The sequence below is a fragment of the Vipera berus genome (assembly GCF_964194415.1).
Source record: "Vipera berus genome assembly, chromosome: 1".
Classification (NCBI taxonomy): Eukaryota; Metazoa; Chordata; class Lepidosauria; order Squamata; family Viperidae; genus Vipera; species Vipera berus.
In genome coordinates, this window is record NC_138202.1 from 229,536,231 (window position 1) to 229,659,471 (window position 123,241).

At 39.9% G+C, this 123,241-nt stretch overlaps 1 protein-coding gene across 1 annotated transcript; it reads right to left on the bottom strand.

The window, feature by feature from the left end:
- Positions 1-26,240: 26,240 nt before the first annotated feature.
- HMGCLL1 (3-hydroxy-3-methylglutaryl-CoA lyase like 1) lies at positions 26,241-81,930 on the bottom strand (the record flags this gene model as incomplete). The annotated part of the gene is made up of 9 exons (XM_081326247.1): positions 26,241-26,342; positions 31,226-31,351; positions 45,506-45,694; positions 47,613-47,676; positions 56,262-56,410; positions 57,617-57,712; positions 63,382-63,489; positions 65,506-65,583; positions 81,814-81,930. 9 exons carry the CDS (start codon positions 81,928-81,930, stop codon positions 26,241-26,243), a joined length of 1,029 nt encoding a protein of 342 aa, XP_081182373.1.
- Between the last annotated feature and the right edge of the window lie 41,311 nt (positions 81,931-123,241).

Consider the following 123,241-nt stretch of genomic DNA (forward strand, 5'->3'; position numbering starts at 1 on the left):
AGGAGACTTCAGAGAGGACTAAGAGGCAACGGGTACTTTGCTTTGCTCAGTCTACTTGGAACCTCCTCAGCCATGAACTCCATTCTGCTCGTCACTGGTAAGTTTGCTCTAGTTCAACAGGAGTCTCTCTCTCTCTCTCCCTCTCTCTCCCTCTCTCAACATTCATATCTATCTATCTTTATTATCTTTATCTATCTTATCTATCTTTATTAACATTATTATTATTATTATTATTATTATTATTATTATTATTATTATTATTATTATTATTATTATTATTATTATCTATCATCTATCTCGTCTAGATATCATCTATCTCACCTATTTATCCATCTCTATCTATCTATAATTGGGGTGACTCCCAATTATATTTGCTAAGATTGCAGCCTTGCTTGCCCACTAAAGGAGTAAAAAAAAAAAAGAGTTGCCTTGTGACAAGATGGGTAGCAAACAAATTTAACAAATAAAAACATAACAAATAAATAAAATATTTGGCAGCATCAAAGTGTGTGCCCAACATGCGTCTCTTATCACTTTACCATTTGCATTGAAAATAATAAAGGGTGATCTATCTATTAGGTCTAAGATCATTTCTTTTCGGTCTCTTTCTCTCCTTCTTCCCCATCCCATTTTAAGATGATTTTTTTAAAAAATGGCCTTCATTAGTTTTAAAAAGAGACAGTTTGGTCTAGTGGTTAAGGCACCAGCCTTAGGTATGAAAGTCAGCTGGGTGAGCATGGGCCAGTGACTCTCCCTCAGCTCTGGGAAGCAGGCAAGGACAAACCTGCCAAGAAAACTGCAGCAACTTGGAGACACCCAAAATAACTTTTTAAAGGCTAATGTATAAGATTTTGTGACCCTTAGAACAGGATTTAAAATATAAATATACAAATTATTCTATTGGTTTTCTCCCCCCCCCCCGCTGGCCTCAATTACACTTCTCATATAATTGCAATTATTTCCTGTCTACCTGTAGTTTTCATTTATGATCTGTGGAAGAAAATCAATAATTGGCTCAAGCCTTACTCACACAAACAAACTAACAAGGAGCACTTCACCTAAGGTTCTAGAATTTACCATATTCAGGCTTACTATGTTTTTTTTTTTTTTGGAGAAAAACCCATGAGTTACATACATTTCAAGGGGGACATGGAAGTACAGTCAAGATGAGAAAGAAAAGCTATGTGCAAAGATCGGTTTTTGCATTTGTTTTACTTCCTCCCCCTGTTCTTTTAGGAACCTTTTCATTGGCTAGATTCAGATCCCCAGATTTTTGTCTCCAGTTAATATCATCTGCACGGAGGTGAAAAGCAGCAGAGAGCTCCTGAGGGAAATTCAACGAAGAAAGGGCTCCACAGTCATAGTCAACATATAGTGTTGTGTTCTAATTGCTATTCAAACCAGCACACCCATTTCATCTGGAAGCCATACAATGCACAGGCCAACAAAAATGTCAGAGTAAATGTGTTCTGTCTGCATGAGTAGCTTCCTTATGCCCAGAGCTACAGGTGTTGTGCAAAGTCTGGCTAATCCTTTAAATGCTTTCTGGCTCTACACACTTCCCGAGTCATTTGTGCTTCTTGGAACAGCTTTCATCTATCCCTGGTAAGGTTAGAAACAAGTGGTTGATGAACAAATGCTAACCTCACACTTCCATACCATCTCCAGAGTAGTGTTTGCTTGGTTGTGATATTTTCCTTTTGGAAGATTTCTTTTTGCTAGAGATGTCATCTGTATTTGGTCAATATATTTCATTGAGTGTGCTGACCTACTCAAATCTATAAATATCCAACAGGCATGGAAATGGAAGCCTCGTTTAAACAAATAGTTGTTGTTTGCTGAGTAAAAAGCCTAAGAGCATGTAAGGCCACAAGAAGAATGATTGCTACTATTAGTAACATTTCTTTTTGGCCAGGCATGAAAAAAGGAAGGAAGAACAGTGAATTTAGGCATACAGAACACATTAATATAAGACTTGAAAAGATATTTTGTGTCTTAGCTTCCTTCCCACTCTTGGTCAGCCACAGTTTTAAAACAGCATTTTAAAATAAATCCTGAAAAACCATTTAAGCCATGTCATTCAGTTCTCTGTAACCTGCTGGTGAATTTTACCAATCCCTGATTTTAAAAAAGTAAAAATAAAACAGTTTCCCCAACCAGTTGTCTCCCAGATGTCTTGGACTTTCATTCTAACAATACAATCACTCATGGTAAGATGGTAGGCAAACACATTTAATAAATAAATAAATACTGGACAGTATGACAATGCCCAGGGACTGGTACCTAATTAGAAGAGGCTAATACAATATCATATCCCAATTTTATTATGCATTTTGGGAAGCCCTTCAAACAACTGTATGCTTAAAAAAACATACCAAATAAATATTATCTAAATCTATTCAGATTAGACAAATTGGATATATCAGTGTTACCATATAATTTTGTTCTATAAGTTGGACCAAGATTCAGTTAGAAAAATCACATTTGTCACACCAGCAACAGTAGGAAATGTCAATATATAACCCATGTAGGCAATTCAGCAGTCCAAGGATGAACCTCTAGAAGGAGCTCGCTGATTTTCGCATTTCCTGCTACTGTATTTCTAACCCTGACCCCAGACCTAATGGGACAGGGAGTTTCCTAATGCAGATAGTTCACTGCTGCAGCTGCAACTTCATCAAAGGTAGATGATGGTCCTTGCTTAATGATTTGCAAATGAGCATCTGCGTTGATACTTGAGAATCTCTTTGAAAATGGGATTTTCTTCAGATCAGATATGCACAGTAAAAAGGTAAAGGTTCCCCCGCACATGCGTGCTAGTCGTTTCCATCTCTAGGGGCCGGTGTTCATCTCCGTTTCAAAGCCAAAGAGCCAGCACTTGTCCGAGGACGTCTCCGTGGTCATGTGGCCGGCATGACTAGACGCCAAAGGCGCACGGAACGCTGTCACCTTCCCACCGTAGTGGTCCCTATTTTTCTACTTGCATTTTTACGTGCTTTCGAACTGCTAGGTTGGCAGAAGCTGGGATGAGTAACAGGTGCTCACTCTGTTACGCGGCACTCAGGATTCGACCCACCAAACTGCCGACCTTCTGATCGACAAGCTCAGCATCGTCCTAGGAAAACTTCCCATAATTGTTTTTTCCCCCATAATTGCTTTTTTATTTGGATTCCCATAAGTTTAATGCATCTTCGATAATAATCCATCAGGACAGCATCAACCTGGGAAAGTCCTGATAACTGTGCCAGAAACCAAGCACAACAGACATTAAACAGACAAAAGCAGGATGGAAAACAAGTTGCTAAATGTGGAAGTGAGTTTGGTATCTCTAAGACGATAATGAATATTTAGTCTCCAATCCATGGGGATAGTTGGATTAGAGAAGTTAGATGAGACACAGATAGAGATAGACAGAAAGAGAGAAAGAGAGACAGACAGACAGACAGATAGAAAGAAAGACAGGAGAGAGGGATACTTTGTTCTCCCTTTCATCTATTTCATCCTGCGCATATCAATTTTACTACAGTTCCTCCTATTCCCAGTCAACATGTCACGGTTTCTTTTTTTTTATTGAAAAGTTTTACAATTTTTAAATACAATGAACTCCCTCCTCCCCCTCCCTTCTCCCCAACCCTCCCCTCCCCTCCCCTCTCCCCGACTTCCCAGAGCTGAATACAGGGTATAATAATACAAACATAAACTAAAATATGCTAACAAAAATAAAACATTAAGTTCTATCGGACTTTAACTCTCCATAGTCATAATATTAATAAAGTAAAAAATAACTAATCATACATCATAAAAATCCACTACTTATTCAAATGCTAAATGAAACTTTTTAGTCCCATATTTATTCTGAATATATTCAATCCATCTTCTCCATTCCACAATATATCTCTGTTGCGATTGATCTTTCAAATATGCCGAAATCTTTGCCATTTCCGCCAAGTTGGAAACTTTCAAAGTCCACTCTTCTATAGTCGGCAATTCCTCCTTCTTCCAGTATTGCGCAACTAAAAGTCTTGCCGCCGTAATTAGATGCAACATCAGTGTCTATACCAGTAGTATCTGTAATAACACCCAATAAAAACAATTGCGGAGAAAACTTTATCCTTTTCTTAAATATCTTTTGCATATTCCACCAAATTTTAATCCAAAAGGCTTTAACCTTTTTACAAGTCCACCATATATGAAAACATGTCACAGTTTCTGTTAGGGATGGTGAGAATTATAAACTATTTATTCCTTTGGGGAAGAGACTGGGCCCAAGTGGTCAGCGGACCCCCATATCGTGTCTCTGTTTTATATTGCTAACAATTATATCAAGAGCCTCTGATATCTTTTAATTTGGTATTGTCTTGAGCCTTTTACAAGTTTTTTTTTATTCATATGTTTTGTAAGTCACCCAGATTTATCTAGGGAAGATAAGTGGCCATGTATATTGTGTTGATAAATAAATGAATACATCAGAATAAATAGCTAACATACCGAATAAGTGCAAATGAATCGCACTTTAATAAAAAATTGATATTGCCTGATCTGCAGGGCTGGTTCTGTATTCCCTGAATGCATCAACCTACCAGGCACAGACCTCAACATGTCAACAATTGAAAGAGAGATGTGTAGCTGCAGGAAATAGATGTGAAAGTGTCTGGAATTTACTCGAGGAAGTTTGTTACATTTCAGGTAACTTGTATAAAGCCCAGTGTTGCAGAAAGAGAGTTTCGTACCACTTCTGTAAATATTTATAAGTACATTAACTTTCCATTGGATTTTTTTTTCATTTCTTTTCCCATTTCCCCACAATGTTGGGCTATAAATACCGCATCACATATCCTCATATTCCATCATCACATCAAAATTCTTGCATACACATTCAAATTGTCGGGTTCTTGATGAACTGAGCTTAATCTGATAACACCAAGAAGAAAATCAAGCTCAGAGACATTAAGAAGCCTCCCAAATTCAACTCTGGATACATTCTCCACCCCTGCATACACGTTTGACTGCTGGGTTGTTTATTTTCTTATAAGGTTGTTTAGAGTCATAGCCTCAGCATTGTAAGCCACCCAGAGTCACTCTGGATAGTGAGATGGGCAGCATGTAAATTTATTTAGTAAAAAAATATGTTTGCATGTATGTATGCGTATAGATTTATGATTGTAAGCTGCCCAGAGTTGCTCTGTAGTAAGATGGGTGGTCAATAAATTAATTAATTAACTAACTAACTAACTAACTAAGTGTGTGTGTGTGTGTGACTTAGGAAAGTAGGGAATTAGTCACAGTGCCCATTTTAGAGTAAGTTCCATTTCTAAATGGCAATAGCATTGACTATACAGAAAAAGGAACTACCGGTAATAAACAAATTGCTCTTAACAAATCCCAGGTGAAAAAAAAATCATGTAGATCAAATTATAACTGATAGTATCCCAGGCATAGTGTGTGTGTGTGTGTGTGTGTATGTATGTGTGTATGTATGTATGTATGTGTATATATATATATACACATACATACATACATACACACATACACACACACACACACACACACACACACACACACACACACACACATATATATATATATACACATACATACATACATACACACATACACACACACACACACACACACACACACACATATATATATATATATATATATACATATATATATATATATATATATATATATATATATATATATATATATATATATATATATATATATATATATATATATATATATATATATGTCTTAAGTGTTTTTTTGAACACCCTGTGTCAACCCAAATATGGGTCTTTTTTCTTCTTTTAGCTATATCAGTCTCCCTTAGTATCTTTTGTATTGCCAATACTCTCGCTATTATGGACAAGATTATATCTATGGTATTTTAGCTGAGCAGCTGAATCAATTTTATGACCAAGCCTCATGATACCTGTAAAAGAAAGGTACACCATTTAACACAACTCCTAACCAGCTGAAGAGTAGATTGGAGACGTGTTGTTTTGCTAATTAAATGTTGAACACCATCCAATCTGCCTCTGAACTGTGACCTCTTTGTCTCTGAGCAATTGAGAAATGTTGCACAACGTTAAAAATACCCCCCTATTGGCTGGATGACTTTTACAGACTTTTGCTCTGATTAATAAAACTTGATAAACTGTGGTAGGTAATTGTTTACATCTTTGGGGGGCCAGTTCATGTCACGAGAAGATTTTTAATGGCAGGGCACACCCCCACGCCTTTAATCTTCATCCAAAATTTTAAATAGTAAAAGAATCTTGAAAATTGTAGAAGTAAAATGTTGAGTCTTGATCATGTCACAGGTTCATCTTAGAAAAATGAAGTGATTATGTCACTGTTGATTTTTCATAAGAAAATATTAATGGTATTGTGTTTTGGAAATCTAGGCAACAGCTGTGCAATAAAAGATTCAACCAACTGTAATAAAATAATTCAGTTTTTAGTTGACCAGTTCCCAGAATTTAAAGACGACATCTGCATAAAAGATAACTGCAGCATCAGGATATTGTTGGGGGAAAAATATTCCAGTGATAAAGGTAACTGTTGGCTTTTTGTTATCAGATAAAATAATAGCATTGTATAATCGCTTTGTGCTAAGGAAAAAAAACATTTCTCACTTTAAGAAGCTCCCCAATTCAAGCAATCATATGATAGTATCAACCAATGTCTAGTTAGAAATCCCATGGTTCTTATAAGCAGGTGTACTGGATTTCGGATTCAAAAAATATGGTCACATTCATCATTCATAACAAATGAATATTTTGAACGAAGTCATTTCTAAGTTAGAACAGTACCCATGCCAGACTCATGTTCTAACTTCTGCAGTCGCAATCACAAACCATCCCAAAGAGTAGCCCATTAATTGCAGCAATAGCTTCTAAATCAGGCATTTTTATACAGGATACATAGAGCAAGAGAGTGAGAAAACGTTTGAATCTCTAGAAATTGTTCCACAGAAGTGAAGAAGAAACGTTGGAGAGAGGCAATTATACAGACCGAGTTATAATTAAACAGCGATCTGAAAAAGAAAAACAGCCACTTGGACACCAATTTAGTGGAAGAAAATCCATAGAAAGAATTTTTCATATTTTCATCTCTTTTAATGCTATTATGACAATAAACAAGCCTTTCAGTGTGTGTGTGAGTCCCTTGTGAGGAATAAAGGACAGGTAACAGACAGCTGCTGTGTGGATGAAAAACTGTCGCCTAGGAGTTGTGCCTTCTCTGTCCTGGTGCCCATTCTCTAGAACAGCATTACCCTGTAAAGATTGCAAGGAAGATTATAAAACAATAAGATTTATGATCTTCTTTATAGTCTTTCCTTTCCTTTATTTTTCCATTTTATTTCTTGCTTATTCACCATTGTTCCTTAGTTTATTTTTTGAGTATCTCTATTGGTTTGATCTTGTTAAAAATTTCTTCAATAACTATTATATTTAAAAAGAGAGAGAAAGAGATAGAGCAGTGCCTTCTCCTGAGATTCGAATGGCCCCCCTCTCCTGTTAGCCTTTTAGAAAGCCTTAAAAACTGGCCATTCCCCTAGGCACTGAATGATTGGATGACCCTGTTTAGGAAATGGTTTTAGGATGGGGATAGTCTGGCATTTGGCCTTGATCAGGTTAATGTAACTACTGTCCTTCTCTTCTTTATTTTGTTTCCTCTTTGAATCCTATGTTAACTGGCCAGACTCCCACTTTGCAAGTGGAATAATCATACAAACTGCAAAACAAACACGCAGACAACTTTTGGCTCCAGAGTACCACCACAGTGAAAGTCCTATTTCTGCAGTCTCCTGAATCCTTATCTAGCTTCCTGTTACTAAATCTGGCAGCACCGCATTGTACCATTGTCTTCGTTTTTGAGCAGGAAACATTCCAAATGGTGGCACAGGGCACCCTCACGTGTCTTCCTAGGTCTGGAGGGAATATTTAAAAGTCTTCTGGCCCAGCCTACATACGTGACACGCTCTCACCTTCCTTCCATCATTCTGCCACCTGCTGTAATCTCCTGTCACCCAAACAAATTCAACCCCCATTATTAAAAGATTGCCTCCTCCTGTCTCAAGGTAATTCATTTTTTTAAAATTCCCATTTATATCCCACCCTTCTCCGAAGACTCAGGGCGGCTTACAATCTAAGAAGCACAAATCAATGTGCTTAGCAATAGCCTTCATTCTATGTATATGCCTGCTTATTAGGGCTTTCGCCCCCCCCCCCAGCGGCATTATTACAAAGTCAGCTTATTGCTCCCAACAATCTGGGTCCTCATTTTACCTACCTCAGAAGGATGGAAGGCTGAGTCAACCTTGAGCCTGGTGGGACTCGAACCTGCACTAATTGCAGGCAGCTGGTGTTACTTAAGGAGGCATTAGCCCACTGCGCCACCAAGGAACATTCACTAAGGAAACCTCCTCCTTCTCCCTCAGCTGTCCCTGATGCAGTATCCCAGGAGGTGCTCTGTCAGTGTGCTGACATCCTGCTTTGCCCCATTGATACGCAGATGCCAAAACCACCATGCACCCCAAGCGGGGAGGGAGCTAGTAAAGCGGGTAGGGGGGACAAGAAACAGGAAGACAAGAAACTGGAACCACTTTAAGTGCCTGCCAAGGTCACAACCAAGGAAATGGAGTGCAGACCATCACCGAGCCTGCCAAAACCTCCGTACTGTTACCAAAACAATTTGTTTGAATCTAACTAGACATCTGGGAGATAACTGGGAAGGGAAGACCAGAGAAAGGGGAAAGTAACTAGGCAGCTTTTGTGCTTCAAACCTCAGATCTGTTTTTTTTTCTAACCTGTAATCACTTGGCTTTAGTAAAGTTATTCCTTTCACTACAAGTGCAGTTGAAGGCTCTTTCTTTCTAAACCACCCAGTTGGGACAGGTCCGGCATCAGGTCCAATCATCCCTGATGATCAGGGACAATTTTTTTTTTGTAGGCACAGGTATCAAAAAAAAAATAACCAACTGAGATACACTCATCCTGAGGTCCCAAGAGCCTCGTGTGGCCATGACAATTCTTGGATGGAACTGACTCCAGAGACTTTCAAACATGTTGCTAGATGGTAGAGCTGGACTTTCTTCATAAATGATTCCAAAGAATGGCTTGGTGCTCAGAGCACATCACTTCTCTGCCATTCATTAAAGGATACATTTTATTATTATTATTATTATTATTATTATTATTATTATTATTATTATTATTATTATTATTATTATTATTATTATTATTATTAGTCAGTGTGTGCATGAAAATAATATCACTGCTTTAAGGAGTATAGACATTAAAGTGAAGCTATCTGGAGGACAAGAGTGTTAATTGTTGCATGAAAGATGAGTAATCATGAGTATAAAATGTATTGAGATTTAATTAAATGAAAATGAAAAGAACTCTATCTCTTTACAGGGAACATAGAGTCTTATTCCAGCACAGATATTCAATTCAGACCTCTGGATCAGATAAAACCTCCAGGGATGGTCCACTCAGGCCAGCTTGGAAATGACTGCTCGGTTACCAAGGTCCTCTGTCGAAGAGACCACACCTGTTTGACACAATACAAGACATTCCAGAGAGTGTGCAGAGCAGAGGTAGCAAAATGCAGCCTAGAAATGGTGGTAGAGCAATGCTTTGCTGCATGGAAGTTGCTCAAGAAAACAGTGATGGGCAACTGCACATGTCCAGAACCCGTGAATAAAAGATGCCTTAAAATATGGAAAAATATCTTTAATAACACATGTCTGCAGTCCACCCAGGAATATCAAGACTCTGCCACTGGGAAGGAAACCTATGCAGTTGAGGAAACTCAAAGCCACAATCCAGGTAAAGGCTTTACCTTTTAAATCACAGCCACTTATAATGAAGCTGCAGCCTTGAACTTTTCATTGTCTTTTCTCTACTCACTACACAATACAACTGCAGCTGCACTTGTATTAAAGTTCTCACTTTCAGTTCAAACTACGTTGTGTCTGTGGAAAGTGAGAACTAAGATGCCATTTAAATGTTGTTAAATGTCCAGCATTCCTCAAGAAAACTCTCTGCAATATAGGCTATTGTATTAAAACTATTTATTTTATTTATTTTATTTTATTTTAATTCCATTTACCGTATATACTTGAGTATAAGCCGAATTTTTCAGCCCACTTTTTGGGCTGAAAAATCCACTTCGGCTTATACTCCAGTGAACAAAAAAAAAAAAGAACTTCCACCCCCCAGTTTGGAGAGCTGCTGCTTTCATCAAACATGGACGAAGGCAGCAGCTCTCCAAACGGGCTGCGGCGGTTTGGAGAGCTGCGCGCGCAGCTCCGCCGCCACCTCTGCAAGCCTCCGCTGAGAGAATGGGGCGGTGGAAGCTTGCCACCCATTTTCTCGGCGAAGACTTCTTTCGGGGGATGCAGCCTCTGTCACCCCCTTCTCTCAGCTGGGCAGCTGAGAGAAGGGGGTGACAGAGGCTGCATCCCCCGAAAGAAGTCTTTGTCGCTGAGAGAATAGGCGGCAAGCTTCCCCACCCCATACTTCGCAGAGCGCTCCAACGCCTTGTTCTCTCGTCTCAGCGGAGACTTGTTTCGGGGGATCCAGCCTCTGTCACCCCCTTCTCTCAGCTGGGCAGCTGAGAGAAGGGGGCGACAGAGGCTGGATCCCCCGAAACAAGTCTTCGTCGCTGAGAGAATGGGCGGCAAGCTTCCCCGCCCCATACTTCGCGGAGCGCTCCAACGCCTTGTTCTCTCGTCTCAGCGGAGACTTGTTTTGGGGGATCCAGCCTCTGTCACCCCCTTCTCTCAGCTGGGCAGCTGAGAGAAGGGGGCAACCGAGGCTCGATCCCCCGAAAGAAGTCTTCGTCACTGAGAGAATGGGCGGCAAGCTTCCCCGCCCCATACTTCGTGGAGCGCTCCAACGCCTTGTTCTCTCGTCTCAGCGGAGACTTGTTTCGGGGGATCCAGCCTCTGTCACCCCCTTCTCTCAGCTGGGCAGCTGAGAGAAGGGGGCGACAGAGGCTGGATCCCCCGAAACAAGTCTTCGTCGCTGAGAGAATGGGCGGCAAGCTTCCCCGCCCCATACTTCGCGGAGCGCTCCAACGCCTTGTTCTCTCGTCTCAGCGGAGACTTGTTTCGGGGGATCCAGCCTCTGTCACCCCCTTCTCTCAGCTGGGCAGCTGAGAGAAGGGGGCGACAGAGGCTGGATCCCCCGAAAGAAGTCTTCGTCGCTGAGAGAATAGGCGGCAAGCTTCCCCGCCCCATACTTCGCGGAGCGCTCCAACGCCTTGTTCTCTCGTCTCAGCGGAGACTTGTTTCGGGGGATCCAGCCTCTGTCACCCCCTTCTCTCAGCTGGGCAGCTGAGAGAAAGGGGCAGCAGAAGCTGCATCCCCCGAAAGAAGTCTTCGCCGAGAAAATGGGCGCTGAGATTTTCTCGGCGAAGACTCACCTTCTCCCGTTCACCTTCAGCAGCTCCGCCAGGCCCGTCCAGTGCCCTGCTAGCAGAGCTTGACAAATGCAAAAGCTGCTTTGGTTAAACACTGGAAGGTTTAGTGATTAACCCACCCCACCCCACCCTGTCTTCTTGCTGTTTCTCCCCATCCTCACTCCTACCCACAGGGGCTCTCTGCCTCTTCTACTACTTCTTTTTCTTTCTTTCTTTTTTGCTGAGGTGTGCATCTCTCTCTCTCTCTCTCTCTCTCTCTCTCTCTCTCTCTGTGTGTGTGTGTGTGTGTGTGTGTGTGTGGTGTGTTATCTCGAACCAGATGGGATGGCAAAGTCAAATGCAAATGGGGATCTTGCAGATCTTGCCCTGCCTTTCCCCCCACGGTTACCTTCTGTTCTTGATGAGCTCACGAGTGCTCAAGGACAAAATAGGGCAGGGCAGAGCCGGCAGTTAAAAATAGGATGCAGATAAAAGGAAAGGTAAGGAGGGGTTCAGGTTGAGAGGAGAGGCTGCGTAGCCTTAGTGTAACTCCTGTTTGGGCTGACTGGGTTGCCTCCGATGGGCTCTGACAGTGGAACAGAATGGAATAGAAAATATGGAATGGAATGGAACAGAACGTAGAACAGAACAGAACAGAACAGAACAGAACAGAATAGAATAGAATAGAATAGAAATATAGAAAGAGAATAGAATAGAATAGAATAGAATAGAATAGAATAGAATAGAATAGAATAGAATAGAATAGAATAGAATAGAATAGAATAGAATAGAATAGAATAGAATAGAATAGAGAATGGTAATAAGAATAGAATAGAATAGAATAGAATAGAATAGAATAGAATAGAATAGAATAGAATAGAATAGAATAGAATAGAATAGAATAGAATAGAATAGAATAGAAATATAGAAAGTGAATGGAATAGAATAGAATAGAAATATAGAAAGTGAATAGAATAGAATAGAATAGAATAGAATAGAATAGAATAGAATAGAATAGAATAGAATAGAATAGAATAGAATAGAATAGAATAGAATAGAGCTGGAAGGGACCTTGGAGGTCTTCTAGTCCAGCCCCTTGCTCAAGCAGGAGGACCTATACCAGTGGTGGTGAACCTATGGCACGCCTGCCAGCGGTGGCACTCAGAGCCCTCTCTGTTGGCACGTGCGCCACCACCGCTGCCAGCAGCAGGTCCTTGTCGGTTGGTGGACTGGAAGAAAAGGGAGGGGGAAGCATTTTACATGCGTGCATGCGCGCATGGGGCCACGAGCAGGCACATGCTGCAAAGGGGGCGGGGCTAGTGCCTGCGTGATACTCACTAGCCCAGCCCCGTTCTCACGTGGTGCGGTGCCTTGTATCTGCACCCTGCGGCGCGGCGGTTGGCGTTTTTGTGCCTTGCGGTACGGTGGCCCATTTTTTGCTCCCCCTTTTTTTCGTGCCAGAGGCGGCACTCAGAGGCGCCTCCCTGTCCCCTCCCCCGAGGGCACCAGAATGCCGATGCTGCCTTGGCACTTTGTGATAAACAAGTGGGTTTTGGCTTGCGGTTTGGGCACTCGGTCTCTAAAAGTTTCGCCACCACTGACCGATACCATCTCAGACAGGTGAATGTCCAGTCTCTTCTTAAAAACCTCCAGTGATGGAGCACTCTTGATTTCTGGTGGCAAGCTGTTCCACTGGGCAGCTGAGAGAAAGGGGCGGCAGAAGCTGCATCCCCCGAAAGAAGTCTTCGCCGAGAAAATGGGCGCTGAGACGCCTCATTCTCTCGCTCAGCGGAGACTTCTTTCACGAGATCCAGCCTCTGCCGTGCTGCACCGAGAGAACAGCAAGCCGCCCCATTCTCTCGGCGGAGCACTCCACCGCCCCATTCTCTCGGCGGCTTGCCACCCCGTTCTCTCATCTCAGCAGAGACGTCTTTCGGGGGATCCAGCCTCCAGCTGCTGCATTTCCCAGCCTCGGATTATACTCGAGTCAATAACTTTTTCCAGTTTTGGGGGGTGAAATTGGGGGTCTCGGCTTATACTCGAGTCGGCTTATACTCAAGTATATACGGTAATTCTCCGAAGACTCACGGCGGCTTACAAGCTTAGCAGTAGCTTTCATTCTATGTATATGCCTGCTTATTAGTTCTTTCACAGACACCCCAGCAGCATTATTACAAAGTCAGCTTAATTGCCCCCAACAATCTGGGTCCTCATTTTACCTACCTCGGAAGGATGGAAGGCTGAGTCAACCTTGAGCCTGGTGGGATGCGAACCTGCACTAATTGCAGGCAGCTGGTGTTACTTAAGGAGGCATTAGCCCACTGCTCCACCAAGGCTCTTAATATTATTTAGGGAATACAATTGTTTTGTCGGAAGGAGTGATAAGCACTGTGATGTCACAATGCAGACTCAGCTCCTTACATATATGTGGGCATCTTCAAGATGTGTGCACAAGAGGGGTGGAGTTTATATCGGTTGTGATGCTTGCTTTGTCTTTACTCATCCTTCCCCTCAGTGGATGCCTATGTATTGTATACGATCAAAGGTAATTTAGAAGTGAAGCATCTTCATGGAAAAAATCTAGATATTAGAATAGAAGGGGTTAGACAAAGATCTATTGGAAAGGGTTTCTAAAAACTTGGGTCCAATGCTGAAAAGGCTGCTTGCATAATCAATGCATTTTATTAGTGTAAAGGAGGAGTCAAGAAAAGAATTGTTTCAATATGTTTCATTAGCTTTATTTGGCTGAACTTATGTTACAGATAGTTCTCGACTTATGACCATTCATTTAGGGACCGTTCAAAGTTACGATGCTGCAGAAAAAAGTTCAGTCCACACACTTATGACCAATTCTGCACTTGTGATAGCGTAGCACCCCCATGGTCACGCGATCACAATTTGGGGAATTCATTTAATGACCCTAGTGGTTCAATTAATGATCGTTGTAAAAAAGCTCATAAATTTGGGCACAACTCAACTTACAATCTCCTCAAGATAGAAATTCTGGTTTTAATTCTAAGTCATAAGTCAAGCCAAGCTCCCCTGCCATCCACTTCACCTCACTTTGGAACCTGCATCATGAAATCCATTAATTTTGAACAGATCTATCTCTTTTCTTGCAGATCACATGAAAGCAAAATCACAGTGGAAGTTATCAGCACTTTCAAACTATGGTAAAAATCAATACCACTATCTCATCTGCGATCCACATAGGTTGAATTGGCCTTTGCACATCACAGTGCTAGGAAAATACATGCATCAGTTCTCATTCTCGTTCAGACAGTTAATATTTGTGTGTGCTAATGTAGCCAGAGGCTAAACGCATCACATCAGACTTTCCCCCATAGGTCTCTTCCTTGACATTGATAAGTCCTCCTTGCATTATCTCACCAGATGACAGACAGAGAAATGGGATTTCTCAGTTGTAATGCCCTATTTAACTCTACAGAAAGACTAACTTACTGTATCATATCACTGACCATGATCACACTGATGGCTAACAACAGACAGCTGTAAGAAGAAGCTGTGCTGAATCAAAAGCCTCTCTGCTTTGGTATTCTGCTTCTACCTGTGCAAATTGACTGCCTGTGGAAAGATCTCAAGCAGTCGTACAAATGCAATATCCACACCATGTTGCTCCCAGCACTAATAGACCCCATGTATTTAGGGCAGGGGTCTCCAAACTTGGTAACTATAAGACTTGTGGAATTCAACTCACAGAATTCCCCAGCCAGCATTGAGTTGAAGTCCACAAATCTTAAAGTTGCCAAGTTTGGAGACCCCCAATTTAGGGCATGGCTGGTCAAAATGGCTTTGGGAGATGGGGGAAAAAGAATCCCAAGAGAGTCTTTAGTTGCCTATCACTGACATGAGCACCTCAAGAGACAGTTGAGGATTATAAGACCCACCCAAGGGCTTGCTAGATCATTCTTGACAGGCAGATCTTGTAATTTTATTTTGCTTTGCTCTTTCCTTAGAGTACAAACAGCCACTAACCTGCTTCCAAGCAAACATGGAATGTGTGAATGATGAAGTCTGCAACAAGCAGTTGTCTTTATATCTCCAAGTGTGCCAAATAAATGGGAGCTCCTGTGATATAAATCGATGCCGGGCAGCCCTACATGCCTTCTATACCAATATGCCTTTTCAGGTGGCTCAGATGCTGACCTTTTGTGACTGTATGCAATCAGACGACAACTGCCACCAAGCCAGACGATTCCTTCATGGCCATCCGTGTGCCGTCAGAATGGTCCCAACACCTAGCTGTGCTCATGTAATGCAATTGTGTCGAGAAAGCAAGATTTGCTGGTATGTAGTTTTGCTTGCGGGCAGAAGTGTGCTTAATGTGAAAGTACATAAATGGATTAATTCTATCTATTTAGCTGGCAGTGCCTAATGGTTCCTAAGCTTTCGAAAACAAAAGTATTCCATGCTACAGAATAAGCTAAGGCTAACGTTATTATTTCCATGTGATTTAAGTCTTCCTTTTAATCTTCTGTAATTTATGAGCTTTGGCAGGACATATTAGATAGGCAAATTTTAATTGTTCATCACTATGAATCATATACATATAGTCTTAAGTGGTGGCCCAGGATACCTTTTCTCCATCCTATGCATTCTTTTAATAAGAAATGTTGCTTCTCCCCCCCAACCCCCAAATATTCTTCCAGGCCATTTACAGCAAGTACTCCTCAATTTTACAGCCATTTTTTTTAGCGACTGTTCAAAGTTACAATGGCAATAATAAAATTAATTTACAACCAGTTCTCCCACAACTCTTGCAGCATCCCCACAGTTATATGATCAACTTTGGGGTGGGGGAGGGGCTCGGCAATTGGTAGGTACTTACGATAGTTGCAGCATCTTATAGTGACATGATTGCTGTTTCCAGCCAGCTTTCAATGACCAAAGCCAATTGGGGAAGCCACACGAACCACTCCACAATTGCATTGATTTGCTTTAAAAAATCATAGCAACAAGGTCATAAAATCAGGTGGAACTCACTTAACAGCCATCTTGCTTAGCAACCGAAATTCTGGACCCAGTTGTGACTGTAAATTGGGGACTACAGTAATCCTTTCCAGCCCATATTCAGCACATTGATAACCCATTGCTTGGAATAAGAGATCTCCAATCAATTTGTGAATTGTAAGTAAAACGCAGCGTTTTGAATATGTCCTCCTTCATATTCCTCATTGTAGTTCTCACAGGAGATTCCCGATCTGCTTTCCTACCATCCTCTCTCCTTTGTCCCATGCTTGAGTGTTGGATATCACAATCAAAAGGAACCATGGGGTGCTATTGATCTCTACAATTTATGTTCCCCTTACTCTGCCTTATGTTTCCAAAGGAGCAGATATGAGGCATTTACCTCAAAGTGTTTAAAGCACATCAGCCAAGCCTGCCTTGAAGAAAACTCCTGCCTCAAGACTTGGAACTCCATTGACCCAATTTGTTCAGAGAGCGTCGACTGCAGAGCTGCTTATGTGGACTTGTGGGGATCTGTCCTTCGAGTCAAGTGTACCTGTGAGGCCGCATCACAAGCTGAACAGTCGGTATGCCAGTGGTTCCATCGCATACTCCATGGCAAGATTTGCTTACGTAAGTCAATCTGGTCAAGCCTGGACATTGTCTCCTTTAAGGTCAGATGATAGCATCATCTGCTTCAGATATCAAGCTGGGCCAGGCCAGGTTAGACCGTGGGTGGGAGATTCCTAAAAAAAAATTAGCAAGCTGTTTGTTACACCAGGAAGTGGGAAACATTTCCCAAAGAAAGCAACAGAAAATTACTTCTCTACTATTGCTCAGTACATTGAGCAATGTAGCTGCTCGTGAAGTCACCAGAGCTGAACTAAAACTGCAAGCAATTCTTTTGCTTTTAACTCGGTCCAGTCAATCAACAACTTCCTGGGAGGGTCTTCCTTATAAGGGGATATTAGATGGAGAAATAGAATGAATGGGCACCAAAGCGAACGTTAGTGGTCGCCTCCATTTTTGACTCTAGTCCTACTCCACGGTTGTTTACAGCGTTGAATCTCTTTCTACCTCTTTCATTTCCTTGAGACAGAATATTTAACCGAGTGGTATTTTGGGCCAAAGCATCTGTATAAACAAAGGAAACGACAGCATGTTTGGGGAGACAGAAGCAAACATAAGGTTTGCTAAATAAACAAACAAACAAACAAACAAATAAATAAATAAATAAATAAATAAATAAATAAAATACCCTCTTTTTTGTGTGTTTTGAAGAACAAGGTTGGGATGCTTGGGAGAGCGGAGGGGGAACAGGGAGACAAGAGGGAATGGAATGAAGAATCCTGGAACGGCAAAGCCACCGGCGATCAGGCTGACTGGCTGGCAGGCATCCAACAGGAAAGCCCTCCGTGAGGCCACGATAGGATGCCCTTTCTACTTGCTTTCACACCGTCTTGTTTTCATATCCTCTCCTGTGTAAAGGCCAGATATCAGGTGGAGTGGCTGACCTTTACTCATCGCAGATAGAACTCCCTGGAAAAATACTTCCTGTAACTGGAGAACAGTCTTTGTTTTACGGTGAGTTGGACTTTCAAAAAGAAAGGAAACGTCTGCTCCTAGAGGGTCACAATGCAGGCTGCCTGCAGAAGAAAGAGCACAGAGGATGATGGAGGTGGGGGACGGGGGGGGGAGAGAGGCTGCTGAAACCAGCCCTGTTCTGGTCTTGGTTTCTATCTGGAAGGAGAAGAGGGTTAAGCCACTGTTCAAGGGCATGTAAATGTTTTCCATTTAAACGGAGAGTGGGATCGGTCTCCTTATCTTTCCTTATAGATACCCTTCTCCAAATGCTGGTGGGCGGTCTGGGACTCTGAATTTGACATGTGCTGATATAGCCCCATATACAGTATTACTGTATTGGCGATGTTGTTGTGATTCTTTCATTAAATTTATATGCTGCCTGATTCCCAGCAATTCAGGGAGGATGGCAGACAGCCATAGTACTTTATAGCCTCATCCATGTGTGTGTGTGTGTGTGTGTGTGTGTGTGTGTGTGTGAGAGAGAGAGAGAGAGAGACAGACAAAGAAACAGAGACAGAGGGATAGGGAGAAACACAGCTGAAGCACCTGCTCATCTGTTTCTGAAATTTGCAAGGAAACAGTAGACAATCCTGGCTGATTCATACAATTAAATTTGTCATTTAAATATTGCTATTAGATTGGGTGCACTTTAACTTTTAAATTGTTTTCCCACTTTAATTCTAGGTGACACAGTCATTACTATTCTATTCGTCTCTTGCATCATTCTTATCCTGGGAACAATCCTTTTGGCTTTGTTAAAGACCAGGTAATTTCTGCAAAAGGCAGTCTCCGTGTATTGCGTTCTCCAGGTTAGGGAAGAGACTCAGCTGCTCGTTTCCCTCAACATACATTCCTGATCTCTAGTCATTTTTACCTGTTACTTCCCAGAAGAGGTGGTGACATCTTGATGGGAGCCAGTGAAAGAAGCAGAAAACTACTTGAGGCAAGCGTATGGAAAGTTAAATAAACAACATAAAACAACCGGTGTTCCATACATGGCATTCACAGGTCTATTTCTAGCCTGCCTAACTTGGTTATTTTAAATTTAATTTTAATTGTTCAATGAATAGCAAAGTCTCTATTACCTCTTTGGATCAAATATGGGCTGCAGGCAAATTAGTGTGTGTGGGGAGGGGAGCTGCAATCCATTGCATTGTTAGGACGTATCACTGTCTGCCCCATTCAAAAGACAAAGTTGGGGTGGTAGAGAGGTTCCTGAGGTACTCCTGGTGGGTCTCTCACTGGCTCATCTTCTTCTAAATGGGCGATGGGCCTTTTCAAACACCAGCAGCCATTTTTTGAAAGAAGTCACAACATGGTCTCCAAAATGCCTCCATCGGCCCTGGCTTACCATAGAGGAGGCAATCTGTTGCTCCTTAAATAATTTGGACTACAGATCCCATCAGCCCAAGCTAACATTGGCAATAAGCATGGAATATGGGTATTCTGCAGGGCATCCAGCAGCAATACTCACAGAATAGGGGCCAGAATGGCCTCGATACAGAACATTATCATCCTGACATATCAGATAAAATGCATTTATAGCTACTATTCATGCTAATAGACTATAAATAATGATATATAGGAACATTTACAACTCTACTTTCCCAGGAACAGAGGCACATTTAAGCTAATGTTAAGCACTGCTTAATCCTACTTATTTCAATGAAAGAAGATAGGCTTAATTCCTTTTTAAGTATCAATAAGACTTAAAAGGGCTAGATACTACCCAAAGTTTATTCAGCTATCGATTTTAGCCAAGCAGATTGACTGCTCAGGCTACCTGGTTTGTTAATGCAACACTTGCTTGTTTGTTTTCAGGGCCTGCACAGCTGCTTATCTGCCAAAGAGAGTTTCCTCCCAAGTCCATTTATCAGAGAAGCTCCCAGGCCCTTTTATCAGAAACAACTCAACAACTCGGGATCATCCGCTGGGCCAAAAATGCTCATTCTGACTGCTGTAATAAACCAACCATTTTATTGGGTGTAATCTCTTTGAGAAACAAAACGCAACAAACAAAAAAATAAACAGGGAAGGACAGAATCCATAGCCATGATCGACCACTTTGGCAAATATTGGCCAATCTATAACATATATCTGGAGTTATTTTTTTCCCATGTAGTACTTGACTGCCTAGGGTATTTGTTTTAGAATTAAGCCACAGGGACACAAAATTATACTGAGTATAGAACAGGATGTTAGCTAGAAATACATGTTCCTGAATTTTTGTTTGCTAAGACAACATGAATCTAAGAGCAGTGGTGGGCTTATAGCCAGGCAGTTTGGTGTAATGGTTTACAAAGGGCAAACCCCCTTTCCGAGACCATTGTAACTTTGAATAGTTGTGAAACAACCGGTCATAAGTCAAGGACCACCTGTAGTTATTCACTGATAAGGTCTTATAAGAAAGATGATTTATTTTATATGGATATAGTGCAAACATTACCCTGAAGAGCTTGTAAGCTAAATAACCTAGGAGCCAAACTGAAATCTGAAAAATATACCTAAAGGTGGTAAAAGTGCACATTTTCTGCTTGCACCCGACTTCATTTGATTGATTTGTAGAAATCATAGCAAAATGAGCCATTACTTTGAACCAAGATATGTAATTGATTATTCTTCCTGTTTGCTTACTTGTTTGTTTCTTATCTGCTTGCTCTTAATGTACACATAGAGTTCTATATGTCGCCTTTAGATCAATGGCAGCAAACAATTCTCAGTATGCATTTGTTCAGCTATTTTCAGCTGCTTTCACTAAAACAAATGGTCAAAACTTTATAGAAAGTTGTGTATGAAGTACTAGTACCATCAAAGGTTTGAAGGATCAGATTACTATATACAGGTAGTCCTCATGTAATGTCCACTTACTGACTCTTTGAAGTTGCAACAGTGTTGAACAAGATGTACTTACAACCCCTCATTGTTTTGGCCATAACAGCATCACCACAATCACAATTGTGATTTGTGTGCTTGGCAACCAGCTCGCAATTACAGTGACATAGCATCTGCAGTCACATAAATGCCATTTGCTACCTTCACTGTCAGTATCAGAGCCTGGGGTAAGACAAAACCTATGCAGCTCTAAAGATGGCTTTTCCCTTTAATTTTACCAGAGGTTTTCTGAATTTACAGTTTGAGACTTAGATTTGGCTCCAAATCCAAAGTGGCTCTACACAAAATCCCCCTGTGGTAGAACCTATCCTACCAGCAATGATAACCATGGAGGACCATTTCAAGGCATTGTGAACAGTCTGGTGGTTGTAGTGGTTGGTTCTTGCCAGCTGGAAGTTAATGTCTCTGTAAATGGTCCGACTAGTAAACTCAACAAAAGGAATCCTCAAGGCAATTAAGTCCCAGCAGGCACAACTTTATTGGGTACAGCATCTCAGAAATGAAGAAGCAAAACCAACTCTGAGATTTCCCATGCGAAAACTTGCTTAGTTAAACATTGGATTCCTGCTCCCCACCCACCGGGTGTTCACATTGTCCAATATTAATATTTCTTTTTGTTATGGGAACAGTTCACTTCTCCATCGAGCACCTGCGGCAGTCTCCTTGACATGGTGCAGGCTCTCATGGTCTGTGAACGGCTTCTTGGCATTCCATTCCATTCCCTCACCCCTTTTCTTTGGCAAGATGATGAAGCTAACACGCATTGTAGCAATCCAATCTCTCTTAAAACCTGTTGAATGTCTGTAAAACCTGATCATGTCAGTAACTCTGTTCAGCCAAGCTCCTCAAATGCTTAATCCAACAAAGAGGAATGGTGAGCAGCTCCTACTCACTGGTAAAGCAAGTGAAAAGCCAATCTCCATCAGTATGGAACTGATCGTAGTCAGGAGCTTGAGCACTGCATGTAATTGCTTCCATGGGCCATTCATACGTGGAAGTGAGTCGGCCTAAGCCCTTTATGGAACTTGCTCTGCAAGTGTGAACAACAGATCACCCCCAGTACAACTAGCTACATGCATGCTGACTATACAATTTGTTGTAATTTCTGAACAAGACTCATGCAGAAAACTGTCTCCCAGCATAAATAAACTCATTTTTGGTGAGTTGTTGCTCATAATAGCTGATTGGAAGTGCTGATTAACAAAAAAGTAATTAGTGGTGAATATGTTCTCTTCAGGTAGATTATTATACACCAATAATATCAACTCTGAATGGAAAGTGCAGTCAATAATTATTGATTTTTCTGCCCAGATTAGTTACTTGCAATTGATTATGTATTTTGGAGCATATCTTGTACTTTTTTCATATCTAAAGCAGAAACTATATATTGGTGAAAATAATGAGTAGAAGTACAGGAAGTCCTCGACTTATGATCATAATTGGGCCCAAAACTTATATCGCTAAGTGAAGTATTTGTTAAGTGAGTTTTGCCCCATTTTACGACCTTTCTTGCCATAGTTGTTAAGTGAATCATTGCAGATCATAGGTTAGCAACACGGCTCCTAAGTGATTCTGGCTTCCCCGTTGACTTTGCTTGTCAGAAGGTCACAAAAGGTAATCACATGACTCCAGGATACTGCAAGCTCGTGAATCAATTGCCAAATGTCAGAATTTTGTTCATGTGACCATGAGGATGCCACAAGAGTCTTAAGTGTGAAAAACTCATGTCACTTTTTAGTGGTGTTGTAACTTCAAATGGTCACTAAATGAATTGTTGTAAGTCCAAGGCTACCTGTATTTAGTGAGACGATCAAGCAATATTTACATGGTCTTTCTTTATAGCCAATAATTACATCCTCCACTGATCTTTCTTCCCAAGACCCAGTGCTCACTGGGAATTTTTCCAGGCAACTGGAAAAAGTAGGCAAACCTTTCCTCTTCTTAACAGAGCTCTGCATGAGACAGACATAACTTCCTATATGAAAAAGACAGATTCAGAAAAGCATTGAGGAAATGTTTTCTGTACAATTCATTGTTCACGACACTTTATAAAATACTGGCCCCTTTCAGGTTCACATGGACCTAAATGCTTTCTGTATCTGAACTGATGAGATTGTGGAGATACAGAAGAAGTTAAGCAGCTTTCCCTGAATAATCTATAGCAGAGAGCACCAAACCTTTTGGTTTGACAACCTGGAAAGGAAGGCAGGCACAGTTATACGCACATGCGCATGCACAAGTGGGCCATGAGCAAGTGCAATTGGGCCATGTGCGAGCACATGCACATACAGGGACACATGAGTGTGAATGCCACAAATGGGGTGGCGCTAATGCCAGTGGGATGCTTGGGGTGGGGCGGCGCTAGTGCTGGTGGATGCTCGGTGTGGTGCTAGTGCTGGAGGGACGCTCGGTGCAGCGTGGTGCTAGCACCAGTGGGACACTAGGGGCAGCACTAGTGCTTGCTGGACGCTTGGCACAAGTCAGCGCTAGCCAGTGGGATGCTCAGGGCGTCTCTAGAACCGGCGGGATGCTCAGGGCAGCACTAGTGCTGGTGGGATGCTTGGTGTGGGGCGGTGCTAGTGCCAGCAGGACACTCAGGGGGGGGCAGTGCTGACGCCAGCGGGATGCTTGAGGCAGTGCTAGTGCCAGCGGGACTCTCGGAGCTGGGCAGTGCTAGTGCCAAGGGAAGCTCACAGCAGCGCTAGCACTGAGTGTGGGGGTGAATGCATGCACACACAAGCATGCACTGGTCATCCCTTCATGTGGCCTGGTGGCCAAGACGCCACGGCCTGATAGTAGGCTGCAGCCCACAAATTGAGGATCCTTGATCTATAGTAATTAGCATGTTCAATTGCATTCATGATGCCATCACCTAAGAAAATCCAGTATAAGGAACATGATCTGAACATTTCCATTTTGGCTTTTAAGGGACATTTTCTTGATTCACCACTAGGCAAAATAGATATAATAGATATATTATATAATCATAAATCTTAAAATGGGAATTTAATTTTACAAATAGACACTACAAGGGCATTTTTTTTCTGCTGCAACAGAAGTACTTACTTGTCAGAAAAGGGGGCACAATTTATACTGTGATTTTTTTTACTTTCATTTCCAGTCCATGATTCTAATCCAAATTTGGCCAGTCACAGATGAATCTGCATGAATAGCACTACCTCTCTTTTGAATGGAGCTGTGGGAGAGAGTGATTAACACTGCCACTGTACAACCACAACCTTTCAGGAAGTTTGCACAGTAAAGCAAAATTTGCTGCCCTAAACATCCTCCCTAAAAAAAACCCCATCAACACAGCAGCAGTATTAAATATCATTTGCTCAAAATGAGAAATTAAAGTTGATTACAATGACTGTAATGTATGTCACAACTATAGGAGGGCGCCACAAATTTGCAAAATATGGCAGGCTGCCATTTCCCACAAACTCTTGGAACAAGATAAAGTCCTTCATATTCTTAACAGATGTCAGGCATAGTAAAACGTTGCAAAAATGCTACTCATAGCAAATCCAGTTTTGGCTCTCGGTTCAGAGAATAATGATTTGGGGAAAAAGAAAGAATAATCTGCAGAAATAAACTGTACAACAGGCCACACACAACGATGGACCTCATAAATTGCTGCAAATATTTATGAGACACTAAAAGCTTGATTAAGAGCTAACAATGTACTTACTGTCTTTAAAATTCTGCAGCCTATTGTATCCAAGACGGTTAAAAGTATCAGCTGTAAGTAAAGCAATTAAATCCCTTAATCCACTTTATTACCCATCAAACCAAATGCAATTTGTCCATTATTCTCTTTTTACAATCCAAGATAGGCAGCAATGTATGATTTTACATTACTTCTTCTTGCACTGCGGGTTAATCTTTATCTCAGTGGCTGTGCTTTGGTGTTTCTCAAGTCTAATTCTAATACACTTTTTTCAAAATAGGAGATGGACCGTATTGTGCCCCTTTTCATGGCATTTTAGCATAGTGAGGTTTTCTTTGAGACCAAGAGTTGCAGTTGATCACATAACAGTGGTTAAAAGAGCTTTGAACAGAGACAGATTATTTTATTGATTTTGTATTTTGCATATATTTTTCCAGAGTTTTATAAATATATCATCTAGTACATGGACAAATATTTCCAGAAGCGTACACATATACAGTACATTTTAAGCAAATATATAAAAATAAAAATGGAAGGAAATTGAATAAAGTCCCAAGGTATTTTAAAAGAATCACCATTATATTATGACCATATATTTCCTGAATTAGACAGGGATGGCTACTTCCTATCATTTCTCACTGCCACTAGCCAAGCTGCTTTGAGTCTGATCATGTTCAACACATTTGAACAGTCCCATGCTGCTTACACATAGTTTGGAGTCCAACCTGCGCATTGATTTATTATGTGCCATCAAATCAGTGGGGATTCTTAGTGATTACCTCCAACTTGGTCCTTCAGAGGTGCTTCCATCACAGGTCCATGCCTCTTGCTGCTAGTGATTCTCTTTTCTTCTCTTCCACCTTTCCTAGCATCAGAGCCTTCCCTAGAAAGCTAAGCCAAACATAACGTGTCTGAAATAGGATAATTTGAGCCTGGTCATTTATGCTTTGAATGAGAACTGGAGAGATTGATTTGTTTGATGATTCACCTCTAACATCAAAAGCATCCATACTCTTTCTATCCTGCTTCTTCAAAGTCCAACTTCCTTACAGTGTCACACGGAAAACTACTGTCTGCACACCTCTGATCTTGATAGTATAGACACATTACGGCGTATGAATATTTTCCCCCCCAAAGGCATTTATGGCTGCTCTACCAAGTGCTAGATTGTGGCATATTTCCTGATTGCTTGTTCCTTTACTATTGATGTGGAGAACTCATCGCAAGATATGCTCAGTTCAAATTCAGTAGCTCTACATTACATAACAGCATGCCTGCTCAGTTCAGTTCATCTCAAACTTATCTTTTTAATTCATGTAGCAAGCCTACTTCATTTGTGAGCAAATAAGTATGTACTTTTGTTGGTAGAGTGCCATGATAGGGAAACATATATATTCTAAGAGCATCACATCAGAAGTTGACCATGAGCTGATAAAGAGAGGCCAAGGTAAGTTGCAATAGGCACCATCCAAAGACCCCAAGGGGTGGGGGGAAATCGTTTAGCAATTCAAGTGAAGGCTTTCTACTTTGGTCTTTCAATTTATTACTGCCATTGGTCTCATATTAACCATAGTGCTACTGTTCCCTTAAGATGATTTTTTAAAAATTTTTTGCAATATGTTTGTTTTCTGCAACTATAAACAGGAAAAGCCCACTGATGGATAAATATTTAACTTTTTAAGAATGCCACCATTTCTTTTCCAGTTCAAGCATTGAAGGAAGCTCGAGCAACTTTAGAACTGGTTTTCTTGTTCAAAGCTCTGCAGATGAAGTTGCCAGCTTCCATAACTTTGTAAAGATCCACACCCTAAAATTGAGGAAGAGACAGGAGAAAGAAACCATTTAAAAATATGTTTATTCATATATAACCACTCAAGATATTCAGCCGCAGAGGAAAACAGCATGCTTTATGTTAATCGTAAATTCTTCATCAAATTCTCCATATCGTGAAAACATTATCTGAATGCTTGTCTGTCTGACCTTCTATATTTTAGTGCCTTGCAGCATTCTAATACATTACGTCCCCAATGCTTTTTAAGAACTACATCACATACCTTCAAATTATAATACTTCAGAGAATTTAATATGGGCCTGTCTCTGAAGTTGGTTCAAAACTTGCAGTTATATTGTCTGAATGGACCTGAATTATCCAAACTTCAGAGTGATAATCTTTTAAAATTATGATTAGCTTTGTGCCTTCAAGCTAGTGTTGACTCCTGAAGACTGGCCGGATTAATCCCTGCAGTTTTCTTGACAAGATTTTGGAAGTAGTTTGCTCTTGTCTTTTTCCTAGGGCTGAGAGTCACTGGTCCAAAGTTACCCAGCTGGCTTTTTGTCTCAGGTGAGACTACAGCTCCCAGACTCCCAGTTTCTAGCCTGGTGCATTGATTACTACACCAAACTGGCTCTCCAGTCTGATAACTAGGAGAAGAGAAACACAATCATATTATACATGTGCTCTGGAAACAACAGTGTTAATACTGTTTGGGCCTCAGTTTAATTAAAAAAAATTGGCTCAGACCCTTACTCATTGCATGCAACCAGAACATCTGAAGATCCTGGTGCTTGATTTGAAATGCAATAGGACCACTTGGTGGTGGCACCCTAAATGTGGCTATTGTTGTGGCCAAAACAATAACCTTGTGAGGTGGATTGGGCAGAGAGAGAGTGACTGCCCCAAAGTCATCCAGTCGACTAAGGCAGGATTCAAATTCACAGTCTCCTGGTCTCTAGCCTGGCACCTTCACCGCTAGACCAAAAGTCTAGTTTTGTCTAAAGTCATTTGGCAAAAGGCCATTTCTATTTTAGCTTGAGATGGAGGAAAGAGAAAGAATCCTGCTACAAAAGAAATGAACTTCTTAGGGAATTTAAAAGCAGCATCTTTTTACTTCAGATTCAAACTGAGATCCCTTACACACTTCTATTTGGAAGTAAATTTATTGAATATATATCTAGGCACAAAGTAAACCGGCAAGAAATCTGATGAGCAGAGACTTCTGCAAAAACAGTACTGTTTTGGGATTCTAATATTCTTTTGACTCATACATGTTACCCTTAAAAAAATGTTTCAGCACCTTAAATCCAATGTTCACTTGCCAGATGTTCACTGAGCTGACCTTTGCAAAACTAAACACAACCACGAATAGATGCTGGGTCTGAACTTTCCCAAAGTAAACTGATAATTTGATCTAATCACTGTGAACCTTGTTCTAAACGAGGAATTAACTGTGACTTCAACACTCAGCTCATCTGAAAGTTCAACGGCTTTTAAAAGAGGGAAAAGATCCATTGTGTTCTTTAGCAGCAACCCAAGAAAGAACATGTAAATGAAAATAATATAAACACTGGGCAATGTTTAATTTTAGTAAATGGTACGGTATGTGCTATCAATAAATAATTTGGTGAGAAAATAAATTCTAAAGTGTAGTATTCAGGCAATAGTAAGGATTAAAACTGTTTTAAAAAGAGTTTTATAATTGCTTGGGATGGAAAACTAGCCAGATGTACATATAAATTCACACATATATATATACCGTATATACTTGAGTATAAGCCGAATTTTTCAGCCCACTGAAAAAAGTTATTGACTCGAGTGTAAGCCGAGGCTGGAAAATGCAGCAGCTCACCTTATGGTCCTCTCCAGAGATCTTCCCTCAGCAGCGGCCGGCAAAGTAGCTCGCACGCGAAACAAGCCCGGCAGAGGAGCCGGAGCGGCGAGCAGAGGCGCCCGGCCCAGATCCTGCAAGGCCCAGCCGAGATGCGCCCCCAGCAGCGGAGCTGCTCCGGCTCCTCTGCCGGGCTTGTTTTGCATGTGAGCTACTTTGCCTGACGCTGCTGGGGTCGCGTCTCGGCCGAGGCCTTGCAGGATCCGGCCCGGGCGCCTCTGCTCGCCCTCAGCAGCACCTGGCCCGGAATCACATGCGAAACAAGCCCGGCAGAGGAGCCGGAGCGGCGAGCAAAGACGCCCGCCCGGATCCTGCAAGGCCCCGGCCGAGACGTGCCCCCAGCAACGGAGCCGCTCCGGCTCCTCTGCCGGGCTTGTTTTGCATGTGAGCTACTTTGCCTGACGCTGAGAAGACCCGCTTGGGCACTCGGGTTGGTGTCAGTCTCCGCAGGCCCTTCTCGTTTCCAGGAACGTCAAGCGCGCTTGGCTCCCCACCCCCACGGCAGGGCAGGGCAGGGCAGGGCAGAGACTTGCTCGCCCTTCTGACGGTCACTTTGCTGGGATAAAATGCCATTTCTGGCTCTGGGTGTGTAAATTGAGAGGCAATCTGGATATAAATTCTAACTAGCACCCGAAGTTGAAGTCATTAGAGATGCGTCAGGCAAAGTAGCTCACATGCAAAGAAGCCTGGCAGAGGAGCTCGCCGCTCCGGCTCCTCTGCCAAGAAGAGAGTAGAAATCCCTATTTTCGGAGCCGAGAAGAGAAGCGTGGCTACAGCAGTCGCTGAAAAATCCAGCAGCAGAGTTCCGCAGAGGAATAAAAAGCATGAAGAAAAGCAAAGGAAACGGTGAGGAGGAGGAAGAGAGACACCTTGACTTCGTGCAACTCTCTCTGGAGTAACCGTCACAGCGGCTCCATCGTGTCCCCAAGGTGCAAAGCTCCTCCTCCCCATGCCTTCCTCGGGAGCCCTCGGGGCTTTTGAGAAACTCTTTCCCGCTGCCTCGGCATCAGATTCCGCCGCCGCCACCGCCGCCTCAGCTGCGGACGGCCAAAGGCCCAGCCTAATCAGCCGCCAGTCCCCAGAGACCCGAGAGCTGGCACATACGGGTCTGCCACACGGAAAGCAGTGAACAGGGTAGTTAAATATGGCTCTTCCCTGCCGCGTTCTCAGGTTACCTTGGCGTCCCACCATCGCCACGGCGGAGAGAGAGAGAGAGAGAGAATTGCGCACGAGCGAGCCCGAGCTAGAGTTCCCCCCAAGGGGGCGGAGAAAGAAGAACTCTCGGAGCGTTTCTTTCGTAAATACGCGCGCAGGCACACACTCGCCCAGCCGCGCACTTCGCCCAGCTTCTCGCGGGGAGTTTGCAAGCCCTTCATTTCTCTTCAGGGCCGTCAGAAGGGCGAGCAAGTCTCTGCCCTGCCCTGCCCTGCCCTGCCCTGCCCTGCCGTGGGGGTGGGGAGCCAAGCGCGCTTGACGTTCCTGGAAACGAGAAGGGCCTGCGGAGACTGACACCAACCCGAGTGCCCAAGCGGGTCTTCTCAGCGTCAGGCAAAGTAGCTCACATGCAAAACAAGCCCGGCAGAGGAGCCGGAGCGGCTCCGTTGCTGGGGGCGCGCCTCGGCCGGGGCCTTGCAGGATCCGGGCGGGCGTCTTTGCTCGCCGCTCCGGCTCCTCTGCCGGGCTTGTTTCGCATGTGATTCCGGGCCAGGTGCTGCTGAGGGCGAGCAGAGGCGCCCGGGCCAGATCCTGCAAGGCCTCGGCCGAGACGCGACCCCAGCAGCGTCAGGCAAAGTAGCTCACATGCAAAACAAGCCCGGCAGAGGAGCCGGAGCAGCTCCGCTGCTGGGGGCGCGTCTCGGCCGGGCCTTGCAGGATCTGGGCCGGGCGCCTCTGCTCGCCGCTCTGGCTCCTCTGCCGGGCTTGTTTCGCATGTGATTCCGGGCCAGGTGCTGCTGAGGGCGAGCAGAGGCGCCCGGGCCGGATCCTGCAAGGCCCCGGCCGAGACGCGACCCCAGCAGCGTCAGGCAAAGTAGCTCACATGCAAAACAAGCCCGGCAGAGGAGCCGGAGTGGCTCCATTGCTGGGGGCGCGTCTCGGCCGGGGCCTTGCAGGATCCGGGCGGGCGTCTTTGCTCGCCGCTCCGGCTCCTCTGCCAGGCTTGTTTCGCGTGCGAGCTACTTTGCCGGCCGCTGCTGAGGGAAGATCTCTGGAGAGGAGCATAAGGTGAGCTGCTGTATTTTCCAGCCTCGGCTTATACTCGAGTCAATAACTTTTTCCATTTTTGGGGGGTAAAATTAGGGGTCTCGGCTTATATTCGAGTCGGCTTATACTCAAGTATATACGGTATATATAAATAAGATTAGGAGAAAAAATATGCAATTCCTTTGTAACACAAATATACCTATTCTGTGGAAAAGTCAATATCCCGTCAGATTCCTGCCCTAGAATACATTAGTGTGCACTGATTTATTCATTTATCAAATCTATAGAGGAAGTCCTTGACTTATGATTATAACTGACCATAACTGACCATACTTTCAGTTATTAAGCAAGACAGTTGTTAAGTGACCTTTGCCCCATTTCACAAGCTTTCTTGCCACAGTTATTAAGTGAATCACTGCAGATGTTAAGTTAGTAACAAGATTGTTAAGCGAATCTGGCTTCCCCATTGTCTTTGCTTGTCAGAAAGGTCATCACATGACCCCGGGTCACTGCAACAGTCAATAAATATGAGCCAGTTGTCAAATGTCTGAATTTTGATCATGTGACCAGGGCGATGCTACAACAGGTATAAGTGTGAAAAATGGTCATGTCACTTTTTTTAGTGCTGCTGTAACTTCGGTCACCAAATGTCATGTTATTAAGCCGAGGACTGCCTGTATAGCCTTTTTATACATGGTGTAAAAGAGAGTAATGCATTATATTATTTGAAATCAATAGAACAGGCATGACACATATGCTATTTCAATGACCCTCAATTCCAGCAATTACACAGAATCGAATAGATATATGGAAATTAGCTTACTGTATTGATCCCCATGCCATTAAGCATGTATATCACATCTTCTGTGGCCACATTTCCAGTGGCACCTTTCGCGTACGGGCAGCCTCCTAAGCCCGAAACAGAGGAATCCACAACATGAACTCCCATCTAGAACACAATGACAGTTAATCAAAGATATTCCATCGGAAAGCTAGTCCCCAATTCAAAATGCTCACTAGTGTACCCTGCCTACAAAAATGGTTAAGAGCACTTTCTGTAATCCACATCTGAGCATGCTTTCCTTATTGTACTAAGATGCCATTTTACTCTTATTGTACTATTGTACTTTAACCCTGACCATAGGTGGCTTATTTTAGATAAACATTCAACACAGCTGCCATGCTGTGCCCATACCTCTTTCAAAATAAAACATGCTATATCTTTACAAACTGATTCTACCAATCAGCATGGACTGATCAGATAACAGCTTGAGATCCTCTACTGCAAAACAGGAATTTAAAGTCTCACAAGAGGAAAACGTGACATTGTTCACATTTCCAAAATCTAAGGATTCATAACTATAGTCTGAATTCAAGACGCAAACAAAAGATAGGTGTTGTAGGTTTAATCTTCCATAAGAGGCATTTTTCAGGTATCTGTGAAACAGGTCACCCCCAATCAGTTGCAATCTTTGGCATGTCTCCTCTATTACAGTTAAGGGAAATTGATTTCTTGGTACACATAATGGTGAATGTATTCTTTGTGTTTAAACTGCCACACACTCCAGTTATGCCATTTATAAAATACAGTCATAGCATCTGGACAATTTTCACTGGGAACTCAATCACTATTATCAAGGAAGCTCATAAAAATTAATTTGACACAGGACTATTTACAACTAGGAACCTAAAGTACTAAAATGGATGTCTCTGAGATTACAATTAATTTCCTCATGTTCAAATATAACATAGCCAACATTTTTATGAATGCAGTTCATGTATGGATAATAATACATTATAGAACTCATTTTACACTTGTAGAGCAGTCTTACATTAATATAACTCAAGGCATACATCACACTGATGCAAAAGGCAAAATAAAAACTTTACACAAGCCCCCAAATACTGAATTATCAAAAAAAAGCCATTTGTCAGACTTATCTACAGTGAGAAGCATTTTTCTGAAGCTAAAGTGGGCATGGAAAATAGATTTAGAAGTTTATATGATGAAGCATTAAAATAATACCCCATGTTTTTTTTTAAAATGTAGGTAGATTAATATAAATTCTAATCATAAAACCAGGCAATATAATCAACAGAAGCGCATTATAAAAAGCAATAAGAAAAAATGCATAAAACTGAAAAAGCAAACAATAAAAAATTAATAGCAGCAAGAGGAAAAGTTATTAAAATGCACAAAATTAAATTACATATTATAGAACCAGTTCCACAATAAGTACCCAATTAAAAGTGACTTCAATTTGTCACTAAATAAACAGAATCCAGGTGACATTAACTGCTTCTACTTTAAAATCCATATTTCAAATGTGTTTTCCCATGAGATCTAAGGAGCTACTGTTTGAAATATATAAGTCTAAAACATCTATCATTATACTGAATAAGTTCCACTGATCTATTGACACCAAGCTAACCACAAAACCTGATTGCTGAATAATATTGTTTTGTAATACTTTCAGCTGTTTTGCATTCAATGTGTATTATCAGCTGCTAGACAAACATTGGATCCGCCGCTTCAGAAGCTTAAATTCTTTGCACATTTTATTGATCATTGTCACAGACCATTTATCATTCACCATTGATTGTCTGGGTTTTTGTCCCTTGGTGGACTGAGGTTTTTCCCTTCAATCTATTTTCTGCAGGAAGAATCAAGTATTGTCTGCTTCCGTCTCAGTTTTAGCATCATGAGGACAGAAAGCTCTGAAATGAAGCCATGTATACTAGTGCACAATTTCCATAATAAACTTTACTTATACTTTTGGACCATAAGCATCTCTTTCTTTAAATACTCTAAGAGCACTGTCTCCAAAGTTAGATTCTACTCCCGCAGGCATGCTCTGCGAAATTCACAGAGTAAATAGAAAGATGCCAACAAGGGTTAAAATAAATTACTCATTCAGTCTGGAAATACAGATAGGCAATGCTGACATTAGGCACTGCTTATCTACAGAAGTAACTAGTGTATATACTAGTGCTGCAAGCTCAGCGCACAGGAATTTGGCTGATCAAGAGCTTTAGATAAACAACTTTGAGCCCACTGGAATAAAAGCAGTAGCCAGCAGAATAAACACTCGCCTTTAATTGTTTTTATTTATAGAATGAGAAACAAATTGTGTACTTGACAGTTTTGATATAAAAAAGTTTAGTGTAAAAGATTTGACAGGATGTTAGTCAAAATGCACTGGGACAAGTCAAGCATCTCTCCTTAAAAGCACTGAAGCAGCCACATTCTCCAAAATGTTGAGTGCAACTATTTTGAAGATTTTTTTTCCCCTGTGGTCTCTAGGCATAGTCATATTTTATTTTTTTTATTTTTTTGGTATTGGTGGTGATTCCAGTGGATGGAATTTCTGTGCATACATATTAACATGTTGACAACCTGCCAGAGGACATAGTTGTGCTGATGGTTCAAGGAGCATTAAACCAACTTTGCAAAGTAACCCTACTGAATGCTTTGCCCAGAGATCATGAAGAAAAACTGGGTCTGATACAGCTTAAACCCAGACATGAAAATGTGCATAAAATTCTGAATCAGACACTACCCAAACAAATTACCTTAGGGGGCTATATTTGTATCCTCTTTGTAATTTAGTGTTAATTTCATACATGCAAGATGTACATGAAATGAGAGTATAATTACTTTTTAAAGGGAAAAGTATTCTTTTGCTAAACACTTGGTGGCACTGTTGCCTTAAGCTGGGCTTTCTTTGCTTGATAAATTCTGATAACAGGAAGATTATATTTAAGATTTTGAGTTTACTTATTTTTAAACTAAAAGTTAAGTCACAGTAAAAGGTGGTTTTTTGTTTTTTTTCAAAATTTCTAAAATATCAAATTGGAGTATATGATGTATTTTTATCTGCTCAAGCCTATTAGGGCAATGAAAGGATAATTTATTACAAACTTAATAAATGCATCTTTAAAAAATACATCATTACCGGATGGAATCTACCTTACTGATCCCATGGTGAGCACACAATTGGCAAAGCAGCTTTCTCAGGATCCTGACATGGCTTTATTAATCTTTAGCTGGATCAGGCATGCAGGTTTTAAAGGCCTAGCATTCTCCCAACCAAGAACCCAACATGGCAGCTATACTCCAGCTCATAATAGCAAGTAACTTTCTTTCCTTAAAACCACAATATGTTTTCGCCTATAAAAGTGATCATATCTGTGTTCTGAAAAAATCCTGGATAATGAATGACTAGAGCAGGGGTGTCAAACTCGCAACGTCACATGACATGTTGCAACATATCATGACTTTTCCCCCCATTGCTGGCAATGGGGTGGGCGCGGTTTCGGCATGACGCATCTGGCCCGCGGGCTGGCAGTTTGACACCCCTGCTCTAGAGGGTGGCCAAGAGCTAGAATTATTGGTATCATTGTTGCCATCTTCTGGCCCTCTTAATTTTTGCAGCCAACATATGGTATCTCTACTGCTGAAGGCCAAAAACTGTGAACTCCAAGATTACAACTTTAAGGACAGTTTTTTGCCCTTTGTTTATTAGGTTTTCTTTGAAGGTCCTGACTCACAGGCATTTGGGCAAATTGCCTTTGAAACCCACAGATTTGCAGTATGTACTGAATCAAGGCTGTCCAATCTTTGCTGACTAGGGAATTTTGGGAGTTGACATCCACAAGTCTTAAAGTTGCCAAGGTTGGCCACCCCTGTAGTAAAAGTTCTGCTGTTTCCAGGATTATTTTGTCTAATAATGAAAACTTGACTGTAGAAAAAAACATTCTGGCAAAGGCTGCTGATCACTCCATTTTGGACTATGTTTTGGATAATATAACCAAGAGTTTAGCTTCAAAATATTAAATTGGCTCATAGGTTTGATCTTTTTTTCCTGCTTTACATCGCTGCATGGAACATAAGGCTAGGTAACTTTTATCATTCCCCCCCCCCCCATGGTAATGTTCAAACTGTTATTTTGCACATTAGGTCACAACACCATTCATTCAGCAAACTGTGTAACTGATCTGCATGTACAATACGCTCTGCATACATCTGGGAGGAGACACCTGTGATTGGTTTTGCAGTTTTCTACTCATGAAAACAATTAGTTGATCTACAAAAAAACTAAGCAGGGCCAAATCTGATTGGTCTTTGGATGGTGAACTAGCAGGAAATCCCCAGACCGAAGGCAGAAAAAGAGAAGAAAAACAGGCATTGTTGTCACTTCTGAACTATTATCATGAAGCTCTACTGGAAGAAAATCTTACTTAAATCAGGCAACTCCTTTTTTCAAGCTCCCCAGCAATTAAATCAATTAAACAGTTCATCAAGCTACATATGAACCATCTAGATCTGTCTAGAACAGGGGTCAGCAACCTGAAACAGTGAAAGAGCCACTCGGAACTGGTTCCCTCACAAAAGGAAAAACTGGGAGCCGCAAAAAATGTGTGCGCATGTGTGTACATGCGCACATGCGCAGAACAGGGTTTGACTGAAGAGTGGAGCCAAGGCAACTTTTTTAGTCCCACTTTTTTTTTGGGGGGGGGACTGCACGGCAGAGGACTGGGAGCCGCAGGAGACAGCTGAGAGCCGCATGCGGCTCCGGAGCCGCAGGTTGCAGACCTGTGGTCTAGAACTACAGAAAGGCCGGATAAGTTACTATTTATATTTACAGGTAGTGCCCTTAACAGTTATTTATTTAGTGACTGTTTGAAGTTACAATAGCGCCGATTTACAACTGGTCCTTACACTTATGACCATTGCAGCATCCCCATGGTCATGTGATCAATATTCAGGCACCTGGCAACTGGCATGTATTTACGTGGTTGCAGCATCCCGGGATCACGTGATCCACTGTCTCCAGCCTTCCCAACCAGCTTCTGACAAGCAAAGTCAAGGGGGAGAAGCCAGATTTGCTTAACAACTGCACAGGTCACTTAACAAATGCAGTGATTCGTTTTAAAAAAAGTTGTGAAATCAGGCCTGACTCGCTTAATAACCGCCTCGCTTAGCAATAGAAGTTGTGACTCAACTTGTGGACATAAGTTCAGGATTATCTGTAATTGCAATGCCATGATTTGCACATCTGTCCAAAGCTAGGTCCCACGAAGTTCAGCGGGACCAGACTCAGTAAACAGATAAAAGACCTGCAGTCTCCATCACTTCATGCTGGGGAAGAAGCTCTACTGTTCTGCAAACAGTATTAACTGAGCCTTGTAAAACAGATCTGTAACGTTGTGAGGACAGAAGTGCCCCATTACTTCTGTCATTTAGCCCATCCGAAGAGTAACACAAGTGACCGGTCCTATATTTAGGATCATTTTTCTTTTTGATGCCAGCTGGACTCAGAGACCTGCTATTTATCATTATAAAAATATAAAGCCAAATGTCCCCCCCCTTTTTTTTTCTTTTTCAAGAGCGCCACAGATTAACAGGTTAGAATGTTTTCCACATGTGCGTTTTACTGTCAAGAGAATATTAAAGCCGTTTTCCAGCTTCCGTAGTTCAACCAGATGTCCACCGATCCCACGGTGAGAGCAACACTGGCAAAGGAGCCTTCTTCTGACCCCGGCATTGTTTTGATCAAGGATCACTTTAAAGGTATAAAGGACCATTTCTTGATGAGATGCGTAATGTTTTTCAGCCCTTTCCCCTGCAATTACCCCAAAGTGCTGACTTGGTTGAACTACTGATAGGCAATAGTATTTTTGAGGATGCCTCTCACACTGAGCTGTAATTGCTGTTTGTGTTGGCCCCAGAAAGGTACAAATTTTGTTTCCAGTGTACATTTCCGGACTCTGGTTTCAGTAATACCAGCATCGGATATGGTCCTGGGCACATGTTTTGTTGTATAAACGTTTGACGACCGTTTCCTTTGTCAATCTCTACCAGCTAACCTCTAATTATCAAAGACCTCAGATGGACAATTTCAAAAATATTTTCTAGGGCTCCACCAATTGCTTTCCTTTCGCTGATTTTTTCTTTTCTTTTCTTTTTTCTCAGCAAGTCAGCCTGTCAAATGCATTTAAACCAGAATTCGGTCTTTGGGTTAACTTCAAGATCATTTACGCTAGTACATAAATGAGGTGGGATGGCAGTAGGCTGCAGCGATTCCATATTCTTCTGCACTGCACTAAACCAGCCTTCCTTCACCTGACAGCTTCCAGATGTGCTGGGATTACCAGTCACAGTATGCCCAAGCCAAGATGGCTAGCAGCCATATTGCTGGGAGTTCTGGAAGGGGAAAGAGTCCCAAAACATCTGGAGAACTCTAGGTTGGGTGGGGGGGCTACACTAAATTATTGACACATGAGAGTGAGATGGGTTTTTGTTATATTCCCTCTTTTAAAATTTTCCCTTCGCTCTTGTACAATGTTTTGTAATACAGTTTACTATTATTCCATCATTACACAAATATTGTGTCAGAAACCACAAGTCAAAATGTTTTTTTCTTCAAACTCTAGCATCTGTTTTCTTGCTTTTGAATGCATTTCAAAACCCCAATTATTTCAATGGGGAACGTAAAATATACTTTTTTTTACAATTTAAAAATACAGCTAGCTCATAAAAATGTTGTTTCATATTTCCTGGGCTCCCCAAAGAATGTTTTTTAAAAGTTGGATATTTGTTTTTTGCACTGGCATGATAAGAAAATTGAGGGTTTTTAGGTTCGTACAATTTTGTTTGATCCAGCCAATACCTCCCTCTTGGTTTCAAGTCACACTTTAAATGGGAAAGAGTGTAATAGTGAAGATGTTAAAACTTATCTCTTAAAATGTGAAAATAGTTTTTCATGAAGAGAAGCGGGATATTGCTGTTTAGTATAATACCAGAGAAGCTCACACTGAAGCAACTGGATACAGTCATCTTGAATTGGATTGCAAGAAAATAACATTTATTATAGCAGCAATGGTTCAACAGAGTAAGCAAGCTACTTAAGCCCAGGGAAGATGTGAATCTCTTCCACTTGAGGTTTGTAAAGAAATGGAAAGGATGAGAAACTCAGACTTTATAACAAGTACAGAATATTGCCAAAGCTTAGACATGCAATGCACTACTGGGAGATTTCATTCATCAAGAATATAAGCCTGTTTTGGTGGCCCACCACTGAACTAAGCCTTCTCCATTCAGTTCAACCTCTTTCTTCAAGGCCATTCAAGGATTTCTTGAAGACTATTCAAGGGCTTATCTTTCCCATCCTCTCCTTCTTCTCTAATGAATAAAAACTCGTCCCCAAATACCGTTTCTGCATTATCTCCTCCTCTGCATTGTTCAGACACTGTCTATTTTCAAGGAGTGAAAGTGAGCTCTTTTCTATCTCAAGTTCCCCTGGCTGTTTTATCCTTGACGCAAACTTAATAAATGATCACCGTGTCCAGTCCTATTTATAAGTTTGTAAAAAAATGAAGTTGTTATTCATGCCTCTCAATACCTCCTCTCCTTACTACCGGTATGTGGAGGAGTAAGCTGGGCTGAGGGGGGAGTAGAATTCTCTATGGCAGTGTTTCTCAAGCTTGGGAGTTTTAAGTGTGGGCTCCAACTCCCAGAATTTGGAGCTGGGGGATTTTGGGAGTTGAAGTCTATCCTTCTTAAAACTCTGAAACTTGATAGATAGATAAACTTTATTGCCTTCTTTTTTTTTTAACTGTGGGCACAATGGCACACATTAAAAATGAAATTTGGTTGCTTGCTCTCAAAGTGTACACATACATAACACACATTTAAACATACTATATACAACATATGTATAGACCCACAGCCTTACATATAAATAACATATAAATATTAATCACTGTTGAGAAACACTGCTCTATGGGATTGGCAACTCTGCTGATCACTTACCACCAAACGGAGAGCGCTACTTGCCTTTAAGCACCTAACAAGCAGAATTTGGCACCAACTCTTCCCTTGAACTAAATTCCCTGGCTTACCCAAGGAATTTAGAGGAAAAGTAATGTACCCAACCTTATTCTTATTATGGGTGGCTAAACGCCCTGGTCAGAAGAACTTGAAAAACTTTCTTAGAATAGGAAGTAGATGGGAAGTAGATTCTGTAGCCAAGCTTGCTCTTGCACTGTTATAACTTTGGCTGATAGGGTCTAACTATGCCTTACTAAATATAATAAATAAGGAAGTCGCTTGAAAATGAAGAGAGAGAGAGAGAGAGAGAGAGAGAGAGAGAGAGAGAGAGAGAGAAATCCCCTCCCTTGCATCTGTTTCATTTAAGGATACTCATTACATTGAGCACTGATCCTTGGTCAACCCCTTGTTTTTTCTCTCATCTAGAAATGATGGAGCTTATTATCACACATATAACGTGCTTCCACCATGGAGGCATTCCATCTGTTTGAAATTGGAACATTAATAATACATTTTTCAAAGTCAGTGGGACATACTTATTAGGAAAAATGCTACAGCACCACTTCTGAACAAAGAAGCCAGATTGCAAACCACACATGCAGAGATTTAGACCCCACCCTAGGGGAGGAAGAATCTTAGAAGACGTTTTATAATTGCGTCTTAGTTTTTACAGACCATTAACTCAGTCGAAACCCACTTGGCCAATGGAGTGCTGAGAGCTACCATTGAATGTTTGTACATAAGTCCAAGTTTCTTTACTCTTTATGAAGTGCAAAATGATTTTTCAAAACCAGCCCCCCGCGACGGGAAAAATCCTTCTGCTAATGGAAAGCAGGCAATGATAGATGGATTTTGGCTGACTACAAGGAGCTGAAAAATGCAGAGTTACATATTTAATTAGAGAAGCTGAAATGGAAATGACTGCCAGTAGAAAGCAATTTACCAAAGCCCAAATGAAACTCTGAGTATATATAAAAGCTATCTAAAATGGTGAGCCCAAAGTCATCTCTAATATCTCCCTTTTTTCTTCAGTGAAGGCGTGGCTTCTGGATTTCCACCTCTAAATGGCACATAGTTCTTATACCTAGTTGACATGGCAACTCCCCTGCCTGTTTGACAGATGCTTGTTAGAAGGTTACATTCCAAAACATGAAAACAGTAGGGAAAAATTACTGAGGTTTTGAACCAGTGCCAGCTCTCTTCTTATTCTCAAACCGAGCACTTGGAATCAGGTTGTACACGCAGAATGATGCATAACTGCTGCCAAGTTTCTGCAGTTGCAAAGTATTGTGCTAAACTTAAGCTTCTTGTCAACACTTGGTTTAGCTCCCTACATCCATTCCAACCCCCCCCCCTCTTTCGAGCTCCAGATTTATTGTCAAATGCCAAGGCTCACAAAACCTACTCAGGTTGTCAGTCCAATTCACACCAAATTCATGACCCTCCAGATACTGCTCAACTACAACTCCCAGCACTTCTTACTATTGCCCATGGGTTTTGTGTTCAGCAGCATCTGAGGAATAGCGGTTGTCCATCGTTGGCTTAAGGAAGTGGCTTAAAAACAATTCAAATAAGCTAAATAAACTAATCTTTGCCCACTGATTGGTTAATCATACCATGTCAAGCTTCAGGTTGTCAATTTCTTGATGCATCATATATTTCATCCTATCACAGTGGAATTTATTCTCTCTCTCTCTCTCTCTCTCTCTCACACACACACACACACAGAGAGAGAGAGAGAGAGAGAGAGAGAGAGAGAGAGAGAGAGAGAGAGAGAGAGAGAGAGAGAGAGAGAGAGAGAAACAGGGAGAGAAAAAGAGAGGAAACATATTTATGTTTCCCTTCCCTGGAGTGCCAATGTCCCTGTAGATATTATTATTATTAATAAAAGAGAATATTTGTAGCTCAGGGTTGAAATGAGGGGTCCTTGGTGCTGAGCTTGGTTGTTTTCTTGCAGACATTTCATTACCCAAACTAGGTAACATCATCAGTGCTAACAGTGATTACATTGCCTAGTTTGAGTAATGAAATGTCCGCAAGAAAACAACCAATTTTAGAGAGCACAAAGACCCCTCATTTCAACAAACAGAGCACGAAGGACCTGTCATTATAAAGTGCCTAGTTATACAAAGAATGATGTAAGGACTTAATCAGTTGCAAAGCATTGACTTGCCATAAGAGTTCTTTATGCTCTGGCTTTCACATATCAATTAGACTAAGACTTCAGGTCACCATTCAAGTTTCACAGGTATTCCTTTTTTGTTAGGAATATCATGTGAACATAATTTTCTAGCAAAAAACAAGACAGTCCATGCAGATTGCCTCACTGAGAAAATAGAAGTCTTGTAAGAAAATGGAACAACACTGATAGTTTTATATGAGGCAGGAATTAACAGGGAAACCAGACTGTACAATCACAAGCCCCTTAAATATTTCTTACAAGACTTTTAAAGCAGGAGTATGTTCAAATTCAGGTACAGACTTCATGAATGAATGGATGAATGAATAACATCTGAACTTTTATAAGTTCCTATGCCTGAACACTGAAATCTTATGAGATATAATAATTACGAAACATTTCAACCCTTTAATCCTTTAATTGCAGAATTACAATATACCTTTTAAGGTGTTGCAACTGTTTTGGTACCTGTAAGCACTACATCACTGACCCTTGCCTGAAAATACATTCACTTATTGTTATTAGATATTTAAACCCTTTTTAAAGTGCCATGTTTTTGTTTCACATGTTCTTTTTCCCCATAGTTAATGCCATTAATGAAACATAAACTAGAATCAGTAAGAGAAGCTCACAATTTATTTCTTCTAGAGCATCGAGTTAAGAACATTAACAAGATCTTTTTCAGAGACGTTACTTTGAATGAATTCCATTTGCTGGACTCAAGAGCCCATGTGTATTTTATAAAATAAGCCCTGTTACACATACTGCTTTCGGGGGGCCCCGAAATTTTCTTTGCTTACACACACACACACACACACACACACACACACACACACGTGTGTGTGTGTGTGTGTGTGTTTTCTGAGGTTTTCGCGGGTGTTTGTATGTGGATCTTTGGTCATTCGGGTTTTTTGCCACGTAGAATTGAAGGTGTAAGAGCAACGTTTCGACGGAATCCCATCCGTCATCCTCAGAATGAAGGCTATTGCTAAGCACATTGATTTGTGCTTAGATTGTAAGCCGCCCTGAGTCTTTGGAGAAGGGCGGGATATAAATGGGATTAAAATAAAATAAAATAAATAAATATCCCTTATTAATAACGGATATCCAAAAATACCTGATCTGTATTGTTTATCCCACTATTCCTATTTTTTCTAGTTTAGTAGTGGAAAACTGGAAATCTCATCTTCAGTTTCAATGGTTTTATAAGAAACATGTTAAAGAAGCAGAATCACAGCAGATCAAAACTTCCTGGTATGATTTCCAAACAGGAAGCTCTTTTCCATTTACCATTTGCATTTCTTTCCAATATTGTACATAACATTTCTGTTCATATTACCATTAAAACTTTTAAAAAGGAAATAGACACCACTAAAAAAGGAAAGAAAAGAAACAGCTCCACAAATATTTTCCCTTCTTTTCCTGACCTTTTTCTATTACATTCCTCCCCCACCGGCCCAGCAACAAATTGTAAAATTTGGAAGTTGTATTGTTGCTTTTTGTCACTGGTCAAAGCCAAGATAGCATATCAGTTACACCCGGCATTCAGTGTCACTGGGTTGGCCTTGAAAAAGACCCTGAAGTTATGTTCCTCAGCATTCTCCTACAGCAGCCATGCATTACTTACCATCTTAAGATGTGATTTCATGTGCTTCTGATCCCACCAATGTCCTGTAGTACATTTTAATTTTTCCATACCATAATCTACTCCCATAAGAGGATCTTTCGCTCACCACTTAGCCCACAATATAGAAGGCAAGCAAGCATGGCCACTTGAAAAAGCAATCCCTTTTTGGGAGAAATCCCGTATTCAGCGGTTTAGATATTACAGAGAGAGACAGCCAAGAGTTACTGGATTTTGAAGAGCACTCATATTAAGGTCATAAATAAATGGCCAGCAATCTGTCTTTGCTTGCTTGCTAGAGCTGCTGGAAGCTGACATTCAGAAAGTTTTTCAGAGAGGCAACAAGAGGGAGACGATGAAAAAGGACTAATTTCCTTCCAAGATGCGATTGGCATGAGACACGAAGCATGTAACACCACAAATTTGCCCCTCTCCTTAATATGCTTTTTGATTAAAAATTTCAAGATAACTCCGAGATGTCTCTGCATTTTACAAAAAATACAAACAATTTGTAAAAAAAAAAGACAAACATTTTGTAAACAAAAATCTAACGTTTTAATTAACTCATCCACGTATGTGTGCCCAAGACCTAAAACAAAATTACACATACCTGGTACTTGAAAAGAGTGTCAATTCCAGAAATCAGACCCAAGAAGGTAAATGACAACTGACTATTAGAAAAGAAAATGTAATGAAAAGGCAGCTACTCTACTATGCTGTAGGGCACAACATTTATAGGGAAAAAAATAAAATGTCAACAGAAAGCTGCTCCTCAATTTGAATAGGAAACAATATCTATTTTTTATAATTAAGTTAATCAGAAATTTCATGTGTAAACTTCTGAATATCTTCCTAATTTGTTTCTTCTGATAAATTAAGCAGATACATAGTCTTCAGAGATCTGAAAGTTATTTTGAAGACAGGCAGCTGATGATGATGATGATTGATGATGGTGTTGAAGGGGCTTTAGGAAATAAAGCAAGGGAAAAGCCACCCAATCTTTTCCTGTCCTATATTTTGCTGTTGTTGTTGTTATTGTTGTTTCAAAAAAGGAAAGAAAACTGCCCTCACTGATTTTTTTAGAATAGTTTCTCAGTTCCAAACATCCAAATGTCATTTTATTGTGTCCCGTGACACTACAATTTCTGCTTATTTGTGAAAACCATGGAAGACTGCCTAATGTCCTTTATCTTATTTTTGTTCTGTTTAAACTCTTGAACTTCTGATTTATATTCATAGCACAGATACAGACACACAGACACAAAATTATACACGGGTGACAAATATCACCTTTAAGTGCTGTTTCCTTCTTGGAGATCTGGGTTCCTGTTTTATGTTGGAGATGAGCACCGGCCCCTAGAGTTGGAAACGACTAGCACGCATGTGTGGGGGAACCTTTACCTTTACTTTTTATGGATTTGGATGATGTAAACAGTATCAGCAGCCCTAGCTTCCACCACCCCTTATTTTTAACAACATTTTATTTTATTTTATTTTTATTTATCTTGCTGTCAGACTTACTTACTTCATGTTCATATTCATGAATATATGAGTATATCTGTCTGTCTGTCTGTCTGTCTATGTATCTATATATATGTATACCGGTGTGGGTATTACTACACACACACACACACACACGGACTACATATTTAAAAGTTTTAAAAAGGAGATAAAAACTAACAAAAACTAATCCAAAGGGGGGAAAAGGAAAGAGAGAGAGAGAGAGAGAGAGAGAGAGAGAGAGAGAGAGAGAGAGAAAGACAGTCGTATGGAAAGATAAAAAATAAAAAGAAACTTCCAATTTTCTCTGCAGAAAATACAAGTATGATCACAAAATTATCTTACTCTGTGATTACAAGAAAGCTCTATTTTTTTCCATTACTAATTTTTTCTAGTCATCAAAACCACAAATCAAAAGCCCATTTTCTGTTTCATGCGGAAAGTCTATAAAAGGATTCCAGCCAGCAATAAATACAGATGTTGTCTCTAATCAAAGAAGCCCATTTAGCCATCTCTGCAAGTCCCATCACCTTTACCAACCATATCTCCATTGCAGATAGTACAAAACATTTTCACTGCAGTTATCATATATAAAAACAAAGTTCCATGACTTTTTCTCAAAGACTATTTAAAATGCTTACCTCAAGTTTATTCCCTCCTGCAATAATGGGGTCTGCAGGATACCTGAATTTGTAGAGCACATAAATTCTCTCGGCTGGTAATGAAGTGTATATTCAGAAAACATATTTCTAAACTGCTATGTTGCAAGTGAAAGGCAATTAGGAGGCAAACATGATAATCTTGCCTCTTCAGCCCTCATCCCAGGCCCTTGGAATAGCATCAAATCACTCCCGGAAATGAGCAGCTCAGGACATACCTGCGTTTGTTTTTCCCTTCTTTTCTCCAACCTACATAAGCACATGAATGAATGAGGGTGGTGAAGATGAACTCAGAGGCTGGAAGTTACCTGCATAGCTGTAAGAATATTGGCTAAGGCCTGGCCGTAGGTGTCATGGCAATGCACTGCCACAGCAGACAATGGAACTTCCATCATAACAGTTTCCAGCATTCTTTTCATGCTGCCGGGGGTTCCCACTCCAATGGTATCTCCCAAAGAGACCTCATAGCATCCCATACTATATAGCCTTTTCGAGACCTGATCAGACAGAAACAGAGTTCTTTCAAATATAAGTGAGAGGTAGCGAGGGAAATATCAACCGCCTACTTTAACGTTACAAATTGACATGTGCCAAAGAAGAATTTCAGAGGTATCAGGAACCCATTCATTTTTTTTTCTCTTCATGAGGTTCATTTCTATGTTCTTTCTAAGATTTCTGGAGCATCTAAACCTGATGGCTTAGAATTTGGGGAATTTTAATCACAAGGGGGTTGGAAGGCACGGGGTCAGGAAAGCAGATCTAAGTTGCCAAATCATTCTTTGCACTTACAAATGCATGTCACCTTGTCGGCCTTTTAAATCGAGATCTGTCCAAACAATAGGACATTCTGCTAGGTTTTAGTCTGCCTAAACCAGGGGTAGGCAACCGTGGCTCTTTTATGACTCATGGACTTCAACTCCCAGAATTCCTGAGCCAGCCATGCTGGCTCAGGAATTCTGGGAGTTGAAGTCCATGAGTCATAAAAGAGCCAAGGTTGCCTACCCCTGGCCTAAACCAATTAAGACAGGGAAAAGGCCTATCTGATATTACAGTGTACTTAACAAAATGAAAGCCAAAGCAGATCCCTGTTCCATTTTCAGGTATTCCTCGAATTACCATCACCACTGAGCCTGGAATTTTGGTTGTAAGCCATTGTAGTCGTAAGTCGAGTCACCCCCAGACCAAGCTCAATTTTACAACCATTTTTATGACAGTTGTTAGGTAAATCACCAGGGCCCTTAAGCAAAATCCAAATTCAGGTTACCCAATGGACAGGTTTTGTTGGAGAGTGACCAAAAACATTGCAAAACACAATCACATGACCATGGGACACTGCAACTGGTTATAAATGAGAATCAGCTGCAGAGCCCAAACTGTGATCTCACGACCACACAAGTGGTACAACAGCTTAACTTTGAGGACAGGATTGTAGATAACTTGTATTAAGTCTATCATAACTTCAAAAAGTTGTAAGTTTTGATTTGTATTTTCAGTCTTCGTTCCGATTTTAAAAAGCGTTCAGAATTTACATCCCTTTCCTCTTTTTTGAGGGAGGGGAAATAAACTCATGTAAAAAAAATGTACAGCATGAGGGACTACTTTTCTCAGCATGAGGTTTTTGTTTGTTTGGGGTGGCAGGTCAAAGGTTGTCCTCCAAGAAACAAAATAATGATGAATCAGTGGGGGGGGGGCGCTCTGCTGTTTTACCATTCCTATTCCAGAGATCAACATACACACACACATTCTTTTTCATATGGGTGGTTCTTAGACTTAAAAAACATATTTTCATTGCTTCTGCAGTCCATCTACTCCTCAAATATAGAAGAGGCAGACTGTATAAATTCTATCAGCTTTAAGACTAAATCTTGGCTTGAGCAGAAGTGTTCATGACATGTTTAGGAAGGAGCATTTATTGCATCGAATGAAGAAAATCCCCACCATATGTTTTACTTTCTGGCTTACTAAGACACAGTGGGAGCTGATGCTTCTGTTATTATCTGAACTGACAGTTATTCTTGCTTCTGAAAATACACACACATATTTGATGGCAGGTAATAGCTATGGCTCATGCTAGTTGGATTGGAGATAGAGGCTACTTATTGTCTAATGCAGCTAATAGACAAGATGTAGTCAAATAATTATATAGCTGAAATGTAAAAATTTTTTTTCCTTCAGTGAGAAAAACTGACACCGATTTAAAGATTAGAAGCACCTCTCTTGGCAGTGTCATTTCAAAGTGCATTACATAGAAATAAATATGTCAAGCATATTCCTGTATTCACAGTTTTAATTATCGCAAGGGAATGAATCAGGCATGCAGCTATCCTTACAAATTTTGAAGAATAAGGAGTTCTAGAGGGATATTTAATACGCACATATTCTGCTTTGGTTTTAATTTAGAAGAAATAATCTTACTTCAGCAACCTTAGCTGGAGGAATATTTCCTTCATAAGGGCATCCCAGTGCACAAGACACATACCTAAACCAAGGAAAAGAGATACACTGTTGATAGGCATCCATATGGTAATTCTCACAAGCAACCATCATGTTTTAAATGTGGTATGTACAATTAGATAAAAGTGTAAGGGTGGACAAATTTAGTCTGCAAGTCACACTATAATACTGATAAAATCGAATGCAATCTATCTGCCACCTGGTCACAAGTAATATGCCATATGCCTAAATACAAACTACTGCAGAAAAATAAATCCAATGTTCTTATCACATTTATTTTTAACTAAATGCATTTATATTTACAATTTGACTTCTACTAGTTCAGGGGTGTCAAACTGCTGGCCCACGGGCCGGACGCATCACAAGAAAACCGCGCCCACCCCATTGCTGGCAATGGGGGAATAGCTCTAATATGTCATGCGACATCATGTGACGTTGCGAGTCTGACATGCCTGTACTAGTTCAAAGCAGTATATTATCTGTACTGAGATCCCAAAATAAATCTTGCAATGTTGGGAATGATTCGAGAAGTGATATGCCGATACAAGGATGTAAGGCTCATGCAGTGGACTTCAGTCAGGATATTGCCAAAGCAGCCACCCAACTCAGAATACTTACATATTATATAAATGGGAATTACATGCAGATGATGACTCCAGGCCTGCCATAATCTACCCCATCCTTAAACAGACAATAACCTATTTCATTGTTACAGAACTAAACAACTCTGAATTTATTTCGAATTCCAGAACTGCCTTTCATGCAAAAAAATGTTCCTTCTACCTTTTTCCCAGGATACTCAGAGGGAGGAGGACTAATAGAACATGGTTGATCTATCTGTAGGTTCTACGTAACCTTCTGTCCATCCTTACTATAGCAAATAAAATGTAAACTACAACCTGCTTCTAGGAGCTTACATCAGCTAACCAGCAGCTATCTTCTTTGTCTCCCTAGCCAGAGACTCACTGCATGTTTTCTTTGCTTCCAAGCCTATAGTTAGAATGTTAGAAGCCACCTCAATCTTTCCAGCTGCCATTAAAATACTACCTATGCTCATCGAAGGCATGCCTGACACCTGCCTTTCCTCCACACTTGTTGCAGCTAACACACACTGTATAATCTCCACTCTACTTGCCAGTCACATTCTTGTCTGTCAGGTAGTTTGCAGTCCCAGCCCAAATATATATAAGGTTTTGTGGGCAAATATATAGCACTCTTCTGTATTTTCAAAGACCATTTTGGATGCCTCAGTGGGAAGAGTGATAAAAAAATCCCTGCTTCTTGTCATCTAAAAAAAGAACAAAAAACCATGGATGGAATACTAGCAACTCCACCTGGAAAATCTCTGGTTGATTGAAACTGTAAGTTATTATGGACATTGGTCTTTAGAAGCAACGTTTACGAAATATACAGTAGCTGGGTAATTAACAGCTTCCAATAAATGAAAATAAATCCAAATAGAAACAGTCCTACACAGAAGTCTGGCTCTTGCATAAATACTTTTCTAGATCTTATCTTGTGGCAATGGAGGTAGCGAAGTGTGCTCACTTCGCCACCCTCATTGCATCTGCAGATAACCGCCCGGCCGCCCTGTTTAGGGTGACCCGTTCCCTTTTAAATCAGGGGACGGGAGAGGACCCCTTGCAGGGACGGGCTGAGGAGTTTAGTGAGTATCTGGTGGATAAAATCGCTCAGATTCGGGCTGGCTTGGACTCCGACTGGGCAGTATCTGACGAAGGGGAAACAATGGGTTTGGCCGATAATATTTGGGAAGTTTGATCCTGTGACTCCAGATGTAGTGGACAGGATCATGGGGAAATTAAGTGCCGCCACGTGTTTGTTAGACCCGTGTCCCTCCTGGCTGGTTTATGCGGCTTGGGAGGTTACACGAGGCTGGCTCCTGGCAGTTATCAATGCTTCCTTGAGTGAGGGGTGCTTCCCTGCCGCCTTGAAAGAGGCGGTGGTAAGGCCCCTCCTCAAGAAACCTGCCTTGGATCCAGCTATTTTAAATAACTTTCGTCCTGTCTCCAACCTTCGCTTCCTTGCGAAGGTTGTTGAGAGCGTGGTGGCACAGCAGCTCCCTTTGGTCCTGGAGGAAACTGAGTATCTGGATCCATACCAATCGGGTTTCAGGCCCGGGTACAGCACGGAGACGGCATTGGTCGCGCTGGTGGATGATCTCTGGCAGGCCCGAGACAGGGGTTATTCCTCTGTCCTGGTCCTTTTAGACCTCTCAGCGGCTTTTAATACCATCGACCATGGTATCTTACTGCGACGTCTTGAGGGGTTGGGAGTGGGAGGCACCGTTTTACGGTGGTTCTCTTCCTACCTCTCGGGCCATTCACAGATGGTGTTGGCAGGAGGGCAGAGGTCAACCCCTAGGCCCCTTAGTTGTGGGGTACCTCAGGGGTTGGTACTCTCGCCCCTTCTGTTCAACATCTATATGAAGCCGCTGGGTGAGATCATCCATGGTTTCAGGGTGAGGTATCATCAATATGCCGATGATACCCAGCTTTTTATCTCCACCCCGAACCAACCCAGCGATGCCCTCGATTTGATGTCCCGTTGCCTGGAAGCGGTACGGATTTGGATGGGGAAGAACAGGCTCCAGCTCAACCCGGCCAAGACTGAGTGGCTTTACGTACCGGCATCTCGACTTGTCCAAGAGGTTTCATCTTTGGTTATGGGAGGAGAGGTGTTACCTCCCGTTGATAGGGCACGCAATTTAGGCGTCCTCCTGGACTCATGACTCAGTTTTGAAGATCATTTTGGAGTCGTGGCCAGGGGGGCATTTGCCCAGGTTTGCCTGGTGCGCCAGTTGCGCCCCTATCTGGACCGAGATGCCCTACGTACGGTCACTCATGCACTCGTTACCTCCCGGATAGATTACTGCAATGCTTTCTACATGGGGCTGCCCTTGAAGACCACCCGGAGGCTCCAGCTGGTGCAGAATGCGGCCACGCGGGTAGTGATGGGAGCATCCCGATACTCCCATATTACACCCCTCCTGCATGAGCTGCATTGGTTACCAGTTGTCTTCCGGGTGAGATTTAAGGTGCTGGTACTTACCTTTAAAGCCCTACATGCCCTAGGCCCGGGATATTTGCAGGATCGTCTGCTGCCGGGAATGACTTCCCATCGCCCAGTGAGCTCACACAGAGAGGGCCTCCTCAGGGTGCCGTCGGCTAGACAATGTCGGCTGGCGACCCCCAGGGGGAGGGCCTTCTCTGTGAGAGCGCCAGCCCTGTGGAACCAACTCCCCCTTGAGCTCCGGATGGCCCCGGATCTCCGGTCCTTTCACCGTGACCTCAAAACTTTCCTTTTTCATCAGGCTGACCTGGACTGACGATGGGTTTTTCAAATGTTTTAATTTTTAATTGTTTAATTAATTTATTTTGGGGCTGTTTATTTAATTTCTCTTAACTTTTGTATTGTTGTTTTTATTGTTGTTAGCCGCCCTGAGTCCTTCGGGAGATAGGGTGGCATATAAGTCCCAAAAATAAATAAATAAATAAATAAATAAATAAATAAATAAATAAATAAATAAATAAATAAATAAATAAGTAAGTAAGTAAATAAGTAAATAAATAAATACTGTATGATGGTTAGAAAGCCACACACATGGCCACAGAGAGGGGGGAGGGACAGGGGAGAAGGGGGAAGGGAGGGAGGGAGATACTAGCACATCCAAATGCAGAGAGATCCCCCAGAATCTAGTCTGAGACATAGATGCTAGTGTTCCCTATTATTATATTGTATATTTGAATATAATTTACACTATTCATTGTAGAAGCTTTATTTTCACTGGAAATAAGAACAGATATGCATCCTAAAAGCAAATTCTTAACATGGCAGTTGATATTTCCTTAGTAGATATTATATTATAAAGCCACCAAATAATTTCTACCACAACACTAGGAAATAAGGGGAGGTTGTAATAATAACTTTAAAATGTCTCCTAATGTCTCCTAATGAAAGTAAAGTTTTAAAAAAGAACAGGACTTTGGATAGTTTCGTATTCCAAAATTGCTCACTGCAAAGTACTGTACTAGATGATGCAATGCCTACTGTATTTCAGGTAGCATTTTGTAATTTATTAAACAAATTTCCATAATAATAGGAGTGTTCAAACTAATAAAACTATTGCTGCCAATCCTCAATCCCATTCTCAATATTTTTAAAAAATACAAACAATAATTGTAGATCTATTTTCTGATTTCAAACTTCAACAAACATGGACAATATAATGGCCATTTATAGCAACAAATTACTTTATATGAAAATTTCTGCTGCTGGTGAACAAATACAAATAATTTTCATTTCCTTTAAGCAAATAATGACTCTTCATATTTTCATTACATTGGATGCTTTTCCTGTCATATTGAACTTTACAAATGAAGCACATTTAATTTTCCTGCATGGAAGTAAAGTTAATCACTTGTGCCATCCACAAATGGACTGCTCTTTTACTTACATTTGTGGAATCACAATTTGCTTACTTAGGATTTGCAATTTGTTTGTTTTTTTAGGTAAAAGATTGATGTTAAGAGTGAGTTCCAGATCTGTTATGAACTCCCATCTTTCTCAGAATTAAAACATGGAAAACCTCACTATGTAAAGTTCATAGTCTCTCAAAGTATTATGAGTATCTCATAAAACTAGAGCCTGGGGTCACCTACCGAACAGAAGACTGAGAGAGTTGTCCGACTCTGTTAAATTTTGCTAATTACTATTAAATAATGTAGTGTTGGCTGCTAACTTGGATATCTTAAAAGAGTGTTCAAATTAATTTATGACATATACAGTTATGAATGTTTTGTAATGGAGGTAGTTCACATCTTAAACATTTTCAGTGAAAATAACCGGAAGACTATTCTGTTCACGATCTACTTGTGGATATCCCATTGGCATCTGTTTAGCTCCCAAGGAAAAATCTTGAATAGGACCTGGGTCTGAGTGTTCAGTCAGAACTATGAGACTATTTTAATAGTCTTGTAAAGCAAGGTCCAAAGAATAAACATTGTGCTTTACAATCCTAACTCCATTTTCATCTCACCATACTTTGAGTGAGTCAGATCATACATAGAGACAGCATGATTTGCCAAGACCACCCAGTCAGTGTCTTGGCTAGCAGGCAATTAAAGTTGTCTAAATGTGACATGTTATTCACCTGCTGTACTACCCTTAGTTTAATTACAATATATTTACTTAAGCTTTTTTGTTTTCATGGATTACATTCACATTTCCTATCAGGAGAGTGTCTGTAATTATATACACTTTTACATCGGGAAGGCGCTCATATAGCTTTGAATTCTTTTAAAAGACAATAACTTTCTGTGCAGTTTCTATTATCAGATCACCAGGGAGACTTTAGTACAATTGAACATACAAAATATATTTTTAAAAATGTGATGGCTGGATTTTTAGCACATTTCCGACGCGATCTGAAGACTCACTTGTTCGAACAAGCCGGCCTGGCCTGATGGGGGATGGGTTGGGATTTTATTGTTGTTTTTAATATATCTATTTATTGTTTTAGCTTGGGCATTGTGTTTAATTCTTTTTTAACTTTTGTATCTTTGTATTTTTATATCTTTGCCCTGTTCACCGCCCTGAGTCCTTCGGAAGAAGGGCAGTGTACAAATAAAATTATTATTATTATTATTATTATTATTATTATTATTATTATTATTATTATTATTATTATTATTATTATTATTATTATTATTTATTTATTTATTTATTATTATTATTATATGTTCTAAAGCGGTAGGAAAAGTGCTGCTGGACTGAGGGCCATTAGGGATTTCTTTTATCAATAAAGGAACAGCCTCCATTTTTGTTTGACCTCAGCAGCTGGTGTCCAAATACCACTGAGGACTAGAGTTTGCTGGCACATATCGTTTCATGAAGAAAGCACTTTCCAGATTCTTTGCTTATAACAGTTGTCTACAGTCCTGACATGGTTGTTTAGAATGCCTTGTTGGAAAAATATTTGGATGACATGTTATTGAAAAAAAAGTATTATAAGATAGAAGCAGTATATTATACTATTTGGGTACAATGGTTTTTACCAAAAAGCTTACAAACACTGTGATGATTTAGGTAACTTAAACATTTAAAGATAAGGGGAAAATTGTATGTCAATATTACCAAGGTTTCTTAAATCTTAATATTAATAAACCTAAGGTTGCTTAAATTGTACACCATAGCTGAGTGTAGAATTCATGAACCTGTCTGAAAATATGTCTTCCTTTATCTCTGTAACATAAATACCTGTAAAATCCATTGACTAGGCCAGCGTCTTTGAGTATTGACATTATATTATTCAGGAATTTTATTCACTTTGTTATCCATGATAGGCAATTTGCTTTATGATACAATTCAAAATTTAATAATTAAGATAATTGCAAAAATCATGTTGCTCAGCCATGTATACTTCTAATCTGTTCTGCTGGAAGTGAAAATTGTAGTAAAGGGACAACTATATTCAAACTTTGATTAATAATTGTATGCACTGTCGCATTCTGTCGGCGATTGTGCCACAAGTCTTGAGAGGGGAGAAAATATGTTCTCTATATTTTCCTTTATGTTTATGCATAGAGGACACTTCCACCAGAAAGTCTTCAAAGCTTTCAGGTTGAGCCTTCACGAGGTAGTGGTAACTTTGCAAACCCAGATGGATTCTGGATTTTGATTCTGAACAAACTAGTTTCAGAAGGATTTGCAAAACCCCACCTTCCAAGGGCTTAGCTTCACTGTACCTTGCAGCAGGAATTCAAAGCATTAATAATTACAGGTTGTTCAGATGAACCACTTCTTTTCATTTTGAAACTTCAGCTAATTAGTTTCATACACTAGACTGGATATATAAATATGGAGAATGGATGTATGAATAATTAATAACAATATTTACCTATCTTTTTTTAAAAAAAAATAGCAAGCATATGATATTTGCCAATAAGCAGTTCAAGGCTTCCATATTTCAGCTGATAAATCTACGTGAACATATACCAACGCTGCATGACCTTGGACCAAAGCTGGTCCAGCTGTAGCAATGGAACTTAAGAAACCTGTCTAAAGCTTTCAAGGATATTTTTTTCCATTACATTTACCCACTAATTTTGATCTATTCTTGCAATATAAACTCTAATTTGTCAGGAAAAAAACAGGATATAAAGCTTGAAATTCTTAACGTGATTTCTGAAAGGTCCAAACTTGCCAGATTGCCTGAAGTTATACCAAAGTTGATGGTATCAAAAGCCATTAGGTAGCCTAGAAAAACCATCGGGTCCCTACACCACAGCTAGTTTCTATATTCCAGCTTAGGTCATCCATTAGTCTCAGGATTATATCCCAACCAAAAACCCAGGAGAAATTTAAATAGAAAAGCAGTTGCACCCAAATCCATTGGGGTCACTTTTTTTTTTGAGCCTTTACCCAAGAAAATTTGAGACTGCCTTGCAGTTACAAGGATCTTCCAGCTCAAGAGACTTTTCCAATAAGGACCTTATGACTACTAGCAGGAACATAATCCACCCTGATAAATGCATTAATCACCTCCGTAACCATGGAGTCTCTCCTATCCAAGCTAAACTAATCATTTAGTAAGGACAGGGTATTGGGCAAGACAGTGGTGGTCCTCATCACCACACACACTACATGCTAAAACTCCCTGTGAACAGGACTAGCAGTTACCAAAGTAACCTCTCTGTTCTGCTATAACATTGGAGTCCAAATCAGGACAAATTGCATCAGCTTTTTCTGCAAATAATGATTATAATTGTTCACAGCAAGTCTGTCCCTGCTGTGACGTCTAGACAGAGAAAACGCTACATAGAACAGAAATGCCCCCAAAGTGCTTTTTCCAAAAGGCAACTGGACTTTCATTGTTCTTCCTTGAAGATATTTCGCTTCTTTAGTTCTCAATGAGGCGGGCAACAACTTCAAGGAAAAACAAAGTCCAGTTGTCTTTTGGAAAAAAACACCTTTCGGACAACCACAACCTGGATGACTGAGAATCTCCTTAGAAAGAGAACAGAAATGCATTGCACTCATTGCATTCATTGTCAAGCAAAGGATTTCAAACAGGAGTTAAGCTGAACAGCACTCAATCCACCCTGAACGCTTCTCCACAGTTCACTACCAATCACCTTAATTGCTGCAAATTTAATAAAAGATTGCTGGGAAGGAAGAAACCTCTGGGGATATCCAGATCTTTGAAGGGTTCCAGAAATGGATCCTAAGAAAATGTTGGAGTTCTTCAAATACACTGAATATATTGAAAAACTGCACAAGAGAAGCTATCCAAGCTATGCATGGATATGACATGTAAACTGGGATTAACAAGGGCTTGAGTATTGCTGTAAAAGGAACTCTAGGTATTTATTCAGTCTGAAGTGAAACACAGCTTTATTGCAAAAATGGAATAACTAAGACTGCAATCTTAAAATAAGTCTTATACTGAATGTCCAACAGAATAGACTAGGATTCATTTCTGAGAAAACAACCAAAAATTGTGCTGCAAATTAGAACTCTATCTCCATTTCTTTAGTCAGTGTGAAAATATAGCAAAGAAATGATCACATTAATAAAATTAATAATTATTACCCTCGCACTGGAATGTCCATATTTCTTGCAGATTTAACTACAACCTCAAATCTGTCCAGGCTTTCTTCTATAGTACAATTGATATTTATTTTACTGAAAGTCTCGGATGCTGCACCAAACACTGACACTTCAGTTGCTCCAGCAGCTATCTACAAAAGCAAACAGAACAAGAAGAAAAAAACCACATCATTTTTCTTAAGCAAATAGGGAATATACAATTGTAGTAAATGCATTATTTTAACAGTAGTTCCTGACTACTGTAGCAAGAATAACCTAAAAGTAGTCTAGTTATAATTAATAAAATTTACATGAAGTCATTCCAAGAGCAAACTATTTCCAGTTAAGATCTAGATAGTCATTACTGCTATAAGAACTAAGATCTTCTCAATGGTGTCCAATATCAGACCCCACATACTGGAGCAAGAATTCAAGACTAAAATAGAAAAGTTGAGGCATTATGTTACGCTAGTATTACTTAATCTTTGTTCCAGTTCATTGGCTTTTATTCTGAAAGGTAAGTGGAGATACAGAGTGAACTGAAACTCATTCACAAACTTGGAAAAGACAGAGTAATGCAATTTCTGTCAATTAGGGGTATCAAAAGGGGGAGGCATCAGGGAGTTTAAGAGGTAAAATGTGAATCCTGACCAGCACCCATTAAAATCAATGACAGCAGACTGCATAATTGCTACTCTTAGGATAAGCCATAATGTAGTTTGTTTGTTTTGACTCAATAGCTTGACTGAATATATATTACAGTTTATAAACCATGCTATAGGCTGTGATAGAATTTAAAGGGGACTATACTTTATTATAATTATTTGGTCCAGTCATAGGAATATCATCCTCTTAACTGCAATTTCTTGGGATTCAATTTGGGAAAGGAGGGAACATTCCAACTGTTTTCCCAACAGCATGACAAGCACCACAAGCACCTTAACAATTGGTACATGTGCCCTCTTCATACAGCAGCGAACAGGAGATGTGGATAAGCTCCAAATTTGGCACAAGTCATGTATTTCAAGGAATCCAAATCTTGATTAATGTATTTTGGATTTAACCTCAAGAATAGAAGCATTCTGTAATTTGGTATTTCTAATTATACAATTCTTGGAATGCTTTGGAAGGATTTATTTTTTTCTAATTTGTATCAAAAAAGTGTTCTTTTTTATATTTTCCATAGCAATAAACACTCATTTATTTGTTAACAATTATCCTGATTTTATCTTGGAGCCGAAAGAAGATGACTGGCCCAAAGTCTCCCAATAAGCGTCTGTGGATAAAGGTGGATTCAAACTTGCATTTCCCCAGTCTATTTTCATTCTATGCATACATATACATTTATATATACATACAGCAGAATGGAAACCGTGAAGATTAGGAGTAAGGACTGGATAATGGACTCCAGGATATCGTTTTATTCCTTTCATTACTTCTGTGTGATCTGCCATCTTAAAAAAAATAATTTCACAATGTCATATTATAATATCTGATGCCTATCTCATGGCATTAATAAAAGAACACAAAAAATACAACCCACATACACAAACCGGATAAGCAAGATAAAACTGAGAATGTATGCCAGATAATATAGTCAGTATAACTAACATTTGTTCTCTTTCTCTCCATAGCACATGGTTGTTACATAGTACTTCATGTAGGAGTATCTCTCAGTTTTCAAGTAACTATGTTGTGGGCAGTGGTGGGATTCAGTCGGTTCGGTAGAACCGATAGCTAATTTTTTGTTGCCCAGGCCCAGAATGGACTTCCGGAAGCAGCATCCACACAGAGAACCGGTAGTTCACACATTTGAATCCGCCTACTGGTTGTGGGTAAGATATTGAATTGAGATTTGGGATGGGCAGTTTGAGTCCTTGCTCAACATGAAGCTGCTTGCTAACCCTGAACTTATTCTCAGCCCAAATAAATGACCATATTTTTGTTGTGATGGTAAAAGGAAATGAGACTATGTTTACCATCTTGAGGTTGCAGAGGAAAGGCAAGCTATTTGTGCAATCATAACAAAGCTTTAAATCCTTAATTAAATAAAGAATGTCCCTCATACCACCTAGGATAAGGCAAATCTTTAAAATGAAATATACTTTATTTAATGAAATACGAAACCAATGTGACAACATTTGTGCTTTTGACTATTGTGAGACACCTGGAAATATGGTTAAAAGGCTAAATAGAAAGTACAATTCAAGCACCATGAAACTTAATAGTTTCAAATAGATTTTATACAACAAATTTTATTCTTGGTATTTTTTTCTTGAGAGTAAAATCTTATTTTAACATTAATGTTTCTGCAATCCATGTACAAAATGCAATAGGATACTTAATCCATAAGCATTCCAGTGGCACCCGTTTATCATTCTTGGCAATTTCAATTATAGGTGTGGGATTCTGTTTTACATGGCACATTGCTACTGCAAACCCTTTACTTCTTCTGGCTGTTTTAACTAAAAAAAGTCATCGCCAAAGAAAACATTTATAAAGAAATGGTAAAAATTCCAAAATACCTTTAAGAAAGAAAAGATGGAAAAGTAACTAGCTATAATTTTATGATCTAAGAAAAGGCTGATCTAAGGGGATACTATTAAGATCATGCTTCATTGGCAAGCAATGTGGCCTCAGAATGTAAACAAATTTCATGCAAACATCAAGCTGTTATATTATACATTCAGCACTGAAATAGAAATAAAATGAGATTGTTTTCCACCCCTTGTATATGGCCAACCTAGACCAAATTTGCTACTGAGGGAGCCTCACTGGAAAAAAAAAGAAATTAAGAAAACATTTTTAAAAACTAAGGAAGTGGGGAAAAAGTCGCTTATGATTGCCTTAACTATTCCTTGAAGGAAAGTACATACTGTATCAGAATACTATATTACACCATAAAATGACAGTAAGAAAAATCCAAAATTATTTTTTTAATTGATTTTGTTAAGGCTAACACAAACAATTTATATATATATACAAACATTAATACAAACTAAGATACAGATGGAAAACCAAAAAAGAAATAAAAGAGAAAAAGTGCAAAAAGAAGAAAAAAGGTAGAAGAGAAATAGAAAATAAAGAAAAAAAGATACAAAGATACAAAGAAGTGGCTTCTGATCTTTTTCTAACAGCAGTTATAAATACAATTGTAGATTTACCTCTTTCTCCAACATTACAGCGTGAGTCTCTTCTTTTAATAATCTAGCCTATGTAATCATCAAAATCATAGAGGAAAAGTACGTTTTTTTCTGTTTTATGCAAAAGGTCCCTAAGGGGTTTCCAGTCAGCGATAAACATAGATATTGTCTTCTCTCTAATCAATCAGGTCAATTTGGCCACCTCAGCAAAATCTATCATCTTCACCAAACATTTCTCTGTTGTTCAGATATTGCCAAATCTTTCCAACTTCATATGTCCAATAAGCTTGCTGTGGTTGTCATATATAAAAACAAAACGCCATGACTTTTTTTTCCAACTGTTTATCCATCAGTCCCAAGAGGAAAAATTCTTTTTCAGTTGTATAGTAATCTTTAAAATCTTCTGAATTGGTGCATGCATTTGAACCCCAAATGTTCTAGTTTTAATGAGAGTTAATTCTCTTGAGCCTTCCTCTACTCTCTACAGAAGATTGCCAGTATGAGGTGTCATGAGTTTGCCAGAAGGACTATGCTGCAAAGTTTGTTCCCAGATATGTATAGGTATTATTAATCTTCCATAAGTACCACTTCATGCCTCTGTAAATTTGCCTTTGGAAAGTATTGTCCACATCCTCCCTTGATTGAGGAGAGCAATAGGAGGCATTAACAACAGTATTGCTTTTATTCTTAACCCACAGTCTCTCCACAGTATTGCCAAATTCATTCATTTGGATTTGTGGGCAAGGATGTTTTAATGTTTTAATCCCCAATGCACCAACTGTTCTATGTCTATTGCTTCTGCTCCTTTTGAACAAATACCGTATTTTCCGGCGTATAAGACGACTGGGCGTATAAGACGACCCCCTACATTTCCTGTTAAATTATAGGGTTTGGGCTAGACTCGCCGTATAAGACTACCCCTCTTCCAACGCACACCAAATAAAAATTAAAAAACATCAGATTTGATTTTAATATGGTAATTTTAATTCAAATGCTTATGACATGCAGGTGCTTAGTAGGAAAACTGTCACTTATAAACATAAGGCTGTTTGTCATCAAACATGTAAACATAAAACAGTGCAAGTGGATTAAACTATAATAATAACAAGAAGAAGAAGAAGAAGAAGAAGAAGAAGAAGAAGAAGAAGAAGAAGAAGAAGAAGAAGAAGAAGAAGAAGAAGAAGAAGAAGAAGAAGAAGAAGTAGTAGTTGGAGGAGACCTTGGAGGTCATCTAGTCCAACCCCCTGCTAAGGCAGGAAACCCTATACCATTTCAGACAAATGGCTGTCCAGTCTCTTCTTAAAAACTTCCAGTGTTGGAGCATTCACCACTTCTGGAGGCAGGTTGTTCCACTGGTTAATTGTTCTAACTGTCAGGAAGTTTCTCCTTAGTTCTAGGTTGCTTCTCTCCTTGATTAGTTTCCATCCATTACTTCTTGTCCTGCTTTCAGGTGCTTTGGAGAATAGCTTGACTCCCTCTTCTTTGTGGCAGCCCCTGATTCCAGCAACCATTCCCTATTTTCCTAATTCACTTTTTCACTTTTCCTAATTCACTCTAAAGCTTTCCCTGCGCAGAGCCTTAAGTAACACAAGCTGCCTGCAATTAGTGCAGGTTCGCATCCCACCAGGCTCAAGGTTGACTCAGCTTTCCATCCTTCCAAGGTAGGTAAAATGAGGACCCAGATTGTTGGGGGCAATAAGCTGACTTTGTAATAATGCTGCTTGGGGGGGGGGGTGAAAGCCCTAATAAACAGGCATATACACAGAATGAAGGCTATTGCTAAGCACATTGATTTGTGCTTTAAATTGTAAGCCACCCTGAGTCTTCGGAGAAGTGTAGGATATAAATGGGATTTTAAAAAAAAGACCAAATGGGAGATCCGCTCCAGGTTTTCCAGCCCGCCCGCCCAGTTCCTGAGTCAAATGTGTCCTTAGAGCTAAGCTGCTGCTCTGGCTGCTGCCTTCCCTACCTGCCTTTCAAGTTGGGATATACTACAGCTGCTCTTCAACTTTAGAAGGAAAGACGCCCAGACCCCAGCCTGTAAAAAATCACAGACTGCAGCTTCTTCTCCAATTGGTCCCGCTTTCCCTGCGCAGACTAAATGGGAGATCCGCTCCAGGTTTTCCAGCCAGCCCTGTCCCTAAATTTTCAGCACCCGGCGTATAAGACGACCCCTGACTTTTGAGAAGATTTTCATGGGTTAAAAAGTAGTCTTATACGCCGGAAACTACGGTAGTATCATACAATTGCTCTATTCTAGTTATAGAAATCATCCCACAAAAGTTATCCCAGTTTCCATTTTAACTATGAAATCATATTTACTTTTCTGTATGCTGGTACAAGCTCATTCTGTTCATTTCCCATGTTTGGAACATTATGATAGACAATGAAGACATAAACTTCATAATCCAAGATTCTTACTACAATAGAGGTAGTATTTTATTGCAGAAGCTGCAGGCAGGAGTGACTGATCTGCTTTGTGAATTCAGGCTATCAATAGCATTAACTTTTCATCACGCCATTCTCCCAGAGAAATTCACATTTCATTCCTGAGGCTGCTGTTTGCCTTATAAACGGGAAAATCCTATTTAAAAATTCCAAGTTTCCTGCAACAGATGTAATATCAGGGGGATGTCCCAAAGGTGCTTTTTCAAAAGGCAACCCGACTTTTTTTTCCCTTGAAGATGTTTTGTTCTTCTCCAGAAATGAAGAAGCTTCTTGGATGAAAAGTAAAATGTCTTCAAGGAAAAATGAAGTCTGGTTGCCTTTTGAAAAAGCACCTTTGGGACAACCGTGACCTGAATGACATAAAATCTCCATAGACATTTACTAGTGGGAAGTTTTTGTGGAGAAGTATATTCACTGATTTCCCACTTTTCAAAAGGCAACTGGATTTCTAATTTTTGCTTGAAGCCATTTCGGTTCTTATCCAAGCCTCTTCAGTTCTGACCTTTTGCCTATCTTTGGCAAACATCCTGGATGTCTGAGAATCTCCATAGACATCTTCCACAAACTTAAGTATTTATTCCATTTCTGAAGACCCAAGTCTGAATCCAACAAAATGCCTGCACTTATGTGTTTCTTATCAAATAGCAGCCTTGGATAAGGATAATTTTGATCAGGATGACAACATGCAAAGAAAACTCACATATACCCCTTGTTTCTCTTTAGTTACTGTCTGGAAAAAACATTAGAGACACATTTTGATTCATACTATGCTGCCCTGTTATAATGTATAATTGGCCCTAAATTAAAGAGATCCATTCCATGAAGTAATGCCTCATATTTAAGGTCAATTTATAAGATCACATGAAAATCTCCTTTAAATTAACTTCCAGCCTACAATGAGATATGCCACCTGAAAGTGTTTGAATGTCATCACACTGTGGTGGTGATGTGGATATCCTGGTCAAATTCTACTGTCCACGTGCAGTTATCCATGTGCATTTATCTTATATATGACTTCTCAACAAAAGAAGTGCAAAATATTGCAATGCATTACTGTGCATTTTTCTCTAACCTTTCAGAAGTCAACAGAAAAATAACGGCAACATGTTGGCTACAGGATTAACTCTGCATCATCTAGCGTTAAAAAAGGAAAAATCAAACGGAAATATCTTTTGCAAAGATGAATTTTTAATTCTTTTCCATTACCATATAAATCCAGAAACAATAGTAAGTCTTCATAGAAATTATGACTCCAATATAGTTTGACCTCTCTGATAAATAGATCTCCCTGGATTATGAACAAGTAATGTGCCAAAGCCATTTAGAGTTTGCCTAGGGGCAAAGAAATTGTCATCAGTAAACCAACCAATTCCAATAACTATATTAAAACAAGACAGGGCAGAAATGAGAAGCAATAGAGGAAAGCTAAATAGAGAACTAATGGCCCAGAAAAAGAGGGTGGAGAAATTTCATCATGCAAGAAACACTGGCAATGCTGAGTAATGCTCAAGACTATCAGTTCTTTTGCCTACCTGAGGTACCCATTTTGAAGAAACAAAACTTGTCACTTCTATGACAGACAAGCCAGTTTTGGAAAGTTGATCGATGAGCTCAATTTTCACATCTGTAGGAAGTATAGCCTGCAAATAAGAAGAAATATCATTTCTGTACAGCACAATGTTAAGTGTTAAGAACATCTTAGATCCAAACCCAAAACATTTATAATGTCATAAAACAAAATGTAAAAATCACCAATGATGTTTTTAGGTTATTGGGCCCAGATGCTCTTTTCTTAGTCAAAAGGAAACTAACACACATCCCCAGGAAATAAGTTCTAATATGTACTACTGTTGGCTCTTCCTCAGAGTCTGCAATATCTGTTTAATACAAGTGACACAGTCAGATGGAATAAAGACTATGGATAGCACATGTTTGGGAATACAAAACATATTTTTCTGACTATTACAGTAACTGGCATTGCCCCAACCAGTTCAAAGCAGAAAGTAAGGCTCTGTCCCCAAGAGTTTACAATTTAAAGCCTCTGAGACTAAGGGAAAGAGAGGGATGGAAATATAATACATTTATGATAGAAGAAACATGAGAAAATTATTTAGTCATAAAGTAAGACAAAAGTCAGAAAGCTGCTGTCACTATTTCCATTGTCATGGAAATAGGGACCTTACCTTCTACAAATGGATTTTTAACATCCCAACCTTTAAGTAACTTCCCTCTTCATATATATACTACTGCCTACCCATATATATACCAGGAATGTTATATGGAGTGGCTATGGAGGAAAAAGCACCACTTCCTTAATTTATACAATTTATGTAACTAATTATGGAGGAGAAAGACTGATGATAACATTATGATTTTCCAATATATGAACTGGTTTTATTTGCTTGTACTTGTGGTACAGTATCACTGGGAACTTCATGGGCACGTGTAAAATTTATTTACTTATTTGTTTATATTAGATTATCTCCCCTAATGTATTGCTTTATAAGCAAATCAAGGTAGTCTTTCCTCCTCCTATTTTCATGACAACCTCAGTCCTGTGAGGTGGCTTGGGCTGAGACAGCATGACTGGCCCAAGTCACCCAGCCAGTTTTCATGCCTAAGGCAGAACTAAAATTCACAGTCTCCTGGTTTCTAAGCTAGAACCTTAATCATTACACCGAACTGGCTCTCCAGTTACCAGACTTCCAAGATTCTTGTAACAAAACAGAAACAGTTTGCATTGCCTTCTTCTACGATGTTTTTCTGCTTCTCAGTCCACCTACAGCTCTACCATTTCCCATCCAAGTACCAACCAGGTCCAACCCTACTAAGCTTTTTGAGATCAGCTCAGGCTGACTAAGTACTTCACACACTGCCCTATGATTTTTGTCACATCAGTACCACTCAAGGCTATGCTTTTCATATTTAAATGTTGCATGAGCTTTAAGGCACATGTTTCTATGTGGCAAAATTCCAGATAATAGGTTGGGAAGTTGAAGAAGACAGGGAAAAAGATATCAAATCACATGGGAGAAGACAGTGCACAGGTCTTTCTGATTTAACGAGGAACTTTTTTTCTTACAAATTAATAATTAAATATGGAAAACCCATAGGCTGGGCACCAGCTAAGTGACAAACATGAAGCTATATGGAATGTCACCAAAGGGAAATGGCTTCCATATGGATTGAGGCTTGTAAAGACATTTTGTGAGGTTCTCGCAATTAATATAATATGCCAGAGTCCTTTTCTTAATATAAAGTTGCTATTGTATATTGTACTACTAATTGATTTCATACTGATGCTATTAAAAAACATAACCATCTCAATGAGATGAAACGCCCTCATTGCTTTTCCTTTTGCTACAGTTAGTCATATTTTGTTGATACTTTAAAGAGGAAAGATCTTGAAGACAATATTAATGTAATAGGTAGAATAATACCACAGTAAGTACTAAAAAATGCTTACACCAAAAGATTAATTAATTAATTTAATTAATCTTAAATTTTAAAACATCACAAGAGAGAGGGATAGAAATCTAAACTCTGGTGCTTTTTATAAATTGTTGTAAACTTTGAACGGCATGATCAATTATTTGGGTTTAATTAATACAATATTGTCTTCCTCAAAGGTTCATTCTCCCCATGGGTTAACATACCTTTTCATTCTGTAATCCATCTCTTGGACCAACTTCCACTATTTTAACAAACTCAGGAAATCCACTTGTAAGCAATTCCTGAAACATAACATGAAAGATTTGTTAGCCCATGAAAGATTATAGTTTGATCTACACTAAGGCTCCCTCGTTAGGGCTTTGCATACAGTTTGTTTTCTTACTATAAACAGGTTCAAGAATGTTAAAGGGGGAACAACGAAAATTATCTTAAAGAATCTTTGCAGAATGTCTTTTCATCATCATGGAAATGTTTCCTTGCAGATTAGGATCAAACAGCCAGGATTCTAAAACATGATAGTCTTTTTCAAGAAACGATGAAGCCAAACCCTGCTCTTATGAGAAAATAAGAAGAGGATCAACTTGATCACAGCCAGTTGCTCCTAACATAACTTTTACATTTTCAAAAAACTGATTTTCATCCAGTTTGGGAATAATTTATATCAGCAACTAGGAACATTTGCATAAAATCTGTATTCCAGATGCTAACCCTGTGATCAAAGGAGAGTAAAGATGAAATATGGTTATGGAAATGTAATCTTCCTTGGAAGACAATTTGGAAAGAATTTTTTTGCCATTCTTTCCTAAACAAAACTCCAACAAATTAGTTGCCAATCAAGGCATTAGATCAGATCCATGTTTTACACATCTATGTAAGTATGTGCATGTACATATATATGTGCCACAGAGATATGGTAATGACTGGTAGCACTGAACGGGATAAAGCTAGACTTTTAGAGCCAGCTTTTATATTTCTGAGTAATAGTTTTGTCATTAATTGGTATAAAAAAATCTGAGGGTGGTTTGATACACTTATATTGTTTGGCATCCGAGCAAAAATCAGCATGAAATTAATTAGTGGCTTGGCATTAAAAAAGAATCTTAATTACTGACAAAATAAATAAAAGCTCAGATGCCCCAAAGGATGCTTGCTCACCCCTTTGGTAGACATAATCTAGTTATGGCAAAGTTAAGATTTCTAATTATTCAATATATAAGTACATATAATCAAAATCTGCCGAATCACAGGACTGTTGTTTAGTCACAACTTATAGGACACAAAATCAGTAAGCTAAATACAGAGTTATTGTCTTGCTATGGTTCTATAAAGATGAACAATCAGATTGTAGGGATAGGCACAACATGAGTGTTTAGTTCAAAGTTTTCGCCTTAATATCTAAAACATTTTACAGGTAGTCCTCAGCTGGGACCAGAACTTTCATAATTAAGTGATTAAATGAATTGCATTTGATTTTACAATGTTTTTGCCATGGTCATTAAGCAAATCACTCAGTTGTTAAATAAATCTGGCTTTCTCTATTGACTTTGCTTGTCAGAATCCCACAGGAAGGTCACAAATTATTATTATTATTATTATTATTATTATTATTATTATTATTATTATTATTATTAATAATTTATTTTATTTGTATACCGCCCTTCTCCCGAAGGACTCAGGGCGGTGTACAGGACAATAAATACCAAAAATACAGAATACAAAAATTAAAAACAGATTAAACCATTGTGCCCGAATACAATAAATTACTTAAAAACAGTAATTAAAACCCCAAACCCATCAGACCAGGCCGACTTGTTCAAATAAATAAGTTTTTAGATCACGTCGGAAGGAGCGAAGGTCGGAAGCCATCCAGAGCTCAACCGGTAAACGGTTCCAAAGGTCAGGCGCACCCAGAGAACGCCCTCCCCCTGGGGGCCACCAGTCAGCATTCTCTGACCGGTGGCACCCTGAGGAGGCCCTCTCTGTGGGAGCGCACTGGGCGGAGGGAAGTTGACGCCGGCCGCAGGTGCTCCCTTAGGTACTCCGGACCCATGCCATGTAGGGCTTTATAGGTCATTACCAGCACCTTGAATCTCACCCGGAAGGCAACTGGAAGCCAATGCAGCTCACGGAGCAGAGGTGTAACATGGGAGTATCGGGAGACCCCCAACACAACTCGCGTGGCTGCATTCTGCATTTCTATACCGCCCTATTCCCGAAGGACTCAGGGTGGTTTACAGGGCAAGGTTAAAAACAGTTAAAACAGTACACAAATTAAGATAAAACCAAGATTAAAATAGGATTATGATGATCATATGAGCCCAAGATGCTGCAACTGTCATAAATACATGCTGGCTGCCAAGCAACTGAATTTTGAAGGAGGGGGGAACTAATTCATTTACCCTTCATTTCCATTAACACCATAAAAAGAAATAGAACATACACTTGCTGAGTATACAGTATAAGCCCATTTCAATGCAAAGGCAAAGCTCTCTTTTGCTACATAAAGGTAAATAGTAAAGGTTTCTCTGTCTAGTCGTGTCCGACTCTAAGCCAGCGCTGTCCAAAGACATTTCCGTGGTCATGTACCATCTCCTCCAATTTAGAAGGCCTTTATTACTATTAATGCAAGATCTCTTCGCAGAGAGTGTGTTTTTGTGGTTTTTTCAAGACCATCAGATATTTGATCTTACAAGACAAATGGCACATGAGTGGTACAATCTGAGAATGATCACAGGCTATTTGACAACACCCACCCACACCAGTGTGCTTGGGGAAGTAAACATCACTACCATATTATTGTATAGTGTTTTCCAAGTTATCTTTTGTGGAAAATCTTAATGTGCTGTTTCAATTGCCCACACATGGCTATCAGATGGCTTGGTTGATTCTCATTTCCATTTAAGTAATAATATTTCTTTTTTCTCCCATATCAGACCAAACTTCATTGTAGTAAAAATAGCTTATTTCCCTACCCCCACAACAGTTGTATAGAAAAGATAGCTAAAAACTAGAATTCAAAAGATTAAACCTTCCCACATCCTGTGATCATGAAACTGATTGGGCCTCTTGCATCTACTTTTGAATAAAGGAAAAGTAGAAGACCTGATCCTAGATGTTTAATTTAATGCAGGGGTAGGAAATTATGACAATTGTATGGCCTATAGACTTCAACTCCCAGAATTCCTGAGCCCATGTAATGTCTACATTGATGCTGTGATAAATATCGGGTAAAGATGGGCTTATGTGGATCCTTAAGAGCTCTTTATCCATTTCAGCATAATCACTAAGGTTATAATAGCAGCCATTTAAAGTAAGTTCTATAGGTTTGGTGAAAGTGTGGTAAACGGCCTTCTCAAGTGAAGTATCTTCCAAATGTGTTGAAAATTCCCAATTTATAATTAGCAAAATTCCCAGGTAACGTACAGTAAGATGCATTTTTGTTTTTTAGGTTTTTTTTATAAATATTGTATTAATTTTCTAGTTTTACAATCAAAAGCACTTAATAAACAACGTGTTGTCTGGGTCCATTAGTAATTCAGTGACATATTAACTTCTTCAATCTAGGCCCAATAGTACACCATCCAATGCTTCCTCTCTTCTTCCGGTAGTACACATTTTCCCACACTAGGCAAATAAAATTCTTATTGTTGTTAATACATATACAATTGAATATCAACATCTTTGTTACATTTTCCTAATAATATAAATAATGCTTTGTTTAAAATATCTTTTCTAACCAAAATATATCTTAATTCCATTTGCACTTAATATCCATTTGTTCAATTAATATTATTTTTCCCGCTTTTTTTAAATTTTAATTTCCCATCAGTGTTCAAAATATCTCTATCGCTTATAATTTCTCATAATAAGTTATATTTAGGTAACCAAAAGCTTTCCTTATTCAAACCCTCTTAGTATTTTCATATTTCTCTTCTCATACCAAAATATAATATTCTAGTTAAAAATCCTATCTTTCTAGTTATAATAATACTTCTATTTCTAACAATTATCTATTCTCAGCCATGTTCAAACATCTGATTAATAGTATAATATCCCATCAGATGGGTCAAAACCTCTAATTTCTTCAGTCTTACTCTAGCTTTCTTCCTTTGCCAACTAACTTTCCAAGTCAATGCATTTGAATCATCAAGTAATTCTTCCTCTATTTTTGTGTATATTGTTTGGAATAAGAAAGACAATTTGATTAAAGTATTTTTGGAAGGCCACTCAGCTCATTGGTATTCATTAAACAGCCTACCTCTTCTCCAATTTCCCACAATTCTCCTAACAGCTCTATCTTCCATTCAATCAGCTCTTCTTTCTTATCCTCAAGTGTGTTCTGAGATCTTGACAGGTAAGATATTTTTTTCCATTTCCGATATTATCGCTACATCTTCTAATTCTTCATTTGTCTGAATCTGTCTATTAGTTCTTTTCTTTAGGTCCTCCATCTTTGGATCTGCTTCCTCTGATTATCCTTCTATTTTTTGGGTTGCTAGTTCCTTTGTAGTCATTTTCTGAGTTTGTAGATTTAGATTAAAGAATTGTTCTTTTATCTCCTTTATGTTATTTTTAGTCTCATCATGAGCTAAGGCAAATGTCTCTTGTATTGATTTTAACATAGAATTTCTTTCTGAAATTCATCAACATTTTCTTGTTGGTATGTCAAGCTGGGGACTTTGGGGACAGGTGTTAGGGTTAGTTTTTTACCATTTGTAACTAAGTATGAAACATCCATTTTGTTTTTGTATGTAGTCTTCATAGTCCAATTTATTTAGGGATTTAAAAAGTTTCAGTCAATTGTCATTTGAACTCCAAATTATCCAGCCGGCCTATCAGTCTGTCCTTAAGTCTCCCCTCAGCAAATATAAGTAAAGTTCAATTTTTTCTGTCCAGAAAGAAAAGAGCAATTAAAAATTGTTAATTAATCAAAGGTTTATAATTCAAAGTATTCCATCATCTCAATCAATAATGCATGTTTCTTTTATAGAGAAATAGCTCCATGACACAGCTCTAAAAGTCAGTTAGTATTTATATTTGTAGTCCAGGCAGGCCAGTTTCAAAATAGTTTATTGTCTTGCCACACAAATAAGCAGCCCAAGAAAAAATCCCCCCTCTTTTTTTTCCCAGGTTCAGAAGTGAAAGTTTCTGAAAACAACAAGAGTCTTATATGAGTCTGGGCTTCCAGCCAAGTTCCCTTTAGGCATAATAAATGGTAGTGCTTTAGTTCTCCACTAAATGTCATTGACACCGTCTTCCAGTTTTTTTACATCCAAACTTATATTACAAGCTTTTTAAGTCTCTTTTTAAAAAAAACTCAAAAGCACCCAAATTTCAAAGTTATATATGTGTATTGATCTCAAATTAATCTTGTAATTTTCTGTTTCCCCCCCCCCAAGCAATTAATTCACTTCTTTTCCTGAGGGAATGGGGTGGAAATTCCCCTTTCCTCTCTCATCGGGGAGGATTCTTTGCTTTGGGCAGTTTTTCCCCAGGAAAGTCTTAAAGCCATAAAGAGAGGATAGGGTCTCACCCAGTTCCATCCACATTGCTCAAAAGTTGCTGGTTAATGTTTATTTTCTTCGGTTGACAGCTGCTTCTAACTGGCCACACGAATGTAGCCAGTCTTTCCCCTGCTGGTTTGGAGGGCTTCCTCGGATCAAATGGAAGGGCCACTGCCCTTCCACAATCAACGAGGGTCCCCTCCTTCTCTATTGCCTCTTTGGGGCGATTTTTTAGGGTCCCCAGTGGGGCAAAATCGAATGCGGAAGACGGAACCCCGTCTTCCTCCATCCATCACGCTGCAACATCAAAGCGTTGTTTCTCCTAGGATGCATTTTGTAAATTGTTTCATCACAATACAAAATGCAAGGGATAGTGGAATGCTTAGCAGAAGAACAGGAAATAAGAAAGGAATTCAGGAAAAGAAATCAAATTTCAGTTAACTAACATGTTATAGTTCTATTTATTGGTATATACAAACCATTTACACTAGAGTTGACAACTTTTTTCAGCAAGGGATCATGCCTGATATTTATTTATTTATTTGCCTTCAGGGGAGATATGGTAACATTACAAGATGAAGAGAAAAAAGGGAGAGGGTATTTGAGGGTGATCTGAATGTCAGAGAGGTTAACATGTGAAACTTTTTGTTACTTATCTTAGCAAATTGCCATTCCTAACAATTATGTCCCTATCAGTCAGTGGCTTTAATATAAACAGCTTAATCTGATGCTACTCCAGGGGCTTTGCAACCTCTGATTCAGACTGATTCAGACTTCCCATTTTAATTTAACCCAGCAATTTAACTTCCATGAACTGGCTACAGTAAAATTTTAAGTGGAATTTTTTTTATTATATTGATGTATACTGTAACAGGGAATGATCAACAATGACTGTCAACTGTCACAGAAAGATGATAGATCATATAAACCAAAAGATAAGCTTTAAATTGGAGTTACAGGTCAGTGAAGACTTTAGATAAGACCAGAAGTGTTCTCTAAGGGATATTTAATTAATAAAAGCTGGGTATATTTGCACAATATTAAAACAGAATAAAAAGGCACATTTTTTCAGCCAGCAGAAAGAGAGTATAGCCAATTTTGAAATTAAATGGAAAGCAAAAAGGGGTCCGATATGGCCATTTCATATGACTATTAACTTCAAAGGTCAGAAAGCAATGGAGAAATATATATTACTGTAAAAAGCACCGAGAAAAAATATGCGAGGGAGGGATATTCAAAAAAGCATTTTGCCCAAAGACTTCTCACAGTCAAAAAAGGGTCTTGTTTTCACTGTTATGTAAATAAACAAATATTAAAGGTAAAAGGTAAAGTTTCTCCCGCACATGCGTGCTAGTCGTTTCCAACTCTAGGGGCCGGTGCTCATCTGCGTTTCAAAGCCAAAGAGCCAGTGCTTGTCCGAGGACGTCTCCGTGGTCATGTGGCCGGCATGACTAGACGCCAAAGGCGCACGGAACGCTGCTACCTTCCCACTGTAGTGGTCCCTATTTTTCTACTTGCATTTTTACGTGCTTTCGAACTGCTAGGTTGGCAGAAGCTGAGGCGAGTAACAGGCGCTCACTCTGCTACGCGGCACTCGGGATTCGACCCGCCAAACTGCCAACCTTCTGATCGACAAGCTCAGCGTCCTAACCCACTGAGCCACCGCGTCCCTAAAATATTACAAAAATACAATTGATCCCCAGGGCTCTGTCCTCCAAAGGAAACTAATTTCTGCTGTACTGGTCCAGCATTTCTTAGCATTTAGCGGAAAAAATGGAGCTCCTTCTATCAAACAGGAAGGGTCAACTGGTTAAGGCACAAGATTAGAAAACAAAAGCTTTAAATTCTAGTCCTGCCTTACACACAATTTTGTTTTGATTTGGGGCCAGTCATTCTCAGCCCTAGAAAGAAGGCAAGGCCAAACCCCATTTAAAAATCTTGCCAAGGAAACGTCACGCCCTTGCCCACAGTTGTCAGGAGCCAACACTGACTTGAAACCTTTTTAAAAAAAATGCAACAGTGCCTGAAACATTAGAATAGCAGGGATTTATTTATTTCCTGTCTTTATTATTTTTACAAATCACTCGAGGCAGCGAACTCACCCACTTTCCTCCTCTTCCTTTTAAACTCTCCATCTTATTTATAGCATGCATTTATCTTAAAAAAAAATTCAAAGGAGCAAGATTTATAAAGTAAACATAAAAACATCGACAAGTCAACCCTAGTGTAAAATTTGTTCTGTGTACCCGGGTCCCCTAGAGTGAAAAACAAAGTAATGGTATTTTTTTTAAAAAAACTCGCCAAAAAAATCTTACAAAGGTTAACTGTTCCTTCAGTATATGAACATGTCTTCCTAAATTTGATTCAACAAAAATGCATTATTAAAAATAATGAAATGTTATTAAATCCGATATTAGCTCTGTGAAGTGGTAAGGACTATGGGAAAATTGTGTGGACTATCAGCAAGAAAGAGTTTACATAAAAAGCCGAAATCCTGGAGCATTTTCCATTTATCAGGTGTTGGCAAAAAAAAAAACCAAAAACAGAAAACTGAATGTAAAATCTTCTCTCTTCAAAAATGCCTCTTTCCAAACAGAAAGCACCCCTGGATTCCCATCCTCCTCAGATGTCACACAATTCAAACAAGAGAGGAAAAAAGCTTAAGATGGTTGTCTGCCAATTATGTTAATCAAAATATTTAATTTCTGCTCCTCTCCCCCAAACTTATAAAGTGATTAAAACATGGGTTTATAATAGAAAATGCTGCTAACCTTTAATCATGGAGTTACAGCCTTCTTAAATTTACATTGGCTATAAGCAAATCAGCCGCACATACAAAGAAAGAGAGAGGGGAAAAACACTGCTAATAACTTCCCCCTCTCCTGGAACTAGAATTCGGAAACATTAGCAGACATCTTAGCTTTCTCTGCGTTAAGGAAATGCCACCCTGTTTGCTGTTCAACTCATAAGCCAATGCAACAATCTACTGTAATGCTAGGAGAAAGCCAAGTATTCCTGCAGATAGCACACATCCATTGCATAAGTAACCAGAACCCCCACCTGTTTGAAGTCATATTGCATTACAGATCACAAGAGTCTCCTTTAGCTTAGTTTCATCATAATCGCATTACATAAGAGCAACAGACGTTTCCATTCCCAAGGCTAATATTGCAATTCAGCTTGGGCTTGAATCAGCCTCAGCACATGGTTATGGAAAGGCTGCATTTGTATGATTACCTCTAGAAAATATATGATTGACTGCAACATTAAGTTCATTTGCCTAAGGAGAAAAAGCCGCCCTGGATGACTCAGCCCCAAGAGGCACTTCTTTAAACACAACGCTGACCAGTAAATCGACAAATAACCCAGCACAGTGGTGTCAAATTGCCGGCCCACAGGCTGGATGCATCATGCCGAAACCGCGCCCTCCCCAGCTTCGGCAATGGGGAAAAAGTCACGATACATCACGACACATCACGTAACCTTGCGAGTTTGACATCCCTGACCCAGCAGGTGTGAATCAGCCCTTAGTAGGTTCAGCTCCACACTGAGTAAAGTGTGTACCAGTTCACAACAATAGCATTATAATGAACTACAGGGTAGGGTAGGGTAGGGTGGGTTAGGATTAGGGTTAGCATAAGATGTAGAATAGAATGTTCTTTATTGTCCAAGTATTTATTTATTTATTTCGATTTATATACCGCCTTTTTCCCGAGGGACTCAGGGCGGTTTATAGGGCAAATTAAAACAATACAATATATACACATTAAAATAAAATAAAATAAAATAGCCCCCAAATAATTAAAAATTAAAACCTTAACCCAAAAACCCTCAGTCCAGGCCGGCAAGCTCGAATAGCCAAGTTTTTAGGTCCCGGCGAAACGAGCGAAGATCGGGGGCCATCCGGAGTTCCACAGGCAGCTGATTCCAAAGGGCAGGCGTATGATTGGACACACAAGGAATAAATTAATGTTTCAACATTCTTCACAGAATGGCTTAGCAATCATGAGTGGTAGTTCAGAAACTGTCCTATTCCATGCCAAAACTCCATCTGGCTTATTTATTTGACACACTGCACTGGAGCTCTAGGGTACCAGGTAGTGCTCTCTCTTAGGCATACTTGAAGAATCATTACAGAGAGATATCCTCTTCCCTAGCTCATGTTTGGGCTTTAAAAGAAGTTTAGGCTAAATTATAAGAAATCAGATAAATAGAGAGCTTCATATTTCAAGTTCAAAGGAACTGCCGTAAATAACTGAGACTGTTTATGAAGAGACAATATTCTGCAATAAAGCAAAACAGCAAACAAAGCTGTGTAGTTAATGTCTCCTGAGCAAACATCCATATTCCCAAATTTAACCTTTTTTTGTTTTATCAACTGCTTTTTTAAAAAAGCTTTTACCTACCCCAAATGTATTACTAACCACAATGATGTCAAGGTTGGTGGTTTCCAACATAAGAGCGCCTGTTACTCGTCCCAGCTTCTGCCAACCTAGCAGTTCGAAAGCACGTAAAAATGCAAGTAGAAAAATAGGGACCACTACGGTGGGAAGGTAACAGCCTTCCATGCGCCTTTGGCGTCTAGTCATGCCGGCCACATGACCACGGAGACGTCCTCGGACAAGCGCTGGCTCTTCGGCTTTGAAACGGAGATGAGCACTGCCCCCTAGAGTTGGAAACGACTAGCATGCATGTGCGGGGGAACCTTTACCTTTACCTTTTAGATAAGGAAAATTAAATCTAATTTTATTTGAGCAAAATTTACACATACATAGCCTAAGTGGTATAACTTTGCATAAGTTAATACCAAACCTAGAATTACCAAACTAATTGCCTCAAATGCATAATAAAAATACTTTTTTTCCCTTCTCATTTTTCTTCTTTAATTTTCTACCACACTACTCAACATTTAGCCACCATTATGTGCATCTTGACTCAGAATCGTAGGTCTAATCAATGTAAACCCAAAAGTGGACCTACGTTGGCCCAAAAAACTGATTGTGACATATGAGAAGAATACTGTGACCACCAAAAAAAATTCAGTGATAAGTGAGAGCTGTATAATCTTCCTAGATATACATGTGGATAACTAAAAAAAGAGAAACAACTTATGAGAAACAATCCAACGAGAGAAGATTCAGCAGTAACATTAAACAGAAAAATAGGCAAATGTATACCCTAAAGAAATTGAGTGAATTCCATGTAAAATGAAATGGTCCAAAGTTTAAAACCTGCACCAACAGCAAATAGAGAGCCTGTGAATAAGAACATGATGGAAAATACATGACAACAAAAAAGCTCAAAAGATCTAAGACTCTTAGTAACCTAAAATTAAAACCATACTTTTCAGGAAATCTTATCCTAATGAACAGATTGCCAGAAGTAATAATGGTTTCTAAAATCCATTAGAGCAAAACACTTCCGAAATAATAGAACACTCCAAGGGATATTTACGAATCTAAATACTACTTAATTTGGAAAATTAAAATAATAAAACCTTCCAAGACTGAAACTCATCAGGAATGTGTACATAAGAGGAAGCAGATTTTCCTCTGATGTTCAGGATTTATCTCTTCTTCACCTCCTCATGTACCAGGAAAAAACTTCAAAGTCCTAAGGGTGTTTTCACACACTGTATTTTTAGGTACATTTAAAAAGTGCATGTCTAAATATTTAAGAAGTGAACATGATGGAGATGTATTTTATGTGGGGCGGATGGATCAGATAGTAAGAGTCAGAACTGGCTTCAGGCCATTGCACATTATTCATTTAGTGGCAATCTTAAATTGGTTTTTTTAAAAAAGTATACATATTCAACTCTATGCATCTATCTGTACAATCAACCTGAAAACAGCAAGGATGGGCTTTTCATTCTGAAAAGAGAAGAAAAAAATATTTCCCCATTCTAATCTACTTCTATGAGATGCATGTGGCAAGGTATAATTGTAGTTATGAACAAATGCTTTCATTTTGTTTTCCCTTTAACTGAGGTTTGAAATTAGTTCCTAGAATCTTGCTAAGTGAAGCCAGCAAACACGCAAGCATTTCTTTTCACCAAATTACCCCTATGGAAATTCATTATGGAATTTATTCATGCTATCTTTAATGCAAAAAGAAGCATATAACCAGGATGACTTGCTTAACCTTGTTCTGTTTATCGAAGTGGTCTGCCTTCAAATTTAGTATTTTAACAATGCCATTTACAGGATTCTCTATCATACTAAGTATAATTATACAGGTCTAGTTTATATGGTTAGGCTTTTTTCCATGCTATTCTTTAAACAAGTAGAAACCAGGCATGAATGTATGTAAGGGTTACCCACTGACACTTGACTTATTCCAGCTTTTTTCATGGATAAAAGAACATACATATATATACAGATACACATATATATATATACATATTGACCACAAAAAGCATTTGTCTCAGAATTCCAGCAAGCAATAAGTAATGCATTGCACTGAATGTTATATATATATATATATATATATATATATATATATATATATATATATATATATATATATATACATATATATATATATATATATATATATATATATATATATATATATATAAAATTTAATGGAATACTGAGACAAACGCTTTTCGTAGATAATGAAAGCCATGTACAGAGGTATAGTGTACTCATGCCTGTCAATGACTTGCTGAACAACCTGGATGAGATCCATTGTGCTGTAGCCATTTCTGAACCCATCCTGCCCCTTTGGCAATGCATCATTTAATGTTCTCGATATCCTTTTTGCTATTATCTTGGTGAAAACCTTGTAGCTGGCTGACAGAAGGCTTATTGAGCCATAGTTCTTTAAGTCATCTTGGGCCCCTTTCTTGTATATAAGAATCACTTCAGCATTTTTCCATGTATCAGATATTTTTTCTTCTCTAAGGCATCTTGAGTATAATTTTGCTAGTATCTTGTGTAAACTGTGACCACCATAAACTTACTACCTCCCACAGTCACTCATGCGCTCGTGACCTCCCGATTGGACTACTGCAACGCTCTCTACATGGGGCTGCCCTTGGGGACCACCCGGAGGCTTCAGTTGGTACAGAATGCAGCCGCGCAGGTTGTATTGGGGGTTTCCCAATACTCCCATGTAACACCTCTGCTCCGCGAACTGCATTGGCTTCCGGTTGCCCTCCGGGTGAGATTCAAGGTGCTGGTGATGACCTATAAAGCCCTAAATGGCTTGGGTCCAGGATATCTGAGGGAACAGCTGCTGCCGGCATCAAGCTCCCTTCGTCCAGTATGCTCCCACAGGGAGGGTCTTCTCAGGGTACCGCCAGTAAAAGATTGCCAGCGGACAATACCCAGGGGGAGGGCCTTCTCTGTGGGTGCGCCTGCCCTTTGGAATCAGCTGCCTGTAGAGCTCAGGACTGCCCCTGACCTTCGTTCATTCCGCCGGGACCTGAAGACCTGGCTCTTTGAGCTCTCTGGCCTTGTCTGAGCATATTAATTGGGATTTTAACTGTTTTTTAACTGGGGTTTATTGCAAGGTCTATATAATCTTTTTAATTGATTTTCAGTTTTGTAATTTTTGTATTGTTTTTTTAAAAAAAACTTGTGAACCGCCCTGAGTCCTACGGGAGAAAAGCAGGAGAACTATTTGGCTTAAAAGCAAACCTGTAAAAGAGCCAAGTTATGTTAAATAAATTCACTAAAGAAAAAAAATTATATCTGGTGAAGAACTAGACATAGTAGATCACTACATATACCTTGGCCAATGAATCCCAATGGAAGGTGATACAATAAAGAAAATTGAATGGCCTGTTAAATGTGGTTGGCAGGCGTTCAGCAAGCTAAGCGTAATTTTCAAGAACAACCCCCCTCTATGCCTAAAGAGAAAAGTTTTCGATCAGTGTGTGCTACCTGCTCTAACCTATGCCAGTGAAACATGGACACTAACTTCACAATCAATACAAAAGACATAAGTGGCGCAAAGAGCCATGGAAAGATACATGCTTTGTATAACAAAACAAGGCAGAAAGACCTGCACAATGGATTAGAGAACAAACAAAAATAAATGATGCCACCAAGAGAGTAGAAAAATTGAAATGGAAATGAGCTGGTCACAGAGCAAGAAGAACTGATGGCAAGAGGAGCAAGGCAGTCATAGAATGGATCCCACTTGATAAAAAGCATCTACAAAAGAGACCTAAAACAAGATGGATGAATGACATCAGCAAGTTTTGGGGCTCAATTGGCAAAAGAAAGCTCAAGACCATATTGCTTGGAAACATGCAGAAGAGGCCTTCATCCTGCAGTGGATAGACAAAGGCTAAAATGATGATGAGTCCGGATTACTTATGGGAGCACCTGCTGCTGGCGTCAACTTCCCTTCGTCCAGTGCGCTCCCACAGAGAGGGCCTCCTCAGGGTGCCGCCGGTCAGAGAATGTTGACTGGCGACCCCCAGGGGGAGGGCGTTCTCTGTGGGCGCGCCAGACCTTTGGAACCGCTTACCGGTTGAGCTCCGGATAGCTCCCGACCTTCGCTCCTTCCGCCGTGATCTAAAAACTTATTTATTTGAACAAGCTGGCCTGGTCTGATGGGTTTGGGGTTTTTAATATTGATTTTAATTAATTTTATTGTATCGGGCACAATATTTAATTTTCCTTAACTTTTATATCTTGTATTTTTAATATATTTATTGCCCTGTACACCGCCCTGAGTCCTTCGGGAGAAGGGCGGTATATAAATCAAATTAATAAATAAATAATAAATAAATGATAAACATTTTAGTCATTGAAAATAATCAGATTATTTTTTAAAAAAAACAACATTAACTTAGATTTACAGATGACAGTATGGCTTCAGCAGTTTCTATTCTGCGTATCTTCAGGATTGAGATGACACACTGCGTTAACAATATGAGCATTAAAATAATCCCTACATTAAAGAATTTAAATGAGCTTTATGAACTGGTTTCAAGCAGTAGCATCACTCTGGTATATTTGATTCCTCCAGCATAGGAGATATCAATAACTGAATTCCTAATATTAGAATATTAGAGATTATTTCTTATTTATATTTGAATACCACTGAGTTTATTTTATTTACTTCAATTTTGAGGCCACCACCTCACATTCAAGTAACATTCTATTTTACTCAGCTTCATAATGTCCAAATATTACATATCTTCATAAATCATATCTTTATTCCTGTAAAAAGTTGCTAAATGAACAGATGAGAAATGACCAGGAATGGAGTAAGACACTTGAAGTTCTTCTTTCCCTCTGGATGTAACAGCAAGAAACCACAACGATACTCAAATCAAATTCTTCTAAATGCCTGTTTCTTCTTTTTGGCCACTTGCTTCTACTGAGTCATGATAGAGATTGAGAAAAAGTACTACAAACGATTGATTAAAGAGATAGATAGGTGTTTTTGCTGGCTCATAACCTCCTGAAGGAAAATACTGTGGATAGCAGGTCCAAGTGAGGAACATGTAACACTTCAGAAGCAGATGGACTACAATTCCCAGCAACCTGCCACCATGGCCACTGGTGAAGAATGACAGTAGCTGAAGACATCTCAAAGCCTTCAGGGTCCCTGTCCCCTGCTCTAGTAGATGAGGTTTTCTGCAACACCAAGAGGAAAAAAGTGATGTTGAGTTCAGTACTTCCTACACTTCCTCTTCCTGCCCACATCTACCTCTCTGAATGCTGCAGTTCAGCTGACGGAGCAGCTGCTCCATCGGTCTGTCCACTTCCTTTTAGAAGGGATATGGAGATACTTTCTCACTGCTCCTTAGAACAACTGCTCCATTCGGGTGCCCTCTAGATCACGGGTGTCAAATTCACCACGTCACGTGACATGTCACGACGTATCGCAACTCGTTTTGCATTGCCGACAATGGGGTGGCCGCGGCTTCGGTATGATGAAACCAGCCCGCGGGCCGGCCGTTTGACACCCCTGCTCTAGATCCATGGGGATACCAGAATTCACAGCCAGCCTAGAAATAAAATAAAATCATAATAATAAAATAAATAAAATAAAATAAAATTGAATATTTTATTGGCCAAGTGTGATTAGACATACAAGGAAGTTGTCTCCAGTACGGAAGCAGCATATTTGAAAGCCAACAGAGAAAATAATTTTTATTTTTATTTTTTTTATTTTAATTCCATTTATATCCCGCCCTTCTCCGAAGACTCAGGGCGGCTTACAAGCTTAGCAGTAGCCTTCATTCTATGTATATGCCTGCTTATTAGGGCTTTCACACACACCCCCAAGCGGCATTATTACAAAGTCAGCTTATTGCCCCCAACAATCTGGGTCCTCATTTTACCTACCTCGGAAGGATGGAAGGCTGAGTCAACCTTGAGCCTGGTGGGATGCGAACCTGCACTAATTGCAGGCAGCTGGTGTTACTTAAGGAGGCATTAGCCCACTGCTCCACCAATAATAATAATAATAATAATAATAATAATAATAATAATAATAATAATAATAATAATAATAATGATGATGATGATGATGATGATGATGATGATGATGGTGGTGGTGGTGGAAATAAAGAAGATAATAAAAGGAATAAATAATAATACTGCAGCCATACTCTATGAGTTGATACACATACACATTAGACAGAACTGCAAGAATTAGGTGTTCAACAGAATGAAGGCACGAAGGAAAAAAAAGCGTCCCTAGGTCTAGCTGCAAAATAAAATAATACAATAAAATAAAAACGAATTTTAAGCACCCCAGTCCCCTGAAGAATACCAGGGCTGGCTTAGCAGAAAATAACAGAGGACTGGCAAGAGTTGACTCTGGCAGCCATGCTTTCTCCTTCTGAGGCAAGGTTGCCCAGAAAAAACCCTGGGCACCTGAAGGCCATCCCAACTTTCTCAGGGACCCTCTGTCTGCCCTCCCCTCCGTGCCTGACTGGCAGCTGGTCAGCCAGAAGCCCCGAGTGTCCTCCCACCTCCCCTGCGTGGGCTGGAGCTGTGGCCCTGAACGGCCTTCCGGACGCCACCCTGGTACCTGCCCAGGCTGTTGCAGAGCAGTCGGCTGCTGGGCGGCTTCGCCGATCCCCAGCTGCTCCTTGAGGAGGTGGGGGTAGCTGAGGCAGTGCTTCAGCGCCGGCGGGATGTTGCCCATGGCGCCCGTCTCCCCTCAAGAGGCAGCAAAACGACTCCCCACCCCCCCTCACCTCCCGACGGCAAGGTCACCGCCACCCGCGTCTTATGCGCCCAGCCATCTGCAAAGCCGCTCGCCTGGCTGAGCGCGGGCGCAGCATCCGCCTCGGCCGGCCGTGGGAATCCCGGGCGATTCTGATTGGCTGAGAGGGATGCCGGGAGTTGGCGAGGCCAGCCAGCATCCTTGGGTCGCCGGAGGAGATCAGATCAGCGCGTTGCTCTGCCGCTCCGGCGCTGAAGCCCTTTTCGGGGACGGGGGTCCCGGAGTGGTGGCCTCTTCCAGATTAGTATGTCGATCCTCTGCCCGGCTCGAAGAGCTCCTTCTGCCACAGAAAGGTGACGGTTTGAAACTGGGTTAGTCGACGGGCTCTTTGTCCAGCAGGTGGCGGTCTTCAGGCTTTGCTGTTGCGCAATTAAAAAATTATGGCAAAAGGTCCCAAAGAGGGCAGACAGATAGGAAGAATTATGGCAAAAGGTCCCAAAGAGGGCAGGCAGATAGGAAGAATTTCAAAAAGTTCATTAAGGCATAACTGTGATCAGCTGGGCATAATCGCCCACAGAGCATGGCAAGAGTTCCCATGCATCCGACTTGATGGCAAACGCTCAGAGATCCAAGACATTCCCAGGCTTTGAGGCCTTGAGATATAATAGATGTACAAAGGACCACCCTTGGAAAAAATAAAAGGTAAAGGTTCCCCCGCACATGCGTGCTAGTCGTTTCCGACTCTAGGGGCCGGTGCTCATCTCCGTTTCAAAGCCGAAGAGCCAGCGCTTGTCCGAGGACGTCTCCATGGTCATGTGGCCGGCATGACTAGACGCCAAAGGCGCACGGAACGCTGTTACCTTCCCACCGTAGTGGTCCCTATTTTTCTACTTGCATTTTTATGTGCTTTCGAACTGCTAGGTTGGCAGAAAATACAGAGCATCAAAAAGTCAAATGAAGAACCAATTTAAATAGTTGTAATATAAATACAATTACAAGCCTGTAAATGAGAGGCCCAGTCCAAATGGCACTCTTGGACGAAGCTCCTTCCCTTCATTGATTTTTTTAGGTTGGAAATTGCTAGGCCAGGTCTATGCACTACTCCTGTCCACAGTTTCAGATGTGTCGTTTCCCAGACATTTATCAATGAATTTGGGATCTTCTGTGTACAAAGGAACCAGTGGCCCTGTTCCTTGATTGAGAGGGCTGCTGAATGTGGAACGGGATGCTTGTTTATAATCATAAGATGATCAAAACTGATGGATTTTTAGTCAGTGTGTAATTAAATTATAACCAGAAAAAAAAAACAGTACATAGTTTGTTGGCATAAACTAGTGTCAAGCAATCAGAAAAGAATGAACTAAGATACTTAGATGTCAAAATTGGCAAAAAGTTAACGAGATTACCAAGCTGGGATCAAAGCTTCATCTAGTCAGTCTCAGCCAACAAAAGTGTTTTTGACAAGCATGAAGCTACAGACTACATTAGAGAAAACATTGGGTCTTACCAACAGGATAAGAGCTATCATCATCACATCAACTTTATTTGGAGAAAAAATGTAAGTAATTTATCATATGCTGTGTCTAGTTGCTCTACATTTATGGGAACTAGAAGACAGTGCTTCAGTGTATGAATCAGCAAATCATATCAGTAAATTGGTGTCTTTTGTATTGGTGACCTAGGGCTGAAGCTGCCAAATTCTGACTGCCAGAGAGACACCAGGTTTTCAAATCTGACTTTGTTTCAAAAGATCACAAGTGACCCTTCCAGATGTTAACATTAATTCTTGCACTCACTTTAAAACTTTTTAAAGCATCTACCAGATGGTTTCCTTATATTGGAAAATTGCTTTCTGCAAGACTTGTTTCCATCTGCCATAAGGACACATTAATCAAGAATCTTTATCCTTCCATTTTAGTTCTCTATCCAAAAGAAGGTTCTGTTTCCTTCCTTGTCTTTGCAGGGGATTTTGACAACTTTGGCAATTAATAAAAACTTATTCATGTGGACATCGTGGTTTTTCCTACCAAGAACATGAGAGAGATGGAATTTACTTGTACAAGTAAGCAATTTTCCATTCAACTTCTTAAAAGCCACTTCATTGCTTTATTGTTCATAAGAGGTTCATGGTATAATCTAGAAGGACTGGAGCATTTTCTGTTCAAGAGTTTACGAGAGAAGAAAATGGATCTGCGTTCCCTGACATCTCCAGATAGGACCGAGATTCTTTTATGAATCCTAAGCCAGCAATAACTAACCTAGTGGTGAATAATGTCCATCTAGGTTCCTTATACAATGTATGGAAATCTATTTAAGCAGAAGAAAAATCTGTTAGAAGATAAGAGAAACTTTTATTTCTTTCCAGTATCACTTGGTGTGGATGACATTTGGACAGAAGGAGAATTGGACCTTGGAATGGATTCTGTTTCCCACCCTTGTTGACAATAGTCCTTGCCTGGATAGGCCAGTGATCTTATCAGTGATCTTATATTTCTTTGTTTCTGAAATTCAGGGAGGATTGCTAAACTGATTAGTTGAAGTCAGTTTGCAACAAATCATCCCTAAAGCACAATATATTTTATTAAACCTAGTGAAAGAAAGAAGTCAAAGGTATCGAATCCTTGAAACACTTGTGGAGTAGTACAGATGTAGTTGCAAATTTAAAAAATACTGAATTTTATAAATGGAGTACTTTTACATAGAACTCATTATGAAATGAATACTCCATTATATTGCAGGCCAGCCATTGTCCAGGAAATGGAAACTGGGGGGCTGTTGAGACAGCATCTTCATGAGCAAATTAGTGTAACTTGTTAAAATAAGTTGTGTGGTTCATCTGAGACTTAACAGGGTGGGAGATAATTGAAAACACATTTCCTAAGGAATGATATCTGAAAACAGTGGTTCCACTTTTGAAAACAAACTGCAAATTATATTCCCATACAGTTAACAAAGCAAATAATTCCTTTGATTCCTAACACATGGAGTTATGACAAATACATAAAATATGTGTATGTGGTTTTTAAAAAGAAAATACTGTCCATATTACAGTATGTGTGTGTACTTAATTTAATTTGTTGTGCACAATGGATGTTTTACCTGAAAATGGTTAGAGGGAGGAAGGTCTGTATGATTATAGCAATGTAGGAATGAGAGACTAGCCATCTATTATATATGGATATATCCAGAGGTATATTGTATAGAATTTAAAATAAATAGAATGGCTGTGAATGTCCATAGTTAATGAAATAAACCATACACAGGCCAGCTGAGATTAGAAAGAGAATTATGCTATGGGAAATCATTTCATTTTGCCTAAAGGCAATATTGGTTGATTTGCATATGTGTATTGAAAACCACAGAGATACAGAACAAAATAAAGTTAAAATTAAAAATTAACATTTCAAGATTATTTTAAAATTTTAAAAAATAATTATCAATTCAATTCATTTTTAGAGTTCTAGTTTAAGGCCTCAAACATCTTTCTGTGTTCCATGAGACATAATGAAGGAAATTGTTTTTACTGTCAGGAGTTTAATTAGCATGTTTAGGTTTTTGGAGTTGAAGATAAACAGTTAGTTGTTTTATTTACTGACAAATAGTACATTCCTATGTATGTCAGGAGAAGGAAGTTTGAGTAAGTTCATTTAACACCAGGCAAGTGTATACAAATGATTGCAGTCTAAAACAAACACACATACTGGAGTCCTAGTAAAATTAGAAGGATTTAAATGTCAGTATATTTACACAGGATTGTACTGTAAACTCATATACCTTATTATCATCTTATTATTATACAGTTTAGGATTTGATATTATATGTCATAGCTATGCTAACTAACTTTTCCTACAGTGTTTTGTTCCATAAGCTTTAGACAGCACTTCTTCCAACAGTTTGTTAGTCAGATGAAAATACAAAAGAGATCCCTTCAAAGTGCATCCTCTAAGTTCGAAGGGGCAGTTGCAGTGCCTCACTGATCATAAGTTATACCTGCGCATGTACAGAAGCCACTTCTTTGCAGCGGACAAAGTGAAGATGGGCTCCATGTCAACACTTCATGGAGGCAGAATACAATACTTTCATGCAATACTTTGCTGCATTGAAGAACTTAACCAAGCAGATTGAACAACGAGGGGTCCTTGGTGCTCTCTGAGCATGGCTGTATTCTTACAGAACTTTCATTACTAAACTAAATAATATCATCAGGGCACATTACATAAATTGAACAACATTTGCATAGTCTTAGTGTCTTCCATTTAGCATTCTGGTTTCCATCTTTGTTTCACAAGCAAAGCTACAAATAATTCTTATTTGAACATGATCCCATTATCTACAACTTTTCCTTAAGCGTTCATTCACATCTCCTATACTATATTATCATACATAGTATTCTCATTATCTCCTTATATTGGATTCAAGCTTACTTCTTTTGAGTTCCATAGTCATACAGTTTATTCCCATGGCAGAAATAATGTGAGAAGGATTTATACGTGTTTAGTGAATATTCTGAATCATCCTCAAATTCTTGGCATAACTATATCTGACTCATGGTGAGGCATGCAAATCAATCCTTCCAACATTTGGAATTTAGTCATGGGAATGACTGGTGAGAACCTTTTCTGATTAACCTTTCCAGTGGTGGGATTCAAATATGTGAACAACCGGTTCTCTGTGTGGATACCACTTCCGGAAGTCCATTCTGGGCTTGGGCAACAAAAAATTAGCTACTGGTTCTGCCAAACTGGCTGAATCCCACCACTGAACCTATCACAAGTAACCCCCTGTGGCCACAATGTTTAGTGTCTTTGTTTAAAAATAACAGATCATTCATCCAAAATCAATCCTAAATACATGTGTATTCCTTCCTGCCTGCCTGCCTGCCTCCCTCCCTCCCTCTCTCTCTCTCTCTCTTTCTTTCTTTCTTTCTTTCTTTCTTTCTTTCTTTCTTTCTTTCTTTCTTTCTTTCTTTCTTTCTTTCTTTCTTGACAACAATTAATTAAAAACAATAACTATATAGAAACAACTATTATTAAAATATTAAAAAATCACAAAGCACAACAGAGAGTGAATGTTAGCCACACTACACGTGTGTAGTGTGCCCTTGTACACTAAATATTTTGCTAATCCTTTGGAGCAGGGATTCAGTGCCATGTACAAAAGTTATTTCAATTATGTTTAGTTGAATTTTTTTATCAACATGTAATAAATTCATAGTTAGCATTACATGTTAAGTCATAGGAAAAACTAAAAAAGGTCTCAGCTTTCACTAATATCACCTAGCGTAACCTCAGCAGGATATATTTCATGGTAAAAGTAAAGGCATTTTCCCCAGCAGATCTGCAGACTGAAATTGTTAAATTCAATTGGAAACCAAGTATGTTATTGCCTGGTATGAGAATTTAATCTGCAGGGATGGTTTTTTAAAACAACACTTGACTAATCCATCTCCTGGGAATGCAAGCCAAACTGGAGCCAAAGATTCCTGTTAGGTCCCAAAGCATTTTTCTCATGCTTCTTGCAGACATAACAGTAATCCTAAGAAAAGGGGGTGGGTGGGAATCAATGAATAACAAAGAAAAGCTTGGGAAGCAACTTGATGAACCGTTTAGTCAATTTAATAAAAAAGAAGAAGAAGAAGAAATACAGCTACAAGGAAAGAAACCACCTACTGGAAAAGAAGATACAAGGAACTTCCCTGCAGAGAAGTAAACTTTGAAAGCCCCATCCAGCAGGATCTCCCAGTGTTGAAATAACGTTGGCCCCCAGGACCGAAATCCTGCTGCTTGTGTTAAAATACCAGCGACGATACACAGATTATTTGCTATTTTACACTCATCGCTTGGGGATCATTTTTACTGAAGAAAAGAGTGATAAACCTATTATAAATGCATAATGTAAACTAAATGTATATATTTAGAATTTATTATTTATTAAATCATTTAATGTTGATTAAATGTCAACAGAGGGTTTGTTTCACCTAGAACTGCACCTTTTTCCTGGTGTCTTCCCAGCACAGTATTTAAAACTTCGACTCCTATCAAGCATATGTAGCATGGCCAATGGCAATTAATGCACTCCAAAACTCCTGAAACACACCCGATGACCTATCTCTGAACAAAGCAACAATAGCATGGAGTGGACTGTGGGGCCTACAGCAAACTAAAATATCTTGAGAATTCAAGTTCCTGAGAGCCAAAGGTACATACATGGTAACTTAGCAAGCCATAATGTTCCTAAGGAGGGAAAAGAAAGAAAGATCAATGGCTGTAATGATATCTATGCACCATGTTCTCTTCTGATTTCCATTTGGTGAGAAAGAAATAAGAAAAATATAAGAAAGGGGAAAAAAGCATTCAGCAGACTGCTCAGAGATGCATTGAAGCAACCCAGAACATTGCTAATTAAAATAACTTCTTCCCCTCTTCCATTAGTAGAAACTTCCACGAGAAAAACCATTCCTGCAAAGAAAATCACTCCAAGAAGACCTAATCCTATCCTTAACACTAACTCTAGTTTAATTTTCATCACCACTGGAATTTTCCAATGTATTTTACAAGTCTGAACGAAAAATTGTCTCCTCTGCTTTCATTAGAGAACCTCTAAGAATCTATCCCTGAGATCAGTTTTTGGCCCTGATTCTAAGGTGACCTAACATTAGCACTAACACCAGTACTCACCATAGTTTAATTTTCATTGGCAAAGTTTTTTCCCCCATGTATTTTATTTTGGTTCACAAACAAGTCCAAACAAAAAGATGTCCCTGTCATTTCCTTAGAAAATTTCCAAGAATCTAACCACGAGAAAAACCATTCCTGCAAAGAAAATCACCCCAAGAAGACCTAATCCTATCCTTAACTCTAACTCTAGTTTAATTTTCATTGGCTATGGGATTTTCCCATGTATTTTACTGGGTCCCACAAACAAAGCTGAAGGAAAGGCTGTCATCTTCTCTTTCCTTAGAGGACCTCTAAGTATTTATCCCTGGCATCAGTTGTTGGCCCTCACTCCAAAAAGACCTAACCCTAAACCTAATGCAAACCCTAATTCTAGTCAGTTTTCATTTCAATGGGATTTACCCATGTATTTTACTGTGGTCAACAAACAAGTCTGAACAAAAAACTGTCATCTTTGCTTTGGGTCCTTTTCCCCCTTCCACACTTTAAACCTGATTCTCACCACACTAGGCAAGCACCTTTATCCTCACTTATTTCTGAAGGCCTTCTTCCTTCTTTGTGCAACCACCTGGCAGCATTCTAAAAGTGGCCACCATTTTGTCCCACCCACAGAATGGCAGCTGCATTTGGGTTGCTGCTGCACGGCCCGGGGACAAGCTGCTTCATTTTGCTGCCTTAGAGAGGTCTGCATAGTGCTGCAGAAGCTTTCTACAGCATTCAGAAGCTTCTGCAGCACTATGCAGACCTCTCTAAGGCAGTAAAACAAAACAGTTCGTCTGACAACTGCCATTTTGTCCCCAAACACAAATGGATGGGACAAAATGGCAGCTGCATTTGGATCATCACCACATGGCTCAGGGACACATAGCCTGCCCTTCCTCCATCATATGAGATCAGGAGAGCTTCAAAAGGTAAGTGTGGGGCATGATGGGTATGTGGGGAGGAAGCCCAAGTGCTTCAGGGTGTCAGCAGGGTGGGATGGGGGAGAGAGGTGGGAGGGTGGTGCAGCAACCTGTGGTGGGTCATAAGGGTGAATGACTGCAGGCCCACTGCAACCATCATAACTTTGAAATGGAGTCAAATGTAGCTTTGGGAGGAGGTTAGATAAATGGCCTATCATATTCAAGGATTATCTGTACAGCACTAGTAAGGCCACCCTTGGAATACTGCATCCAGTTCTGGTCACCAAGTTACACAAAAGATGTTGAGCCTGTAGAAAGACTACAGAGAGGTCCTTGGTGCCCTCTGAGCTTGCTTTCTTGCAGAAGTTTCATTACCCAAACTAGGTAACATCATCAGATGGATGATGTTACCTAGTTTGGGTAATGAAACGTCTGCAAGAAAACAAGCATTTCATTGGGTAATGAAACGTCTACAAGAAAACAAGCAAGTTCAGAGATCATCAAGGACTCCTCATTTCAACCCTGAGCTACAACTATTCTCCTTTATTAGAGTACAGAGAAGAACAACAAAGATGATTGGGGGACTAGAAGCTAAAGCACACGATGAACAGTTGTGGGAACTAGTATGTCTAGTTTAATGAAGAGAAGAACTAGAAGTGACATGATAGTAGTCCCCCAATATTTCAGGGGCTGTTACAGGAAAGAGGGGGGCAACCTATTCTCTAAAGCACCTGAGGGAAGGACAAGAAGCAATGGATGGAAGCTCATTAAGGAGAGATCCAACCTGGAACTAAGGAGGAATTTTCTGACAATTTGAACAATTAATCAGTGGAATAGCTTGCCTCCTGGAACTGTGGGTACTCCATCACAGAGGTCTTCAAGGAAATTTTGGATATCCATTTGTCTGGGATGTAATAAGGTCTCCTGCCATAAGAGCAGGTAGACTAGAAGATCTCCAAAGTCTTTCAGCCCTATGATTCTAAGAGGTCAGTATTTCAAAATCAGCTCTACACACTGCCTTCCAAATTATGTCAAAAACCTGTCTAAAATTGAAAGAATTAAAACAGGAAGAAGAATGGAGAGAGGCCTTTCTTCTTCCTCTTGCAAGTTTTGCTGGATCAAGTTGCTATCAGAACCAAGATGAATTAGATTGAAAGGTACGCACATGTGACATTTACAATGCTGTAGGGGGGGAAATGTAGTTGGATAGGCCTAAGCTGGACTTGAGACAGTGCTCTCTGTGGAATGAATTGCCTTCAAGGTTAATGGCTATTGATAGAACAATGCTCCATGGTCCAATCGTCTTTCAAAAGGGAGGCCACCATCTCTTTTTATGGCAACCAATTCTACTGTTCAACTATATATTCTTCAAAAAAAACAAAAAACAGTTCAGGCACAGATCTCCCCAAATTAGTATTAATCAGGCCTCCAAGTCCAAACATTGTGAAGAAAGGAAGAATCTTCTCCTCATTCCAGTTCTCCATACTCTGCTTGAAAATTGTACATTTGATTGACACAGAAGTGGAAAATTATGAACTGTGGGGGATAATCATGGTATAATTGGATGAAGATAGTGGTGAGCTTTGTGCTGACTATTTCCTCTTCCTGGCTTTGTCTGCATTTTGGAGTAGGTTCAAATCAAGAGCCAATGGGCTAATTGAATAGAAAAAGTTTGTGCTGAGCAATATTGATCAACGTTACCATGTTAAGATGAATATTTGCAGGTTGAAGAAATTAACATTCCTATTCATACTGTCTATTGACAAAACATCTATGCTGTGTTGTTATAAATGTTGAGTTATGCTTAAAATGGCTTTATTTTATACCCTATTAACTGGACAGGGTATTCCAGGGACAATAGAGCATGTTGGCTAGAAGAAAACAAGGTAAAATCTTGAGATTTTTCTAAGAATGAAGCCCATCAAGTCCAACAGGATTTGCTTCAGTGTAGAATTGTAGTACTGAAATAGTTGCCAATCTGTAGCTATGGCACATCTGGAACCTGACTATTTATTATCTTGAATGGGTTAGAATCAAAGATCTGGATTAAATAAGTTGATGGAGGAGTTTGGCTTATGCCCAAGGCTAACATACCGTAATTTTCACATGGTGATGAAAGGATACATTCATGGATTGCCCCAGAAGACTGAATAAAAAGCAAAGATTACTGTGCAAGAAGTGATATTTAATGCTCTCCTTTTGAATCTAGACATGTACACTTAGAGAAAAATGCATGCAAATTATATATATAACTAACAACCATTGGTAGCCTTTCATTCGATGGTTGTGGGTTTTTTTCCCCATTTTTAAAGCTGTACCAAATGTGTTGTGCTAGATCTAATACTTGCTTATCCAATTTAAAAATCCTGCTTATCTAAATTAAATAGGGAAGGTATTAAAATTGTTCAAAAACTGTTGCTGAAAATGATTTAAAATAACATGGGAAGCTTAGTTTGTGTTAGTTTGATCGAATGATAAAAGCCTCACATTTCTATTGCTGTTCCTCATTTCCATGAATATTCACCACCTTGGGAGGACGAAGGCATTAGAAAAGCAAAACATTGCTCTCGGGACATGCCTCCCTTTTTGCACACTCCCGGATAAATTTGCAGAATCAAAAAAGAATGCCCTGTTCTCAAACTGTTAATAGACTTCTACGCTATGTAACAGTATACCTTTGAAATTGAAGGAAAATTGCAGGAGACTTGGAGGCAGGAAAACACCTCTTAGGTTGGCATCAAACTTGAAAGCCCAGCTGGTGTGTAGAATTTTTATAAGTAGGGGGGAAAAATCTCCAAATTTCCCTCAGTTCTCTCACACCTCCATTTCCTTCCTTTGAGTCTCTCTCCATTCCGGCTCTTTTTCAACCCCTTAGATGAGCAACCGGGCATATTTGCATTCCAGTTGTCCTTCCTCACCCCCAACTCCAAGCCAGCATTTCTCACTGTTATGACTTCATCTGGAAGCATTTTAGCAGTAGATCACAGTGTCTCCTGTTATTAATCATATTGCTCCGTTCCTCAAAAGAGGAGGCAAAAATCAGATTTGACATTTTTCTCTCCACTTTTTTCATCTCTAGTCTATCTCTTATGTACAGAGTGAGAGAAGGGGAAAATCCACGTTCAAAATCCCACAGCTTTAAAGAACACAAATTAACTCCATTCAAAGTTATTGCTTTTATTGAGGCCAAAAAAAGGAGAGGAGCTGATAAATCTGCCCTTTTGTTATTACTCTAAAAAATAATCTAATATCATGAGACAGCCTGACCCCACAGAGGCATGAAATCAGCCTTATAGCTGTAATGTTTCTTTAACATGGTGAACTGACAGCTCTTCAAAAACATGTTTTCTTTTTATAGAAACTTCACTCAGTTTTTTTCTCCCAATTGTAATAATGATGCCCTCATGCTAACTCTCTACAGTGCTGAAGTCATCAAGTGAACCTCTCGATTGTACACTGTACCACAAGGGTTAAGCAGCATCAAGGAAAGTTTTATAAATCCCAGAATATGCATGGGGAAAGGGTGTTAAAAATGTGTTTAGGGCCAGGTACAGTTTAAGTACAAAGGAAATGGCATAAGGAAAAAAGCAAGCATTAGGGGGAAATTGCATGGGTGGTGGTGGTAGAGGTATACTAGGAATTGTAAACTGATGTTAATACAGTAATTGTTAAAATCCATATAACAGCAACTGCAGATTTTCTGGGCTTTTACAAAAATGATATCATTTGGATATAATAGATGGTAAAGATAGATGATAGATAATAATAATAATAATAATAATAATAATAATAATATAATAATAATAATAATAATAATAATAATAATAATAATAATAATAATAATAATAATAATAATAATAATAATAATGACAGATCGCCATTTGGAACACAACACACCAGATATCACAGTCATTGAGAACCAAAGCGTACAGTTGATTGATATCGCTGTACCAGGAGGTGCCAGAGTTGAAGAAAAAGAACTGAAAAAAATTACAAAATACCGTGACCTGGCCATCGAAACTGCGCGATTATGGATGAAATGTGTAACAGTGATACCCATTGTCATCGGGGCACTGGGAACTATGTCCAAAAACTTTGCAAAATACATCAAGAAATTGCAGCTTCCTGCAATAACTCCAGCAAAGCTACAAAAACTGCGCTACTCGGAACATCTTACATTTTAAGGAGATACCTGGTTGATACCTGGGATGCTGGCAGCAACCCATGTCAACCATTAGTGCCAGTCAATTTGAGTGTTCAGTTGACTGAGTTTCATGTTTTATGAATAAAAGTTTTTAATGATGATGATGATGATGATGATGATGATGATGATGATGATGATGATGATGATGGAAGGGACCTTGGAGATCTTCTAGTCCAACCCCCTGCTCAGGCAGGAAACCCTATACCATTTCAGACAAATGGCTGTCCAATCTCTTCTTTAAAAACTTCCAGTGTTGGAGCATTCACCGCTTCTGGAGGCAGGTTGTTCCACTGGTCAATTGTTCTGTCAGGAAATTTGTCCTTAGTTCTAGGTTGCTTCTCTTTCATTAATTTCCATCCATTACTTCTTGTCCTGCCTTCAGGTGCTTTGGAGAATAGCTTGACTTCCTCTTCTTTGTGGCAACCCCTGATATATTGGAATACTGCTCTCATGTCACACCTCGTCCTTCTCTTCATTAAACTAGACATACCCAATTGCAGCAACTGTTCCTTATATGTTTTAGCCTCCAGTCCCTAGATAGATAGATAGATAGATAGATAGATAGATAGATAGATAGATAGATAGATAGATAGATAGATAGATAGGCAGGCAGGCAGAAAGACAGACAGACAGACAGACAGACAGACAGACAGACAGACAAACAGATTTTCACATAGACTAGATTTACACTGCTGTGCCCATCCTGAACATTTCTTCAAATTAATTAAAGAAGAACAGAGAACCAGAATATAGGTTGACTATAGATCCACTCTGACTATCGCTACCACACCTTTGTGTCACCCTGATAGCTATCTCTTCTTCCCATAAAGTTATTGTTAACTACCAAAAATTATAAATCTTAACTCATCCCTAGAATTCAGAGAATCTGTAAGAATTGCTCCAATCTAACACTAGAAATCTATGGACAGAAAGTGGTCTGCTAATGGAAAATTGCACAGCTCTGCACCCAGAGGGGATTTCATTTTGGTGCAAGTTTTAATCTCTATGTGTACATCTTTTCTGAACAGAACTAAGTTCAGCTAATACTTTGTCCATTTTGTCCAATGGATTTATTTTTGCACTTTTCCCAAAAGAAGGGGGGGAGGAGGAGGTTTGTTCATTCTGGTATCAACATTCAGGTAATAAATTAGCAGCACCTGCATTAATGGAGGTGCTTGAGGCCAAATGAGCCAAACCTAATGCAGGGTCTACCTTCATGTTTGTGGGAACGGCCAGTTTTTGGCCTCCCAACCTTCAGCTTTCCCAAACATTTCTTATTGGCCTCTACGTGAATTACAGTGATAAGCACACACTCCTGGTTCGCAATGTCACATGACATGTTACGTATCGTGACTTTTTTGTCATTGCCGGCAATGGGATGGGCGTGGTTTCGCTATGATGCATCCAGATCATGGGCCGGCAGTTTGACACCCCTGTTTTAGGGGTTGAGAGAGAGAGAGGAAAAGCCTCATTTTGATACTCTTAGGCAAAAATGAATTTATCTTTATCCCAACCCAGCATTTTACTCAAGAATTTTCTTCTGTCCAGTGCAGAAGGAGCTAAGGGAAAAATGCTGTCCTTTACTCACCAAAATGTGACTGGCCTTTCTTACAGTATTTGGCCTGAAGAGCCTCCAAGAGATACCCTACATGACCTGCCGGGGATCCATGATATTAAACAGTTTGAGGGACAGCAAAGTGCTGAGTGTCATCCTGCTGAGCCACAGGCCACAGGAATGCAAATCATCCCAAATGCCAAGAGTGGAGCTAGCAGGTGGCCTCTGATTCATCGGATGTCAACTTACAGTTCAGAGCAAGGCCCTTTGGACTTTGCGTGGGCCACCGTGGCCTTTAATTAAAGCTAAACACAGTCATTCTATAGGCTGCCCATGTTATTATACTAAAGATTTTTTTTCTGTTCATGGAGAACATGTGTTTGTAACTATGTGTAATCAGTCACGTTAGGTAGAGTTTTCCCCACCAACTTAAAAAAAATGTTATGTGTGTGTGCGCGTGTGTGTATTTCTATATTCAGTAGAACAATTCCTTGGCACTACAGTGACCAGCTCTGTTTCTCTGGAAAATGTTTTATTTTCTTTGGAGGGGATTGAAATTATTTTTAATGCATTTGAAATATTGCTTCTGAAAAGCATACTATGTTTGAATAGAAGCTTTTGTCCTGGAGGAGTTTTTCTCAGAGTTCAATCCATAAAAGTCATGGAAATGATTATATCTATTTTTTTTCTTTTTACATGCCAATCAATAGCAATAAATACCTGCAGTTGTAAGATTATGGCTCAAATATTCATAATTGAATCTGTCCAGCAGTGGGCAACAAACATCATAAAATATCTATTACCCCAACCTTTTGACAAACGGATAAGTTAAAAAATAAACTTATTTTTCAAATATGTCCTGAAACTATATTTTTAATATAATAATAATACAGTAATAATAAGTAATAATGTATCAGAAGCAACAACTTTTAGACAGGCTTTTAAAGATTTTGTTGCATTTTTAATGTGAGCTAACTTTCTGTTGTGCAATATCCATTAGGGGAAAAAAAAATCTTATGAAGACCATGATCCAGAACCAACCATATCACTATATATTCTTAATATAAAAAGTTACACTCCTCTAGATTTCTAATTTTATATATTATACCAGGGTTGAGCCATCTGCAGCATTAAGACTGCATGTCCTCTTCCTTTCCTTTCCTTTCCTTTCCTTTCCTTTCCTTTCCTTTCCTTTCCTTTCCTTTCCTTTCCTTTCCTTTCCTTTCCTTTCCTTTCCTTTCCTTTCCTTATTTTCCATTCCCTCTCTGAAATTTAACAATATAATTGTTGAAAATCGATGGTGAGGTTCTTGACGTTCTAGAGCTGAAACACATAAAAATTTCTAGAGTAGATTTATAAAAAAGTAGATTTTTAAAAAGAAAAGAACCCAAATCCAAACCTCCTAAATCTGGAAGAAAAATAAAATTTTCTGGCCCTATCTATATAGCAAGAGCACTTAGACTTATATACCGCTTCACAATGCTTTACAGCCCTCTCTAAGCAGTTTACAGAGTCAAACTATTGCTCCCAATGATCTGGGTCCTCATTTTACCGACCTCAGAAGGATGGAAGGCTGAGTCAACTTTGAGCCGGTGGGAATCGAACTGCCAAACTGCAGGCAATTGGCAGTCAGCAGAAGTAGCCTGCAATGCTGCATTCTAACCACTGCGCCACCATATGTTTTATATGGGCATCTCCATTTGGGGGTCACTGCATCCATTGTCCCTCTCTCGTAAAAATCATGTGTAGTCTATCTTTCGGCTACATCAGACATGTTAAACTCGCAATGTCACGTGACGTCGCGCAACATATCGGGACAGTTTTGCCATTGCCGGCAATGGGGTGGGCGCGGCTTCCAGATGACGCATCCGGCCCGCGGGCCGGCAGTTTGAAACCACTGCTACATAAATGTGATGAGAGTGATCCTAAGGCTGAATTTCTAAATATACTTGGTCTGAAATTCAGTGATCCTTTGGAAGGAATTCCAAAGGCTTTAGGAATATTATAGAAAAGGGATTCGATCTGCCTCCAAAGGGGAGATTCAAACATGTGTACATGCTTCCAAATGCTTGGAAACATCTGTATTTGGACCTACTCTGACTTTATTGCTCTGACAGGAAAAAGGAAACATGCCAAGAGTGGTAAGGGACCCCAGGGCAGTAGTTATTTTGAGATAGGCCATGGATTGAGTCCCAGTCCCTGGGCCAACATCCAAACTTACTGTAGAATACTAAATCATAGAGTTGGAAAGGACTGAGGATGTCTTATAGTGCAAATCCATGCAGTATGTATGTATGTATGTATGTATGTATGTATGTATGTATGTATGTATGTATTCCATCATTTTTAAGGCTGCCCAACAATTCTGGGTGGCTCACACAGGACTAAAAATCTTAAAAGCCAACTGTTAAAAAATAAATAAATAAATAAATTGTGCTGCAAGACCTGTTACGGCATCCTTAAGAGATGATTTCGTAGCTTTGCCTGAGTGCCTCAAGAGATAGGATCTCATCACACATCCCAATGCACTCTATTCTATTCTATTGCCAAACAGACCTTTTAACCAAAAGTCACTTCCTTAAGAAGTCTACCTGTCTAAGGTCAAGGAATACATCTTTACTATAAACAGATTAACTGCTAGACAGCTGGAACAGTTGGTGGAAGCCTGCTAAACCATTCCCAACTAACTGTAATACTGTATGTGTATCCAAAAAGCTACAATTGGGCAGAAAGAGAGTGTTCTATATCTCCTTACTATCTTCGAGTGATCCTTCATCTTTCTGGAGTCCACAAATGATACCCCGGTTCCTGCTAAAACTAATATATAGTTTTTCAACAACCAGTTGTCCTACAATTGCTGAGCGAAAGGATGTCAGATTATGGTCTCTGCTATCAACTGGAATTCAAGGAGAAATGGGGGGTGGGGCTGCTCCTTTCATGATAAACTCAACCTCATGCATTAGCTATAAGGGAGCATCTCCAGATACTGGCTTCAATTTGTCTTTGAGGGTGGGAAAAAAAAACTTTCATGAGTCTCATATAACTAATAGAACTTGTGAAATGAATTCTCCCTCCTATTTCTTTTTCCTTTGATGTCATGTCCTTTGGTTTGCAACCCAGGGGCAGGCATTATCGCGTTACTTCAAGAAAATATTATATTCTGCCTTTCCCCAGCAAAGTTCAGCACAGCTTATACAAGCAGAACTAAAAGAATGAACTCAGTCAAGTGATAACAGCAGAAACACACAAAAGCAGATACAATCAATTAATGCAAGCTAATTGAAGCCTTGAGCATGCCAGAGAAAATTAAAGTCAACATGCCTGCTGGCCAAATGCCTTTCATAAAAAAAAAAAAACAGCCACGGAAAGCTGTCCAGAGAGGAGAAAAGAAAGGCAAATTTTCTCAGGCACTTAGTCCTGGAATTTAAGACCAATCCTGAAAAAAAAGCATCTTTCCCTTATCCCAACCAGATGGTGATGGAGAGGAGAAAGATGGCCTTCTCTAATACTCCTAGAGAAGAGCCAAGCTCATATGGGAGAAAATGTGCTTTAACAAACATAAAAACTTTTTTAAAATATCGAAGACATTCATAATCTTAGCCAGAAACCAGGGCTGAAAATAATTTTTGAGATCCTAGGCAATAACCTCTCCTTACTTGCCTTCATAATAAACTAATAAACTAAGCTTTGGGAAATGGATTGAGCAAAAGAACTTGTATTAGAAAATGTCATACAAACTGCTGTAATCTTTTATTTTGAATCTCCTAGAGTTTGGATAAATAAAGCTCTTGACCCATGCTTATCTGCTTCATTTCTGGAGGTCAGTTGCTGATAGTAGTGCTAGGTCAAATATATATCAAATTCAGAAGTAAAAATATGAAATTAAGTTTTAAATATTTTCCCTAAGCTACAGCAACCTGAGAAGAAATGCTGTGCTCATCCTACCATGCCAAAGTAACTTTTCTAAATATCTTCTAAATGTTTTGCACAGTCCTACAATTTCCCCCCCCCCCTCATTATTCAAGGCTGTAAACTTTTCAAAAATCAATCTGGGAGGAAGATGGCAGAACTGTGTGATAGTGTGGATGAGAAAGACATAATGTCTCGGGGAAATAATCCACAGAGTTTGATATGTAACTCTTCTATAACTATAGGGAGAATATCAAGTGTGGCATGGCTTTATCCTATCCCTGAGAAAGGAAAAGGAGATGATTCTTACTGGTTCCCTTGAATCCCAGTCATTTCTTACCTGCTGTGTGAACTTTGCAAAGAAGGCTTGCAACTGTTCTTAAAGAAAGTTGTTGTTTGCAAAGAGAGCCTTAACAACACATATCAAGAGCCTTAACCATTGAGGTTGTAATGGGGTGGGAAGAAGGCAGTGATAATTTCTCTTAAAAAGAAGAAAGAGGAGGGGGGGAGAGGAAGAGAAGGAAGGGGCAGGGGGAGAGGAAGAGATGATAATGATGATGATGATAATGATGATGATGATGATGATGATAATGATTTGGAAGGGACCTTGGAGGTCTTCTAGTCTAACCCCCTGCTCAGGCAGGAAACCCTATACCATTTCAGACAAATGGCTGTCCATGTTCTGTACCAGCCTGCTACCGGCCCTGCAGCAAAAGCAGGGACAACCCCTTTACAAACGGCAAGAGGCTGGAATGAAGCCTGCCAAGTTTATGAACCTAAAACAGAGCAAAACAAGACACCAACCATTAAACAGGAGCTATGAAACAGGAACTATTCAAGCGGTTGCCTTCAGCAAACCAGCCCTCCCCCACATTCCCCTTATATACAGTTCAGGGCGTGGCTTCTCTCTGCCTCCTTCCGAGGTGCCCCATTGCCTTCCTCTGTTTACTCCTGATTGACTGCCTCCTGCGTCGGGCGTCCTTGAACAGGGCCAGCTGTGGGTCATCTTCATCCACGCTGTCAGGCTCACACAGCTGGGTCTCCGTCGTGACCAGGTGGGAGGGGCCTGGCTGAGGGCTCTGCGGAGCCTCAAGGCCATCATCAGAAAGCTCTTCAACACTCCCCTCCTCCTCCTCCTCTGAGTCATCCGACCCAACTGCCGAACCCACAGGCTGACCCTGAATCACAACAGTCCAGTCTCTTCTTAAAAGCTTCCAGTGTTGGAGCATTCACAACTTCTGGAGGCAGGTTGTTCCACTGGTTAATTGTTCTAACTGTCAGGAAATTTCTCCTTCATTCTAGGTTGCTTCTCTTCTTGATTAGTTTCCATCCATTATGGTTTTTTGCATTCATGAACTACATGAAATTAACTTCTGATTACAAGTCCATTGGCTTGGGCTGCAAGCCTTATTTCTAACATACCCTGAGGCAAAAATCTGAAGAACCGTTTACAATCCAAAACAGTGGCACTGGGTCTCTTGTTAGTCTAAAGTTACACAAGAAATGTGGAACATTATGTCTTAATCAAAAGCCATTGGTAAAACAAATAACCGAAGTCAAGTTTCTGCATGGGTTAGCTAGAATCAGAAGGCATGGAATCATCTTTCTTTGGGGTGCTTACTCAGAGTAAGGGAAAATGTTAATTCCTTGGCAAATGTGCCCCTCAGACTTTTTCCTAAGCTGACCTGGCAACAAAATGGAGACTGTTAGGAGTGGACAAAGCTCTGAGAAAGAAACAAAGCCCTACATGTTATTAAAGCAGGGCTCCTTTATTACATTTCTGGACATGTTGGTTCAGGCCTCTTGGCTTCTCTTCTCCCCCTCTTCTACTCAGCACTTCCACCAGAAATGTCCCACCCATATCCCTTCATTTGTCCCTCAGATTCCTAGTAACTCTCTCTTCTCCTTCCCATCCCTACCTTCAACAATATATTGACAGCACTTAAATTCAAGCTCCCAGAAGTCCATAAAGGGAAACAGGTAAACAGCCTAGAGGAATAACACTTTTAGAGGGTACACAGTCCACAATCAATACTACCGGTTCCATGGTTGAAATTCAGTATTTGAAGTATTAGTAAATAGCAAGTTTAATCTTATGCAGAGAAAGTTTTGTTAATGTAGGCAGAGGTATTCTTAAGACAGAAAGTCTGTCCATTTGAGCCCTCCTACCACTTTTGAATCATTCTAGCCTATATCAAAGGCTCAATAAATAGAATTCAGTTAGAAGAATCCAAAGAAGGAAATAAATTTTGAATCATATTTTAACTGATCAGTTTTGTGGTTTTGAACTAAAACTAATTATCCATCTTATCATTTCAAATGCCAAACTACACTGTTGATGTCCCTCTGATGCTTTGGGATGGCTCCTAAGCTAAAGAAGAGGAGCAATAGGATTGTTGTTCAGGGTCAACTTGCTGAGCAAAATTCTAATAGAACATTCTAGTAAAAATGTTGATATAAATGGCCACCTGGGGAATTCTGGGAGTTCATCCACAAGTCTTAAAGTTGCCAAAGTTGGACCCCTCTGCTATACATAATATGGGATGTTTCTTAAGGACAGGCTCTTATTGACCATTGTGATCCACGAAACTAAATTGTTGATTTAGGTTTGCTACTGATATTTTACTTCAAGGAACCAATATGGCTGCTTTTCTAGAAACCGTTGTCTATTGTAGAGCATTTCATCCAAATGGGCTGCCTGTGTGAATCTGGAAAAAAAATGCTGTTCTAATACCATGTTTTTAATAGAGCAGCTCAGCCATGCTCTCGGATCAACTTTAAGTCATTAACAAGCCAAGCTTGAGTTCAACGGGTGACATAATTATAAACATTTCCAAAACTAATTATTAACCTCCTACAGACACTCCTGCCCCCTTATCACAACATCTACATTTTCAGCTAACTAAAATACACTGAAGGAGGGAAATCATTACATGTAAGACATTTCCTGTGCAGGTAGGCTGTGCAAACAAACCCAAGCCATCGAACTGTCGGCATTTCAGACTCTGCTCTAATGAAAACACTCAAAGACAAGAAGCGAATTCATCATACGATTAATGATAAATATTTACACAAAGAAGTCGGGTGGGTTATTACAATGCAGCATATTGCTCATGCTATTTAACTCAGAAACTAATTACTGTTAAACTGACACATTGAATCCAAGGTAAGCTTTTTTGGCCAAAAGCATGTGCAATAACTACAGCAGTAGCTTTAAAGGAATGGGAAAATTGACTTGTTCAAAGACCATGGGAAGACCATGATGAAAACAACAATTCAGTGAGGAATGTTTATCACACTGATGGGTACTTCCAAATGGGTTGTCCTTCCCTGAGACATTTTGTGGGAAAATCGCCACACACACAAAAAGCACACCTAGCATTCTATATAAAATTTTGGGTAACATTTTTAAAAAGAACACCCTACTGAGAATGGCAAATGTGATATAAATGTGATATAAATGTGAGCCTTGGTGGAGCAGTGGGCTAATGCCTCCTTAAGTAACACCAGCTGCCTGCAATTAGTGCAAGTTCGCATCCCACCAGGCTCAAGGTTGACTCAGCCTTCCATCCTTCCGAGGTAGGTAAAATGAGGACCCAGATTGTTGGGGGCAATAAGCTGACTTTGTAATAATGCCGCTTGGGGGGGGGCAAAAGCCCTAATAAGCAGGCATATACATAGAATGAAGGCTATTGCTAAGCACATTGATTTGTGCTTTAAATTGTAAGCCTCCCTGAGTCTTCAGATGGGTTAGGACACTGAGCTTGTCGATCAGAAGGTCGGCAGTTTGGCGGGTTGAATCCATAGTGCCGCGCAGCAGAGTGAGCGCCTGTTACTCGTCCCAGCTTCTGCCCACCTAGCAGTTCGAAAGCACGTAAAAAATGCAAGTAGAAAATATATATATATAATATAGTAAGTATAATATTTAGAGAGCCAGGAAGCTACACAACTCATTTAGCAAAAAAAATAATCAGTACAACTGGCAATGTAGACTGCATGAAGTCTTGGAGACCTTTAGATGCTGCCTTCAGAGATCTGTATCAAAGAAGCTGTTACAATTACTGCATTGTAATAAAAAGGAGAAGACTGAAGAATAATCAATCTAAGGTATATGAGGAGCCTTCTCACCCCAATGAGACTAGCCAGCTCCACTCATGCCAGCGGAAGAGGCCTGCTACGAATCTGGTCTGCTAAGGAATAACAGTAGGTGGGGTCAAGGAGAAGAGCCTTTTCCACTGTGGCCCCATCCCTGTGAAGCCCTCTACCACTGGAGATGAGAACTGCTCCCACCCTTTTGCCTTCCAGAAGGGTGTTAAAACTTGGCTTTGCCGGTTGGCTTGGGCCCCGAGGAGGGCACTCACTGCTGGAGCTGACTGATAGGGTAAGAAGACTTCACTCCCATGTTGTCCATCTCTTAGTTCTGGTTTCAGTATAGTTTTAATATTTTAATTGCTTTTCTATGTATCTTTTTATAATCTGTAAGCTGCCCAGAGTCACCTTATAGAATTTAATTTAATAAATAAGTAATAAATAATAGATTCAAGGTGCTGGTAATGACCTACAAAGCCCTACATGGCATGGGTCCGGATTACCTACGGCAGCAGCTGCGGCCGGCGTCAACTCCCCTCCGTCCAGTGCGCTCCCACAGAGAGGGCCTCCTCAGGGTGCCTCCGATCAGAGAATGTCAACTGGTGGCCCCCAGGGGGAGGGTGTTCTCTGTGGGCGCGCCAGACCTGTGGAACCGCTTGCTGGTTGAGCTCCGGATGGCCCCCGACCTTCGCTCCTTCCGGCGGGATCTAAAAACTTATTTATTTGAGCAAGCCGGCCTGGTCTGATGGGTTTGGGGGTTGGGTTTTAATATGGTTTTAACTATTGTATATATTGGGCATAATTATTTAATTGCTTTTTAACTTTTGTACTTTGTATTTTAATATTTATTGCCCTGTACACCGCCCTGAGTCCTTCGGGAGAAGGGCGGTATAAAAATTTAATAAATATAAATATAAATATAATAAAATAAAACATTAAACGATATTTAAATTAATTGCCCTGACTTGACCTCTTTGAATAGTCTCTTCTGGCATGCCACTCGAAAACCAAGAGTGCCCCAAAACTTGTCTGTACCACAATAGCAGCACATAATGAATGGAACTAAGATTAGAGAGCCAATTTTTTTACTTAAAGAAAAACAACTTGAGATCAAACAGCTACTCAAACTGTAATCATGGAGTTTTACTACGTAACCTTTAATATATAGATCAAAACAAGCATTACCGTAGAAGTAATTTGTTCAACACAAGAAAAGACTCACCGTGAAAGAATCTTCATTATGCCTTAGTCAAGAATATGAACTAAAGATGCTGCTGCTTCTGGGTGTATTCTATTAGAGTGGAATATTTTAATGCCTAGCTGTGGATGTGGCTGGATAGCTGTATGCCATCAAAGATTTGAGAAAAGCACTTAAGGAAAGACATGGAATAAAAATGGAGCAGGGGTTTGCAGTCCACAGCCAAAGACCCTTCATATGCCTATTTGCTAAGAATGATTGCAGAGAGCAAAGATTTAATCAATCTGTTAATATCAGCAAGGGCCCTGGCAGTTATTTAATTCCCCCGGCTAATTAAAAATAAGACATTTTGGTGAAATCCCATTGGCCTGTTTACAATTATAAATAGATAAAGGAACTGGAGGCTAGCAATTATACTGCCCATTTTTTAAAAAGGAGATAGAGCAGCCCAACAAGTTATTCTACAGTTATATGCCCTATATGCTGGAGGTTAAGGGATGGTCTACATCAGCAGCTCCCAGCCTTTTCTATACCCCACACCTGTAGAACGCTTCTGATATATTCTCGCACCCCTTACAATAGTTCGAAATAACAGCAAAGAATGATGCATATACACTATAATTTTGAAAAACCAAGTTTTTGCACCTCGTGGTATATCGCCTCATACCCCCAGGGTGTACGAGCACCCCGGGTTAGGAACCCCTGGTCTAGATTCGAAAACAAAAGAAAACCTCTTGGTTTTTTAGAGGAAGAGGTTGGATCTAGTCTAATCTAGCATCCTCGACTGTAACAGAAGAGCCAACGAAGTGGCTTTTAAGTCAAGGTTGGCAACCTACAGCCCACAGGCCATATATGGCATACTATCCAAAATCTGCTGGCCCATAGCTCCCCAAAGTCATATCATATCCAGCTGCCCCAAAACACAATTCAAGTTTGCTATTCTGTCTCATAGAGAGCCAGTTTGATGTAGTACTTCAGGCATCAGGCTAGAAACCCAGAGACTGTGAGTTCTAGTCCTACCTTAGTCACAAAACCTATTGGGTGACCTTGGGCCAGAAATCCACTCTCAGCACCTAGGAAGGAGACAAGGGCAAGTACTGCAAAGGAAATTGCAGGGATTTGACCAGGTAACCACCAGGAATTGACACACAGAGAGAAAATTTATTTTAACCCAGGCCTGAAGCAGAACTGTGCTATTTCAATAAATCACAGTGACTTGGGCAGTGTTACAAGCCCACTATAAATATACATATATCTGTTTATAGCTTAGCTTTAGTTCTTCTTCTGTCCAAAAGCTGTTTCCCCCAATCTCTTAAACTTTGCAGAGCTCATCCTCATTTTCCCCCTTGGCTGTGCCTCTCTTCCTTTCCCCCTAAGAAAGAAAGGGGTCCTCTCAAGGGCCACTATATTCACTCAAAAAAGAAGAAAGAGCAGCCTACTTTCCACTCACATACCTGACTTCTGGCCCCTAAGTGGAAGTAATTAACCTTACTGGGGGGAAAAAAACCCTAAATTTCCCCTGTGTTCCATAAGATCCATGTGCTAGTTTATAGATAATGATGCACACTGAGAAATTTCATAATTTGAATTGTAATATTGTAACCCAATGTCTCCTGTATGGAAAGATCTCCTGTATGGAGAACTAGTGCATGGAAAGCGCCCCAGAGGGAGACCAGAGCTGCGATATAAGGATATCTGCAAGAGGGATCTAAAGGCCTTGGGAATGGACATTAACAGCTGGGAAACCTTGGCCTCTGATCGCTCTGCTTGGAGGCTAAAGATGCAGCATGGCCTTCTCCAATTCGAAGAGACACTTGTGCGGCAGGCTGAGGCAAAGAGGCAGTCCCGGAACCAGCAAAATCTGGGGGCTGGACAGGGGACAGATTGTATCTGCCCTCAGTGTGGAAGGGACTGCCACTCTCAAATTGGCCTTTTTAGCCACACCAGATGCTGCTTTAGGACCTCTTTCCAGAGCACGGTACCATAGTCTCTCGAGACTGAAGGATGCCAATGACGATGATGATGAACCCAATGTCTATGGAGATTCTCTTTTGTCCAGGTCATGATTGTCCCAAAGGTAATAATCAAAAGGCAACTGGTCTTTCTTGGTTTTTACCTTGAAAACATTTCACTTCTCTTTCAAGAAGCAACTTCAGTTCTGACTCTGACTGTAACACAATCTCCCCCTGGCAAAGAAGAGGTCCCACCAAGTAACTAGTCCATTTGCATGGTCTGGGGTTCAGGTTCTTACTGTTGGTAGGTAATTTCCATTTTTTTTCTCATGTTGTCTTTGTGCTTTTTAAAACTGAATTCGGGTGGAATAGCTCTTTGAATATTAGGACAAGTGGCCATCCTAAAAGCAGGCAAGTCTCTTTTGCACAGCTCTTTAAGACTAAGCCCCAGGCAAATACCAACCGAATGATGTTTTTAATTATTGTTTACATCAATACACTCTCTTTACTTTGATTATATGGCAGGACTAAAAAGCACGCAGCCTCCCACCACCCTTGCAGCAATATACTACATCCAGGGGCAAACTAGGAGCAGGAAAGAGGAATGTGAAACACTGCTTGTGTACGTGTACGTGGCTAAAAGTCAGATTTTGATTCTAAATGACTAATCCTTGCCATTTTCTTGAAAGGGTTTTCGGAGGCAGTTTGCCACTAACTCCTTCCTAGGGTTGAGAGAGAGGGACGGACCCAGCATCTCTCAGCTGGTTTTGTGGTTGAGGCAGGATTAGAACTCATGATGCCCCGGTTTTTAGCCTGCAGCCTCAAGCACTACAGCAAACTGGCTGTCTCATAGGTTATTTCTCTAAAAACTACTGTGAATTGTTTTCACGTTATTCCTTTGATAAAACTTTGCTAGCAGAGGCATCACAAGAATGAGGAACACAGTATTTATTGCTTGACAGGATACATCACAGTGACAGGAGGGGTGGGGGAAATGGGAGGTTTTTGTTTAATGATAAAATACTAGAGATGGAAGGTGTCATTTAAGCCACTCAGTCCATTCTCTTGCTCCATGCCAATCTCCAGAGCAAATCATCCTAGAACAGGGGTGTCCAACTTTGGCAACTTTAAGACCTGTGGACTTCAACTCCCAGAATTACGGGAGATAAAGTCCACAAGTCTTAAAGTTGCCAAGGTTGGACACTCCTGTCCTAGACAGAGGACCATCTAGCCTCCTCCCAAATGCTTTGAGTGAAAAATAACCCACCTAACTGCTTCCACTGGTTTTTTCTAGCCCTTTTTAAAAAAAAAATCAATCAGCACCTGCCTTCCTATAATTTAAATCTGCTATAGAGTACTGTATCTTATAGTGTGGAATGATAACTAGACTTGACTGTCTTCTATATGAGATTCTTCCCAATATGTGAGGAATGCTATTATGTTGTGTTTCTTTCCCATGTCAGTCTTTCCCCCCTAAGGCTGAGGTGTCCCGTGGCTTTCACCTTTCAAGAGTCCAGATCACTTTTGCTTGCCTCCTCTGAACATGTTTTCATTCTTAATGCATAGTGCCAAAAAAAAAGGTGCTGGAACTCAGAGGTGCTGTCACTGGGAGCGATGCCGGTGTCTTGCTACGGCGTCGCCGCCCGTCCTTTGCACCCCCGCCCCTGCGGCTCAGAGCCACATGCCACGGGGATTCCCCTCCCCACAGCTGCCGTGGGGATTCCCCTCCCTGCAGTTGCCATGCTGCAGTCCGTGCTGAGCCCCCACCTGGAGCTGCTCCAAACCCTGACCCAGAGCTGTGTTCCTCGTGGCAGTGGTCTCTCGTGCCAAACAGCCTCTTTCCAACCACATCCAGAAAAATTTGTAACAAACATTGGAATTCTGAAGGCCATGTCTAGTATTTCCCAGCAATCTGTTACTGGAAGGAAAAAAGCAATCCCTGCTGCGTTACTGATCCCAGAGAAGCATTTGCATGTATGCAGGTATCCTTAGGGTGCCATAGTGATGGATGAGAAATATTGGTTGCAAAGTTGGCATTTCTGAATGTAATACAGATATTTTGGACTTATTTTTGTTTCTTTGCATGTTTGATATTTTTAAAAAGGCATATGCTACTGACTACACTTATGCACATATGTGACATCTTTTGCTAGGATACATGACCACTGCTTGTCCAGAATGTGAAAAGTGAAAGATTGTGACTAAACAAAATTTTAATGTACAGATAATATCACCAGAAATTATTTTAGCCTTTTTAATAAATGTTGTTATTGATGTTAAGCTCACCATGGAAAACATCATATATTGTTATGTATATACTAGGTTAATTATTTAAAGACTGAAGTGCAACATAACTAGATTCTAAATAATCTATTTTTCAAAACACACAATAGTCCAAACAGTAAAAGTAAAGTCCAAGTTAAGAATATTTCATTCTTAAGAATTGTTTAATTTAAAGTGGTTTAGTTGTAATAGATGGTTATAGATTCAAAATAGTTTTCAAGAGTATGTACAAAAGATACTATTTTTTTCTAGCATCAGCTAAATTAGACATGTTACATTGAGAAAAATGTTTCTCATTTCTTTCCTGTTACCTTTATTGATTTCATTGCAGAGATGTTAACATAGGAAATAGATTATTTTATTATCTAATTTTACCTTCCAAAAGACAGAAGCAGATGAAAAATGTGAGGTTCTTTCCTGTTGGTTTTTTTGAATTAGGTGTTTTAGATTCTAAAAGTTTAGTTCCTAAAGAAGTAACCTTGTAAATAATTTTAATGTCCTCCTCTAATGCAGGGTAGGCAACCTTGGCTCTTTTATGACTCAAGGACTTCAACTCCCAGAATTCCTGAGCCAGCATGGCTCAGCTTGGAAACCTCTCTCTTTCCCCTCAGCATGGCTGGCTCAGGATTTCTGGGAGTTGAAGTCCACGAGTCATAAAAAAGAACCAAGATTGCCTACTCCTAAAGCCAATAGAGGGAGCTTTTTTTTTTTTTTTTTGCAAAAAAAGGTACCGGAACACCGTTCTGAGCGTTCTATGAGAAAAAAAGCCCTGCTGTTGAGTCATCTTCGGTTTGTGGGGCCTTGTTGCTCTCTGAGCAGTGGTGGGATTCAAATATGTGAACAACAACTCTGTGTGGATGCCACTTCCGGAAGTCCATTCTGGGCCTGGGCAACAAAAAATTAGCTAGCGGTTCTGCCAAACTGGTGCGAACTGGCTGAATCCTACCACAGTCTCTGAGCCAACAGTTTGGTAATGAAATTTCTGTAAACCACAAAACTCAGAGAGCATCAAGGGCCCTACAGTTCATTACTGAGCCACAATTATTCTCTTCCATTGGTACATTTTCAGTTTGCATTATTATTTCAAAATCTGTTTTCACAAGGACTAGCCCCTTCACAAGCACTAGTCCCTAGCATTTGATATCTAAGTGAAAGTTTTTGAATTACTCTTGCTATTTAGGTCATTCAGTTATATTTAAATCTGTAGAATTCAAGACTATTGACAGATGTTCTTTGAAGGGAAAGGACCTGAACAAGGCTAGTCCACTTCTACATGGGTGCTGAATGCCTGGAAGCAATTGTACATACCTTTGGTTTGATTGTGTAATGTTACCATTTTCTTGTATATTGTTTTGTCAAAACCTTGATTTATCTTTGAACTAAGCCAAACCATAATAATAATCTTTAGCAAGGGTTTGAGTAAAATAAAATAAAGTTTTTTTCTGAATTTCTTCTGAAGAGAAAAAAACCTCAGTCATTTATGAAGGACAGGATTCACCCTGTTCTTAAAAATGTCCCGTGAAAGGGCTTCCTTCATAATATTTGCCTAGGATTTGACAGCAGTGTGGATAACAGGAAAGCAGCAGATCTTTATTACATAATTTTAAAAAATGAAGATTGATACCCACTTGGGGGCCACCTTATAATTTTTAGGTGCCATTTAATTATGGCATGAAAGTCAAAGTTTAAATGGTATGAAAAGATTGAGAGTCATTTTAAGAGGAGTTGTCAAACATTTTATGACATGAAGAGGATATATTAAGGATATCTGCAAGATTTAAAGATAAATAACATGCCTTTAAAATCATTTGCCTTTTGGGTGGTAACTCCACCACCCAAAAATATATAGAAGGCCCAATTTTTAGGCCCACCTACTCTGACGGGGCTCCATCAAAGGAATGCTGAGGGACTCCATGGAGACCTAAGCTATACAGCTAATCCTCAACTTATGACCATTCATTTAGTGACCGTTCAAAGTTACAACGGCATTGGAAAAGTGACTTATGACCATTTTTTCACATTTATGACCATTGCAGCATCTACCTGGGCATGTGATCAAAATTAAGAAACTGGCATGTATTTATGATGACTGCAGTGTTCCAAGGTCATGTGACCACCTTTTGCGACCTTCCGACAAGCAAAGTGAATGGGAAAGCCAGATTCACTTAACAACCACATTACTAACTTAACAACTGTGTGATTCACTTAACAACTGTAGCAGGAATGGTCATAAAATGGGACAAAACTCATTTAACAAATGTTTCGCTTAGCAACAAAAAGCTTGGGCTCAATTGTGGTCATAGGTCGAAGACTCCCTGTAAAGTTTTTGCACATTTTCATGTTAAGTTCACTCGCAAGACTTTTCCTGGAAGTTTCTCCTCTGAAAACGTCCTCAACCAAATTCTTCGAACCAACCGAGTGAGAAATATTAGTGGGGTAAAGCAGAAGAAAGTTTCTGCCCATCTGATTCTGGACCTTGAAGACAGATAAAGTGCGTATCTATGTCTCTTGCAGGTATGTGGTGATTTGCCATTGAGGACAAACCTTCAGCCCAAAGTTGATCAAATTTACTACAAAGAGGAAGCAACTTGAGGAACACAAAGGCTTGCTTTAAAGGAAGGCCTCTCCAACCTTGAACGGTACACAGTGAAGGAAAGTGCATAATTTCAAGAAGATAACGAGATCTAAGGGGCCAGAAACAAAAAGCTGTAACTGGAACCCTCTATCTGTCGATCAGAGGTGGTGAAGGAAAGGCAAGCGGGAGGGCAGCTAGCAATAATAGACTGAAACTGAGGTAAAATTAGCCCACTGAGGAACCTTTGTGTTCCACTGAATGCCTGGCAGAGGCATTGTTTTACATATCTCTGCGGCAGAGAGCTTTTTTTTTTTTTTTTACAAATTGCAATAAGCAATCAGCGAACTTGAACTAATTTTCCTTTTGGTCTAATTAATACCACGAAATTAGAGTTGGCTCCCTGGCAGTGCCCTCTTCGCTGCCTGTCAGCACCGCCTTTGTAGCTTTTAAGGGAACACTCAGCGCTGCCTCTTAAGAACTGGAAGGCGGAAGCTGAGAAAGCTTGTCAACGGTCAGCCATCCAGGAAGACTTCTTTTCAGAGGCAATCACTACATTTATTAAGTGCCATTCTCAACATTTGATCCAAGGGGGGTTGGTAAGAGGAAAGAAAAAAAAGAAGCAAAAAGCAAAACAAGGCAAAAACCCCAAGCCTATCCTATCATTTTAACAGCCAAAAAAAAAATGTGCACAAACTAGCAATTGAAGCAAAGTCAAAATAAAGTTGGCCAATGAAGTACAGGTAGTCCTCGACTTACAACCATTTGTTTAGTGATTATTAAAAAAAAATGTTGCACACGGCTGTCGCAACATCCCCCTGGTCATATGATTGGCAACTGGCCTGTATTTATGACGTTTGCAGTGTCCTGCAGTCATGTGATCACCCCTTGTGACCTTCTGACAAGCATAGTCAACTGAAGCCAAGTTCACTTAGCAATCATGTTACTAACCTGACAACTGCAGTGATTCACTTAACAGCTGTGGCAAGAAAAGTTGCAAAATGGGGCAAAACTCACTTAACAACTGTCCCGCTTAGCAACAGAAATTTTGGGCTCAGTTGTGGCTGTAAATCAAGGACTACCTGTACAGACCTGTTCTGGGTCAATTTCAGTTCAGTTTATTGCGGTCATAGGCCAGTACGGATGAGAAACAAAGAGAGAATTAAAATACAATCTATCCAAAATCTAAAAGTAAGTTCCAGGATATAGCCTATATTAAATTATAATGTAAAAACTAAAAATATATTTATTTATTTTTTTTTTTTATTTATTTTAATTCCATTTATATCCCGCCCTTCTCCGAAGACTCAGGGCGGCTTTACAAACTTAGCAGTATTAAATATGACAACATCTAAAATTACAACAAAGTAATAGTACCTAAAACTATTAGTATTGACAAAGTAATAATACCTAAAATTTAAATGAATTACAGTCAACTTGTCTTGGGTCTAAGAGTGAATGTATGAATGTATGTATGAATGGAAGATTGCAGGATGCATCTCTCAGCCTCAATACGTTGAAGACGATGATTTAGACAGGAGCTTAGAACATGTCACAAATTCTGTAGGGAAAATCCCCACTGAAGAAAAGTTATGAATTCTGACCCCCCTAAGTCTACCAATCCACTCTGATAGTCCCTGGAAGATCAATTGCTGGGCTGTTGTGGAGCTGGTGAAGAGAAGGGAGAGATGAGGCTACCAAACGTCAGTGGAGGCATACAGGCTGTGGAACTCTTTATCCCAGGAAATTGGACTTGATATTATATTTCTCATCTTATCTTTACTAGTGCTTCAGTGTGACATGCATTGTAATGTTTTGTTTGTTTCCATTGCCACCCTCTTTTTTATGAATAGCTAGTGTGTGCTTTCTAGTTTTTACTTTCCAGTACCTAACTCTGGGTTTTAGGAGATGCATAACATGATACTAAACTTGCTTCTGCCGTGAGAGACCCCTGAGAGCTGAAGGGAACATTTCAAGATTCACGTAATAAGCAAACAGAAGGAATTGATCACACATGGGAAACTGGTGTGGTGTTACAAATGGCATCACTGACATGTTGCCACCAGAGGCAGGGCTGGGAGGCATCACTCGGTGGGATTGTTTCTCACAGAAACACTCCACCAGGGCCGCTGTTCAAAACAGAACTTGGCCAAAGTCCAAATACTTGTAGGTTTTCACAGGGGCGGTGTTTGTCTAGGGAATGTGGGCTGTTTTCCTTCTCTTTGAACAGGAGGGCCTTGTGCCACCTCTTTCAGATTTCCTTTGAACTCTCTTCACTTTCCAGAGAGATGGAGCACATGGCCCACCAGCCCTCCAGAATGAATGGCACCTTTCTTTGCATCCCCTTGCTAAAGGAAACTTCTCATGCTCAGAACAAAGAAGAAGGAACAATCCATGGAAGGCTGGAGAAACCGCCAGAATTTTGGAGGTAGGGCAAGAGCAAAAGGCAGTGATGCCTAGTGGAAAATCCTAAGGGAAGATTTGCTGGTAAGGCCAGAATTTCTTGGTTTGGAAGGCAGTTTGGGGAAAGAAGTGATCTTAATACAGGTGGTCCTTGACTTAAAAGCACTTGTTTAGTGACCAAAGTTACAACAGCACTCAAAAAAGTGACTTATGACCATTTTTCACACATACGGCCATTGCAGCATCCCCATGGTCACCTGAACAAAACTCGGACACTTGGCAGTTGGCTCACATTTATGACGTTTGCCATGTCCCAGGGTCATGTGGCCACCTTTTGCAAACTTCTGACAAGCAAAGTCAATGGGGAAGGCAGATTCACTTAACAACTGTGTTGATAACCTAACAACTGCAGTGGTTCACTTAACAACCGAGGCAACGAAAATCATAAATGGGACAAAACTCACTTAACAACTGTCTTGCTTAGCAACAGATGTTTGTGCTCAATTGTGATTGTCATTTGAGGACTACCTACACTTTAGTTAATGTGAAACCAACTTTAGGGCTTACACTGCAGTTCTCCTATATTGCCCACCTCCAAATGGCAAATGACACTCAGTGGCCATTTTAAAACCATTTTGGCCGGAATTGCTCAAACCTGTACATAACCCTGCTCAGTTGGCCTGTTTTGTTCCTAGTTTTGGAAATTTCAGAGGCTGGGTTTTATGGGGCAGAGCATTCAAAATGTTGTACAGGTAATCCTCAACTTACAACTGCAATGGAGCCTGCCTTTCATGGTCTCAATTAGGTCACCTATATGACCAAGCTGATTTTATGATCTTTTTTTTTGCAGCGGTTGTTAAGCGAACACCCTGGTTGTTAAGCAAACCAATGATTCATTATGGGCTGATTTTGCTGAAAACTGAAAATTAATTCTGGTTTTCAGCAAGATCGTCGTAACACGTGGTCCTGTGACTGTGGGATAGTGAAAATGGTCATAATTGCAGGCCGGTTACTGAGTGCTTGAAATGCAGTTATGTGACCACGGGGTGGACTTTGGAACCCCTGGGGAAGTCCTTCATAAATTTTAATCTGTGATTGGTCGTAAGTCAAAGGCTACCTGTGACCTGATGGGCTCTTTTGTGCATCCTTTGTAAACAGCTCTCTGCTGAATCCATATTGGGCTCTAAATCACATCTTTTTTTGAGATAGTAGACAAATTATGCAGAAACGTTTGATGACTACAAGGTGGGCAAGAGACAGACTCTGCAGGGATTGCCGGAATGCTGCTTTATTATACTAGAGGGTAATAACAGACTTTTGTAAGTCTGTGTCTCTCTTCCCCCTGTGACATTAACAAAATCAAGGTGGGTTTCTTTTGAGTTTCTTTCTCACATTTGCTTCCACCACTAGTTCTACGCAGGCAGTTCCCCAAGTTCTTCCTTAATAGCTCTTCTCATTCCTAAATCTTCTCTAAATTCCATGACAGGCTCACGTTTAATAATAGAGAAACAAAGGCCACAGATGTGAGGATAATGATGTGAAGCAGACAGGGACTTCTTTTCCTCCATTTTTAGTGAAAATTTAGGGACATTTTTTTTTCATTTTACTAACTCTGTTTTGCTTCCTTTACATCAATTAGCTGAACGATAATTAATCAGTGCAACTGTCAGTGAGAACAAACAATCAGTGGAATGGTTTGCCTCCAGAAGCTGTTTTTAAGAAGAGATTGGACAGCTATTTGTCTGAACTGGTATAGGGTCTCCTGCTTGAGCTGGGGGTTGGACTAGAAGCCCTCCAAGGTCCCTTCCAACTCTGTTATTCTGTATTTGTGTTTGTGTGTGTCTGTGTGTGTGTGTATACATCTTTCCCCACAGTACTTATGCTGAGTGGTTCTGAAGCCACTAAAAGAAGGGGTTGAAGGTCCACACAATTTTGGGTCCTGGACGTACAAGACTCTTTATGCCTGGACGAGAGTCTGATTTGTCATTCGGAGTCATGAACTGGTTCCTAGCTTGCCCCCAGTTCTTTGTATATCCACGTAACTTTTGAAAGATGATTATTTAAACATGCCCCCTTTTACCTTCTGCAAACTCTCCGGCCTTATGTTTCCCTTCCCTGGTTGCGCGCCTGACAAATTACAATTGCCCCTTTCTTATCGTACTCATAAACCATCTAGCTGTGCCTCATATAAAACCGCATCATTTGTTTTCTTTGCAATCCAAGATACTCTAAGCGTGCATTAAAAATAAACGGGGGGCTCTGTTTGTCAAATCTTTCCCCACAGCCATGAGAGTTAGAAGGGGAGAAAAGGGGGTTGTTTTCTCTGAAAACAAGAGACAACTGTAAGTTTTGCAAATCTCTCATAGGTTCCAGGGCTCCAATCTTTTCAGTGTATCATCCACATCACCAATCTTGCTTCATGTCATTTGTCCATTTATCATTTTGGAAACAAGGATGTACAGCGAAAGTCAACATGGCAGCCATAATTCTTGCTATTCACTGTACTTAATCATATTAGGAAGTCCAATTAAAATGGCGAGAAGACTTTGGGATATATATATTTTCAAAGTTTGGTGGCTCTGTGCTTATATCCTAGCATCATAAATGGGATTGTTCTTTTCCCACCAGGGAAAAGTATCCCATGATGTTTAATGCTTGCCCACCCACCCAGGATAAAGACATGAGAATGGGATTAATAAAATTCCATGATTTTATTAATTGTAAAGGTCTGCAATGAGCTTTTGGGGCCCTGTTGGGGAAGGGTCTGTTTGATTCAAAGAAAGTCCTGGAATTGGTTTCCCATAGAAGGAAGAAACATAAAATGACATCATCACGTGGCCATGTGGCAATAAACAGAAATACCAGTAGACGTTACCCAATTGTGTTTGATCTGGATCCAGGAAGGGCAATTTGAGCTCAGCATCACAGATCCACATATCTAAGTGCACATGGCAGATTTATTTATTTTTTTAAGAAAAAAAGTCTCTCTGATTCTGCTAGACCTGCAGCATTCTAGACGTACACCGGGTTTCTTCCAGTTGCGTGAGTGGAAAGCATTTACTTGAAAGAGATGGAAGATCAGTGTTATGAAAAGATCTAGCCACACAATTGTGCTGGGTGTGTAGGGTGGTTGTATGTAAGTGAGACAAGTGAATGAAGCAAAAGCAAATAGTGAGTGCATCTGGAGTACATGGCAAATATTTTTCCAAATCTTTTGGATTTATTTCATTTCATTTCATTTCATTTCATTAAATTTGTATACCGCCCTTCTCCCGAAGGACTCAGGGCGGTGAGCAGGGCATATATAAATAGCAATACAAAAATTAAAAGAAAATTAAACAAGTGCCCAGATAAAAAACAATAACAATATAAGAAACCCATTAAAAACCCTAACGTCCCCCATCAGGCCAGACCAGCTTGTTCAAATAAATGGGTCTTCAGACCGCGCCGGAAGGAGCGAAGGTCCGGTGCCATCCGGAGCTCAACCGGCAGTTGCTTCCATAGAGCCGGAGCGCCCACAGAGAAGGCCCTCCCCCTGGGGGCCACCAGTCGACATTCTCTGACCGGAGGCACCCTGAGGAGGCCCTCTCTGTGGGAACGCACAGGGCGGAGGGAAGTTGACGCCGGCAGCATTTTTTTTTTTTAAAAAACCCTTTTCTTCTTCCATACATTCCTCTGCTCCAACCTCAACACCCAGCACAATTGTGTGGCTAGATCTTTTCATAACACTGACCTTCCATCTATTTCAAGTAAACGCTTTCCACTCACGCAACTGGAAGAAACCCAGTTGATTTAAAAAGTCCTAAGCTGAATTAACGTATCAAAAATTAGTGCTAACTGAACAATGGAAGGGTTTATATGACCTCAAGGCTGCATGCAGACTTTTGATTCGAAGTTGCTGCTTGTTGCCTTCAGATTAAAATGATCTGATCGTATTTCATTATACCCGCCCTCTGCCATTTTTGATGCTATACTGTTATATTGAGAACAAAATTTAGTCATGTTTAAAGCAGAGTCATTGAAATCAATAGGCATTTATGGTATGTAAATACCCATTCATTTCAGTGGGTCTGTTCAAAGAATGATTAGATCTTTTTCAATCCCTAATATGTAGTTAAAGTTTATTTTCAGATGTTGTTTACTGCCTGGGAGGCTACAAATTATGAAACAGAAAGCTGAAATGGGATGGAGAGATTACAGGATTTCTGTGAGGCTGAGGTCTACAGAACAAGGGGAATAGACTATTCACAAACATCATTAGAAATAAGTCATAATCTGGGTCCAATGCATTTTGGAGCAATGCTTCAACTAGGCAAAGCAGGAAGATGTGTTTTTCCTGTGTAAATTTCAAAATTATTTTGAAGTAATGTTAAAAGACAGACAATTGTGCTCCTCCCACCGCATCAAGGAACATATATGACAAGATCAATAAGAAATGACAAACAAATTTAACTGGATGCCTGAGTTCACCTCTTAGGAAAAGTCTGATGTGCTAAGCATGTCATAAATAGAGAAAACAGAGGAAGACTGTATCTCAGCCCTGTTAAAATAAATGGAAACAAATTTCAGTTTCAAATGCTTTCATCTGATGGAATTTATTAAGTATAAAAATCAATGACTAGCTAGCACTACCGGTTAAAGTTTAAATGATAAAATCCAGAAAATTCTGGATTTAACTGTAAATTGGGGGGGGGGCCCTGCATGTGCGGGTGGGTGAGTTGTGTTTTCTTTCCCCCAAAACCATTCACATCCTGCCCTTTGAGGAACCTTTCTTAAAGGCCAGTGACCATAAACATTCCTGAATAATGATAGTCTTCATTAACAGACACCCCCCCCCCCTTGACAGCTGCATGAAGAAACATATTTCAAAACTTGAAGTTTTCGCATAGTTACAGGGAATGGAAAAATAAACTTTGTTGGTAGATTAATTGGATTCTGCACTTGGTACATCCGCATAACTTAATAATTCATATCCAGCAAAGGATGCTCCAAAACTGAAACACATTTAGCTGAGTGATAACAGCCATGTTTCCCCCCCCCCCACTCCTTTGGTTTGGAAAGGGTGTACTTCTTCAATATGACAATTCTGTTCAATTGTCTCAGTGGGATCTACTTCATGTATATATGAAGTGAATCCCAGCTAGAAAGAGCAGCAGGTTGGTATGTCGACGAGTTGTCACAAAATCAAACAAAGTGAGTGGCAGTCTATCCAAGCTACTAGGCCACCTATTGAATAAGATGAGGATGCAAGATTTATTCAGCATTGTGGAACTGCTTTGTTTTTTTCCTGGATTTTCCATCAGACTGCCAAGCCATTAATTTATGTAGGCAACATTCATTAATAGACTTCTTCACATATGAAGGAAAAAATACCTTAGAAGCATGAATAAACAGCAAAGCAAAGTACACAAAAATCAGAATTCTCAAGGAAAATCCTTCTTCTTTTATTTCTGTGGATAGCACTGGACACATTGTCAGCCTTGCTTGCCATTTCATTGGCTAAAGAGTAAAATGAGAGCAAGTTTACTCTCACTAATGTTTTGGGCAGGAGAGCACCTGACTATTTTGTCTTATACTTCAGCACCTAAATCATTAGTATTATGATTCCTCTTTCATGATATTATTTTGCTGTTTTCCCAACATGCTTTATTCTCATATTAAAGAACCTTAATGCTATTTTTTTTAAAAAGTTTGACAATACAAAGGAAGATTGAATCCCGGTTGGTTCAGAAAATACCTAAACTCTACTTTTCTACTGATGCTGAGGTTTATTAGAAAAAGGGATTAATTATCCCTGAAAAATGCCAGCTCTTGCATTAAAATGCACAGATCATCATAAATTGTGTGTGCCCCAACTACCAATTTCAGTGAAACAGATATATTAATTTTATTTTTAGAATGAAATAATTTGTTCAATGACACAACCAGAACATATAATCTCTCTACAACTAGATTCTTTGCAGGGATAATATTGGAGTATTACAGCTGGTGAGGATTATTGAGAGTCAAAATGTACTTTTCACTGGTGATAATTAATCTTGTATCAAAGTGTTTGTTTTCGCTGTCATTTATATGCATTAGCACGAGGTTCATGTGAAAATCGTACATTAAATTACATACTGTATAAATCTTTCCATTAGATACCAGTCCCCTTGTCCTTACTTTTTGAGACTAATCTTTGATCTTCCAGTCAGTAACAAAAATAATTACCATTTCTGTCCAACCTGGCTTGATCTATGTAATTCAGAAATAGCTGCACAGCTGCAGACAGATGTTCATGTCTCCATTGCTAAACTCTAGAGACTTGTAATATTATTTATATCACCCTTGTTGTGAGTTTATCAGCTTCCATATGTTGCTCTGCAAATGCACGATATATTCTGTGAATTTCAAGAAATAATGACTTTGCAGAACCAGAGAGATAAAACAAGAAAAGGAAAAAGTTAAAATTTTCCTGACATTTCATTCTACTTCATGGGGTAGAGTTTTATAGATGAAATAGTACATTCAGGTGTTCTTTCAACAATGAAAAATATTTTACTAACTAGTGCTTGCCTAATTTAGCAATTTATCCAAGAAACCTAAGAATTAAAAAATAGGAAATCTTTTTATCTCTTATATACTAAGAAACGTAGTCTAAGAGCCGAGAAGAATACTAAAAGTAGTCCAGGATTTTGGGGACAGGAAATTCTGAATAGGATTTTTCCTCCACTTAAGATCCTTGAAAAATACCCCATTATCCAAGTCCAATGTCACAGTAAATATGGGTGGGACCAAAACTGTACAACTATATAGTCTCCTCTCCCCCCACCTTCCATTGTATCCAATACTTTTCTAATGGTCTCTCATTCCCCCAGATAAGTTGGCAGTCTAAACCAAATCAAGTCAATTGGGAGCTACCCTTAAAAACAATTAGCTTTGAAATAGTGCTACATGCTTTCCCTTAATTTGCTACATGCTTAGTTAGCTCTTTGGGGAGTATATTAAGTAGCTCTAGTGGTTAATGAGGAATTGGAAAGTTTAAACTGATTAAAACTGGACTCAGTGCATTGATCTTAGGCGTTGACTCGCAACAGTTTTTTTACGATGTATTTTTTCCTGAAAATGGAAAGACCCATGAAGCATGCTTTATCAGTTACTGTAAGAAGCATACCTAGACCCATGCAGCATGCAACTCCACTCTCAATAGTGGAGCATGTAAAAATATCTGTGTCAATGTTCTCTCCTTGGCCAAAGAACAATTGTCAATATTTTTTTTATGTTTAAATCTAAATTTCAGTGCATGTAGGCATATAACATATCTGTATTTTTTTCTGAGCAAGCTTTCTTCAATGTAATGCTCCTTTTATGACAGGAAGCAAATCTTAGGCTACAACTCTGTATTTTTAATAAAGGGCTGTTTCAAGTGAACACAATATTCAAGTGAACACAACCAGCTGCCAGTGGAGCTGAGGACTGCCCCCGACCTCCGATCATTCCGCCGGGGCCTGAAGACCTGGCTCTTCGAGCTCTCGGGCCCAGGCTGAGGAGAAATTTATTTTAATTGGGGTTTTTTAATTGTACAGGGTTGGTTTAATCTTTTTTAATTGGTTTTTTAACTTTTGTATGGTTGATTTTTAACTCCCTGTAAACCGCCCTGAGTCCTCAGGGAAAGGGCGGTATATAAATGCAATAAAATAAATAAATAAATAAATAAATATTTCTAATCAAGATAATGTAATCCTAGAGAAAAGGCAAGGGACGCGGTGGCTCAGTGGGTTAGGATGCTGAGCTTGTCGATCTGAAGGTCGGCAGTTTGGCGGGTCGAATCCCGAGTGCCGCATAACAGAGTGAGCGCCTGTTACTCGTCCCAGCTTCTGCCAACCTAGCAGTTCAAAAGCACGTAAAAATGCAAGTAGAAAAATAGGGACCACTACGGTGGGAAGGTAACAGCGTTCCGTGCGCCTTTGTCGTCTAGTCATGCCGGCCACATGACCACGGAGACGTCCTTGGACAAGCGCTGGCTCTTCGGCTTTGAAACGGAGATGAGCACCGGCCCCTAGAGTCAGAAACGACTAGCACACATGTGCGGGGGAACCTTTACCTTTACCTTAGAGAAAAGGCATAGCAAACCAGCTAGTATTTCAGATTTATTAGGTTATAAAATATAGACTTATATTTCAACAGAACATAATATAATTTTCCATTTCATGTACTTAAAATGGTACACCTTTATTCCAAAATATATTATTTAATGTACCCAAAATACACTCCAACCTTTAACATAAATTCAGCTCCAAATACCATAACCTTCTATTTAAGTCCTAAACAAACTCATTTTCTTTCTAAACATTTCCCAAAATTAATTTTAAATATTTCCTAAAGCATGTAATGGAATGTGTGAATGACATTGGAAAAAGGGGAAGAGACGCTGCCTAGGAATGAGATAAGAGAGGCAGGAGTCTCCAGTGGCTTAATGGTCAGAGAAAGAAACTTAGTAAGGATCCACCTAATGGATCAAGCAGTTAAAAGGGGCAGTGGGAAGTTTATGCCTTGAGACTTGCAAGATTCTGTTAATGTAGTTTTACAATAGATAGAATTGATTAATTAGAGTAGAATCAAGTCCTGTTTCTCATCTAATTTACTTGGGAGAGCTGACAAAACAGCAATTTAGAAGAGATACCTGTAGGAATTTATTTATTTATCAAATGTATAAGCTACTCATCTTGGGGTTTGAGAAGACGTTGAGTGGCAATAGGTACTACACGAATATAAGTACTACAGTTTAAAGCTGTGATAAATTAGGATATAGATGTCCACACATCAAGTTGCGTTCTTGGCAACTTCATGGACAAATTAAAATCAAAGGCAATGAATGCTTTATATCTCTCTAAAGCACAAAGTATAGTATTTTAACAGATTTAATGTAACAAAATTAAATATATATATCATTTCAGAAGTTGTTAAAAAAGAGATAAATTCATTTCTCCAAAATGTCATAACACCTGAGCACATTATTCTGTATTTCCCCTATTCCATACCATTGGAATCTTATTAAATGTGACAACAGCACAGCACATTATTCTATGCTTTCCTTATGCCATACCATAAGAGTCTTATTAAATATTGCTTAAAGGAGAGAAATACAGTGCACGTCCAAGCAACTATGTCCTCTGCTTTCAACCAAGCTCAACTCTATCCAGCAGCAGATCCCATGGAAATCTATGGAACTTACTTCTGAGAAGTTATGGATAGAGTAGTAATGTTCACGGAATAGGTTAATGGAACTTTTGCTTAAATTCCATAATGCCCAGTGGAAATTCCCATCTCATGATCTCTTGCTTAGAGAGGACGCTGGTTCATATGCCGGTTTCAGTCTAGGAAGGTTAACACATTTTGCAGCAGATGATGGACCAATCACACCTATCTGAGGTAAGAAGGTTGTACTCTATCCCCCCCCTTCCATTGCACAAAGTCAGAACTAAATTTTGGGCAAGGGCAACTGGCAGAATGCCCAAAGTTTCATGCCTCCAGGAAGAGCTGCAACCCACAAGCAAAGGGAAGGAGATT